The sequence below is a fragment of the Centroberyx affinis genome, unplaced genomic scaffold (assembly GCF_046629955.1).
Source record: "Centroberyx affinis isolate AG114_WGS23_722 - 3 ecotype Tasmania unplaced genomic scaffold, CSIRO-AGI_Caff_v1 ptg000077l_1, whole genome shotgun sequence".
In the NCBI taxonomy this organism is placed as follows: Eukaryota; Metazoa; Chordata; class Actinopteri; order Beryciformes; family Berycidae; genus Centroberyx; species Centroberyx affinis.
This window is the reverse complement of record NW_027278786.1, coordinates 38,316-182,494: the sequence shown is the minus strand read 5'-3', so window position 1 is coordinate 182,494 and position 144,179 is coordinate 38,316. Positions and strand designations below refer to the sequence as shown.

Sequence of the window (144,179 nt, the reverse complement as noted above, 5' to 3'; positions counted from 1 at the left end):
CATGAAAGATTTTACGGTGTCTGGTAGCTCTTTCCTGGGAAAAAATCCTCTCTGGAGCACAAAAAATGATGCGTTTTACGTTTCCGGTTTGTTTGGGATAAACAGAAGAAGAAGAAGTGGGTAGTTAGCATGAGCAGTGATAGCCACCATGGCTGAACTGATAAAGAAAAGAGCGCCACCTACAGAAACCTAACAGAACATCAGTAGAAAATCCAAGCTCCGCCCACACTTTGATTGACAAGTGATCTCTGGGAAATGCAGTGCAGAAAAACCACAGCAATGAGACTGAGCAGCAACGATGGAGACAAAATAAAATAAAATCATTAAAAAAAAAAGCACAGATCTCATAGTTTACAAGTTTAAGAGTTTGAGGATATGAAAGTCTTGCTTGTGCAGAAACTGACTGGAAGGTTAATTACTAGATTTACCTTTCACCGCAGCTCACACATGAAAAATATCTAAAGATCTGAAGAAAGCAAGCTCATTAGAAGGAATTCATAAGAGTTTAAAAAGCTCCTCAGGTGCTCACTTCTCTGATTTCACTCAGAGTAAGGAAGTGACAAATTGGCACGTGTGTAAATGAGCCCGGCCCGGCCTCATCCATCTGGATGTAGATGTCAGTTGCTAAGTGTTCTCTTTCCCAATCCGACCCGCTAAACACGCTCGCTCGTCTTTCATCTCCTGCCTGGAGCCACATTATGAATTTCGGGACACTCGCTGACTTTGCCGGGCATCCAGAGCGCTTGGCATGTTTTGGCAAGTTCTCAGCGAGATATTGTGTTTAGTGAGGTGTTGGCTTACGCTCCGCTTTCCCTTCCCGTCAATTTGTGGGCGACAAAGAGGCGTAAATCTGGTGAACTACCTGTTTGATAGGCAGCCAGAGGCATCCACCCACTGCCGCCAAGCCAAAGGGAACCGTGGGCTCGCCATAGAGGGGATCGGACCTCAGTCTGGCCCATAATGAGGTTCAAACACTCCCCCTGCCCTGGAAGTGGAGGGGAGGGGGGGGGGGGTGCATAGTTATTGATAAGCCCCAAATCCTTTTCAATTTTCAATGGCTTCAAAATGCAACCTGTTATGTGATATGATTCATAGAGTGTGTTGAGAAAGATCAGCGAGTGTGAAATTTCCCCCGCTTGGCGTTCCCCCGCCTTCATATCCGACAAGATGAATGAGCTTGATGAGTTCTTCAGTTTCCATCTCAGCCTCCCTGCGCTTGGCCTTCACGCTTTCCCTCTCGCAGCGCCGCCGCTTTACGGGAGTCATGAGAAACGCCGGGCCATCAAAAAATGACTTTGTTAGGATCTTATGAGCTGATGTGAAGTAAGAGGGGAAGGGGAAGGGGGGGGGGGGGGGTGCGCAGGGGAGAGAAAGAAAAGAAAGAAAGAAAACATTGGTAATGGATCATAAATTACGCTTTTTACGGAACAATGCGATTTGATCTGGGTGTCAGCTCTTCAAAAGTGATTGGTGAGAGCAGAGCCAATACATTCTCTAAGGCCGTTTTGCTCCAGATGAGGTTAAGAGTTTCCTCAGCGAGAGGAAGGAGGACACTTAGGCAGAAACAATTAGTCTCCACGGACCACTAGGCCGCGCCGTGCCAAAGCCCTGTAGAAATGGGAAAGTCAGATGTTCTCTCGGACCGAACGTCAAATCGGATTGACTCATTTGTGGATCCGGTTCAAATGTGAGCGCGTCTCTATCTGGGCAGAGCTCAATAAAAGACGTCCCTGGTGTCTGCCCCAAAACCAATTGGGATCTAATGGGGAATTGATTAAAGTGATTCAAAATTGACTTTAAGAGAAAGGAGAGGTCGAGCCAACCCGTTGAGAAACAGTTAGATACAGTCTGGAGTCAGTACCAACATATCCTGCTCTAGTGGAAGTACTGAGATTTAACTTGAGTAACATTACTGGTGAAAAAAATCTAGATTACGTAACAGTAAAAATCACACATTTAAAATGCACTCAGACTTAAAGTTATGGGGTTAATTAAAAAAAAACAGACGTTGCATTATAATCTTTCACATGCAATACAAACATGGATCCAATCTGGTCACAGTTTGTCACAAATGATGTTCCTGTTTCTCTAAAAAATAAATCACCAAAACTATTTTAAATGCCCCCTACACAATTTCAAACCCCTACAACTAAACTGACCAGCAGAGAATAGATTTGTAAAAAGAGCCTGATGTCTTAAGATGCAAATATGTGCACGAAAAGTGAGAGAAATATGTTTTTCCCACCATGAAAGGGTTATGTGGGCGGAGTGGTGGATGAGCAGATATGTTCACCTTCAACTCCGACCACACAGGTTCAGTTCCCAACTCATGCCAAGAAGATTGATGTCAATGAAGTTTTAATTTATAGCCAAAGTGTTTCTTATTTAGCCGTGACCAAAACCTTATCCAACCAAAGTGTTAGTTGCCTAACTTTAATCCTAACCAAAGTTGTTGACTTGCCTAAACTTAACCGTAAACTAACCTTTTCACGTGATGAACAGGTGAAAATGTTGTGTCCAATTCATGTTATTGTCACATAAATCAAACTGTTGTAGAGGAAGGCAATGTTCACCAAATTTGTGTCCGCAAAATATCTATTCTGTGTTGTGCTCATTTAATTTCATTTTCTGAGACTGTGATGTAGCAAAAACCTTAGTGAGGAGGGCAGTGTATCCCCACCACTAACACCACCTACTGTACACATAGTTGCAGTGTTAACTTTGTTCATCAGAAGACCCTTGACACCCCCCCCCCCAACACCCTAACACCCCCCCCATCAACCCTCTGCCCCTGAAGCAAGGAACAAAACATCAGACGGCTCAAGAAGACTCTCAGCAAGTGCAGCCGCCACATACCACACTTTAACAAGTATCTTACCACACTCACGCTGTAACCAAGTCAAACCATATGGGCCGAAGAGAGCGGGGGGGCAGAGGGGGGGTGGGGAGGGGGGCACGGCCCAACAGAGGCGTCCCATCCCAGGATCGAGCCATAAGTCACGTTGAAATACCTTGGAGAAACAACATGTGGACAACTATCATCCTGGAGGTGGAAAACAAAAACCAGACAGTCAGCTAACAGAGAGATAACAGCGTTTTGCTTCATTGGAATAACTGGAAACAGTCTTTGGAAACCGGGGCAAATTTTTATTATTGACAAATTGTAATCTTCTTCAGCCAAGATGCACATTAACACACTGACAATTTACAGCATCATTAAGTAAACACCAGTGTTTAACTGTTAAATTGGTTGCATTTCATCAGTGATGACAAGGCTATAATTACCAAGCTAAATACCTTCTGTTTCACTTCCAAATGCACTGGCTGTAAACTATAAAGCAGCCACTAAACACTAACAGTTTAAATAGGTTTTTAGCATCATTAGTGCCAACAAGAGTTAGATAGATGTTTCAGCAGTCACAAAGGCTTTTCCCCCCAAACTTCTCAGCTCTGCTGCATGCATTAAAAATGGCAGAAAACACATCTACAAGAAAAAATACAGTCTTTATGCTAAGGCATTATTCATTCGATAAATGCTTTTCCATCGCTATTTATCACATGATGTATTTTATTGATGAAAAACTTAGGCACAAAAAACAGCAAGTGGAAGAGAGAACATCATATGAAAATGCATGCCAGCATCTGGACATTTAACTATTCTGTGTTCACATACAAACATATAAAATATAAAATATAACTGGAGACTTTCCACATTGTTTGGGTCCGCTCCTCATTTCAGCTTTAATCCACCAGGCAACACAGATCAGGACAAAATTAAACTCAGACAGATTATTTAATTATTCCTTTGTTGTTACTTTTTTCCAACTGTGCTCGGTACCAAATTTTGAATTGATTCATATTCACTTCTGTTAGCTTGTTAAGCAACCTGAAATATCAAAAAAGAAAAGGCATCAAGTACACACTATTTTGCATTACTTGCACCCTGCATGAGGAGCCAGACACGGTCAATAGCCTTGGCAATATGGACCAAATCAAATCTAGATGATGGCAGTCAACTTCAAATTGCTCAGAAGCTAAGTCAACTTAAGTGCTACTTTACTTTAAACCATTATGGAAAGGAGGCTCATATTTCCTTAAGGATGTAGTCTTCTGGTGTGATAGCGAGCAAGGCCGGTGAAAAATGCGGCGCTGTTGACAGGCCCAGTTAAAAGTATCTGTGGCGGAGGATAAAAAATGACCCGCTTTAAAATTGCCCAAACATTCCTCTTCCACAGACATGCAAAACTTTTTAGTTCTACACAGCATGCGCACATAATGGTCAGCCACCTGGCCCCGGCCGCTTTTTTATGTGGGAATTTCAGACTAATTCAGCCTGGAATGTCAGATGTGTTCTCAAGATGATGCACCTGATACTAAAAAGCAGTTCACAAGAGCTCCAGTACAAGACAGATCGCTCCCTGGAGGATGTTCCTCTTCTTTCCATCCTATAAGCTACAATCTCACCCCCCCCCGTCCCCCCCCCCCCCCCCACTTTCTTTCTTTTTCCCCCCGCAGCGTTGCCTGCTGGCTCGCACTTGACAACCTCCCATCATGTCCTTTTAATTTCAAAGATATCTGCGGTAAAAGGAGACGTGGTCAGAAGAACTCTCACATCTCACACACACACACACACACACATGCATACACACCTTCTTTGGGCCGTGAAGATGATAGGCTGAGACATCACCGGGCCTGGACTCAGTGGGGGGTGGAGGGAGGGGGGTGGGGGTGTGGGGGGCTAGGGGGGATTTTTTGGCAGAGACTTCAGAGAGGATGGGACACCTCGGGATCAGGGCGATTAGGGCTTGCGTGCCCGTGTCCAGGTTTACGGTGGCTTTTCATAGGAACATAACCTCTTTGTTGGACGGAGGAGTGAGGCAGGTGCTCTCTCTCTCTCTCTCTCTCTCTCTCTTCTCTCTCCCTCTCCCTCTCTCTATCTCTCTCTCTCCTTGTAACTTGATGAGGCTCCTGGACAGATAGATAGACGCACAGACACTCGATCAAGGGTGGAAGTAACTAATTACATTTACTCATGTTACTGTCATTGAGCAGCTTTTTTTTTTTGAGTATTTTTTTAAGTCAGTAATTTTAAGTACATTTTTGCTGAAGTATTGTGCTTAGCTACATTTTAAATCACATTCATTACAGAGAACAGATTTTGTGGCTCTCCATTAGCATCAGAAACTGGACCAATTTACATTTTGCAGTGAACGGTCAGTTGGAAAAGAAGAGAAGAGTAATGTGGCTTTACTTTTGGCTTTTATGCTTGTGCACTTTATTTTGTAATTTCCAAATTTTCCCAGTAGAACAAAGGACTCCCGCACACTGTCTACTTCACTTGCAATTAGAAAAGATTTATTGGAACAACGTTTCGGTACACAGACCTTCATTAGGTTATTTATTATTTATTTCCAAATTTTCCAAAATTTTCCTCTCCTTTTAGAATCACATGGGAAAGATCACAGCTAACAAAGTTTTCTAAAAAAGTAACTCAGTAACCTTTAAACTGAGACACTTTTTACTTTTACTTAAGAAGATTTTCACACCGGTACTTTTACTTCTACTTAAGTAAAATATCAGCAGAGTAACAGTACTCCTACTTCAGTAATACTCTTTCCACTGGGTCCACAGGGGGTTCGCTCGTCTCCAATGGAAAGACTTCATAGATTCAGGTGCGAGAACCTCGCTCCTCTGCAGTTCAACCTTTCACACCAATGAAACGGAGCGGCTTAGAGACGGATCTTAACGCCCAACATTACCACTCTGTGATAGGAAGTCCTTGAACAATTATAAGGTTTATAGGAACTATATACACACTTTGTCTGGAGATCAGTAGGACTCCAGCTGATGCCTTTGTCAGCGCCCCTCTCATAAAAATACAGAGGCTGTAGTGTCATCATTTTTTCCTGCAACTTGGAAATATGAAGTTTACTGAGACTGAGAAGCTATTCCTAGTCGTAGAGTACAAGATGCTGTATTGTTTTTTTTATTTCTCCTATTATTCTCCTAGAAAGGAACTGTTGATTTCTTAGAAAGTTTCCTGGAAAGCACCATGACGTTATATGCTAATTATAGAGAGAATAGAGGAAGAGTTCAGTGGTAAGAGTTGGTAAGTACCTGGTGATTTCTTTTACAGCTTCCAAGGAAGAAGCATGAAATGATGTGGTCTTTAAATAGAAAATAGAGGCCAGTCTGGTGGAGCTGATAAGAAACTCCTTGAATGAACTGCAAAACTATAAACTGTTTATTGGAAAAAATAAGAGGCAGAGGTCGATCATGTCATTATTAATATAATTATATATAGGAAATTAGCGGAAGAAGTTATTTTTGGCATTTGTTATGACGCTAATGAACACTGACATCAAGACTTGCTCAGTATTTATGAATGTGCCATGTAGCTGTTATGAGGCTCATGTTCCAGTTGAATTGCATAATATTTTGAATTGCAATTTTCCTAGAAACTAACTGTCAATTTCTTAGAAAGTTTCCGGGAAAGAACCATGACTTTATGTACTAATTATAGGGAAAATAGAGGAAGAGGTTTTTTTTTGTGGTTTGTTTTTCACACATTGCATGCTCTTTTTTATATGCTTATTAACCTTTTGCATCACCCACATTTCCATGTTTCTCATCTTCTCTGAATTTTTACTTGCAGGTGCTAGCTTGCTATCCATATAGCCTACTGGTTGTTTAGCTGTTAGTTAGCTAGAGCCTGCTACGGTCACTGAAAAAGACATTTGGCTAACGCTAGCTTACATTCATGTATACTACCACAAAAAGTTCATTTCAAGAGTAAAGAAACACAAACCTGACAACAATCTAGCTCACCAGTTACAGCTCTTTTTGTATTAGGTTTGTAGTAGAAAACATAATGCATGAGCGAGCATTGTTAGCCAAGCTGAAGCTAAGCTATAAGTGAGCTAATGCTAATACAATTAAACAGTAAATTAAACAGTAATAACCTAACCAAGTAGTTGCTAATAATTTTTAAACTTTAACTCTAAGCACAAGTTAAGAAGATGAAGTACATAGAGAGGGGAATAAAATAACTGGATGGTGTGTACAAATCATACAGTATGTGGAAAATAACTTCATAAAACTCATTTTCACAGCTGTAACATCAACAAAAACATCATCAGTTGTTGTGTCCCATAGGATGGATTTGACAAGATACTTTTTAATGGCTAGAAAGTGAAAGGTAAAAAGTGCACAACATCTTAACAGTAATGTTGACATTTTCCAATACAAGTATGCCTCAGATATCAACATATTTCTAAGCAACGCTCCGCAGGATAATCTTTAAACCAATAGTGACAAACAGGAGTCATGATCGTTCCTCTTCTATCATTCCCAGTGACAGGAGGGGAAAAACTGACGCAAACACTTATGCAAAACAGCAGCAGTAGAAGTTAACAGCAGTGTTTATCTGCTGCTGAAGTGAGGCTTTATGCAAAAATAAAGTGTAGTAACGATTTGCTTCTAAGTGACCTTTACATTTGCTTGGCCTTTGCCCTTCTTCAGTTATCCTTCTAATGACCAGATGCACTCTTGGGACACACACACGCACAGACACACACACACACACACATTCACTACACATGCCACTGCTTGCAATACCTGGATCATTAAGTACAAATAAGCCTTGATTTAAAAAGCAAAACATTGCTCACTTGAATAGCTGCTGAGTATGCTGTTCTGTGTGTATGAAATAAATCAAGATCAACATTATGCTTGTTACAAAAACTCGATCATGCCTCCTGTTTTGTCAGTTTTGTTTTTGTTTTGTTACGGCCTGTCGCCCTCGACCGCTCCGTGCAGAATGAGTTTGGCATTTGACGACAACAAAAAAAAAGAAAAAAAAAAGAAATCTTCTAAAAGCGTTTCTTTTCCATTTGGGTGGCCATATGGTGAGCGAGGCACTAGCAAACTTACACATGGCACAGTATCCCACTGGCACAGGAGAGCAAAACAGGCCCAGCACATCAATAAAGTGTACATCTTTCACATGTAGAAATACCAATCTATCAGTCACACAGCGGGCAGCGGGCAGCGGGGCCGGGCGTACCGACTCATCTACACTCCATCTCACATCGTTTCTGAACATGTGTTTTCAAAATGTGTGCCACCTTTTCTCTCATTCAGGCCTCTGATTGGAAAAGCTGCTTGAGGAAACTGCCTACAAAGCATATTTAACTGACTCCTTTGTATTTCAACCCTCAAAACAAAATTATGTTTTTCTTTGACATTTGGCAGACTGACCCAAGCCTGTGGACCCAATCCCATCTGATTCAAATTCAATTAATTGTATTCCATTCTCACAGAAGCTTTATAAACATGATGTGAGAAATGTTTGCCAAAAGTCCCTGTGGCAACCAATAATGTAATAACTGCCTGATAATGTAATAATGTCAGAATGTAATAAAATGTCCCTCTAAGTGAGTCAAAAATCGAATAAAAAATGTTAATGTAATAAATTGCAGGATAATGTAATAAAATCCCCTGACTGATATTGCAATAATTTATTACATTAACGGTTTTAATTACATTTTGACTCACTTGGAGAGACATTTTATTACATTTTGACAAGATTTTACATTACCTGGCAGTTATGACATCATTGGTTGCTACACTCCCTTTAAAATAATCGATGCTGATGTATGTCTGTCCTTTGGAACAACTTTGCAGGCCCGTTTATTTCTCTGCGAATCGTTTAAAGATGACATCTTTATTTTGGGTTTCACGCTAGAAGTGTTGCCTCCACAGATAATCTCACCACTTCTCCACGAACCTGATGAACTGACTAAAGGAGTCAGAACTTAAGTCGTCTCTGTATACTGTATTCTCCACTACGGGCATGCAGGTATTTGGCTTACGTATGATGGACGATCGTCATAAACCACCAACAAGGCAGATATGATTGAGATGACAAGAAGAATGGCCGACTGTGAGCGGACCGATGTACAAAAGACCCGGCTCTGATAGAAGAGATAGTGACCATTTTGGGAGATGCGATGCTTTATTTTACACGCTTACGCGACTAGAACTATGTTAACATTTTGATGGACGACCGCGATCTTTATCTGACTTACAAACTATCCAAATGCCATCATCCTATCAATTTCAGCATGAACGATAAACCGGCTCGTTGATTTGCAGATGGGAAAATTCCCCCGGTCAGGGTCTTTGTTTTGATCGAGACCTCAGCACGATCTCAGATGTACAGCAGCAACACCTGCGTCCATGTTGTTTGGCTACGCTCCATTGCTGACTTAAACACAAGTGCTGATAGACTGCCAAGGTCTGCCTTCAAAATAAATGACCAACAAACCGCTGGGAAGGAAGACAGAGGGGAGACACAGGCCGCGTTCAACGTGTAAATACAACTTTAGTTTGAGAATAATGAGGAAACCTGGAAGAAATATGTCTGATTAACTGAGTGTATCAAGGCCGTTATCTTACCAAAGTCTTTCAAACCTTAAACTGAACAGTGATTTTACAGATCTGTATTAAAAACCAAAGATCTGAGGCACTCAGACATGATAGAAAACATTACAAGCCTTCATTTTACATTTGCAGTCTGAAAAGTTCAACCTGTCTGAGGTGTTTCAGCTCCAGTGAGCGTTCACCTCCTCTGTGTCATCTCCAACATCTTTCAAATAAATTACAAAATGACTAAATAAATGATTTTAGACACGGAATTGAAGTTATCATGAACTTAAACAAAAACTGTGGGTATTGATAAAAAATAAGATAAGATAAGATGAAATTGATTGATCCCCAAGGGGTAATTGGGTCATTGCAGCAACAAAGAAAAGGATGTATATATATATCTGTATATAGCAAGACAACAAATTAAAAATATATAGAAGATTAGAGTCACAAGAAAACTGCATTTCTATGGTGTCTGATTTTGGTAATTTCATCTATTTCTGGTTGAAACAGGATGTTGTGGTGGGACATGATGCAGGGAGTGACTGTTCAAAAGTGTTCAAAATTCAATAAAGATTTGCATATAATGTTGAGCTGTCATAAATGTCAGTTTTTTTTAATAAATTCCAGCCGCAGGGACACAGCCATAGGGAACCATTAGGAAAAGGAAACAGGTTTTTCACTTCGTGTCACTTTGAAACGTGTAGGTTTTTCCAAAGTGAAAGTGTTAGCAATGGGATTCTGATATAAAAATACAAATGTTTGCAAATGTTTTGTCATTTATCATTAAAAGCAGTTGCATGTCATGATATGGAGGATCAACTAACAAGTTGAAAGAGCCATTTTTCATCTCATCGTGTCTTTAAAAAGGAGACATAATGAAGAAGTGTTCCTCAGAAAGCATCAGAGGAGCGTTTGTCAAGCGAGCGCTGCAGCTGCTGGAACACTTTAATACTTGGCAGTTTATGATCTCCCCCATTCACCAAAGTGGTTCGTCCCCCAGGGGGCCATTACCGGGCTCCTGACTTCATATTGGTACTTAACATTACCAATAAAGGGGGATCCAGTGTCATTAAACAGTACTGCCGACTCTTAACTGTTGCTGAGCATAGGAGGCTGCTGACGGATCCAAATCAGAGAGGGTTAATCCCCGATATGAACACACACTTTCGCAGCTGAGTTCTTGACCGATACACAACCTTCATTTCCACTGCTGTACGAGCCAATATTTAAATTTCAGACGTGAGTTTGTGTCAGAAACCCTAGATAATTAACACTTACAAAAACATAAAGATACATAGACATATGAAGAGATCCTTCCAGAGGTTCAGCTCTTCAACATGTATCTCTTTGGCTTCATTTGCATCGCTTTTAAAATAACACCTGATAATATTTGCCTTCTGGGTTCGTGAGCGTGACTTATTGAGATTGTCACTGGATGTTTGTACATGTCATGTCAGACAGTTGGGTTTTGCAACTGCCAAGATATAATCTCCCTCCCTCTCTGCTTGAGTGATGTCTAGCAGACATAAAGCATGAGGTTAAAGAAAAAACTCAGGGGAAGTATTCTGTTTGCTAAACTAAACATAACTTTATTGGTTTCCAGTGAAAAATGTATCATACTCTCATGTATCATAGTTGTATCAAATCCCCAACTTTTGTATTTAAAGTATTTGGTTTGGTAATTCCTCTCCTGGGTGATTGTTGCCTCAATATTACCTGTGCTATTATTTTTTCTTTTTTTGTTGAAATAATATAAAAGCTTGTTTACTCATAAAATAAAATCCCCGGAGCGCAGGTTTCACTCGTATTTATACAACAGCTTTTCATAAAGGGTACCGTTTCTTTAATCAGAAATCCCTATTTGACATCAAACAAGTGGCAGTGGTGGCTGTTGTGGTCAAACGCTGCTGGTCTATTATGTAAATATGTATTCAAGCTTTTCAGGAATAATGACTGATGCAGTCACACACGGCTGCACGGAGCTTTACTGCAGGATTAGAGCTCGGTGATCAGAGGGAAAACACTTGGTGCTGCTATTTGAGAAATTATAAGGGTAACACTTTACAATAAGGGTACATTAATTAAGGGTTAGTTAATGCTTAATAAGCATTAAGTAACCCTTAATTAACAGTTAACTAATGTGTCTGGTAATCATTTACTAATGGTGTTCATGTTAACTAACTATTAATTTATAGATTATTTAATAGTCATCTTTATAAACTATTAAATAATGTATAAATTAATACCTTAGTTAACATGAACACCATTAGTAAATTACAACCAGACACATTAGTTAACCCTTAATTAAGGGTTAGTTAATGCTTATTAAGCATTAACTAACCCTTAATTAATGTACCCTTACTGTAAAGTGTTACCATTATAAGAAATTAATAAAAACAAGTTATAGTAGTGCTGAATATTTGCCTTGGTAATATATTACTTTTAGAAAAACTACAGGGAATCTTGCTGTATAACATTTTATTCTGAGAGTGAAGGGATTCATGTCATGTTGGAACACTTACTATGTTATCTTAGTATGTTATGTTATTGTTAATTAACCATATGTATGCACATACATACAGTATAGCAAATATGTTTAAACCTAGGCTACCTATTTATATATACTTGTTGCTTAAATTTATTATATATACTGCACAAATTTAATGCGTATTTGCTGCACTGTTTTTCCTCTGGACATATTTCTGCACATTTTCCCACTACCTAAGTGTTTTGCATTTACATAATACAGAATATAATTTTTACAGTATATACAGAATATAATTGTTTATATTCTACCTCATTGCTTTTTACTTTACTATTCTTATTGTTTCTGCTGTTATTTCACTGCCTACTTTAGATTCTATAGCATGCATATATTATATTTTTCCCCCCTGCTAATTTCCCCAGGGATGAATAAAGTTTCATTTTATCTTAGTTCTGAGGGCATTTAATCCCTTTTGAATAAGAGTTTAAAGTCAGGAATGATAAACGTAGCTGTAAAGTCTATGTTACATGACACTGCATTCATCCTCTTCTTTCACTGTGCAGGTGAAATCACACAAACATCAACTTCAGTCTCTCAAAGTAAAGCTGAATTTCTCCCGAGTACAAAAAGTCCCAGACGGCCTGTGAAGTATGTGAGAGATTACTGTACGGAGCGATCTGTGCCACTTCATCAGTACAAAAGTTGCCATTGTCAAATGAAAACATTTCACCTATCCAAAATATTGTTGATGCCCCACAGATCCACAGAGTCCACATGCGGCGTGTGATTGACATGTTGTTTGTACAGTAGAACACACAAAGCCCTCGCACTGATGGATTTATGCTCAATCCCCCTGTAGCAAAATTCAGAGTATGCTGGCGCACGCTCAAAAATAAGATACAATATAGCAGTTTATTAAAGAGGGAGATAAAAAAAGACTCCTCAAAGGCACCTCGCCCTGTAAAACAACAAGAAATAAAACAGCTCAAGTGTTCCCATTCAGCATCGTTGTTGACATGACAGCTTATTCTGTTGGCAAGCGAGTGAAAAGGGCCTGTTACATGCTTCTCTGACACTTTTCATTATCACCTGCACAAAAGCAATAGTGAAAGACGAGGAGGAGGGGTGGGGGGGGTGAAGGAGGAGGAGGAGGAGGAGGAGGAGGAGGGGGGGGGGGGGGGGTGAACCTGACAGTATCCCCACGCTCATTCATCATAGGCGAAGGTATCTGCATCATGCATTAGAGTCAATAAAGCCTGGTGAAACTGGAGCTGATTTCTTGCTAAATTCCACCATTAGTCACAGGAACATATTTCAGGATTAGCCAATCCTAAAAGGGGTAATTGTTGCAGGAGTGGGGGGGGTTGAGGTGGGGGTGGGGGGGTGGGGCTCTTAAGGCTGTCTGGGCTAGTGCGCTCTTTACTTTTTAAGAGCGTTTGTTTAGGCATAATTTAGAAAGTGGTGTCATGTCTTTTGGGATCGGCCCGCTGTCAAATTCCTGGGTTTGTGTCCCTTTGAGGTTTCCATGGAAGCGCATGAGTGATCTTGCAGCCGAGCACAAAAGGAGGGGAATTAGGGAAAAAGCGCCGCATGAAAAAGGTTGCAGCGTGTTTTAAAATGTCTAATGGTTACCTCCTGAAAGTGTTCAACTGTCGCACGTATACGCTCTGCCTTTTTTTTTTTTTTTTTGTCTTTCAGCTGTGCTTTTTAGCGCCGGCGCGATCACGTTTCTGCGGCGAGGTGAGGCGCTCAGAAGACAATGTGACGCCGCCGGGCCACTTAAGATCCCGGGCTGATATTCGATAGAAGCCTTAATCGCTATTTTGGGGCAAAGCGGGACAACGGCGCCTGCGAGAATATCGTCAAGATTGAGTTGCGTTTTTTTTTTTTGCGTATAAACGTGAATATGTCTTCACGCGTGTTAAATCGTTTTCGATTCAGGGGGGAAATTTTCAGCACCGGACGTTAACCGCAAGAGAAACCGCTGAGAAATAAGCCGTCGTTTGCAACTCTACACCGTTTGATTTCTCTCTGCAGTGAAAGGAAATAGTTCCCATTGAGCGCTGTGAAACAAGTAAACCATAACATTTGGTCAGTCTCTCTGGTGTGGTTTCGGGGAAAAGCAAAATATCCCGTCCAGAACAGGCTTCCACAGGCTCACGCTGCACGCTGAACTCCCGCTGAACTGGTTGTTAATGATTATAACCCTGATATATGCGGGTATATATGGTAAATGAGGGCACACTTAGGAAACCCCAGGGGCCTTGTTATGCTTTTGCTATTTTCTTACAACTTAAGGAGGTCCACCTGTTCCCCGTTAAGTCACACCATGTTACCGTTCACTTGGAAAACTGGAAAAGTAACATGAAGAAACACGAAATCAGCGCTGTCAACAAATCTGTTCTGATCGCCTTTTGGTCAAAGGGTTCGTTAAAATCAGATGAAAACATTAAGTATTAAGTATTTGACTTCTCCTTTATACATTATACAGTCTGTGTAAAAGTAGGCCTAGAATACAATGGAACTGAATTGAAGATATGTTCATTGTGGCTTTCTGATTTCTGTGTGTGAAGATCCTGTGATCAGTGACAGCAAATACACGGAAAAGCGGTGAAGAGGTACAGGATGAAAACATTTTCCCTAAGCTTGAACTGTTTTTCAGGGATGAAGGGGCGTTAAGTGTGTGTGTGTGTGTGTGTATGTGTGTATGGCTGATGGGGGGGGGGCACATCACATGCATTGTTGCAGTAAGTGAAAACCTTTCAACGCGTCTGAAAGGGAGAAAATATGAAAACTAAAAACATTGCATTCGGGGTCGCTGGAGCTGTGCGTGTGACGGAGGAGAAGTCTGGTGAGCGCTGCCTGAGCTGCGGCCTGTGACGGCTTGTCAGTGAGCGTTCACACCAGAAATGCTCTGACCGGATTATTTGAACTCTGGAGCGTTTAGTCTTTTAGTTCGGTTCATTTGTCCTCCAGGTGAGAACAATGACATTTGAACTCTTGGTGGCACCAAATAACATCGAGAGTCTCAGTTCTCCTAAAAAGAGAACTGCAATGCGATTCGTTAGGAGTGAGAACATAATCCGAACCAGCTACAGGAAACGACCCCAAACCGCAAGGGATTATGGGTATAAGGAGACGGATGTTGACATCTATCTATCTATAACACAGTGCAGTGCAAATGAGGTTAGTCTGCAAACAGTGACTGAACCAGAAGAACCAGTAAGAATGACAAGACGTGTCACAGTTGTGATTTACTACAAACAGTTTTTAGCCTCACTGCTTCCAGGCCGACCAGGTCAGCCTGCTGTGATGGATGAGTGTGTGAGGAGACCGTCCCGACCACTCAGCCTGATGTACATGAGGCGCCTTACTGTCACCAAAAATAGAATAGAATAGACTTCTTCTACACTGTGTTTCCACCTCACACTGTACAACAGTGGTGGTTAACTGGTGTTGGTTTGGGCTAAACATGCTTGGAAGTGAACACTACCAGTCAAAAGTTTGGACACACCACATTTTTCTTTACTTTTACTATTTTTCACATTTTAGAATAATAGTTAAGACATTGAAACTATGAAATAACACAAATGGAATCATGCAGTGACCAAAAAAGTGTTAAACAAATCAAAACTATCTTATATTTTAGATTCTTTAAAGTAGCCGCCCCTTTGCCTTGATGGAAAGGCAAAGGCTTTGGAAAGAAATTCATACATAGGATCAACTTCAGTATTTATATTTCACATTTCAAGCATTTAAGCATAAACCTTTCGATCAAAATGGCTTTAAGAGAATGAAATACATCAGGTACATTCAATCAGGTGGGTCCAGACTTTTGACTTGTAGTGTATATGTGTGCGTGTGCATGTGTGAGCTACAAGTGTGTGTGTGGTGTGTGTGTGTGTGTGTGTGTGTGGGGGGGGGGGGTATTGCATGCATGAATGTCTGAGTTTGTGTGTCTGAAGGTAGTAATACACAGTTAACTCTGATTCCTCATCACTGATACATTAACCACATAGAAACTTCTTGTTACCAGGAAACATCAGAATAGATTTTTGTTCTTGTGGTTCACGTTGCTCCGTTCACTCTGAACCTGAAAGTGTCTCAATTCTGATTTTTCCCTCACATGTAAAACTGATCTGATGTTTTCTAATCAGCATGAACAGCAGAAAGCAGCACAGAATCATATTTTTTTCAATTCTAACCTATAGGCTACATGGATATGTGGTAAAATCCTGAGGCGTGCGACCTACATGCAGCTTGTATATGAACATTCAGTTCAAAGTTGTTAGTGTTGCCATGACAGTAAAGAAACTTTATGTCATTGACCCAAGATAAATGTCATAATTTTGGCAGCTTGGCAGAGCTATAGCATGAAGAAGAACGAGACAGAATGTAAATAAAGCCAAATATCGACTTGACTGACTTGACACCTCAGTTCAGTCAAGACTCAGACAATCTGTAGCATAACTGTTGGAAACAAGCAGAAGTGCAGGTACAAAATTAGGTGTGACGTCTTTTGTTATCGTTGCTTTGTCTTTTCAACATGGCTGTCAGCTCATATTGGTATCAGATAAGTGTTACATCCTATAATAGATATGAACAGTCATCCTTCGGTGTGAATGTAGTCTTTGTTGCCTGTTGCCGGGAACGTTGCCCATCTACATTGCAGAACAAATTGCCTAGTGTGTCACCACCCTAAGGGCAAATTATGCAAGAACCCATCAACATGACACATCTTCTCCATTAATTAAATAACATTGTGGATTTGAAGTGTTTCTCTAAAGCGTTCAGGTGCAGGTTTCCTTCTGTCACCGACAGGTTTCTGCTGGTCAGATCATTATTCGCTCCGCGCTACTTCCACCGCTGAGCGAATTCCTCCTGCCGGCCGGCTCTGCTCTGGCTCTCTGCCAGCTCTGTCTATATTTCACTGATGGACTTGCACAGCAATTTGCCTGAACAAACCCATCCCAGCTGTATTGCTACACCTCTGGAAAATGCATCACTGTGACAATTTCAGGCATGTTTGGCTTTTGAAATGGATTTTCAGAGATGTTCCTTCCTCGGAGATGTGTTATTTGAGCGCAAATAAAAATAGAATCAAATTGACTTATGTCAACAGACCGCTCAAAGACGCCATTCAGTTTGTCTATGAGCTTTTTGTTTTCAGATGAGTAACAGCCTGAAATCAGTGGAGAAGTGTTAGCAGATTAATACATGAGCATTAAATGTATCCCAAATAACACCAAGTTATCCTCCTAAGACAGAACAGAAAGAAGCTTTTGAAATGTTGCTAGTTTTTACAACATAAAGAGAACTGAAAATGCATTTGGGAAGTGAAACTTCTTTTGAAGCTGCGGCCCTAGTAATTCCGGATATAGTTTCAGTACAAACAGCTTTAATTTGAAGATATTTCCTTCCATGTCTGATGAACAATAAAAGAAAATCTACAGCACTCTTTGCACATACTCCAGACATTGCAGGGCATCCACAAATAAAGGTTACATTATGAATATTATCATTTTATGCTATGGGGCAGTAAAAATCTTAGTTACTTCCACTTTAAGAAAATAGTTATTAATACTGAGCAGGTATGTAAAGCAGGTAGGGGTTGGGAAATGTGAGCAAACGTAGTCCAACAACTTCAAAGTCACAATGAAACGTCATTTTTAGAGCATCTTTCTTCCTCAATGTGATGTATTTCCTGTTGAAACAGGATGTTGGGGCGGGACATAACGCAGGGGGGGGGGGGGGGGTCATTCAAAAGTCTAAACCAATGGGAGATCATTTAAGGAGAGAAAGGCAGTTTGATTTGATAGGAGGGGCAGAGGGGCGGGATTGCTAAAAAAATCTGAGATGGTTTTATTGGATTTACACCTACTGGTACACGATGATGTCACTATTACTCAAAAGAGCCACTGTTTTTCAGGAGGTAAAAGTGATGGAATTTTGATGTAAAAATAGAAGAAAACAAAAACTTTATCATTTATTTCATATTTACTGTTATAATAATAGTATGTTATATTAGCAAACGAGGTGAAAGGGTCATTTTTTCTTTTAATTTCGTTGTGACTTTAAATGTCAGACACAGTCAGCTTAAACCAAGACCTGACCTGGTGCTGTGGTGTTACAGGGCGAGTGCAGCAGAGTCTGTTGCGGCTGTTTCTACTTTCTACTTCCTGGAGCACGGGAAGACGTGGTGGATGAGGCACATGAAAGGAAGACGCTTAGTTGCACTGAACCAGAAGCAGAGACCGGGAGTCCAGAAGAAGACCATCACTTTACCCAGGGAGCTGAGGATTTGTGGTCCGGCTCCAGTCAGGTCGTAAAGGCAGCTGCGGCGGAGCAGCCACGGGATCTGACTGGAGGGAAAGTTCACCAGCTGCGGCCTGATGTACAGAAATCTATCTCATAAATAAAACAGGAACCTTAATTTATCATGATGACATAGCTTTGATAGTAGAATTGAGGAGTTATAGCGTACAAGGTCCAGACCAGATTTTAATGTTTTACATGCTGATACAGTGATACAGTGTCTCTTGACCCTGTGGATGCTGGCTCAGGTTAAAGCGGTGATCTGCCAGGTTCTTTAGCTTTTTTTTATTTTGTCTCCATCTTTGTTGCTAAGCGCTCACTGCTGCTGCTGCTGCACTTCCCAGAGATCACCTGTCAATCAAGCAGTGTGGGCGGGACTGCGACGTCTTTTTCCTTCTGATTTTCTGTTGATGCAGTTTGAGTTTCTGGAGGTGGCGCTCTTTTCGTTGCCTGTTCAATCCATGGTGGCTATCGCTGCTCATGCTAACTACCCAGTTCTTCTTCTTTTGTTTGTGTGCCAGAGGATTTTTTCCCAGGAAAGAGCTACCAGACACCGGCTGTTTGGAACAGACAATGGAAAAGCTTTCATGAACTGGATATGGGTTGGATCAATATTGTGTTCTATCAATCAGTGATAGAAAGCAGTGTAGCACCCAATAATGTAATAATTTCCTGAAAATGTAATAACGCCTGAAAATGTAATAAAATTTGCACTTAACTTGATCGAAAATGTAATAAAACCCAATAATGTAATAACTTGACCAATAATATAATAAAATGTCCTGACTGATATTATAATAACATTTTTACCGATAATGTAATACCTTTCAATATAATAAAACCCAATAATGTAATAACTTGACCAATAATATAATAAAATGTCCTGACTGATATTGTAATAACATTTTTACCGATAATGTAATACCTTTCAGGTGGGTCATTTTTTTTTTCAAAACTGATGATGTTCATTTTCAGTACAGAGTTCTACATTTTGTGTTTTAAGAATTTAAGAATTGGTAAAATGTTATTACAATATCAGTCAGGACATTTTATTACATTGTTAAGTTATTGCATTTGGGGTTTTATTACATTTTCGATCAAGTTAAGTGCAAAGTTTATTAAATCACAAGTAGCAAAATGGACATTTCTTTATTTGAAAATATAGATTATTACTGCTGAAAATGGTATTTTCAACTAGAAAGGACAGGCATCACATTGCTCTCTCATTGCTGCAGTTTCTGAACTACCGACAGACTGTTTCAAGCCGTCAAGCCATATAATCATCTGTTGAGACTGATGTTGAATGTGTAAATTACTGGGTAAGCCGTTGTGGTCTAAGTGTAAACCTAAGTAAGTGTTGGTGCTTTGCCAGTGTGGTTTATGTGTGGTGCTGGTAAGAGAGAGTCTGATGGGTGCTGAGTGCAGATATGTGGAGTGTTTCTGTTAAGACTCCTGGAGGTTTTATGAAGCATCTGTGGTTGGATGTGCCCATTTGATAACTCCAAAAACTCACCCGCTCTCACTCACACCCTTCTTCCCTTCAACATCCAAGCCAGATTTCTGCTTAGGTACTTATACTAGTTAAATACCACTGAGAATAGTGTTAGCAGCTTCTGTATATAGGTAATTTGTTGTCCTGATGGTTTACCTGTGACATCATGAGTTTGAATCTGGCCTGGGACCTTTGTTGCGTGTCATTCTCCTTTCTCTTTCTCACCTTTTCTGTTTCTAAGTATTGAGAACTGTCAGAATAAAGCAAAAATGGCAAAGAAGTGAAGTATTACGCAATTTCAATCAGGAAGACTACCTATCATTCATTCATTCATGCTTTCTCTTTACCCAATCAGAGTTGGTGAACACTTTCCCTCTTTTTCCAGAGAACCAATCAGAGTTAGCTGTCACTTCCCTCTCTTTTTCAAAGAGCCAATTGTCTAAGTAACAGGAGTATATACACGTCACCTACTATGCTATTGCCCTTCTCTCAGATCTATGCCGTATGCTGCTGTCATTCCAGTCGCTGTGCTTACCTTCATCCCTCCTCCTCCTCATCACCACCAGGGTCCAGGCTCCAGAGGAACTCCCCAGGGGGAACATCCTAATTCCTACGTCCGTCCCGGATGTACTCCTAACTTCAGGAGTGGGACGAGTTCCTCCATGGAGCTTACGCCAAAGTTTCCATCTTGTTTTATGTCATGAATAAAGTTTTTCATTCGAGCATTCATCCTAGTCTCTCCTGATTGAAATAAGGATGACAAACAAAAATGATTCTACCATCTGGATGTGAAGGCCCCCAAAAAGCACCCGGAAATGTTGCTTTTATCCAAACTATGTATAAATGTCTCCTATTGTATGTATCCTCACGTGTGTCATCACTTATTCTAGTTTCAAAACCAACAATCCTACAGGAAATATTTCTCCCACACTGCTATAAATGTAATAGATGGACATGTAATAGATGGACATTTAATAATCGTACAAATACTTAAAGACAGTGTCTTTCAACAGCGATACAACGATACGTGCGTTTCACATCAGCTCATAGTTGGAAAGGTTACAAGACAAAAAAAAAAATGGTTTGGATAGGAACCAACCGCTGAGCATCGATTCCTCTCAGCTTGTTCTGCGAATGTTCTAGCTGGTTAATGCCATAACAAAACACCAGTCTGACAAATATGACAGGCCGGCCTGTGTGTGTGTGAGCGACAACAAGTCATCACAGGATTCCAGTCCAGGGTGAAAAAGTTACACACACATCTGCTCAGAGAGGGGGGAAAATGCCTGCTGGATGTGTGAATGCGGCCTGGAGAATGGCTGGGGATTTGTCCTGTGAAAGGGCTGAGAGCGGAGAGGTGGGGCACTTTGACATGCTCTTTGTGCACAGAGGAGTCGGATATTAATTGCAGCGCAGGGCGGCTGCCGTCGCTGTCAATGGGCTTTCTTCTGCGATGCCAGGTGAAATACCGTCGACCTGAATTCAAGGGCTAAATACTTATCTGGTGCATTGTTCTCCCAAAGTAAGTGCTGAGTCTCGAGTCAAAAGATGAGAGCCGGTTGTGCCCCGTCCCGTCTGTCAGAGACGCGTCTGTCAGTACCTGAGTAAACGGTTAAGCCCCGAAACCTGTCGAATCGCTCCGGGTTGACAAAACACACATCGTCTTCTTCTTCTTACACACTGCTGACACCGATATCAATGATTCTCGCTGCAGCCAATGATAACCTGTATGATTACTTAATATATAGTACACAGCAACATCGTCAGTGTTAATTTAACTTCAGTTCACTTTAAATTCCATGAGGGAAATTCAGCTTGCAGCAAGGCACAATAAAAACACAATGACAACACAGATACAACACAAATACAGCTAAAAATGCAATTAAAAAGGATAAATGGAGGCAGATATGGATGTGCAAGAAGACAGCAAAGAGATATTTGTGCAAAATATGCAAAAGTGCAAAGTGCAGATTTCTACTTGAAGTGCAAGTTAAGGTTTTTCTATAAGTACACACCCATGAGAGTTAATTTAACACTTCTAAATAGTTCTGAGCAGCTGCCCCAAAGCCATATCAGCTCTATGAGTGGACAGACAACTCTCCAATCAATACTCAACTCCAAATAATTGTCAGTAAAAAAAAATCAACACTTATTAACACTGGACAATTTGCTGTGTAGCCTGGATTCGGTGAAAATCAGTCATGAAGAGTCATGTAATTCAGCCTAAATGTTCTGTACACAGAAACTTTCCCAGTGTTCATCATCTAAGCCTCAAGGTAAAACGCCTTATATGTTAAATGAGGATGTTCAGCAGATAGATACTAAATGAGCTTGACTCACACAGTTAGGACAATGAGAGAAAAGGTGTGGATCTCAGTCTGGCAGCTCCAGGCTTTCCAACACTTTTGGTTTCAAGTTGCATACCAGACTAAATATTACACCAGATACACAAAAAATAAATGAAGAAGTACATATTTCAGAAAGTAATGTTTTTTACTGATGACTGTCTTTGGCTTAAATTTATTTCTATGGATTGGTGCCACTGGTGATTGGTGACACTACATGTAAAGTCAATTTTCTTAATTAAAGACCAGAGCTACAGTCAAGACCAACTTAGTCGAGTCCAAGACCAGGGTCAAGATCGGGTACAAAGGGGGTCGAGACCAAGACCAGAGCAAATCGAGTCCTGTTCAAGACCATAATAGGCAATAAACAGTATACATGCATGCCTTTCCAAATGTAAAAATAATACTTAAGGAGTTTCTTAAGGATCAACAGAGATGTGGATCTATCTGCAGGAGCTCTGGATTGAACCTTTCAACATCCAGCTAATTAATGCATAAAGGTGTGAGGAGCATTATATACTGTACAGATGTGGAATCCCTTAAGTTAATTGTAATGATGGGGAGAAAATAAAGATGGAAAAGGTAAAGACAAATGAATCTTTGAAATAGTTTTTGGTCTGAGATGAAACAGACACAAGACTGAGAAAAGTCCAAGATGTTCTGGAGGCAGAGAGTGGACTCGGGCTCTGCAGCTCTGCTACAGGTCCACTGGACATGTTGAACTAATGGCTTTCGACATCACACCGCAAAACCACATGTACCACAGGTCAGAGACCAGCGGAAGATTCTGACCTCGCAAGTATCCGTTTTTAAAAAAAAAAAAACAGTGACAGCTGCACCGTAACTTTATCTATTTGGTTTGCAATACTATCCACTTGAAAACATCCCATTTTGATAATGAAGTCCCTGCATGAAGCCACTCTGGGTGATTTAGGGATACAAGCAGACTAAATAATAGACTAAAGATGTCAGTGGAACCAAGCTATTAGCCATAACATACCATACATACCATCACTTCTTAAAACCCCTTTTTATAGACTTGCTTATATGTGATATGTCTTTTTTATCATCTTTTAATCTTTTTATCTTATTTTGTATCTAATTTAATCTAATTTGTATCTTTTTTTTACTTCATTTATTGTTTATTTTGGTGTTTATCTTACAGTTATTCATAGTATTTACTTGAATGTTGCTCTTTTTCCACCTCTGTCCTCCTCTCTTAATTTAATTCCTGTTTCACTCTGTTCCATTGCTTTTTAAATGCTGCTTTTATTTTGCCTGTCAAAGCACTTTGTAAACTCTGTTTTTAAAGGCGCTATATAAATAAAGTTATTATTATAATTTTGTTTTATCAACATTTCACTGTTGATCATTATTATTTATTTTATTCTATTTTATTTTATTAACATTTTACTGTTTTACTATAATACATTTATTTTGTGCAGTATTTCATTATTGTATTTTTATTGTTATTTTTATTGCTTGTATTATCTTTTATTGTTTATCTTTTATTCTCTTAACTACCCATCTTTTATTGTCTTTTTTTGGGGTTTTTTGGTTGTTTTGGTGTGCATTAGTCTGTAAATCCATTTTTAACATCCTACGTTTTGTCAATCACTTGTAAAGCACTTTGAATTGCATTTGATTTGTTTGAAAGGTGCTATATATATATAAAGTTTGATTGATTGATTGATTGATTGATTGATTGATTATATTATCATTATACATGCCATAGTATACCATATCAAAGTACCGGGTAATTTCCTTCAGGACCAATTCAAAGGAAAAAAAAAACAACCCACACTATATTCACCTTTTCACCTTGAACTCTGGACAGACAAATTGGTATTCTACCTTTCCTCACGCTCCCCGGCACATTAACACCACACAGAGCCACAGAGCCACAGAGCCACTCCCTGTGCAGTCTGTGGATGTGGTTTTAAGATGAAGTGGCCTTAACCGCTCACAGATGCTCACCATGCGCTGATGGTGGGCAGGTATTCAGCGCTGACTTCATCCCCCCTGAGCCGCAGCGATTCACTGTGACAAGTTCAAAACACATGGTGGCTTAGCACTTCCAGCTTCGCCTCTGCTACAAGTTGAAAGGCTTGGAAACATATTTGGGCAGAAGGAGCCAAGCTGCCCGTTCTCCTCCGTTTCATCTGTTTCATCCACTTCCAGAGAGCGGCGATAAGGAGGAACACATCTCAATTACTGACACGATTAACGCCCATGTAGTAAAAGCAGTTTATATTTTAGTTTTGTGCTTTGTGAACATCAGTAAAAAAAATTGGTGATTGCTGCTGCTGCTGATGATGTTTAGTGGTCAAAGTGCAAGTCCATGACTTCCTCATCTTTTTGGTTTTGTTGACGTCTTTGTTGCTAAGCGCTCATTGCTGTGGTGTTTCTGCACTGCCCTTCCCAGAGATCACCTGTCAATCAAGCAGTGTGGGCGGAGCTTGGATTTTCTCTTGATGCAGTTTGAGTTTCTCTTTTCTTTGTCTGTTCAGCCATGGTGGCTATCGCAGCTTATGCTAACTACCCAGTTCTTCTTCTTCTGTTTATTCCAAACAAACCAAAATGTAAAAGTTTTCATGAACTGTATATAGGTTGAATCACTGTTGCATTATATCAGTTGGCATTAGAGAGTAGCAAAATGGATTATTACCTCCGCCAAGGAGGTTATGTTTTCGGTGCCGTTTGTTTGTTTGTCTGTTAGCAGGATTACGGAAAAAATACTTGCCCGATTTTCATGAAACTTTGTGGAAGGATGTAGCATGGGCCAAGGAAAAACCCATTAAATTTTGGAGCAGATCTGGATCCGACTCACGAACAAGCAATAATAGCACGAACCTTGGCGGAGGTTCTAGTTGCTCTAGTGCTTGGCATGGCAGAATATTAAACAGTAGGTTCTACATATACAAGTCTGTCGATAATCTACATCTGTGCGTATGTATCTCCTGTCAGAAGACACGGAGAGATTCCCCCTGATCATCATTCCGCTGCTTTGGTCTGGCTCGGGCCACCAGATGTCAGGCAGGTTGTAATATTGAACAGTGCGCTTTAACAATGACTGGCAGAACACCTGCAACAAAGGCAACTACAAAGAGGTTTTCTCTGACAGCATTTCCTCCCGGCTCAGCCTCCCGCTTGACCCCGGCACCATCTTGGAAAAAGATTTCAGCGGCGTTGCTCTGCAGCAGACGCCGCTCCCCCGAGAGCGCTCAAAGGCGGCTCTTGCAAACGGAGCAGCGGCAGAGGCAAGGAGCGGAGGGCGGAGTGATGGAGGGCACGCTGCACCTGCCCATAAATCTTGCCAGAGTTTTTCCTTTCATGAGAAGCACTTGAAGAGAGAAATAACAAACAGTGGTCAGAGGGCCGGGGAGTGGGGGGGTGGGGGGTGGGGTGGGGTGGGGGGTGGGGTGGGGTGGGGGGTGGGGGGGGGGGCAGAGAGCAGCCAGTTGGCCGACAGGGAAGTTAAGGAAATCCTTTACTGCGACGACAAGGCAGCCAAACTGGACACCTTGGATCCAAATGTCAGCTACACACACACACACACACACACACACACACACACACACACACACACACACACACACACACACACACACACACACACACACACACACACACACACACACACACACTAAACACACACACTAAACGGCTGGTTTCCCAACACACTGTGTGAACATTGGATTGTTCTTGCAATATAATACCCAATAACTTTTGAGGATGACTAACAGCTTCAGTTAGAACATCAATAACATGATAATGAACAATAACAACAATTATACTATTACTACGGCTACTACTAGTTCTGTTAATAATAATAATAATAATAATAATAATAATGATCATGATAATAAAAAGATTGATAGCAAGAAGAAGAGGCAGAAGAAAGAAGAGGAAGAAGCTGAAGAAGCAGAGAAAGAAGAGGCAGAAGCAGAAAAAGAAGAGACAGAAGAAGAAAAGGAAGAGGAAGAAGTTGAAGCAGAAAAAGAAGAGGCAGAAGAAGAAAAAGAAGAACAGGAAGAGGAAGAAGTTGAAGAAGCAGAAAAAGAAGAGACAGAAGAAAAAAAGAAGAACAGGAAGAGGAAGAAGTTGAAGAAGCAGAAAAAGAAGAGAGAAGAAAAAAGAAGAACAGGAACAGGAAGAAGTTGAAGAAGCAGAAAAAGAAAGAGGCAGAAGATGAAAAAGAAGAAAAGGAAGAGGAAGAAGTTGAAGAAGCAGAAAAAGAAAGAGGCAGAAGAAGAAAAAGAAGAAAAGGAAGAGGAAGAAGTTGAAGAAGCAGAAGAAGAGAAGAGGCAGGAAGATGATGAAGAAGAAGAGGGAGAAAGAGAAGAAGCAGCAGAAGAATAAGAGGAGGAGGAGGAAGATGATAATGAAGAGGAAGAGGGAGAAGGAGAAGAAGAAGAAGAAGAAGAAGAAGAAGAGAAAGAAGAGGCAGGAAGATGATGAAGAGGGAGAAGGAGAAAAAGAGGCAGAAGAAGAAGAGTCAGGGGAAGAGTTTCATGAACTAATAGTTTGTTTGCAACGGTCAATAAAAACGCTGAAAAAAACAGATACACAAAAATGCTGTAAAACACAACACACTTTAAATTATTCCATTGGGTTTGGTATTATATCTTTTCATATTAAATCAGCCTGTATTTAGTTTCAGTGCCGTCTGCCTTCTCTGCTCAGAGAAACACTCCATCATCTGACTCACAAAAACATAAATGCACCACAATGTAAGCATTGGTTATTCAAATGGGACTCTCAGATAACACACACCGAGGAAAAGCAAACAGCTCGCTGCCAAATGTGACCCATGGAAAACTAATTATAACACACCTTTTGTTTGCATACACCTGTGGACAACGACAGTGCGTGTGTGTGTGTGTGTGTGTGTGTGTGTGTGTGTGTGCATGTGTGTGTGTAGGGCCTATGTGTGTGTGTCTGCACTCCCACCCCACTGAATTAATTCCATAAACTGAATGACGGAAAATAAAATTAATATATATTAATCTTTCATAAGACTCCCAAATATAATTCCTAGACATGAAGATAAGAAATAACATACAGTTTTGTTTCACAATGAGATTTCTACCTTTCAAAAAAGAGACACCTACAGTTCTTAAAAAAAAGATATAATTCAAAATTAAAACAAATTATTCTACCTTTTAAAGGACAGTGGATGCCTAAATTCTAGCATGTTTACAGACTGTTTTGTTTATATTTTAGAGATATTGAATGATGGACTTAATGGATATAAAGCACTTTGGGAATGTACTTGTTTGTTTGGATCAGAGCTAACTATTAATTAATCAATTTGCTGTTTCAAAGTACAAACTGGCTTGCTGTTGTCCTGAAATATATATTTGAAACAATATGAAACTATATTTTGGAATGAATAATGATAGTTTCAGGATCCAAAGCAATCTCAATGCATTATGCCCTATAGTCCTTAAATTTCATATTTTGTGTGTTTGACTTTTTTTTTTTTCCAACTTCTTCCCTTCACATTCAACAGGATATTCATGAAAAAACACTTATGCTAACCTGCTATTCCACTGATTGTTTTACTTATTTGGGAGTGCCTCAGTTTTGCAAGGTGGTCGTCACTTTTTTAGAGGGACAGTGATGCCATCCTCAAGTATTACAGTAATAAGGAAAATCATGAAGTGACTCAAATCAACTGCCATGAAATTGATATATAAAAAAGTATGTAACAACAAAATGCTGAGAAAGACTCACGAGAGAGAGAGAGAGATTCATTTCATCACTGTATTATTCTTTCTTAAGTCATGCACTCAGCAGTAAATACCAAGGTTAACATGTTTACAAAGCTTTGATTCAGGCCAGAATCCCTTTCATGTCATATTGCCTGCCAAGATACAAACAAAGAAGAATGGAATTTACAAAAAAAAAAAAATAAATGTGAAAGAGAGATGAATTCAAGGGTTTTCATGGCTTTCTTTGCATCTGTAAATGAGTGTACCTTTGTTCGGCCCATTCATTTAAAAATCCATGAACTTTGAATAAAATGTCATGCCGGTGATTCTTCCACCGGAGCCTTTTTACGGCGGGTTTCAAGGTGAATGGAAGCCACAACCACTAATCTTTTCACTGCCAAATGACTGCGGGTGAGCCCTTTCCTGGCCTGCTGGATCCGAGGGGGGCGGCGGCCTCCACCGCAGAGTTAATTGGGTTTGTTTATTTGGGTACATTTACATTCAGGAAACCTTTGCGCACATCCTTTTTGGAGACGTATAAGAAAGGGCAGAATTGTTGAGGAGGGGAAGTCCAGATCAAAGTTGAAATGCGTGCGCTTTGTTTATCGATCTGTGAGGTATTCAAATGAAGAAGTGCTTTGAATGTCTTCAGGGTCAGCAAAGTGTCATTCCTCATGGGGAATAAATAGATAGATAGATAGATAGATAGATCGATAGATAGATAGATAGATAGATAGATAGATAGATAGAGTCATGCAGTCAGTGAAATCGATGGAAAGTGTTTCAAAATTATATCAATTCAGTTTTGAAAAATATTGATACTTGACATTTATTGGTCAAGATTTAAAAAATACAGCTGGCTGGATCCTAAAATATGTTAGTATTTTAGAAGAAATTCTCTTAAAATAGTCAGTAACTTCAACAGTTTACTGACTATTGACTAACAGCTATTACTGACAGTTTTTACATTCATGCCTGCAAATGTAAGAATAGATATCCTGTTTTACCTCATTTTGAATTTAGCGATGAACTGCACATACACATTATCTCTCCAACACATGGATATTTATTGTAAAACTCGATTTAAGCAGAAGGATCCTGCTGAATGTCATCACTCCTTTAACACTAGAAAGGCCAGTGGGACTTGGGAGTCTAATAGAAGGCCAACAAGCTGCCAATTGAAGTCTATTATATTGAATATTGCTGTTAATTCCTTGTGTAATTTTGAAACTGCACTGGTTTGATCAGAAAATGAGTCTATAGGAAAAGTCATGGAGGGACATTTTGAATGCCGAGATATTCCAATGCTAAAATTCAAATTCATGCTTGGCCTTTCTAGTGATAAGAATGCCTTTATTTGGATATAATACACTTTATGTAAATGCAGACAAGTTATGAACTGTGCAGTGTATACAAAAAAAAGAGAACATAGTAAAAAAAATAATAGTCTAATTGAGTTTGAGCAAACAAATGAACAGTGAAAACAGCTTTATCTTTTTACGATGAAAACAAAACAGAGTTTCTGATATCAGCAGGATGCAAATGGAGCTCGACTGAACCTGTACGCTATTTGCATGCCTTGCCTTTGAAACTCCACATCGCTATCATCAGACTTATGAAGTTAGTGCGATGTAAATGGAGCTTTGCACTCCATCACTTTGGACATGGCATGTTTGTTTTGAGCTCAAGTGTCTCTGGTGATTCTCTGCTGCCAGGTGCTTCTGTGCTCCAGCAGCAGAGTCCAGTCTGCCAACAGCTGGACGCTGCTGCCACCCTGTGTTCACACTGTGGAGAGGGATCATCCAACCGGCTGGGGTGGAAAGACTACAAGTATGTCCTACTCCAGTAGAAGTACTGTTACTTTGCTGATATTTTACTTAAGTATAGAAGTAAAAGTACTGCTGTAAAAATCTACTGAAGTAAAAAGTAAAAAGTGTCTCATTGAAAATGTACTCAGAGTAAAGGTTACTGAGTTACGTTTAGAAAAAGAAATGTGACTTAGAGAGAGCACAGCGTTCAAACTAGATTGTTTTAATTGGGAAATTTGGAAATTACAAAATAAACTTCACAAATTAAGTACAAACCAGATTACTCTTCTCACTGTGAATGGCTCCACAATTTGTCAATTTACATTGGTCCAGTTTCTGATGCTTATGGAGAGACACAAAATTTGTAACGAAGTACAATTCTTCAGTAAAAATATACTTAAGTAAAAGAAAAAATTCAGACTTTAAAAAAATACACAAAAAAGCTACTCAGTTACAGTAACTTAAGTAAATGTAATTAGTTACTTCCACCCTTGGTATCGTGTCTCTATATAGTAGCCTATACCCATAATCAAAAGCCTACACCTTAGACTCATCAATAACCTAATCGATGATGATAAACAAACACTTGACACTGCTTCTGTCAAGTGAGAGACTTACATTCCAAGAAATTAAGTCTGTTTCTTATTTTAATTCACAGGTTAAGAACACTGCTAATAACACTCGTTTTATTGTGCTGTCTTTAGCTCAATCTATCTATCTATCTATCTATCTATCTATCTATCTATCTATCTATTAATAGTCAATAGTGAAAGCATTGAAATAAAGTTTATACTCAGATTAAAAACAAGGAAAAACGTTATCTTTCTTGCAGTGGTGCTCTGTGTTTTCACTTTCACTTTCTTTATTTTCATTTCTATTTACGGCTGGGGCCAGCAGTAATGTCTCCATAAGGTTTATGTTAGGCTGAGGTTTGTAGTAAAGTCTTAACTGACTGTAGGTTCTTGCTTGCAGCTATGGCACTGGGCCAGAAAGTTACAGCCGCGCAGAGGCACGCCCAAGAAAGGAACAGGAAAGATTGACGTGTAATTCAGCCAATCACTTTACAGGTAGGTGGGATTTCCTGTGACATTGACAAATCAGTAATGGCATCACAAAAAATAACTTTAACATGTCAGCAAAACAACACCGAGGGGGGAGTGAACTTGTAGATAGCAGTCATATTTCGGAAAAACATTACAATATGTCCAACTAATTACATGCGATTTCAATTCTACCTAAAGGTAAATTGATTTACAGTACTTGGCTTTTGATAAACACTAATACGAAACTTACTGTTAGCTGTCCAAACTTTTTGACGTGGACGGTTCGCTAGCTGGAGAGCCTGGAACTAGAGCCAGCGCCGACCAGACTAGCTAGCTAGTTGCTATGCTAGCTGACGTTAGCTAGCTGTTAGCTAAGTTCGCTAACCAGCAAGCGAAGCTACACAGCCATAGTGTACTGAGTATTTGCTTTGTGGAAGTGTATGTGTCAAATGTCATTGTTAAAGTTTCTCTTTGTTTCGAAAAGCTGTCGCCATGGCCATGTCAGGACCGTGGCTTTCATCTAAACTTTCATTTTGATTTTTGATATCCGCCTGTTAATGATGGCCACTAGTTTTGGGGAAGCCATGATCCAATCAGAGATGGCTCTCAGAAATGACAGTTAACTAACGTTTGTAAAATTATAGCAGAACTATCACAAAACAACAGCTATATACATAGATTTATAGTATAGACATATACTGTATCTAGGTAGCAGTGTTCTTTTTTGATCCAGATATCTGTTTCAGAGCTGTAAAACCTGCATGTTATCCCTAATTTTGCCGGAATTGAGATCAATTGACCGCATCATGATAATCGTTATTCATGATGTTAGTGCTAACAGCATTACTGTAGTATAACTGATTTACACCGCCGCTTGACTTTGATAACTCTCTGGGAGTGTGTCAAGTTAAATATCGAGGTTTACGTCAACGGGTGAAACAATGTGTTTTGCTTGAGAGCTAATATATAGGCCTATGAAATCAAGGTGAGACAAAGTAGGATCAGCTGCTATTATAACATTTGGGCACCAGCAATGAGCCAGCTCTAAGGTTTGACAACTGAATGAGGCTGGAGACATGACAAGTTTCAGTTTTCACAGGAAAGTTTTGCATTTTTGTTTTGTCAAAGTGCAGACTGGTAGTAAAGAGGAGAGGTGTGCAGTGACAGCACGGTATGAGCAACCTCCAGTGAACGCTGTGTACCTTGATAAGCACAGAAGATGCATTTGTTTACATTGAATATTGTAGTGTGTATACTCAAAACAGGTCTTGCGGTTTGAATCTATTTCGTTATTCCTGGTGTGTTGTTGGTAACTTCCTCCCCACCACTGATGTAACAGTAAATAGTAAGATGAGATATGTTTTTGTCTTTAAATTTGTGAGAGAGCCAAAGCACCTAACACAGACTTATGAGTATAATGCCTAAAAACCAGATGAAATATATTCATCGAGGCTCAAGAGTATGTCGGTTTTCTTTCCAATCACTCACCACAACGGCAGATTTCACTGATTAGTTCCCTCCTCTCTGGCTGAAAGTGTGCATATCAGTGAAATCAGATGGCAGAAGTGATTGGTTGGGATGAAAAACTGCAGACTCTTGGGCCTCGATGGCACACGGTTGAGAAGTGCAGTATAGTGCAGTTCAATTGTATTGCATGAGGTATGCATTCAGTTACCTCCTTGTTGCAGTTTTCCTTGGTGAATCTGTGACTATCAATGTCAAGAGCCATTAGGTGTTGACGATGAGCCAGGATCTGAACCTATGTAGCTGCATGCACTTGGGATGAAGATAGAAACCCCAGTGCATCCCGGGGTCCATAAATCATCACTATCTCAGGGATTCTCAGTCACTTTTTACAGCTGTAGAGATAAAAGCATAACCATTCATCAGATCAAGCCCTACATATTGTGCTGTGAAGAAAATACCATGCTGGACTTTTTATTATATGCAAACCAGGGCTTAACGATTTTGAAAAAATATCTAATTGCGTTTATTTTGGCTGATATTGCAATTGCGATATGATTTGTAATATTAGAGGAAATTATAATTTTTACATCATTATTCTCATTTTCATTGAAGAACGTATTAAAATGATTATGGTGTGATTTTTGCAGGGATCTGTACCAAACAAAGATGTTTTCTTAAGTCTGTAGAATATGATGTGTAGGCCAGGACATCTCTGCAGCACCATAATATTTAATTTAAAATGGTATTTTGACACACATTTCGCCTTTAACAAATATTGCACTTCCTGCGATTTGAAAATTGCAGTAGGCCATATTGCGATTTCGATAAAATTTCGATTAATTGTTCAGCCCTAATGCAAACCCTTCTCTCTCTGTCTTTCTTTCTTTCTGCAGCTGTACAGCTTCCTCCCAATAGTCCAGTAGATGTCCACCCCTGCAGACCCATCAGGTGGTATGTCCCATCCTGGCCCCTCCCCCGGGGCAGGTCTGTCTCCAGGGCCCATCTTGGGCCCCAGCCCCGGCCCGGACCCCTCACCAGGCTCCGTTCACAGCATGATGGGTCCCAGCCCGGGGCCCGGCACCCCCAATGCGCCTCATGGCATGCAGGGACAGGGCGATTACTCTCAGGACGGCATGTATCCTATGCACAAGGTACAGCATGCCTGATGATGATAAACAGAACACATGATAAACAATATAAATAAAACAGCACAAAGTTCAGGTGATGCAATACAGTACCAGCTAAAAGGTACTTCAGTGCAGATTAGAGCAGCACCAGTAAGAGCAACAAATACAGAGGCAGACCAAACTATAATGGTAAAAGCAATACAGGGAGCAATACAATTAGGATGACCTTAAAATACATTAGTTGTAACTGTGGAGTTTGATTACATCAGGGTCACGATGGGATACTTGCCATTGTTAATTTAGAGGAGGCAGATGATGCACAGGATTTTAACACACAATTTTAAAGCTATTTTATAAATAATTGACAGTGTCTTGAAGAGCAGTATAATTTAATTTACAGCCTTTTATTCAGGAGTCTGTTGACAGCACAAACAGATAAATATGTTATAGATGGTTTAGCTAACATCAAAACAGATGAAACGTTTGCTTGCCAACAATCAAAAACACATGGGTTGGATGGGAATCTACAAGTGGCGGTATTTACGTGCTGGTGTGTTTATCCTTCTGGTTCCCAAACTATTAGCTACATTACTGAAGCATCTTGACAATTTCGGCATAGAGTATGTAAATACTTTAAACACATTTAAACACTTTTTTGTCATGTAAGTATTTATTAATTTTCTTTTCAAACCTTGTAATTATCTTACTTTGCAAATATTATACAATCAGACATTCAAAAACAACACGACAATAACAGAAAGACAGTCATTTAGAACACTTAAATACAGCACCCATATTAATACACTGTACATTTCCAACTGTAATGATATCTAGCCTCTAATTTAAACACTTTTGACAGATATGACCTGTGATTACATGGAGAAATTTGCTTTGGCTTTGTGCAAGAGGCGAGATTAGGCCTAGCTGATTGCCTCGAATATCCTGTTTTGATATGAATACTTAAACTCTTTCAACACTGCCTAATGGCAAAAAGCATGTTATCAAAAGGATGTGGACTGAGCTGCCTAATAGAGCCCACTTCATTACTTCTATTGTTAAAGTGCTTACTTTATGGAATCAGCACATTACAATATCAGATATTGCTAGTAAAGTTTTGTAAAGTAAAGTCTATTTTGATGGACTGTCTTGATTGTGATTATTAATTCTGTAGGTGTTTGTTTCAGGGTTGCAGGCTAGATTTTCTTTTTTTTTTGTTCATCGTTTCCTGTAGCACTGAGGTGTCACCACAGATGATGAATGAAGGGGAAACGGTGTCAGATATAAAGTTCCAAATGAATCTCGATCTTATTGATTTTTCTGTGTCTGTTTTCAGCCCATGGAGGGGATGAATGACAAGACCATGGCAGACGCGATGCACTTTGGTCACATGAAGGGAGTGGGGATGAGATCTCTCCACAGTGGCATGGGGCCTCCACAGAGTCCTATGGACCAGCACAGCCAAGGTACACTTTGGCCATCTTAACCCTGTAATTGTACAACCAAAACACTGGGCTCAGTGAGATGCAAAATGAACTGTAATTCCTTTACTTGTTTCACAGTTTGTAGATTCAGAACCTGTTGAATTATTTTTGATGGTAAAAACCTTGGGTATGTATAAATAATAAAACTCCCTCCCATCCACTGTAGGATACATGTCCCCCCATCCATCCCCCATGGGCGTCCATGAGCACGCCTCCAGCCCCATGTCCGGAGGTGGGGGTGGAGGGGGACCCACGCCGCCCCAGATGCCTCCCTCCCAGTCAGGCCCCATGATGCCCATGGACCCCCAAGGAGCCATGCCCAACATGTCCAGTATGGGGCAGCAGGGTCGGGGGCCCTCCACCTTCAGCCCGGTGCAGCTGCAGCAGCTCCGAGCCCAGATCCTGGCCTATAAGATCCTGGGCCGCGGGCAGCCGCTGCCTGAAAACCTCCAGCTGGCTGTTCAGGGCAAGAGGAGCCTTCCCACCATGCAGCAGCAGCAGCAACAACAACAACAACAACAACAACAACAACAGCAGCAGCAGCAGCAGCAGCAGCAGCAGCAGGCAGCTAGTGCTAGCCCTTACAACAGGCCTCCAGGTAGGAAGATGCAGTCTGAAAATGGCACAAGGTTAACTTGATGAAGCAGATTGCACAGGATTGTCTTCTTACACGCCTTCGAAAGCTTTGCACTCTTAGGCCCAGAGGTTAAAGGTAGACTTGGTGAATTCACACCCCCGGAATCCAAGTAACTTTCAAGTGCCAGAGGTGTTATTCAAATCCAAAATATATAGGACTCCTATATAGGACTTTCGATATGATGGAAATTATACAGTTTGTATGATTACATAATTGATCGATATTACACTGTTTGCCTGTGGGAAGACCGTAACCTAACCTGAATTGATTGTAATCCCACATACTCCATGATCAACTTCCCCCAAGTAGTATTCATAGTGCTATTATTATTATTATGCTGGGTTCAATGGAGACTTTTAGTGTCTCATGATCTAAATGCTGTTTCAGAAGCTTTTCCACCCTGACAAGAATACAAGAATACAATTCTGGGGGAAACACTTAATATGTATAATTTTTCTTTTCACGTAAATGATAAAATTTAAAGATGGGACCACTTCAAAATTATCCACCCAGAATTCATTCTCTTTTTTACCCTGCAACAAGACGAAAACAAAAAAAAAATTCACATGTTTTTTTTTAGTTTAGTTTTTCAAGAAGACAAGATAGTTTTTGCTCAGATTAATTTTTTTTTCACAAAGTCTAGTTTTTATGTTTGTTTTTTTTACGACACTGTGTTTATGACACTGTTTTTTAACACCTAGTTGTTGTCTTAGATTTAGTTTACAATAATAATCTAAGAAAATAATCTTTGCACAACCGTATGCATGTGCCAGGTGCGTTGGTGGAGAAAGATATTCTTGTCAGTATGAGCCTTATTAGCGCCTTATCATTATTATTATTATCTTATTATATTGTTATTGATCAAGCTTTAGTTTCTAGCTTGTCATGAGCTAATGCCATTTCGTCAGTTTAAATTGGAAATACGACTGTACTGGAGCTGTTGTGTGTAGAGAGAACGATTAAGAAGAAGGATTAATAAAAAAAACTTGTATTTTGTTGACAGGCATGCCAATGGCACCTATGGGTGGCCCCCAGTCAAGCCCCTGTCCCACCCCAACCATGCAAGCACAGAGTCAGAGCTCAGGACCCAAGGCTTGGTCTGATGGTCAGTATGTGATGAGTTGAGCTATAGAATGTATGTTGGGGTTGAATCCATAGTGAGCAAGCTGTCTGTCTTTCCAAACCTCTTTTTATGCTACACATCGTTTTCATATATTCAGGATGGAGTAGAAGGGGCACAGAAATGTTTCCTTGGTAAAAGGAATGCAAGACCAAAAAGGTTTGAGAACCACTGGTCTACTCCAAGTGTTTGATGTGCGCTCTTGCATCAGATTCACTTCCAAGATATTAAAATGAATTCTTTGAGGCTGCAATGAAAAGAGTAGATAGTGTGAGGTTGAGTTAGAATATAAAGAAACTGGCTTTGAAGGTCATGTGAAATAGTCTGCTGTAAAGGGGGAAATCCACCCTGGAGCAGAATTTGCACAATGTTGCTCCTGTGATCCTAGACAGCTTCATCTTGACTTGTAGACAACAATTCTCTCTCAAAGCTACAAACAAGTGAGATCCAAGACTGTTGGTGATATCATCAAGAGACAAATCCTGGAACTGGTTTTCAGCTCTGAAAAACATTCAAAGCTTCCCAGGAAGAGACATCCCAGCGAACATGAGATGTGTGTGTGTGAAAGTAGCCAAAAAAAAATAAGATGAGCACACTCATCAACATCATTCTCACTGTTACATGAACATTGCTGCACAAAATGTACAGCCTAAAGTCAGCATTAATTGCTGAGAGGATGGCTAGTTAGCTAAAATCACTCTAAATGTAATTTCAATGCAGAAATCGTTGGTGTTAATTTGTGAGGTAGAGGAGAGACGGGCTGAAATTGAGCGAAGAGCAGAGAGAGAAACAGAAGTGTCCAGTGTCCCTGTCACAGCTGTGCCATCTGTCTGAAATGAGCAAGGGATTTGTGGACTGACTGAATTGTAAATTTGGGGCATATTGTCACATTGTTACACAGTCTGTTATAGATGCAAAGGGCCTTTAATGCAGAAAATAAAGTAGCTTACTGAACAAATGTGGAGCCCCCAAAGTAAAGTTCTGAGGGAAACCCTGCAGGGTGATTTTATGGGGATTTGGGCACAATATTCTGCTGCATTAACATTAGTGCTGCAGTGAAGTAAAGCTCAGTTGGACGTAACGTCTCAATCTGTGAGTCTGAAAAGTCTCCAGTCATTTGTCAGTGAAGCAGCTCCAGGTTTTCTCTCTTGATGACATCACATAATAGAGTTTTGGTTCTTCTATTTTAAGCTTTGGAGGAGAGTTCTTCTTCTTTTTTTTTTTATAAATATTGATCGGACCTTACTCCCGGGGTCACCAGCCTTTTTGAGATAAAGTTAACTTTTGTCATCAAAATTGAAGGAAAGATCTATCTCTAAAGGATTTTATTTTTTATTAAAAACCCATGGTAGCAGACTGTAGCTCTATATTTATATTATTACAAAGTTCAGTGATAAGATGAAAACATGCACATTTGTCCCTTTGTCTTATTGAAAACAATATTGATCAGTCCTCACCTGAATACATTTTTCATAGCAATAAATCTACAGATTTTTAGATGAGCGTTCCTAACTTTCATTATCTACTATGACATCAAAAGTTGTGTAGGCCACATTGAAGAGAACTAACTTGCCCAATTATCTGAAAGCAATATTATTATTGTTGCAGTATTTGCATTGTGATATGTTACCTCTTCACTAGACATATCTGTTGGACATCTGCTCTAATTAGCTGGCTTGCTTGCCTCTATTGTGAAAATGTGACTTGCTGAATTGTGGCTGTCTCTACTAGAGACCAGGAGGAGGCAACTTTTGCTGATGTTGTTGCAATTCCTACTGGTTGCCAATAGAGGCCGATAGAGGTCTTAGATTAATGAATGCCCCTAAAATAATGGTTTTAAATTCGATTTGGCCAAAGTACTGATTACTGCAGCTGTTAGTTTTAAGAATATTCATTCATTCATTCATTCATTCATATCTCTGACCAAATCGAGTTATCGTGATTCACAATTCTGTTAGATGAATCATATAAAGCAAATACTTGCAAAATGGGAAAAAATAGGGAATCTTATTTGAAATTACAGAATTTGTTCATGTTTAATGTTACTATGCTGTTCAGTGCAATAATGATTGTTTAACATGTGATGTGATTTGTATATGCTAGCATATATATAGTCATATGTTGATATCAAAATAATTTCTTATGGTTATCATGATATTAATTTTGTCCCTGTTGCCTAACCATAGTGAGAATTGACCAAACTAACAGTCAGAGGCTGTGCTGTCCCAGGACAGGGTGGTGAAACTCCAGTCAGCTCTCAGAAGCACCTCCCCCCGGCTGCCAGCGGCCGCCCCTCCCCCGCGCCTCCTCAGGCCCCCGCGGTGCCGTCCGGACCCGTGCCGGGTGGCACGGTGACGCCGCAGCCCCCCGGCCAGCAGGGGTCTCCCATGCTCCAGATGCAGAAGCAGAACCGGGTCACTCCGGTCCAGAAGCCCCAGGGACTGGACCCAGTCGGGATCCTGCAGGAGAGAGAGTACAGGTGACCACCCCCCGCTCACTCCACCAGGCTGCCTGTTCGAGGGCTGGGCGATACTGACAGAATTAAATATCACAATATTTTAAACCAAATACCTCGATTTCGATAATGTGACGATAGGGGATGACTATTCGTGCTTTCATAAGATATTTACAATGATAATGATCATTAGTAATCAGTAATAAGTAATGTAGATGTAGATGTAGATGAGCAGGTAAAGCCAATCATTGTTAATTTTACCCAGCCAGAACAGGCTGATAAGTTCAGAAAATGTCATCACTTTACTGTAACGCAGCCTGTAAGACCAGGAAGAAGTAGCATCTCAGTTATTTCATAATATGACGATAACCAAAATCCCAGACGATATCTAGTCTCATATCACGATAGCGATATTATACAATATATCGCCCAGCCCTATCCTGTACTGCATGGAAATGCTTCCAAACAACTCATGGTCACTTCTTGTCTCTAAGTCTGTTTGACAACTGCCCCAGCCCCCTCTTTAAATTGCATTTTCAAATTAGTTAGATGCCAATAAGGTGATTTTGTCATTTTCAATTCAAATGAAATTACCAGGTGACGTGTACACACTTACTGTGACTTGACTGTGATAAAGGAGGCACTTTGATGTTGGATTACTTCTCTGTCGTAGCTAAGTCCTCCACAGTAGGTGAATTACCACTTGCCAGTGTATTGGACAGACAGAGGGCAGCCATGATACTTTCGGTTTTGTGAATGTCCAAAGTCAGCAGTTAATCATGCTTTAACCAGCCAAAAATAATGTGCTTCTTGGCTCATACTTCAACGCAACATGGGCTGTTAGTCTGTCAGAAAATCTGCAGCCAAAAGTTGTTTACCCAGCTCACTGACTTCCTTGTAGTCTGCTGTGAAAATGACAAAACAGTGGCTGGTGTCAGCTGGCCTTACTGACCTTTTAGAAAGTTGCTTCAACTCTCTAAAATGAAACCATACTTAACACAATACATTTTACTCCATGCATTTTCAGTATGTTCACACGAAATGCCTATCAGATGTGTTGAGTTTAATCTTGTTAAGGAATATATATAAAATACTCTATTCACAGCCTTTCTCTGCCAGTCTCCAGAAAGGTCAGCATCCCGCTTTTTGGAGCTCATTAGCAAGTGACAGTTTAAACCCGGTTTTCTATTTTCATCTCACTCTATGTTCAGAATAAGACTGCAGCAATCTCTGGGAGCAACATATACCGCAAACACCACTCTCTGACCTCTCTCTGAATTTTTACACATCAAGCTGGATACAGTCTGTGAAGTGCTACTGTAATTTATGTTTGATGCGAGGGCCTCTTCAGTGTCTGTCTTCATTTAGCTGCTGAGACAGCAAGAGAGAAAAGGTGATCGAGAAACAAATATTCTCTTCCATTGCCGTTGACACAATCCATATGTTTGGACAGCAGAAGCTTCTTACATCAGCACAGCAGTGTCACACTGGTATATAAAAGTAATGTCCCTTTGCTTGTGTTTTCATAAACAGCACAGCGCTGTGTACTGCTCACTGATTTGATTGCTGCTCTCTCACATTTCTCTGGCAGTAAATGAGCCGCCTGCCGCATCGTGTCGCAAAAATGTTCTTTTTGATTTTGTATCCGTATACCGTTCCAAAAAAGCATTCATATCCATCATTAATGAGATGGCAGATGTGGTATACGTTGTCAAAAGGACATTCAGGTTATAATTGCCTTGAGCTGAACATTTTTACTTTTTTGCACTCATTCTGCTATACGAATTAATGAGCAGTTCAATCACCAAAATCAGCTGTCCTCAGGGGCGTTAGTCATCGCTGATATTCAGATGATTTTTTTTCTGATTCTCCATTTACCTTTGTGTGTTTTTGAAAACCTGTTCTAAAATTTGTCCTTGTAATGCATCAGTTAAATGTTGCTTCAAAGATTTACACCATATAGCAAAAATATAGACTAAACAAAATTAACATGTCAAAAGCCTTGAAGTAGGTTGGGATCTACATCAATAAGGGCTGCACAATAAGAAAACATTGAAATTGCTATATTGTGCAAATTGCATTAAGATGCAGTTTCTTTTCTTAGAGGGAAAGGTGTTTAAGAACATCCTTGATTTTATTTAAACAGACCAACCCCCCCCCCAAATTTTGTGTCTTCCTTTTTTAATGTCTGAGCACCTGTGGTCTTTGGGAAACAAAGCTGTTTATACAATTAATCCCCCATGATATTAGCTCATCGGGCCCATCATTCACTGAAAATAGAAAGAGATGGTGGAGGTGCCAGGGAGACACACGGGCCTTCATCTTGTTCTGGTTCAAGGGCTTGTTGATCCTCACAAGACTCCAAGGCCGTTGTTTTGATGATCTCTTCCTCCCGGGCTCAGATCAAACCTGACAAGCTGTATTGGTGAGGAAATGCTGCGGGCGAGGGAGAGCTGCCCTCTCCAACCCTGTCTGTCCAATTAGTCCATTTCAATAAACCTCACAGAGACTACTGGAAAAAACAATATTGTTTAAGTGCTACATTGCACTGACTTATTGGTGACCATCTGTGGCAGCTTGACTGGCCTAATATCAAAAGAATAAAACAGTGGCTGCAAATTATTATGCAGTATTCCCCCGGGTGAGCACTAGACAAACTAAGCTACTTGAGAAAGATTTAGAAAACTGTCATCATCTCCTGTCATTTTCATGTGATAGATTTTGGCTAATTTGACTCAAAAGCAAGGCTACTGTATATATTTTAGTAAAATATCTAGGTCATACTGCATGATTGCTATAATACCGGCCAACCAGAGCACTAAATATGGAAATATATTGGACAATTTTGCAGCAAGATTAGCAAATTAAGTACAGCGCAAAAAATCTATACACCAATTACAGTTTCATCCATTCTGATTCAGAGTCAATCCTGTGAATCCTGATAATAATACTTGTCAATTGTAACCCCTGATATGTTACTGAGCCCACACACACAGCCCGGCTCTCACTGAGGTGCTAATAAACAGCTTCAGGGTGATCAACACTCTGACTGGTGATCAACACACTGAATTCCTCCAGGCTCTCGGAGAGCTGCTGTTTAGCTGAGAAATTAAGGGGCAAGTGGAAAGAAATTGAATGAGAAACTTCCCTAGGGGGATGAATAAAGTATCACGTTATTTATTATGAAATCATTAATATTGTAATACTATTGACTAATGCAGTGTACTCCACAGGTGCTGGCTGCTGGCCTGAAAGCCAATAATGATCATTTCTGTTTTTAATGCGGGCAATTCCCCTTAATCTGATAGTTATATTGATTTTAGGAGCCTGGTAGTCGCACATCACACAGACTTATCTCCACACTTCAGTTCACTTTGTTTTGGCGCCGTTTCAGGAGGAGGACAGCTTTGCATCTCAACCAGTCCAACAGAGCCTCCCATTGTGAACACAAAAATGAAACTTTTAGATTTTATGGTACACGCTGCTCGCATTTGTTTGTAACTTGATGATACCCACCATTTCAATTCAGCTCTACACACTGTGCTGAAATAAATATAACATTACAAATAGCACCTGAGAGGTAGGAAACATGTACAGAATTGGATATGTGCATTACTGGTTGTCCACCTTATCAAAAACTCCTGCTGGAGGCACCATATCCAAAAAAAGTGACAATTTGCTATGATGGTAGTGGATTTCTGACACAGCAAGAAACAACTACCACCTGCTGTCATCCAGGTTCAGGTTAAGATGGTGCTTTCCAACTACTACACTTTTATTCAAAATGGGTATTTCATTATGTGGTCCTTCCATGGCAATTGTTTTCATTTGCAAAAAGACACGCTTTGGTAGGAATGCTGGCCTGATAGAAGCGGTATAAAGGCACACAGCTTGGTTGTAACAAAGTTGACATCGTGACTTGAAACATCCACTACAGTTTGACTGATCGCTTGTCCTCGCTTGTCCTCAGACTGCAGGCTCGGATTGCCCATCGAATCCAGGAACTAGAAAGCCTGCCGGGCTCGCTGCCTCCTGACCTGAGGACCAAGGCCACAGTGGAGCTCAAGGCACTGCGTCTACTCAACTTTCAGAGACAGGTACACAGAAACCACTAAAATGTGACTGCTTCCTCTTTGCTTTTATCTGAAGCTCTTATCCAGGCCGACTTGTAGTTAAGTGAGCAGGGGCTGAGTGCTTTGCTCAAGGACACATGTTCATCTTCATGTTCTCATGCTCCTTATATCCACACAGCAGTTGCTAGTCTTCTACCCATGGATATCCTCTTTAATATTTTAGCACAGTATTTTAGCACAAAGGGCTCAAGCGACAAAAGGGTTGTGACAGGACAGTGATCGACATTGGTTCTTTTTTACAGTCAGTTGATTTAAACAGTTGAGTTAGCTAGTCAGTCTCTCCAGTTTCATCTGTGTTCGATAAGTATTATAAACTAACATATACAGTAGTTATCTAATGTCAGTCTGGTCCCATACTCCTTATATCCAGTGACTATGACGCTTGTGGCCTATCAGCATCTCCAGAGTCTTCATGTCTTCCTTTGACATTCTCCAGCAAGCCCTAAATGCTGACTCTTTCACCTTGATGCATCTCTTTGTTGTGTAATGTATGTGCAATACACATAAATTGACTCACTCCAGGTCCTGAGGTAGTGTATAAAATTCCTCCCGCTGCCTTTCATCATAGGGTGGGAGATGGGGAGGGAGGGGCTGAATCTTCACAGCGGCCGCAATTGCAGCATGTTCTTGTTGGAAGACTGGTGTGCAGCTGACAATAACCAATTTATGACCAAGGCACTGATATGTAGATCATTTTGATGCACTTAGGGCTGCGTGATATTGACAAAATCAAATATCACAACACTTTAGACAGAATACCTTGATATCGATAATGTGACATGAATTGGGGATGAGTGTTTGTGCTTTTATAAGATATTTACACACAAGAAAATTTTGAAAATTAGGAAGGATCATTCGTAATCAGTAATGTGTAATCAGTAATAAGTAATGTGGATATGATGAGCAGGTAAAGGCAATCATTGTTCATTTTACTCAGCCAGGACATGCTGATAAGTTCAAGTAAAGTATCACGTTACTGTAACGCAGCCTTTAAGACCAGGAAGAGGTAACATTTCAATTATTTCACAATATTACGATAGCCAAAATCCCAGACATCGATATTATATCTCTTCTGGGCTCAAAGGCTAGACTCATATTTTTATCATAGTCCAGAGTGCTTCCTGAACCGAGCCATGTAAACATTTAATGATGTTCAAACTGATGTCTCGCTTGCTTAACACTTGTTTTCATTATTTGTTGATTATTAAATATTTATTGTTCCAGGCCTATTATTTCGATGTTATTGTTCCAGCGTGGCATGCTCCCCCACCCTAAATCCCTATGTATGCATATTTAATACCTACAAATTGAAGTCGATGTTGAATCTGGGCGTACCTCCAGCTGCGGCAGGACGTGGTGGCGTGCATGAGGCGAGACACCACCCTGGAGACCACGCTCAACCCCAAGGCCTACAAACGCAGCAAGCGGCAGACGCTGAGAGAGGCGCGCATGACGGAGAAGCTGGAGAAGCAGCAGAAGATTGAGCAGGAGAAGAAACGCAGACAGAAACACCAGGTGATTCCCCCCTACAGGGTGTAATAATACGCTGAGGTGGGGATTCTCAGGGGCGGTTTTGGGCTTCCTAAAGCTAGGAGCCCTGGAACACAAATGATCCACTGTAGTTTTAGCATGGAAATGGTCCAAAGAGGGTTTGTCAGCACTTTGTATTTAATAGCAACACTGTGTTTTCCAACATACTGTGCTGTAAAGTCACTTGAAAGCACTGAAAACTAGTGTTGTCAAGATAACTGAAATTTTGATTCCGCGATACAGCTGCATATGATTCATTTCAATACTGAATGTCATAAACGTTCAATACTTTTACCAGATATGTTTTACAAGCTGAGATTGGAATAGCTAAAAGAGGCAGAAGAAGAAGAAGAATTGGAATAGACAACAGCAGTCTGGCTCTTGACAGTGGGCTGCCGAGAGTGAAAAATCAGAGCAAAATTTGACATAGTCAAACAGCTGAAAACATGGCAGCAGTGTCAGACAGTCCACCACATGTTGAAGTGAATCCCAGTCGGCCCTCAACTGGCTGACTGACTGGTGCGAGGAGCAAAATATTTTGCTTACTAAGCCGACGAAGATGGACACCCAACTGACATGTAAACCCCTGTGCAAAAGTTTCTACAAAGCTGTCAGTGAAGTGTGGTAATGCATTGCTTGATGATTTTTCTTGTTTGAATTTTTAGATATTAAACTTAGTATTGGTATCAACGTCAAAATTCGGGTATTGTAACAACACTACTGTCAACATTATGAATGCGCAGACTTGTACTGTGATAGAAGAAGAGGCAAACAACTGTAGATGATGTGGATCGTTCTCCAACTGTGTGTATCACTTGTTTTTCAGGATTACCTGAACAGTATCCTTCAGCACGCTAAGGACTTCAAAGAATACCACAGGTCCATTTCAGGCAAAATGCAGAAACTCACCAAAGCCATTGCCACCTGGCACACCAACACCGAGCGGGAGCAGAAGAAGGAGACGGAGAGGATTGAGAAGGAGAGGATGAGGAGACTTATGGTAAGAGCCTGAAATCAAGATATGTTGTATCAACACTTTGGGAAATAAGTTCCTCAGAAGGGTACACCTGAAGTGTTCTGTGATCTTTGTTTCCTAAAGCTGAAAACCATTATCAGCAGAAATTCATTTGAAACTTTTGACTTTTCATTTTTATTGAGTTAATTTATAACTCCTGGATTTCACAACTGACATCAAACTTTGTCACTGGCTTTATTGACCATGTAAAGATACACACCTAGCAGTTCCTGTCACATTTACGATGCCTACATCAAACCTTGATGTGACTTACGCCATGGGAATATCACTGTGTTACAAACATACAAGCACTGGTACAAGCTGCTTAATAAATGGGGACAAGTTGCTTTCCCAGTGGTGCACTGTTTTAAAGCTGAAAGTATAAACTAACTGGCTTTAAACTGACTGGAAAGAATAATATTTCTTAAGCCCAGGGTAATATTTTTCACGTAACAAACCTCTTAGCCATGTAATTGGTTTTCACTCGAGTATCATCAGTATTTATCAAGAAACGTTTGTCTCCTTGCACCATTAACCTCCTGCCACCATCGCTCACCCAGGCTGAAGATGAGGAAGGCTACCGCAAGCTGATTGACCAGAAGAAAGACAAGCGCCTGGCCTACCTGCTGCAGCAGACGGATGAGTATGTGGCCAACCTCACCAACCTGGTGTACGAACACAAAGCCGCCCAGGCTGCCAAGGAGAAGAAGAGGAAGAAGAAGAAGAAGAAGGTAGGGAGAGAAAAGTTCAGATTATTCACAGGATATTGTTTTGTGCTTAGCTCCAGTTTCCATTTGGGTGGATTTTGGATTAACTTTTTGTTCTGATGGTATCTGGAAAGCATTTGCTCAAAGGTTTGACGGTATATTGGGGTTACTGCACAATGGAAGTTACTGCTATTCTTAAATTGAGTCCACCGAACTGTAAAAATCTGAAAATAAAGGTGATGCTCTAGTCAAGTTTTGGTTTTAGAATAATATGACTAATTCAAAGTAAAACATATCAAAATACAGGTAACCACAATATAATGTCCCACCACAGGGAAAGATGCTAGTGGTCCTGCAATGGTGCTGGGTGCATGTCCTGACACAGAATTAAAGGAACAGGCTCCATATATTGGTCCTACAACCCTTTCTAAGAGTGCAGGCTAAAGTTAAATCACGACTTAACCTAATCCTCCTTGGTAATCACCTTTATTTCATGATGATTCATTATTTTGTTTATTTCAAGTGTCTTCCAGAATGACATTGCTGTTGTCAACAAGGCACACATGGCCACCTAATGGTTTAAAGTGATGCTGAACTTTGGTAGTACCTTGGGTTGTGTAGCTTGCTGGTCATGATATAACCCCAAAATCGGCGAGTCACTGTTATCTGTTGCTCTGGTAGAGGAGATTGGAGAATTGTCTTTTTTTTCTGAAAATCACACTTCTAGCACATAAACAAATGCGAACAAAGGAGATTCTGACAATATATTGTGTCACACCAAAATACAGTCAGAGGAAACGTATGCAGATGGAACAAAGAAAATAATACGTTTACCAATAATTGTAAATAGGTGGAAAAAAAGTGAGTCTTGGTTTGAAACTCCAGGCTTAAAGAGTATGACACTGATGTTAGCTGTTTGCTCAGGCCCTTTTAATAACTAGATAGCATCTCAATTGAGCATTTATGGATAATACACTTTATTCATTAACATAGCTCTTTAAAACAACTGTTACAAAGTGTTCTCCAAAATAGTTCAGATAAATAAATACAACGAGTACATTGAACAGAAGACAAGAGTAGATTAAAAATGAAACCAGGCAATAAGATAAGATGAGATAAAGTTTAATAACATTTAATAAAATTTAATAAAACTTAGTAATAAGAATATGAGGTGACAGACAGGGTTACAAACCAGGATAAAAAGTAAGAGATAAAAGACAAATAAAACCAGACAAAAATAAAGATCAAATAAAATAAAATATAAGGAAACAAAGAATTACGAACAGGGATAAAAAATGGGACATAAAAGAACATTATAAGAATGCTTTTCCTGTACAAGTGTGCCCTGAGAAGTGATTTAAAAGATGCCACTGACCTGGCGAGCCCGATTCTGAAACGGCCTCTTAGGAAATCATTTCAAAGCCAGTCTCAAACACAGATCATTCATAATCCCGTTATTTGCAATAGCCAGTGGCCTTGCCCTTTAGCAGATGAGAGGAGCAAAGCAAAACCACGGGATTAAAATCAACCTGCACCATCACAGAGCCTCTAACACTGACAGATGACTTCATGCTGGTGTTGCCCTTATGCTGGCCATACCATGCACAATATACAATAGTAATAACATTACCTGTGAAATGATATACGATGTCTGATAAATTGGTTTGTATGTTTGTCTAGAAGATGGATGGGGATGGTGAAGGAACCAGCGCCATTGGACCTGATGGAGAAGTAAGTCATTGGCTGTGCAGCTGTTGTGCAACAGGACACACACTCTACACACTCTCTGGTGTTATAGTTTCCTTTTTGTTGTTGGCCTTTATTCCATTTTGGTAATTTAACAATGTTTACCTCTGTTGTGTTATTGTCTGAGAGGGCTGTTTAAAGGGTAATTCCATTTTCACTTTCCACCTCGTGACATTCAGATGGATCTTTGGCCCCAGACGACTGGGGGAAACACGAATACATGGTTTGGTTTTCGAATAATAACCATACAAACATCAGCGATATTATCCAGCCTCCATAAAGGCCAACATTTTTACATTTGTAGTTTTAAATTTTGGCTAAAATAATGTGTTGTGTTGTGTTTGTTGATAAAAGTAAAATATAAAAATGTGTTTGTAATTTGAAGGATACTTAACTAACCTGTGAAACATGTTGTAGCGACCTTTACAACACCTATTCAGTTGGCATTAGCGCTGCCCACATTTTTCTGATGTTTGTGGTGCGGCTGCCAGAGAACCAAACCTGCATTTCTGCGTGTCACATCAGCCTTCAACTGCACTCAGGCAGAAATAACAAAAAATCATCTGAACATCAGATCAAACAAACAGTAATTACTCTTTCAGAGCTGGACCTTGTCCTAGGTGACCAAGTCAAAACTCTCGTAAATAATGCAGCAAAAACAAGTGGAAAGCTGCAGTGTTTGTTTGTTCACCTTCACAGTTTCCCAGTTCCTTTTAACTGCGTTCTCCACCTCTGCCTGCTGTCAGAAATTGATAAGCTAAGGCCTTGATCGCCCATTTTGTCTGGCGCACTTGTTCATGTCCCAGTGGCTCTTTATCTGTAAAGGTGGCCCTGAAAGTCCCGACTGTTGTATAAGTGAGGTGATAAATAGTTTTAGAATTGGGTTTGTTTCTCCCTCTGGTATTTACTAGTATCTTATGAATGGTTGAATGAGATAACTTGAGAGAAGTGCATACATTCATCTGAATTATAATACAGCCAGGAATATTATTCTGTCTTTCAGATAATTTTACAGTTTAGTTTTGCTTTCAAGCTGGTGCCAGTTTCTGGTAAGGACATGAATGCATATTGACTTTCCCTTGCGGGCTGTGTGTACACATTTATGCCTTTTCATAGTACGTATTGTGAATTCTTGTGCTATCGGAAAAACTAATTTCCTGCTTGGAAATTTCACATGAACGCCCTCCAAAGTCGGGTGATTAAGTTGGAAAGTCAACAGTAAGAAAACAAATTTGTTATTACAAGTTTGTTGTTGAATGAAGTTCGTCAAATTAGCTTGTTTAGAAGACCCATGTTTGTTTATTGTATGTCTTCCAGGCTTGGTTCTCTGACAAATTAGCACATGAACGCAACTGTTTAGCAGCCGACTTGGAAGTCCTGGATGTCGGACGTTCCCACCAGCACATGAACGCATGAGTAGTCATGATCATGCCAAAAAATCAGTAGCCAATGAATGCTAATGAAATCATCCCAAGTTCACAGTTGAGATCATACCATCAGAATTGCAAGATGAACCTATTACATGAGGTTTACTGCACTTAAAATGCATGTATCTGACTCTTGATGTTACAAAAAAGAGTCAATATGCAATCTAGGCACTTTAGTCGTACACTGATGGACACATGCTTTTCCTTATGGTTTCTTTGTCCTGCAGCCCATGGATGAGAGCAGCCAAATGAGTGAGCTGCCAGTCAAGGTCATTCAGACGGAGACTGGGAAAGTCTTGCAGGGAACGGAGGCTCCCAAATCCAGCCAGCTGGAGGCCTGGCTAGAGATGAATCCTGGGTAAGAAAGTCCATTAATGCGTTGTACTGTCGTCAGCCTCTCACATTCTAGATGTCTTTGAAAAACAGGTGTGTTATTTTGTGCTGTTCATTGCTAAGTATCACATTTATTTATACACTTAAAGCTGTGAGTTCCTTGTGTTTTTGATTTTGATGACATCTTTGTTGCTAAGCGCTCATTGCTGTGGTGTTTCTGCACTGCACTTCCCAGAGATCACCTGTCAATCAAACAGTGTGGGTGGGACTGTGGCGTCTTTTTCCTTGGATTTTCTGTTGATGAAGTTTGAGTTTTCTTTGTCTGTTCAGCCATGGTGGCTATCACTGCCCATGCTAACTACTAGGGCTGGGCGATATGGACCAAAAATCATATCTTGGTATTTTTAGGCTGAATGGCGATACACGATATATATCTCGGTATTTTCTACGAAGTAGGCTAAATGTTCAGTTGTAAGTCAAAGCCACATGTGAGATGTCACAAGCACTTTTATTAAAACAAGACTGTGATCAAAATAAAATGCAAAGACAGGGTTTCCTTCCCTGTTTTAGAACAGTCTGCTAAGTTCAGAAAAGTACATCACTTTACTGTAATGCAGCCTCTAAAACCAGGAAAAGACAATACTTATGCCATATCACGATATTACGATATCCAAAATCTAAGACGATATCTAGTCTCATATCACGATATCGATATAATATCGATATATTGCTCAGCCCTACTAACTACCCAGTTCTTCTATTTATTCCTAACAAACCGGACATGTAAAACACATCACTTAACTGTGCGCTAGAGGATTTTTCCCAGGAAAGAGCTACCAGACACCGGGAGTTTAGATCAGCAAATGTAAAAGCTTTCATGAACTCTGTGTAGATTGAATCACTATTGCTTTATAAAATTGGTGGTGGAAAGCGAAACATACATTCTTTCGATGAAAATGTTGTGGATTATTACTTTAAAAGTCTATGTTGGCAACATAGTCTATGTCTTCCTCTATTACCTTGTTAATACCAGCCGAAATGAGCTGAAATACTACTGAAATACTACTTCATCCTCACATAGAGATATGGATGTCTTCTGCACAGCAACTTTCCAGTGTTGTTTTCTTCAGTGACGGTTATTTTGAGTTGACAGCTGTTGATTGAGTTGTTTGTTCACTCATAGAGCTGATGTGGCTTTGGGGTCAAATATTCCAAACTAACAACATGATAATGAAAGAGTAAAATTAACTCTGATGGCGGGGGCGTATATAAAACTGCCCAAGTGCCAAAGTGTTGAGTTAAATGAAGGCGGATGATTTTTGCTGTGTGACAAGCTGAAAAAGAAATGTTATAATTATACATTGTCGTTTTCTTGTTTTCCTCTTACTGACGGCTCTTCCTTTGAAACGCAGGTATGAAGTCGCCCCGAGGTCGGACAGCGAGGAGAGCAGCTCGGAGTTTGAGGAAGAGGTCGGTGTCTTTCTCATTAACGAACTCCCACACACTGGGGGATTTTAGATCAGCCCACTCCTGCTATTTTTCAAATGAAGCAAATGTCAAATTCAGGATTTAGTGTGCTGTATATCAGAGACTGAGTCAGGTCCAAGCCAACACACACAAGCTTCAAGTTTATTTATTTATGTAGCCCTTTATCACATGCATGTCTCAAAGGACACACACACACACACACACACACGCTCAGACACACACATGCCAAAATCCACCAGGGGGCTGTAGCTGCATGCGCTCTCTCAGGATGCCGTTTCCATTATTTATTATTATGTCTATCAGAGCCACTTCTGTGATCTTCCTGTCATGTTCCTCTAAGTATGCGCTCGGTCATCATGTGTCATCAACTCCTGCCTTTTAAGGAGGAAGAGGAAGCCGTCTCCAAGGCCGAAACAGAGGAGAAGAAGATAGTCGATCCCAGTGGAGACGAAGGGAATGTGACGGAAGACAAGCACATCATCGAGTACTGTGTTGCTTCCCAGTATACCAGAGTCTCAGTTTACTTGGCAGGGCACATGTTTTGTTTTTTTGTGCAGGACTGGCATCAGGGTTGAGGCTTTTAATAGGCAGTGTACAAATCTTTGAACATTTGCAGGTAGTATTGTTTATCAGTCACTGTAGATACATTATGAGACAACTATACTCAACTATAGATATTACTGACTCTTGCACTTAACAATATAGAAGTGTGTAGAGTGTCTACCCGGCTGTGAGTCTTTGATAAGGTGGTGGAGAACCAGTCAAATCCACAGTGAAAAAGATCTGCCACACACTTAGATCCATGCAGTTTATGTTTATTAGGCCAAGCTTTTGGTCTTCATCTCCCTTGTATCCCCTGATGAAGGTCTTGTAGACTGGAAGCTTGGCCTAATAAATGCAAATTGCATAGATCTAATTGTGCAGAAGACCCTTTTCATTATATGTAGTGCATTCATGTAGAAACAGAGGCAGTAAGTGGTTTGCACTACATATACAGGAGAGCAGAAATGAGAACAGAATAAAAACATGAAGGGCATGAAAACAAAAAAGCAAAAAAGTGAAAGATGAAACAGATTAAATAAATCACGATAGGAGCAGTCAAGGAAAAGCAAGTTTTTTGAAGTGTTTCTTTTTAAAGTGAATTAAAAGGACTGTCAATGATTTTGCTAGCTGGAACCTCAAGCAGCTCAGCCTGCGCTCCAGCTGTGCAACCGGCGCCAGACCCAGCTAAGCCTCCAAACTGATCATTAAAATCAATTCTAAAGAGAGCAGCCGAGTCGGAGCAGGGAGACTGAACTGCTTTTCTCTCTTGCTTCTCACACACACACACACACACACACACACACACACACACACACACACACACAAACACACGCAGGTCGGCCAAGCAGGATGTGGATGATGAGTACAGCGTTCCTACTGGAGAGACCAGCTCCCAGTCTTATTACGGCGTGGCCCATGCTGTCATCGAGAGGGTGGAGAAGCAGTCCTCGCTGCTGGTCAACGGCATGCTCAAACATTACCAGGTACACACACACAAGCACTGGCACTCCCTCTTCTCATTTCTTAAAGGCTCTATGTGTATTATTTCTGCTTTATTGAAGCATAATAAAAAAACCAGCCACGGAGCACGCTGCGGATGTTTCTGCATTCAAAAACGCAGGAGTGGGCCAAGGCTGATGTTTTTGTTGTTGTTTGAAGGCCCTCCCGCCACGCCAAGGTCCGTTCACAAATCTGGCAATTTGTATTTGCCATACTTATCGGCAGAAAACACACCTCGGAGAATATAATTTGAGACTTTATTAGTAATCGGTTGGGTGTTCTGGTAAATTCAGCCTGTATATAATCCTCCAAACAGCTTGAATTTTAACGGACCGGCCTGTTTATGCGTTGGGGAAGTGGAGTCACTGGAGTCAATCATGACAAGGGTCCATCGAACAAAAAAAACAAACTAGCTAACTCGGTAAAACATGATAGAATGATGTTCATTGTTGATTCTGAAACAGTCCAACCTGCCCACCATGCTGAGAGTACAGAAGGTAGAGTGTTGTTGTCATGACAACGCTGAACAATAGAGGCCAGCATTGCACGAGAAATTACCCTTAGAAAAGACCATTTAACACACTTTTATAGACTTTCTTTTAGGTAATTCCTTTGTTTTTTGAGGTAGGAACTGAAGAATCCGCACGTCGCTGAATATTAGGAAAGAGTCCTTCTCACAGAAGCGTAGAAAACAATGTGTTCTCTTTCATTTTTTGTTACAGGTCCTTTTGTTACAGAGTAGTATATCATGCAGAAGTGCTATACAAACTTGTGTCAAACATTTCATCACATCTTCCTCAGTCACGCAACATTACCGGTAAGGTAAGGTTAGGGATGGGACGATAAATCAAAATTCAATATATCGCAATACAAAAATGTGACAATACGTATCGTGGAGCAGAAGAATGAATCGCGATATTGGCTCCATTTTATTCTGCTGTAGAAATAATTGTAGTAACAAATGAGACAGCTTGACCATCACAATTTCCCAAGCTGAAATTATTTTATTTACAATTTGTAATGATATTTTTTAAATTGTTGCTTACCTTCTAGCAAGCCAATGCCATTTCTAGAAAGATTTGTGTCTCAGAAATAAACAGAATTCTCCACAGTCAGACTTTGGTGTCATGAACTTTTATTTATTACATCGTATTGTGCTTGTATTGAATCTTAAACCCCATATTGTGTATCGAATCGTATCATGAGATAATCATATTATCTTATCCCTAATACACACTGATTTAAGAGCAACCAAACAAAGCTGTTGATAGGCAGCAGAGCCTCTCAGTCAGGCTTTAAAAGCTGTCAGTTAGAATACAGCTGTCCAAATTTTGACAGCTCTTGCAACCTTACAACCTCATCGTTTTCTTATGTGACGCTTTAATGCTGTCTGTGCACTGTAGTGAGTGGAGATGGCAGTGAGAGATTGTATATTCCAAGAGACAAGGAACTGGCAATTGAATACTGCTAACAAATTGGTTTTTCTCCAAACAGGTTGCACTCCTAGCACTCCTCTGATTTATGGTGCACCATGCTCTAAATGAGATATGGTGGCAGCTCCCCGGGGAAATAGAGAAAGATTTCAGCTGCACAGTAATTGGATCAAGTGTCTGCGATGCCACCAGCAATATGTGCAACAAACCTTAATTGTCAACAATAATTTCCAGAAGCTGCGTGTTAACATGGGACAATTTTCAGCTCATTATTTCGTAATAATTTGCCCAACACCAGCCTTTTTCTCTGGCATTAGCACTCGTTGCAGACATTTAGTTAACTAACAAGTTACCCTCAATTGCAGTCGGTAATTGGCCGCATGTCCCCTTCTCTGCCTCCAGTGTCCTGCGTTCCTCCTGCCCTTTCCTATCTCTCCATGCTGTCTTTTACTGATTGTTATCCCCAAGGCCCAGGGCAGAGGGCAAGATACACAGTCAGCCGGTTGGTGACACACGTTTGATATTTTGGCATCGCGCTCTTTTCACTTAGGATGTGAAATGTCACAATGACAATGAGATCAAAGTGCAGATTTTTTGGAAGCTCTGAAAAGCGTGAACTCAGTTCTTCACACCATCTGAAGGCATCGCTGTCCTATGCTGTTCAAAGGCTTTTTACCTCATATGTGAATCAGACATGGAACAAGAAAACAATTGTATTGCCACAGACTGAAGGTTCAAATTATTACAGCTAGTGTTGCATAGAAGTACAATTTGCATTTGAATCTCCACCCTTTTTGTTTCCCCTCAAAGATTTGTTTTTTGGCATTTTTTGCCTGCATTTGCCAGTCTCTCAAATTAGAGAGAAACAGGAATGATGGGGGGGGGGGGGGTGTTGACATGCAACCAATGTCCTGGGCCTGATTCAAACCCAGGATGTTGCAGTTTCACAGTATGCACGTTAGCCAACTGAGCCACCAGGAGGCCCTGGATCTCCGCCTTTTTGATGGAGAGACTGTCATGCCTCTCCCCTGAAATTAAGTAAGCTTTTGCCACCTACAACGTTTTGTCCCTTCCACATTCACAGCGGAAATGTCATTTTTTCCTCGAAGTGCGTCATCACTGCCCAAAGCAAATTCTCTGCCTTGATCTATTCGTGTTTGTCTTTATCTTTTATGCAAGGGCTGAAATGACTTACAGAAGTGTTGTTATGCCAAGAGCAGAAATGAGTGGAGAGAACGGGATTTTTTTTGCAAGCATTTACTTAGGTCTTCCTCTGTTTCTCCATGTTGTCTAGATCCAGGGCCTGGAGTGGATGGTGTCCTTGTACAACAACAACTTAAATGGCATCCTGGCTGATGAGATGGGCCTCGGCAAAACCATCCAAACCATCGCCCTCATCACCTACCTGATGGACCACAAGAGGCTCAACGGTCCCTATCTCATCATCGTTCCTCTCTCGTCAGTAGTCCTCAGCAGGCATCCATCATAGCTCTTATCGAATCATTTCATGACACACCCGAAAAAAATGTAGCAAGTGATTGATGCGCACATTACTTACAGCTGCTCTAGACAAGATTTTTATGTAAAAACACCCATCTTATCAGTTTAAATCAGAAAGTAGGGCTGCAGTAGAGAAGAGTGCCCCATCCCCTCTGATGGAGACAGTGTAGATTCACCCAATTTGCCCAAATGAAGTCCAGGTGTCAGTGTGTGGACAGTTCTCTGCCTACAGGGAGTGATGAATCAAAACTTTGGAGTGAAATCCAAACTGTCTCTTAAACAGCAGTGAGCAGCACTGCAGTCCAGAGAAAGCTGGACTCACCAACGTTAGATCTTTTCCTCTCTCGTCTCTTTGGTTTCCTTTGGTATAAAGCATCACAGACCGGCCGGGTTGGTAAACATGAGTGAGCTGTATGACGTTTACTCACGTCACCTTAAAGGATTTCTGGGTATTGAAATTCAAGCAGTTATCAAACCATTACCTCGCTGCCCTTTGAAGCAGACAATATGCGAAGTTGCATCTTTAACTAGAAGGGTACTCAGAGAGCGCAGACCTCCACCAAGGCCAATAGTCCAGTCTTCTATGATATGCAAATGTGCAAGCGCAACCAATATATGGATCCACTCCAAAATTGAATGGGTTCTTCCTTGGCCCATGCTACACCCTTCCACGAAGTTTCACGAAAATCGGGCCAGTAGTTTTTCCGTAATCATGCTGACAAACAGACAAACAAACAAACAAACGGCACTGAATACATAACCTCCTTGGCAGAGGTAATAATTCCCTCTAGGCTGAAAGACAATGCATAAACTGAAGCACACATTGAAATGTTCAAAACCATACATTTATTTCCAAGTGTTTAATTCCAAAACCTACATCTTCAAATTAAATGCAATAACAACCATCTGCTCTACCATCTACAGTGGTCGGCGTTTTAGAAGCGCCCCTCTGTGCATTTATCCTTTTTTTTTTTAAGACATAAAAAGAAAGTATACGGGAATCTCATCAAAAATCAATTTCATGAAACGTGCGATTCCCTGGTTGTTTTCGCACCTTAAATCCCATTAGTGCATTCTTCAAACAACTTCAAACAGACTGCTCCAGGGTTCAGTTGGCAGCAGCCTGAGACTGCCTCTCTCAGGTGAACCAGGGAGCGGCTGAATTCGTACGCACCTGAGTTTCAGCCTAACCCCAAAAGAACCGATGGAGGATTAACGCTCCAGGGTTCAGTTCAGTTCCTCCAAACAAGGCAGGTGAAAGCACCTTTAGCACTCATATATTGAGCGTTCGTAGATCTCAAATTCAATGAAAACGCATACCATGTTCTGAGTCCTAATTTTACATTTTCACCTAAGTAGTATTTCTTCTTAGTGATAATTTACATCTGCACGGCTTAAAGGATTAGAGATAATAATAGGCGTTTTTTTTTTGTTTTTTTTGCAACACCCATTTTTGCCTCATCACTGAAGGCTGCACTACTTTTTATAGACAAATGAGAGAACAGCAGGGGCTTATGTTTTAGCTCAGAGCCTCTGTGTTAGAAAGCTTTTTGATATGCACAATGAACCAGTGTGGAGGAAAGCCCTACATTTGTCCCCTTTTGCTCATAGTTGTGTGTTGGGTAATGAGGGTTAATGGGCGAAGAGATTGATCTGCCCGGGGAGCCTAGTTCCAAGCAAAGCCTCCTCTGAAAAGTCTCTCATTATTGGCTGCAGTCGAGATGCCGCTTTACAAGCTTTTGTGCTTCTGTGCTGCAAGGTTTTTTTTTGCCCACCAAATTATATCTGAATTTTGGTGATAAAGAAATTAGGGTGCAGCCTCAGCCTCTTCATTCATGATTCCTCGAGTAGAAATTTGAGGTTTCTCTGCTTGAAGTCTTGAAGTTTAGAGTGTATTTACTATAGTTTCGGTGAATTCTAGACGTGTCATCTCATACATGTAATCTCCTACGTATAAATGCATTGATTTCTTTTTTCCAGGACCTTGTCCAACTGGGTCTATGAGCTTGACAAGTGGTCGCCCTCTGTGGTCAAAATTGCCTACAAGGTAAGAAAGATCCTTTTCTTTTGCCTTTTTCATCTAAGACTTCATTGTGATGCCTCGTGGCTCCTTTACTTTGGACAGTTTTTAACTTTTCTTGTCTCTCCGTGTCTTATGAAAGGGCACCCCTGCCTTGCGGCGCGGCCTGGTGCCTCAGCTCCGCAGTGGGAAGTTCAATGTTTTGCTGACCACCTATGAATACATCATCAAGGACAAGCAGATACTGGCCAAGGTGAAAGAGATCAAAGCACTGTCCTCTCTCTCTCTCTCTCTCTCTCTCTCTCTCTCTCTCTCTCTCTCTCTCTCTCTTTCTCTCACTTTCTCACCTGCACTCTCTTGACATCGCTCTCTTTACACACACACATATTTTGAAATTTGAAATTCACAGAATAAGCTAACAAGTTTTGAAACAATGTGCACATTCTATTAAAGTGGGGGCGTGTGTTAATTATTTAGCACAAATCATGAAATTGTGGATAGGAAAATAAATAACTGTGAGGGAATAAGGTCCTTCCCATTTGCATGCAGTAGTATCCTGTTCCCTCAGCGGAGTACATCGTGGCCTCAACTTTTTTGTCGGTGGCAGCCGCACTGATGCGTCAGAAAACAGACAGAATTATTGACAGATTGATTTAGATTGACAGAAAACGTATGAACGACTCTGATTGGCTGAAGAGACTGGGTTGAACTTTCTGTCCCTCAAAACGGATGGAAATCTGACAGACGGATCAGTCCTGTCCGGACAACAGACAGTTCTCATTGAACATGAATTGAAAAGAACGGAGACGGACAAACACAACGGATCAGTGTGGCCACAGCCTTCTTCTTCCGCGACCAATCCCACGCTCCGTAGTTGTGCGGTCAAACCATTTCAACTGCAAATTTGACTCTACAGTTTTGACACAGTATCTGAGCATTGTTCACCCTCCCAAACGTGGAAATATCAATCAATGGGGGCCCATTAAATCCTTCTTTCCACATACAGATTCGTTGGAAGTACATGATTGTGGACGAGGGCCACCGCATGAAGAACCACCACTGTAAGCTGACCCAGGTGCTGAACACCCACTATGTGGCGCCCCGCCGCCTGCTCCTCACCGGCACGCCGCTGCAGAACAAGCTGCCTGAGCTGTGGGCGCTGCTCAACTTCCTGCTGCCCACCATCTTCAAGAGCTGCAGCACCTTCGAGCAGTGGTTCAACGCCCCGTTCGCCATGACGGGGGAGAGGGTACGTACCGCAAAGAATAGCTTGGATCCTTAAATCAGTGTTTCATTTTAGTTGAACATTCACATTTTTAGGCATATATCAGACATGGGACATCAGACAAATACTTTTTCCAAATGTTCTTTATGGTTGGTTTTAGTTTTGTTTTCAATACAATGAGTGCCAGAACCGCATAAGAAGAAAGCATTTGGTACAGGGTCTGAAATTAACACCCGCCACTCGTCAGATGTGGGTAAAATGTTGGCTGTGGCGGGTAAAACAGTCAAGTCAATAGGTAGTAAATAGCTTTTTGGATTATTTTAACAAATCATTCTATTTCTGTGGGCGCAACACTTCGTTAATCATTGTTAATTTGAAAGAGACGGAGCTAAATGTTGTGAGACGTTCTCAAATTTTCTATCCAGCCTGCAGTTGCTCCTATCAGTTCTGCAGAACTGATCAGATGTTGCGGCTCCTTAACAGTAGCCTTCGGTTGTCCCTACCAAATTCTGGCAGTGTGTACAAAGCCAATATGTGGCGATATTTTCCAGAAATAATTAAATCACCAGAAAAAAGGAGCCAAGAAGCTGTGGGACACAGGGAACATTAAAAAAAGAAAACTTCAGTGAAAAGTGGAGGTTTTCAGAAAAGGGGGAACGGCACGACTGGTTTGGTTTTGCTGAGGGTTCCAGAAGTTGCAGGTAAAACGTTTGAGTCGCAGGTATAAATTTTCATCTACCTGCCACAGTGGCAGGTGGGGAAAAGAAGTTCACTTCAGACCCTGATTTGGTCTTCAATTTAGCATACTGTTCTGTGGTTGGCGTCTTGTGGTCCTGATGCGGTGAACTCCACCCGCCTGGTATCCCAAAGAGGATCTGGTGTTGTTCACATAACCACTACAGGAGCTCATGAATGGTCAGCAAGCATAATTGGCTGCTCTGGTAGTATAGTATGCACCACTTCAGTCTAAAAATCCTACTTCAAACACCACCAAATCAGAGAATCTATGTGGAAGCTACGGCTCTTTGAATGTTTCTGAGGCGAAAAAAAGTATTTTTCACCAGAGATGGAGGCACTTACTGGTGATATACTGGGACCCTCTAGTGCTCTGATAGACATGGAGAGACTTCTTCTGAAAGCTCATAATAGGTTTTCCTCAAACGGCTCCTTCTTCAAACCCGTCTCTTCCATTCCCTTCTTCCCAGAAATCACACCTGCCATTGCTCTTGAGAAGGTGAAGGAAGAAGTGATTTCAAACTTGAGATCTTACAAGGCTTAGTGGAAGGCATCAGAAAAGTTTATTTGATACATACTAGGGCTGTACCGAATAGTCTATTCATTCTGTTTAAACCAATGATGTATACTGTATTTCTGCACAGTTGCAGATAAAGATTAGGCTACACTAATATTATAGTATTGTTACCTAGGTTACAGCCCCCGGACTGCTCAGACTTTAATTTGAAATGTTCTGATTTTGTGTCAAAGTCAAGGATCTTTGGCTATTCCTATATATTAATATCTTCTGGCTGAAATTCCACTTTTCCTGATGTTTCCACATATTCTCTTTTTTTTTGTTGGGTGCGTATGCCGTAAATCTACATATGGGTACCTGACTATTAAGACAGACTTGAAAAATTGTGAATATATCTTTTGTTTTAAAATATTTAGTTTAAGTCAGCTTGCAAAAGTCATTTTCATTGTTTATTGCCATTTCTGTCGTAGCATAATGTTGCTATAAGCCTAAGGGCACGATTATTATTTCATCATTATTTTATGCCCTTATTGGATTAGCCTACATGTAGTAGGGTACGAGTACGAGTGTACGACTTATATTCATTAAAGAAAGTTAATTTAATAAAAAAAAGACAAACTCATATTTAATCTGATGAATCACTTTATTCAAATTGAGGATTTTGTTTGAGGTTTTTGTTTTTATGATGACGTCATAAAATATGACGGCAGATATTCAAAGCTTCATTCGAAAACCTCAATAGAAGCTTCGAATTAAAAAAAAAATGACATTCGGTACAGCCCTAATACATACACTACCAGTCAAATGTTTGGACACACCTGATTGAATGTACCATGTTTGTCATTCTCTTAAAGCCATTTTGATCTCAAGGCTTCTGCTTAAATGCTTGAAATTTGTGTTTTAAACAAATATAAATAGTGAAGTTGATCCTATGTATGAATTTCTCTCCAAAGCCTTTGCCTTTCTATCAAGGCAAAGGGCGACTACTTTAAAGAATCTAAAATATAAGATAGTTTTGATTTGTTTAACACTCTTTTGGTCGCTGCATAATTGCATTTGTGTTATTTCATAGTTTTGATGTATTTACTATTATTCTAATAGTAAATAATAGTAAATAATCAGCAGCAGCATCTGTAAAGGCTCCGCAGGCGTTGAAGAAGCAGAAGGCAAACAGCCAATCTGCAGTAAACAGAAAGACATGCCTATGTTCACGTTTTTTTAAATTTTGTTTGTTTTTTGAATGGGCCTTGTCTGATGCACGTTTAGCTCTGCTCTCCTTTCATTTCTTGCTGTTTTCATCCATTGTTGTTGTTGCTGTGACTTCCCTGCGCTGTGGCTGCTAGCCTCACCTTGATAGCCACAACCAGCTCACCGCTGGCCACGCCCACAACAAACGGTATTCGCCCCGAAATGTCCCAGTCATTCAAAAGCCCATTTTAAAGCGAACACACAGGGTCACAGATAGAGTTGTTCCGATACCGATACCAGTATCGGAAATGCCTCCGATACAGCCTAAAATGCTGGATCGGGTATCGGCATGTACGCGAGTCTATGCACCGATCCGATATCACGTAATTTATTAGCCGTGAAAAAAATCAACTTTAAAGTAGTGTCACCCGGATAAAACAGCCGTTTTCCCGGAAATCTATACTTATATACTAAATTTATACTGTTACTGTACTATTTAAAATTTTAAATGTCTTTTATTTTACTAAATTGTGGCTGCACTTTAACAGTGTTTTAAAGGAATTGTTATTTATTCCTATATTTATTTATTTATGTTCTTTTTCAGTTATGACTGACTGTCAAATTAGATAATAAAGTTCTATGGCATTCATTCTCTGTATGTATTTGTTCATGTTTTACAAAGGGTTTAACCTGAGCCAGGCCATACAACAATGATAGGAATCATATCACATTCATACAGGGTTAGTAGTATACAGCTGTTAAAAAATAATTATAATCATATTTATATATATTTTTTTAACGCACTGGTATCGGATCGGATCGGTACTCGGTATCGGCCGATACGCAAGTTCAGGTATTGGAATCGGTATCGGGAAGGAAAAAATGGTATCGGAACATCTCTAGTCACAGACTGACACACACTGATAATGCATAATATATCCTATTTATTTATTGATCCTTTTTGACTCGTTTCAGGTGGACCTAAATGAGGAGGAGACCATTCTGATCATTCGCCGTTTGCATAAGGTGCTCCGCCCCTTCCTGCTGCGCAGACTGAAGAAAGAGGTGGAGTCTCAGCTGCCAGAGAAGGTGGGACTGAGCTCTAGTACTGTGAAGTATGATGCAGCATGGTTGTTTTTGCCGGAAAATTTGTCTTTACTGTTTTGGTTGATTAGATTTGTTTTCCCCAAGTCAGTATTAGGGAATATAAAAAATGAATTTATTTTTAGGCGCATGTTTTTCATATTAAACAAGGAAGTACAAATGTAAACTCATTATGAATTGAATTTCCGACTTTATGGTGATAAATTGAAATAACAGTATTTGTGGCAAAGTGTTTCTTAGTAAGTAAACAAGATTTAATGGGACGGGCTCCCAGCCTGGTGGGATGGATGATGAACGCAGCACACGGCACTTAGCCCGTCTGCAGCCATCAGCGCTCCTTAAAACCTGTTGACAGTCTGAACAGTTTGAGCTCAAGGATGTGGACCAGTCTGAAAAGATGCTTCACTTTACGCTATCTGAATCGCACCTCTAGAGATTGTTTTTTTGTATATATATACTGTATATATCTTCTTTCCTTTCCTTTCCTTTCCTCTTTCCTTTCTTTTCCTTTCCTTTCCTTTCCTTTCCTTTCCTTTCCTTTCCTTTCCTTTCCTTTCCTCTCGTCTTCTTTCCTTTCCTTTCCTTTTCTTTCCTCTTCTTTCCTTTCCTTTCCTCTCCTTTTCTTTCCTTCCCTATCATTTCCTCTCCTTTACTGTTTTGTCCTCTCCTCTCCTCTCCTCTCCTCTCCTCTCCTCTCCTCTCCTCTCCTCTCCTCTCCTCTCCTCACTTTCTTTTTTTATTTCACCTGTTGTTTTTTTTCTTAACACTTGTGGTGTCAAAACAGCTCAGTCAGCCTCACCAGTGAAATGGCTCTGCTGTCTCACTGACATGTTCTTTTTGCCATTATCGTTGGTTCAGGTGGAGTATGTCATCAAATGTGACATGTCTGCCATCCAGAAGGTTCTGTACCGCCACATGCAGAAGGGCATCCTGCTCACTGACGGCTCAGAAAAAGACAAGAAGGTAAACACACCAAGGCAGAGCTTAACTCCCCCATCATTTGCTTTCAGTATCATGGCTTTATCTCTGTGGGGCTTTCTTTTATCTCTGTGTCATACTGACAAACCTGAACCAGCAGCTCAGATCTGTGTGGCTTTAATATTTACAGTCTGCTGTTGTTTGTTTGGCATCAGAGTCTGCCTGAAGGTTGTTGTACACTAGGAGCGAGGCCCTGTGTCTTTTGTATTTAAAAAGTACTGTGAAAGGAAAAAGAAGTCAATGTGTTTTCTAACATGATAAGTTTTATTCAGCTTCAGAGCCTAGATTTTGGCCTAAAGCCTCAATTCATTTTTCAGTGCAGCAGAAAGTCAATAATCCAAACCACTTGGGGATGTAGACTGTGCAGGTTTATGAAAAGTTGGATTTTTTAATATATGTGTTTTTGTAGACACATTACATTTAGGAAATTGCTAAGATATAACTTATGTAAACTATCAAATATTAAAGAATTCCAAAGGGTAGTTTTATAGTGGTTAAAATATGTTTAAATCCCTGTTTCAACAAGGAACTTCAAACAGTCACATTATTGTATTCCTGTATTACCTGGCAAGACTCTGTAATAAACCTAAGCTTCTCATAGATTTCTAATCCCATCACAGCTCCAAATAAATGTGCTGTACATTTCACTGCAGTATTTACAATCAATAAAACATGTAGACTTAACCATTTACAGCTGTGAAATAAACTTAGAAGCCCAAATCCATATAAGAATGGGGGGAAAAAAAGTCCCTGTGGCGTGATTACCATTTTATGTGTGTTTGGATTACAGGTTGGCGTCCTCATTTTGTTTCTTAATGGTTTTCTGTAGGGTAAGGGAGGAGCCAAGACCCTGATGAACACCATCATGCAGCTGAAGAAGATCTGCAACCATCCATACATGTTCCAGCACATTGAGGTGTGAATACTGACACTGCGTACAACACATGAGATTTGATACTGGTTTCTACTTTTTTTTTGGATACATTTCTGTGTTGAATGAAAACACATTTCATTATGCAAAGTAAATTATTTTCTGTCTAAATCATTTACTTGCTAATTCATTTTTTTTCTATGTAGAATCAGACATGGAGTTCATTATCTCGGAAATAGCCATCATTTTGAAAATTTTAAACACCTTAAAATGCCTTAAAATCTTTATTCACAGTATTCCCATGATGTCACATGCATTTCCTACCAATATGGCGCTTTACAATACACACAGCATATTGGCTGATTGTCATTTGATTGTAATCACCTGTTAATTTATTACAATCACCTGTTATTTTCCTACCAAGATGGCCGTGTGGTGATGGAACAGAATACTATGAATAAGCAGTGTGTTATCAGAAGTTGTAATTTTTCAATTCCCAGCCTTAAATTCATCCAAACCTTCTCAACCAGCTGTTAGCTCTCAAAACTAGAATTGCCCTATGGGTGAATGCAAACATGTTGCTGTCTTGCATTCGTTTTAATTTAGTAAGCAACTAGAATTTCAGCTACAAAGATATTTTTTTTTTTAAGCCGTCTGCTGCTTCGTTGAAAGTACTTAATTCTTCAGTGCTTCAGTATATTATAAACAAAGAGAACATCATCTTCCCGCAGTGTGATATTGACACTAAGATTATAATTGCTCTCTATTGTAGGAGTCTTTTGCGGAGCACCTGGGCTATCCAAACAGCATCATCACTGGGTAAGTTTGACAAGGAGTGTCTTCTTCCACAGTTTCCCATCTCATTTTATTGCGTTTTTGTCATCCAGTCTCTCCAGAATGCTTTCTAAGTGGCAGGGCTGGATGCACAAAAATCAGATTTTTTTGTTGTATTGGATACGCAAAAGCAGGCACAGATTATAATAAATACAGCCTTTAGAGATGTGTTGTGTGCATTTCCATGCCAACTGTCACACTGTGATTTGATGTCATCTCAAAAATTGCGCTGAAATGACGAGGGCAACCATGGCCTTTGTTGTACTCTACAATTTCAGCATAAAGAGGAACCTAACAGCTCGAGGTCGGGCTCTCATTTATTTTTGCCTTGTCCTAAATTATGTTGAATTTCCTGTCAAGAGGAGCTTGATTATGTAAAAAAAAAAGTTTGACTCTCTCATCTATTCACGATGGGAGTTTCTTTGAACAAAACATGCAAAAGTCGACAACAGTGTTTTTCAAGAAATTTGATGCATACCCCATGAAGTTACATTTACAGCGGTATGGGCAGCACCTCCAAGGTTTAGGATTAAACACTACTACTATTAATACTACTATCGGTAAGCAGTATGGAAATTATTTCTCTGACTTGTTGTAGTTCATTGCAGCTCATTAAAACATACAGTGGTGTAAAACATATAAGAATAAAAAGGTTTACATGTGAGGTGCCTTTGTGCCAGATTATTACCAAATCTCTGCTGTCTTTCTTTCTGTCTGGTGAACTGTGAGATTTTTGCTCTCAAATCGATGCTGCATCAGCAAAGAAACACTGTTCCCACAATTGCTCCCATACATTGTCAATATTACTTGTAGAAGTTTGTAATATTTTTCTTTTTTCCCGTGTTGCCCGGTTGCTCCCACAGCCCGCAGACAAGCTGTGGCGTCAGACCTTAAAATTTATATTGTTTGTCCTGACATTTTTATCTGGATTTATGTCCCATGATGCTCTGTAAAGAACTTTGTAACAAGCCTTTTTGTCTGAGGCATTTTATAAAATAAGTTTGACTTCAATACTTTCATGAAAGGTATTGAAGAGTGGATGCTTTTGGAAATGCAGGAGGTTTCCAGTAAATTCAATTCTGTAAAAAATCTGTCTGTCTGTCTATCTAGTATTATAAGAAAGTCAGAGAGGCTATAATAATCATTATCGGTAATGATCTACTTATGGTACATTATGCTTCATCTCATCCACTCAGGCACGATCTGTATCGGGCCTCGGGGAAATTTGAGCTGCTGGACCGCATCCTGCCCAAGCTGCAGGCGACCAACCACAGAGTGCTGCTCTTCTGCCAGATGACGTCTCTCATGACCATCATGGAGGATTACTTTGCCTACCGCAACTTCCTCTACCTGCGTCTGGACGGTGAGCTCACCTATCCACTACATTTCAGATTAGTAAATCAGATGATGATTGAATTAATACAAACTGCTCTGTATTCTGTTTCGGTTTCTACCGCAAGAGCGGGAAAGGCCAAAGTAAGTCGAATTGCTGCATCTCACTTCTCTAGTCTAGTTTCTTATCTCAGCACAGATTTCACTGGAAGTAATTAATCCTTTTAATGACAGGATTTACTTTCAAATCCGGGGTCGGTCAGTGACTCAGCATATCTTGAGCCTCTCTGAGGTGTAGAGGATTAAAAGTGGCTTACGATCAGCAGCTTTTAGGCTCAAATAGCGAAGGGTACGATCACACCTACAGTTTGTTTTCCTTGGTCCAAACCATAGTGTAAAAGTTTCATTTGTTGAATTTTTGTATTTGGATCGTTAAGGTTCACACTGCCGAATTTCAAGCGAACCAAGGCTTGTTAACAAAAATGGCATGGACTCACAGGTAGCTTGTTTACTGGACAGTTTTGGTAACCAAAGTCATCCCATCAGGTGGCGGGGGGGGGGGTTAGTCAAATCCAATTCCAGTCCCTGTAACTTTAACTACGTGTGACAGACTTGCCTGCAGTGTTTGTTGTAATTTACCTTCTCTGGTGTTCAGACCAGTTGAAAACACATGAAGTAATAGCTGAATATGAGCGTCTCTTTATACCCAGTAAACCTTGCTTTTTGGGGTCGTTTCCTGTAGTTGGTTCTGATTAAATTCTCACTCCTAATGAACCGCACCACACCGTACCACACTTTACTTGGAAGAAGTATTTTCAGGCTTTCTCACTGCAGATTTTGAATGGCCTTGTTCTCATCTGCCCAAACAAATCGAAACTGAAGGAGTAAACACTCAAGAGGTCGAATAAACGGCTCCAAACATGCTTGGTGTGAATGTGTAGTGGCCTCAGGCAGAGATTAAGAGGTTTAATCCTCTGTTTCTTAGCAGCTTGTGAAAAGGGCAAGGCATCAAAAATAGGTTATGTTCCATCGCACCCATGCTTTTCCACAATAGAGGTTCAACTCTAACTACGATCTCTCCAAGGTGAGCAGTCAAAACCTTGAGGAAGAAACTTTACTGGGATGTTAGTTGAAAGGATTGAGGAAACACATCATTGGGCCTATCAAATATGTGCCTCTCCTCACAGTTATTTTAGTAAAATAAACTGAGTGTAACCCCAGAACCACACAGCATGCGTTCCGTTTGCGTATCCGACCTTGTTGCGGCCCAGTTGCCCAGCAATTGAAGTTAACGGACAGAACAGAAACGCAACAGGTGTAGCTAAGCCTTAACAGTAGAATAACCTTAAATTCTTAGATTATCAACATTATATTTAAAAAAAAATATAAACGCAACAGTTTTGTTTTTGCTCCCATTTTTCATGAGTTGAAATAAAAGATCTAAGACTTTTTCTATGCACACAAAAGGCTTATTTCTCTCAAATTTTGTTCACAAATTTGTTTAAATCCGTGTTAGTGAGCACTTCTCCTTTGCCAAGATAAGCCATCCACCTGACAGGTGTGGCATATCAAGATGCTGATTAAACAGCATGATTATTGCACAGGTGTGCCTTGGGCTGGTCACAATAAAAGGCCACTCAGAGAAATAAGCCTTTTGTGTGCATAGAAAAAAAAGTCTTAGATCTTTTATTTCAACTCATGAAAAATGGGAGCAAAAACAAAAGTGTTGCGTTTATATTTTTGTTCAGTATGTGTAGTCAAGGAATAAGGTCGTTTTTTTTTCCTGCACCATGAAAACCGAGTGCTTTTTCAGCCTTGACTATTATCACCTACATTCAAATAATCATCTCAGCATCTCAACCTCTAAGATAGCTGACACTTTTGTCTTGGAAAAGCCATTTCAGCCCCTCAGAAAGCAAATTCTAACACCAGTTAAGCACTAAAATGATGGCTCACCCAGCCCAGTTAATGGCCCGTCCCGTAGGGGCTGAGGGTGAGATAAACAAAGTGACTCTATATCTTCTGAGGTGAATACGGTTTTTACTATCAGTTCACTTTATGGATTTGGTGTCATTGAAAAGATAGTCTTCTCATCTTTAATTTAAGTGTACTTGCATGCTGAGGTCTCTGATAAGGGACAGGCAGTCGTATTATCTACAACTGAGACCCAGTTCCATTGATTTTCTTTTGGCTCTTTTTTTTTAAATAGAACAAAATGTTCAATGTGGTATCGAAATTGTCTTGCTCTCCATTTTTCCCTGTCTGCTGTGTGTAAGTGACTGTGAGGCTTAATCGGACTGGAGGAGGAGGGGGCAGAGGGGGAGGGGAGGTAGTTTCCCCTTCAGCTGAAGCACATAGCAGCATAGTGAGCATGACAAACACTAGAAAGAAGAGCTTCGACGATGTGTGGTTCAGGATTCGATACAACCACGATACGATGTGATAAAGGTTTAGTGACAACAAAGTCTGACTGTGCAGAATTCTGTTTATTTCTGAACCACAAATCTTTCTAGCGATGACATTGGAATGTAACCAACAATTTAAAAATGTCATTACAAAGTGCAAATAATATAATTTGGATGGAGAGCTTATGAAATTGTGATGGTCAAGCGTCTCATTTATGATTACTACAGCAGAATAAAATGGAGCCAATATCTTGATTTATTTTTCTTCTCCACTATACGTATTGTCACGTTTTTGTATTGTGATATATTGAATTTCGATATGTCGTCCCATCCCTACTGTATACATACAGTATAAGATAATAAGGGAATCATTAAGGAACTGACATGAATAAAATCTTTTAATTTCCCAACCCTACTAGCCACACAACATTATCAGAAACTGACTGGAGAATTGTCTTCTAGAGACTGTAACAGCTATGCGATTATATTTGAACCTCACCTGATGTCCTTTCTATATAATCAGAGCCACTAGATGCTTTTTTCAGTCACCTCTGAAGCTGTCTCTTCAGTCAGAGACGAGGCACAGGATATGATGACATGATTTTTACTGTCCTCAAAACAATAAGCTTAGGATCTGTAGATCAACAGCAAGTCCAAGCAGACTTTTCAGGGTTAATTTGGGAAGTCTCTACAATTCAAGATTATCTCGTTTGATGTTTTAGGAACCACCAAGTCTGAGGACCGTGCAACACTGCTTAAGAAATTCAACGAGAAGGGATCTCAGTACTTCATCTTCCTGCTCAGTACCAGAGCCGGTGGCCTGGGCCTCAACCTGCAGGCTGCTGACACTGTTGTCATCTTTGACAGTGACTGGAACCCCCACCAGGTCGGTCAGTCCGTAGATTGTGTAACCATAACCTTAAAGGAGAATACCGGTGTCATTTTCTATTCATTTTCAGTTTTTAAAATACAAATTTTACAAAGTTTGGTAACACTTTATAATAACCATCATTAATAAATGGTAAATTGATAGTTAATTAAACTTTAGTTAATAGTTATTTTACTGTTAACAAACAATGAAATGATCATTAATAATGTTTACTAATTATTAGTAATGCTATAATTTATGTTATTTTATCATTCGTTTGTGTAATATAAAATCATTTGTTTATAAATTATATATTGTATCATAGCTTTTTACCCTTTTTACCGTCTCTTATCAGCTATGATACAATATATAATTTATAAACAAATTATTTTATATTACACAAACAAATGATAAAATAACATAAATTATAGCATTACTAATAATTAGTAAACATTATTAATGATCATTTCATTGTTTGTTAACAGTAAAATAACTATTAACTAAAGTTTAATTAACTATCAATTTACCATTTATTAATGATGGTTATTATAAAGTGTTACCCAAAGTTTTTGTCAAAACTAGCTTGAAATTCATTTCTGTCCCAGCTAACAAAGATACAGCAAATATAAAGACATAGATGTGACAATAAACTTTGTAAGGTGACTTATATCTGGCGGAAACTTCCATTTCTTCCTGTGGGTGTCAGGTGATTGACAGTAAACACAGTGTAACGTAATGCAGCGCTGATATAAAAACACTCAACTCGGGCACAATGAAATAGTAATAAAACCGAGATACTTGGACGAAAATAAATTAAAGGCTTCATATTTACTGTGATGGATTATCTTGCTTGCCATTTTCTAGCAATTTTCAAGGATGTGGACGTTGTATTTCATACTGTGCAAAAATGAATGGCAGCAAATTGCTTCTTCTGAAGAGAGGAAAATGAGCGCTGATATCTCCAACTGCCGACTGTGCAGACACCATCAGGAACAATGTGAAGGAGGGGGGCAACCTAGACTATTGGCACAGACATAAACAAAACCACTATGCTTTAAGGGAACAGTTTGATTTCTGTGGAGTGGAACCCCGACTAAATCCATCAGTAGAATATGTCAGACATACTGCAGTTTGTGGTGTCGGTAACGCCAAGAGAGTCAAGGGTTTAAACTCATGAAACCTCCACCAGGTCACTCAGTAGAACCTGAAAGTAGAAGCCTCACAAGCAGGACAGCTTGTAGAGCCTGTAAACCCTACCAGGTCGATGAAAGGAAACCCTAACAAGTTAGTCACAACTTGAACCTATAGTAGGACAGTGTGGCAGCCATAACAGGCCCATGAATAGGGAGTAAGACCAGAATGTTAAACATGGCAGGAGTGTGTAGACCAAGAATAGAGTAGAGAGTTGGCCATCTAACAACAGTGGATCCTCTGCTAGGTTCGTTTTTAAAAGGAAAATCATGTAATTTGCTGGTCTCGTAGTGCCTGTCATCACATTACATTATTCGAATGAGGTAAAGCATCTAGCTGACAAGTGTTAATTAGATGGCATGAAGCGAAAATAAACAGAAAAAAAAACCAAAACTATAAAATTACCTTCAAGCTTGTCATCAACTCCAACGATGGATGCAACCGTTCTCTCCGGTCTTTTATTCCTGCAGTCTTTCAAGTAAAGGTTGTAGAGAACTGGGAAGCTTTGAATGGCTGGAATCAACTTGTCCATTTTTCTCTTGCCAGGCATAACTATTGAAACAAAATCACTTCGGTAGGGAAACAAGGAAGCATGAGAGTCTGATTGGCTGTTGATGGTTGATGACCGCAAAACAGTTCAGCCTTGGATAACTTTTCTCAGCCAACAAGCTTATCCCTCGCAGTGTGAACACAATTAGAGTATATGTGTGTTGTTAAGAGTATATGTATGTTGTTACCAGTGTCTGCAGTTAACTTGTTGGCTCACCTGCCGAGAGTAGTTTTACCCTCAAAATGATTAATGTACATCTTATAGTCACACTACCTGTTTTCAATGCTGTTCAGTGGACAGAATCAGGCACTGTGTGAAACAATTGAAAATGTAAAACTTGCTCACTCACTTCTACAATGTGTCCAGTTTGAAATTCATCATGAAGTCACTTGCCACATGGGAATAGCATTAAGTTTCAACTAACGTTAGGCTAGTTAATCATCCAGACAGAAGTTTAGATGCCAGTGATTTGTATAGAGCCAGCGTAACGGGCAACCAATCAGGAGCGTATTTGACACAGAGCCATTGTTTTGTTTTGATTTGATTGGCTGACAGTCAGAGATTGTATGATGGCCAGCAGGGACAAAGTTTGGCAACAGCTAAATACCAGAGACTGTACATAACGGAGGCATTCAAATGCTGTCGTCTCTGCCAAAGACAAATTTTACTGGCATTTGGCGCTTGGTGGGTGTTCATTTCAGACTCTGGTTGTTGGTGATGTTACATAATATAACTTTGTAGATTGAGGCAGTAGAAAACAGTCTTCTCATATTTCTCCTTCATTGATTCCAGGACCTTCAGGCTCAGGACCGCGCCCACCGCATCGGTCAGCAGAACGAGGTGCGCGTGCTTCGCCTCTGCACCGTCAACAGCGTGGAGGAGAAGATCCTGGCAGCCGCCAAGTACAAACTCAACGTGGATCAGAAGGTGATCCAGGCCGGCATGTTCGACCAGAAGTCCTCCAGCCACGAGCGCCGCGTCTTCCTCCAGGCCATTCTGGAGCATGAGGAGCAGAATGAGGTGAGGCCAGTTTGTAAGTCGGGTTTTTAGAAAATATTTGATGTTGACAGTAAAAGTAACTCAGGATAAGATAAGTCATCTGGTGCCTGATGAAGTATTTTTATTATATGAGTATAGGAAGTAGTGGGTAGATGTTTTTTCCGTTGTGGATGCTGACTTTGATTGAATTACTGTAAACAGGAACAGCTCTCTAGATATGATCAGTGAGTTGGCTCTCCTCCAGTCACACTATTAAATGTTTTATGTAATGTAATCCACGCTATTTAATCGATATTTGATAAAATCTCTGTGCCATACTTGGCTGAACTGTACTGAACTGAGTTGGTAAGACTACTAATTTGCTGCAGCAGTTTAAACTGAGACATGAAAGATAATGATCAGCACAGTACGGCAGTCAGCATAATGATGTGAATATTAATAAGGTTAAGAAGACTTTGATATTTTTACAATGTGTGACTCTAGGAGGAAGACGAGGTGCCTGATGATGAAACCCTTAACCAGATGATAGCCCGCAACGAAGATGAATTTGAGCTCTTCATGGTAAGAAAAGCATAAATTGTCTATGTTTTTTTAAAATGAGAATTCCTTGACATTTAAATGGCAGATTAAAACACTAAAATGACTAGTTTGAAAATAGAAATATGCCAAAGCAGGCGTGGCTCACAGCTGTTTTTCACACATTTTCTCCCAGCACAATTATAGGCTACTGGTCATTCCATCGTGCCTGGGCTATTATTCTGGTTCAATAAATATCATTAGCTGTTCAAAGTCCTGTCATCATGTCACTCCAAGTTCTACCTGTAGTTGAATTATTTGTTCAGATTGAGCAAAATCACTACAGCATGTTGTATTAAAAGGTCAACTATAACAGCCGTTTGCCTTCTCTAGCTATTCCCTGTAAGAATTTTCCACCAAAGACACACCAACCTTTCTGAGTTTTGCGTAGCGCTGGTAGAATGGTTGAATATTAGTTTGGTGTTGCAGAGTCAGCAAAAAAGATGATTTCCATCTTTTTGGAAATCGAGATATCATCAAAATGAGCCACTGTTTCTCCGTTGAGAGGCAACATTCTTCTTAGTAGCTTACAACTAGGAGCACTGATGGCACGTATTTCTTTACTGGCGCAAATCAAAATTGTGATCTTCTTTTTATTGTACATATTTTACTACTTTTGTGTTCTCTACTGTATTGTATGTTTTATTTTGTAACCGCTGCTGCCATTTCTTGGCCAGGTCTCCCATGAAAAAGTGATTTTGAATCTCAGTGGGTCTTCTTGTTAAAATAAAGGCTAAATAAATACATTTTAAAAAATCCAGAACGACTGAAATCTGAATTTTACTCCACTAGACGGTCACCTGTCAAGGTGGCACTGATGTATAGTGATGTCTCAGGTGTTTTCCTACCTGTGCAGCTGTTTGCGTCTTAATCTTTTACAAAATGTACATGCAGCTGTTGTCTATGATTGATGTCAGTCTCTATCAGCAGGTTTCTATAGAACCTTCCCTGCCAGGTTGGTTGTAGTAGACCTACATTTTGCATGGATAATGACTTCATTATACCCTTTTTAAATTTGATTAATATTGAATATGTGAATTGAAAGTTTTTATTTATTTTAAAATCAGTTTAAATCATTGCAGTGACCACCCACAAAACCCTGGAAACAACTCTCAAATCACTTCATACCTCATCTCCCAAATAGAAATACTGCATATCCTGTTGTGGATGTTTTCTCCATCTGGTAAAAAAGTTCTTATCCTGGATAATTCAGTGGTTCAAGATGTGCCTGTTTGACATGGTTCATTTTTGATTGAATTATAGATTGAGCAGCTCCCAATAGAGTGAGTGAATATACTCGAATGGAAGCAACTGAAAGCACAATCACGTCTTCATAAAATTAAATTAATTTTTGATATTGCTGTTTCTTTCAAATACGAATTTGGAAAATAAAACATACCAATACCAGTGACATTTCCACTAATTACAGATTCACTAGAACAGTGTCCACCGCACTCACCACTTACAAACATGAAAACCATTACAAGCTGAACTTAATAAACCCAGAACTCTGAATGTGCTTTATGCCCGAGTTTGCCCTAATGTGGTTTTCCTGCCTGTGCTCCTCTGCAGCGCATGGACATGGACCGACGGCGCGAGGACGCCAGGAACCCAAAGCGTAAGCCGCGTCTGATGGAGGAGGACGAGCTGCCATCTTGGATCATCAAAGACGACGCTGAGGTGGAGCGGCTCACATATGAAGAGGAGGAGGAGAAGATGTTCGGCCGCGGCTCGCGCTGCCGCCGGGACGTGGACTACAGCGACGCGCTGACCGAGAAGCAGTGGCTGCGGGTAAAGTCAGGGTGAACTTTATAAATCTCCTTCCCACAGTATATAAGGCAAGGCCGAGACCGCCAGTCACCTAAAGTGCTTTTTCACATTTATTCTGCTTCTGGGAAATGAAAGAGCTACAAATACAGTCATAAAGAAGTAAATTGCTGTAAAAAGTATCAAATTGCCTCTCAACCTAATATCAAGTCTTTCAACCGAAATCTGTGCTATTTTTTTTATGGCCCCCGGTAGTGTTGGAAGAGCCGGCGTGTCACACACAGATCGACAGGGAAACTGCTCACTGACCAACACATTACCTTTGGCCTCATCCGTAATGACAGGCCAATTAGTAACGCTTCCATTTATATCTTCATCAAACAATCCTCAGATCAAATCTTTTTTTCTTTCAAAGCCCGAGCTCCACAAATCACAGAGCTGCTCGAAAAGTGTTGCAGTCTCAACTCAAAACCTACCTTTTTTTTTTTTTTTGTCACTTATCCACTCTAAATCACAGCTGCAGCCATTTACATGAAATTACTTTAATGGATCGACTTATTTGATTTGCATGAACATGATTTATGGCTAATTCAAGAGAGGAAAAGTTTGCTGCACTCCTAGACTCAGGAGTTTTAGAACTCCATACCTGTGTAGTGATTCAGAGTCAGTATGCATCAGAGTCTGCTGTGGATCCCACAGGGAGGCCATCACAAGTATAGTTTGTTTTCTTTGGTCTGAGCCATTGTGGAAAACTGACTTTGTTGCATTTTTGTATTTGGTTCGTTTATGTTCACACTGCCAAAGTACAAGTGAACCAGGACTTGTAAACAAAAGTCGCATGGACTCATAAGTAGTTCGTTTGTTGGACAGAGTTTTGGTGACCTGTCATCCTGCCAGGTCAGGTTAGAGATTTTTGCAGCAAGGGAGAGTCAAAACAAATCAGACTCCATTCCCTGTAACTTTAGCTAAGCATGATGGACTACGCTCTTTACTGTAATTTCCCTTCTCTGGTGTTCATACCGGTTAAGAACACCTGAAGAAACAGCTGAATATGAGCATCAGTCCAGACTGCAGTTTGCCCTCTGTTCATTTTGTTATGCTAGGCTTTCCAAGCATGAGTAACTCCTGGCTGCTATCTCTTTATACCCATAAAACCTTGTGTTTTGGAGTTGTTTCCCGTAGTTTCCCATAGATTCAGAACATGTTCTCATTCCTAACAAACCACACCTCAGTTTGCTTGGAAAAGCACAGAGACCCACATTTTCAAGCGTCTGTCTGCTGTTATTTAGTGCCACCCAAGCTCAAATGGCCTTGTTCTCACCTGCTCAAACCAACCAAACTAAAGGAGTAAATGTTCCAGAAATTCAAATAAACCACTCCAAAAACACCCCTGGTGTAATGCACCCTAAGTATCAATCCATGGTTGATGTAGTGAAGATAATTGCTCTAGATGCTGGTATCACAGTAGTGTGGCTTGTGGGCTGTGGCTCTGCTTGTGAATCAACTGCTCAGTCAACAGCAGACCTGTCAAGGAAATTACCAGTTGCATCCATTTGAAACGTTGATTCTGTTTGACCTGTGCGGCTGGAGTTATAGTTGGAGGCAGCTGAAGAAATCCTGGTGTCAAGCACCTCTACATGCCCCAGGTTAAAGCTTTTGTAATGACAACAGCCTAACAACCACAGAAGAAATCTTTATTAGCAACAGTTTTAAGCAGTCAGAAAAATGTGACTATTTAAGGTGTGCTACAGTTAACACATTTTCATACAACAGGTAAATTGACATCCATGAAGTAGAATTATCTTCAAGTTAAGTCTCACTCAAATTAGATTTAAATCTAAGCTTTAGCTCGGCTTGATGCAAATGACATCAGGTCACCCAGTCCAAATTCACTGTGACACACCGCCTGGGGAGACATCTCACGCCTGGCACATCAATGCTATAGACTGTGACAAAGTGTTTCAGGAAGGACAAGAATAGAACAGAGATACTGGTGTGTTGGAAGATACACAGCAGGTCTAATTAAGAGATAGCCTGGGTCTTGAAAATTGTATAGGGACCTGTAGGGCCGGCCATTTCTGATAAGAAAATCCCATGACATGACTACATGTGTACAAAGGTAATTTCTTGCTGTTCTGGCTGTAAATGGTGTGAAAAAACACCATCAGCCAGAGTATTGCTGTTTTTCAAAAGTTTTTCTGTTTAGGAACGACAAGTTTCTCGTCTCTGCTGGTTTAGAAACATCACAGAGCAGAAATGAATTCAAATTTGAGGTGAGTCGGACCTGGAGCCTCTCAAATCTTTACAAATAAAAGCTCAAAGTTTCTCATTAGGGTGTTTTTTTTGTAACAGTGATCGGTTCTATTGTTAGGATGACAAGCTATCACAGTCGGCCCGGTGCAAATTGCCACGTGTCATATTACAAAAGAAACTTGTTTGCCCCAATCTCTTACAAAAGCAAGGCAAAAACAAATTGCCAGGTTTCTGAGCGGACCTTGGCATGGTAGGTGGGCCTTCAGCCTCGGCCCGCTTTCTCCTGTGTTTCAAAAACACAGGAGAAATCTACTGCAACGCATGTGTCATGGCTGTTCACTTACTCCCATTCAGCAACCTCTGATGATATTTACTAGTCATACTAGGTGGCAGGTTTGCATCCCTGATAATACATGTTTCACAACCATGTTCCAGTGTTGGTCTGGAACCCCAATATAATGCAGCACTAAAAACATTCAACTCAACCAAACAACCGCGATATCAGCAAAAAAACACAAATCTGAAAATATAATTTGAGACTTTATGACTAATCAGTAGGGTGTTCTGGTAATTTGCCATGTACTGTACAGTATATAATCCTCCAAACAGCTTGAATGTTAACAGACCGGCCCATTTGTGCGTCGGGGAAGTGGTGTTACTCCTTATCTTCAGTATGTTCCAAAAATCCACAGAGGAATGCACAGATCCACAGATGAATAGATGGTGAATCAGAACCATGATCTTTACCAGCTGGACGTCAGCTGATAGACTGGTTTCCCTCTGCCAGGCAGCAGACAGGCTGGAAGTGTTTGGTTTTTTCTCTCTCTCTTTCTCTCTCTCTCTCTCTCTGCCCTCTTCCCTCCTCTCTCCTTTTCTTCCGTGCTCCCTATTTCCACTTCCTCCGTCTCTCCACACTTCATTACTCTCTCTGTCATTCCAGTCATTCATTCTGTAGTGACTGTTGGAGCTACAGTGGATGCAATGACTACCTGACTGGAATCGGAGAGGCCGGGCCAGCTGTGCAAATTATCACTGTCCTGATTCAAACATGCGATAGCAGGTGAAAATGCCATCGGACGCTTTATGGCCAGGCAAACCAATTTTCGAGTGTCAAAATCATGGATATTTAGTTCTCTACTAGTTTCTCTTTCTTCTGGATCTTTCTTTCTCTCTACATTTCACATTCTGCTGTGGCTTTCCCCCTTTCTTTGTGAATGTGGCTGTAGTTTATACTGTGTTCATGTGATGTGGGAATATTCATTGGAGCGACTCAACAAACTTGAAAGTATTCATAAAAATTGATGCACTTAATACATATTTTTCTAGCCTCTTTTAAACTGTTCATACTTTCAACCAAAGTTTCCCCGTGGAATAATTTTGTAGTCACATTAACTTGACCTTAAAGACTCATTAAAAACCTACTAGAAACTAATTAAAAAAAAAATTCTAGCTATAATTGGTCTTTGGGTTTTTGTCATCTTTTTGACCGCTGATGTGTGTGCACCCCTGATTATACATCTGGTAGTTTCATCCAAGCAATCTGATTGGTCGAATATGCATTCCTGCTGTCAGTGGTCTAAGGTGCGTGCCATGTAACCGCAACATCCTGGGTTTGAATCCGGCCCAGGACCTTTCTCTTCACCCAATCCTTCCTGTCTATCTCCAGTATCACCTTTCAAATAAAGGCAAAAATGGCCAAAAAATAATCTTAAAAAAAAAAATCAAAAGAATTCCAACCATGCTTATAATTGCCATGAAACACGGATTGCCTTGACTCATTGTTTATTATGTCAAGTCCTGTGGTAAACAGAGGGTTAGTGAGAGATTTTCTTTCTTTCTTCCACCTAATGTCTGTTCTTACGTGTGTATTCTGCTTTGAAGAAAACTTTTCAGTCAATACAAAGGCGTTGGTAAATATTGTATAAAACACATAATGCCCTTGAGGATGTTTATCACTGTGATTATGGGCACATTGATGCTGCCAACAGAAGGAATGAGTCTATCCTTTCTTATCCGAGGTTTAGAATGAAATTGCCAGCTACTCAGTCAGTCTGAATCGTCCTTGATCTGCAGTTCAAGCACTGAGCTGCTTTTCTCTCCTCCTCAAGCCATCATGAAATTACAATTATAGTAGGGCTTCGCTCTATCAGATATTACTTGTTGGGGTTTTGACAGGATAGGAGAAGTTTGAATGACAGTCGGGAAATATTTTTCATGCCATAACTATCATTTAACCTCTGGGGCAGACCACAAAATATTGGGAATTTCCAACTAGAATTACGTAACTAGAATACAAACTTTATAAGTCTGAAGATATACAACCACATACACATACTTGGGATTTTTGGAAATGGGATCCTTTGTACTCTGTGCAGTGTGCTCAGTTAATGGTTAGGTGTAATATAGTCAAAAATACATCAGACAAACAGAGCGAATAAACCATTTTTGTGCAGATTTTCAAAATAATGTTTGACAACATATGAGGAAACATAATCATACTATAAAGCAAGGAATCTCTGTCTGTATGTGTGTCTTTCGCATATCTCGAGAACCGTTTGTCCGATCTACTTCACACTTGGCGGGTGTATATTGCTGGGGACCCAAGGACGTGCAGTGTCGGATTGGACACGCGACACGTTCAATATTAATAAACTTTGAATAAACAAGCGAACAGCGCTCTGTGCAGCAACGGGGCTCAAAGAAAGCGACTGGAAGTGCAGAGTCGAGTGTGAAGTTGTTTGGATGAGCGGTTCTCCAGAAAGCTGCAAGCAGCAAGAGGCCAAGCTATCGGCCCGTTCCGAACAGGCGTGTTTTGAACGAGCACTGCACTAGTATTTTTAATTAACTTCACTTCAGCGAGATCAGGTTCATGTACAAAATTTTGTACGTTTCCAGTTTTACTCATCATCTTAACTGGAGTATTACTGAGCATGCATTAATAATGAAGTTGTAGAGGGTCACATGCAAATATGGAGTACCACACACATTTCATCGAGTGCAGCACACAATCACTGGTAATTTATTTCAACATCTAACACTTGCATAATGTGTGACACTGCACTACTTTGCAATTAGTTTCAGAATTAAATTATACAAATTAGGCACCTCATATTGGAATTAATTCAAGCCACCAGCCAGTTGTTAGTGTTTTGGTTGTGACTGATAGGTTTGTATATTCTACTTACCTCACTCCTTACCTCATTTAGGCATGATGTTGAGGTCTAATTCTCTTTTAACAATGTAGTTGGCTGCTAAATATTGGGGCTAATGAATTTTGAGATTTACCGACCTCTGTGGCCGGCAGACAAAAAAAATGGAAAAGCTATTTTCCAGTCCATGTGAAATTTGCAGTCAAATTAAGTTAGATATGCAAATTACTGAAATTGGGTACACACTTCTGGGTAGACACTTTTAAACTAACAAATAAAATGTAAAAACCACCAAACCATAAATAATAAAACCATAACATCCTTTTTTAAGCAGCTTTTGTATTTTCTATATAATCACTTTTGCAAAGCAGCACAGCTACATTTAAAATGCCATAATCAATGAAAATCCTGTCAATGATTTATTCTTACATGAAAGACACACTCTAGCTCCATATGCATAATATTTATTACTGACAATGTTTCAGGATATCCTGAGACTAAGAAGGAGGCTTTATGCTGAAACGTAAGTAAAAAATATTATGCATATGGAGTTATAATGTTCGATGCTTTTCTCTTCTTTCATGTGAGATTTTTGGGCCAGTGATCAGCACCTCATGAGCTTCCTTTCGGTGTGTAACTTCCACACATGATAATTTATCCTTGACACTGGCAGGTTAACTCCAGCTACATTTGAAGGTACCAAGCATACTCAGTTGCTGCTTATGATCTTAGCTGTTGCATTGTAGTCTGGGGGACTATATGACTCTAATCATGATGACACGGTTTATGAAAATTGTGCATTGATTTGGCAGTGAACCTACAATTCCAGATAGTGTGTGAACAAGTCTAAGTGATTGTAGGGTTAACCCTTTCTTTGCTGTGGCCCTGTTCTGCTCCAGGCCATTGAGGATGGCAACCTGGAAGAGATGGAGGAGGAGATCCGTCTGAAAAAGCGCAAACGCAAGCGGCGTCAGGACAAGGACTCGTCGAGCAGAGAGGAAGGAAGCTCCAAGGCCAAGAAGAAACGCGGACGCCCGCCTGCCGAGAAGCTCTCCCCCAACCCCCCCAAACTCACCAAGCAGATGAACACCATTGTGGACACAGTCGTCAATTACAGAGACGGGTAAGGAGAGTTATTTTCCTGCAGGTTCGGGGTTTGTTAAAATGTGCTGTCGCTGTGGGTCACACTGACTCATGTTGTGTTAATGAAGCGTCCCGTGATTCTTAACTGGAAGGATTTTACTTTCTGCAGGATGAGCATTATGCTACACAGTGTGGCTGTAGTTTACCTGGAGGGATAAATGCAGGGCTTAAATACTTCCAGCCAGGTGCCTGATTTCTGGCATATGGACGTTTTACATTCACAAACTATTTTCGACAAAAAAACTCCATGTGGGTTTTTGTTTTTGATGCATTTTATCCAATCATATTCAGCGAAGCAAAGCAATATTTTACATTTACCAGTGGAATGCAAGCAAGTTTTTTTTTTATCCAGTGAACAGCAAGCTACTTTCTATCACAGTGTAGCACCGATTCCATAGTGTAGCACAGCTGAAATATGGAAACAAAGTTTATGAAAGCTGGTGAAGATACACGTGTCACTGAGACATGAGTAAAAAAACAAACGGCGATAGGTATGGATTGAATAAACGGGTGGAGACGGGAAACCGTTTGACACTTGGCGCGACAAATTAAGGGAACCGGGTGTTTGTTCTGCACTGTGTGCCTAACCAGCAGAAAGAAAGTCTCTTTCCACATGAGGTAAAACCCAGACACAATGCCGCAATGCTTGCACTCCGATATCTGACCACAACGGGAGCGACAGTTACAGCTGCCGCTACAATTGCCGCGGCAATGACAGACCTGAACGTGAACTGTCTTTCATAATTTACAATCGTCATTCAGCATAAAAATGTGGCATTGCTTTGGCTGTTCTCTACAGAGCTCCCCAGGGGTCACCTGGTAAGAAAAAAATAATAGATGTGGAAATTCATTGATTGGTAAACCGTGCACGCCTCCATGTGTACGGAATAGTAAACCTTGCGCATGGATTAGTAAACCGTGCCCTCGAATCAGGAATCAGTGCGCACGGAGTCCTAAACCAGGAAATAATATGAAGGAACTGTGGGCCACTATGAAATCCATTACAAATATGACTCCCACCAGGAAACCACTGCACACAACAGATGACAATACCATGGCAAATGATTTGAACAACTTCTACATTAGGTTTGGTTCACATGATTTCTCTTTAGAACGTGACAGTGTCATTAGCACCATAACAATTGATGATTGTGTTCCAAGGATAGACATTAGTCCCAGGGGAGTCACAAGACTTTTTAGAAGAACAAACACCAATAAGGCAACAGGCCCTGATGGTTTCTCAGCATTCCTTTTAAAGACATGTGCAGAGGAACTTACACCAGCCTGGGTCTCTGTCTTTCAAAGGTCTGTTGATTCACATACAGTTCCATCTCTCTGGAAAACGGCAATCATTACTCCTCTTCCAAAAAAACCTGTTCCTCAAGAAAATAATGACTATAGACCAGTAGCCCTGACTTCTATTTTAATGAAGTGTCTGGAAAAGTTGATGGTGTGGAAGCTGAAGTCAAACATAAATGGACAGTTAGGTTCTTATCAGTTTGCCTATAAAGACAGTCGACAAACACCTTGAAAACCCCAAGGCCTAGACTTCAGCTCTGCTTTTAATACCCTGCAACCACACATCCTTCTCAGTAAACTCAGACAGATGTCCCAGCAGGTCCGAGTGAACCAGACATGATCTGAGTCTAAAGTCATCAACACAGGTGTTCCTCAAGGATGTGTGAGTTCTCCCATTCTGTTTACATTATATACAAATAATTGTACAAGCAGTCATCCCAGCACTTTTATTGTCAAGTTTTCTGATGATCTTGGGACTCACGGATACAGACACATTTCTGGCTATAGTTTGGAGGTTAAAAAGTTTGTACAATGGTGTGATGACCATCATCTCATTGTAAACACTAAGAAAACAGAAGAAATTATTTTTGATCCAGGACATCTGGGGGATCATTCTCCACTACTGGTCTATAATAACACTTGTATTACCCAGGTTCATTCTTACAAATTCTTGGGTGGACATATTGACTGTGATCTGTCTTGGAATGTCCATGTGAATTCTGTATGCACAGCGACTCTACTTCTTGCGAACACTCAGGGTGTTTGGGGTTGGACAGAGGGTATTGATGTTATTTTATCATGCTGTGATAGAGAGTATACTATGTTACGGAATCTTAGCTTGGTTTGGTAACATATCAGTTAAGTTAAAATCACAAATAAATCACAAATAAATAGACTGGTCCACACAGCAGTGAAAGTGATGGGGGTGAGGGAGCATCCCTCCCTCCAAATACTCTTTGAGAAGACTATAGTTAAACAGGCTAGGAAACTTATCGCTGACCCCTCCCATGTCCTGTATTCAGAATACGAACTGCTCCCATCAGGTAGACGCTATAGGGTTCCAATTAAATATAGGAAAAGATACCTGAATAGGTATAACAATTCTTTCATCCCTCTATCAGTGAATCTCCTAAACTCAGGACATAAGGAGGGTGTGAAATGAGGGTTTGTGTTGCATGTACTTGAATGCACTTATGTCTGCACTTGTTTGTGCTGTGCACTTTGTGTCTGTTACTGCACTATAATTGTATGTATTTTTATGTGGCAGCCATTATGTCCAAGACAAATTTCCCTAGGGACAAATAAAGTAATCTTGAATCTTGAAACCATGCCCGGATTAGTAGACCGTGCACACAAATTTGTAATATAAGTATGGATAACGTCAAACAGGGACACCAGAGCGGCCCACAGAGTTGCATATAAAATTTAATCAACATGCTTTTTCTACAAGCATGATTTATAGGGAGTAAATGTGTTTCATATTGTCACCAAAACACACATTGGATCATAAATTAGACCTACTGATGTGATTTTACCTATCCTTATTGCACTAGGTTTATAGATTAATAATGCTGTGTGTTGAATATTCATTCAATCAGCACAGAAATGTGTCAGTTGTTTTTGTTGTTCTTGTTATTGGACTAGTTTTATATAGAAATAGAGAAATAAATGGTGCGATGGTGCAGTGTGCTGACTACCCCCCCCCCCCCCCCCCCCCTTTATTTAATCTGAGTACTTTGTTTTCCTGGGCTGACTACAATCTTTCTTGAGATTGGGAAAAAGTGACATCAGTGCTAGTTTCACAGCTGTAAAATGACATATGAATACCAATGAGGATTTGCAGAAGTGATTATATGGAAAATACAAAAGCAATTGGTGCATTGTTAGTTCTGATGCAGTAGCTAATTACTAACACTAATAGCTGTTTGTCATTTCATGCTCTCTGAATCAGCATCCCATGTCGGTATAAAAACCCTAATTGACCCAATGGTCAAAAGCAACAAAAGTTAGGAAAGTCAGTTGAACGACACTAACTTCATCTGGTGCTCTATCAAGGTGTTCTTTCCAGGGCAATGCTTTGTGCTCCTGCAGGGCAACAGGGTGGCCAAGTGGTTTGTCCTTCAACCAGATGATTTGGGTTCAAACTGTCAGCCCTGCTGAAGTGTCCTTGAACGAGTCACTAAATCTCTACCAGCTGGGTGCTGTTTTGTAGCCGACTCTGCACTCTGACCTCCCTGGAGGGGGGCAAGCAAAGAGAAAGGCTTACTGATCACATGTACACATTGGTATCAATGTCAAAAATCTAGAATTTGTACATTTTTATGAAATTAATGTGTGAGAACTTTTTTTTTTTTTGTGCACATATAATAAACAAAATGAGAAAATTAGTGTATTCCATTCCCACAAATTAACCAAATCAAGGGAAGAAACTTTGTTGTGCGTACATGCAATAGCATTTCATGCACCAAAGCAAATCTTGGCCAGAATGTACACAATATTTTCTCTGGCCACAGCCAAGCATCACAAGTCAAAAAGGGTTGAAAATGATTATAGTGAAACTTGTCATGTAATGAGTATGACACCGAGTGGCAGCCTATTGCCACAGACATTTTTCACCAAATTGTCCTCATCTGTTGTCACGCTTTCCCCTCTGCCAAATGGGAGGATTGAGGCTCTGTGCTTTGATTAGCCAGTGGAAAGTACAATTCTTTCATTTCTTCCTGGTCAGCTGACTTGAAATGCAGGGTAAATATGATGAGTTAATGGAAGTGAAGTCACATCTTAGGAACCTTTGATAAACAACCATTTGTGCTTTCAGCCCGAAAATCCTATAAAATATGTGTATTTGTGTCTGTGTGTACCTGTTTGTTTTGGTGTCTAGGTGTTTCTTTGGGGGGTTTTCTGCCAATGTGCAAGAGCATAAGTGTGTGTGTCTGTAACAGATACGTGTGCATGGAAGAGCATGTGCATTTGTGTTCCTATTGCTCAAATATGCGCTGGCTGCCTGTTATGACGGAGCTTTTCCAGGAAATCTACTACCTGCCTTTCCAGAAGTCAAATTCTTTCCTCTCGCAGTTGATGGTTGTTCTTCCCAGAGCATCTCAATCATAGTGCTGGCGCTCCTTTCACTAACCAGGCTGGGACAGATTTTTTATTTTCCACTCCAGGACTCTTGAAATCCTGGGACGCAGTAGCTCTTCCCCATAACAGGGGCTACAGCTTCGATTGCATAGAGTCAAATATGAATGCGAGGAAAATTCCTATTCAGAGTTAGAGCTACCTACAGTTTGATGAACCCTAATCTCCTCCGTGGAGCCAGGCAGCAGTCTGGGCCCATTGGCTTCCTAAGCACAATTAAGGGACAATAGTCTACAGATCTCTAATAATCAAACATGGCTGTTGAGATTGCTGCGTTTTCAAATGAGTCACGCACAGAGCTGATTGTTTTGAAATCTCCAATTGTTTACTGTTTTGCCAACGCAAGCCATTAGAAGAAACGCCTCTCCTTCTAAGCCTTCATGATCACATTTCCATTCATTCCAGTGTCTTTCACGGAAGCTACCAATTGGATCTGTTCCCAAAGGTCCCCGTTGCTATAACAACGGGCTGAGAGGCATCACACTCCCTACATCAAAGATGTAAAAACCCATTTCTTTGTATAAACCACCTCTGTGGTTTCAGCACAGTTTGCCAAGCGGATCCAAGCGTACGGCACGTTCAGAACCTGGAGAGACGCTGCACTGGGTGATTGTTCAATATCTAAGTAATTTAATATCAATAGCCTTGGAAAAAAGCTGAACAGCTCTCCTGCTGTAATTCAAACCTTAGGTGGTACTGTCTGATGGTAAAACAATCCCTATAGCCCACTGCAAACTCTATTTCTCTATTTCTGACATTTTGTGTGTTAGTAGCTGTAGTAGTAGGTAGATAGCACATAACAGCTAAAGGAACAGAGAAAGTTATTTAAACTATCCAACACCATTAGCCTTTTAAGTGTTTGTGGAGTTGTTACGGGTTTTCAGGTCATGGTTTGGTTAATGAGGAATTATGGTAAAATGACTTAATTATTATACTTTGTTGCATATTACACCTTCACTCCTTGGGTTCATGGGAAATATGAGTGGAGGCTGGTTTTGGCTGATGCTGCAGTTGATATATTCACTCTTCTACCTGTTAAAAGGTAGAGAAGTGAATAAAGAAGATCAATTCTCATGTTTATCAAGGCAAAGTGACACGCATGCTCTTTTTCCGCAGCGCTCTGCTTCACATTCATACAGTCACACACATTCACAACTGGGAGCATAGCCTTTCTTTTTGGCCAATGGATAACTCCACTGGGGCAAGCGAGGGTTAAGGGCACCTCCACATAATTCTTGATATAATTCTCATTCATTTTCCCTGCACAGTTTTTCCCAGCTGGTCAAGGATTTGAACCGGTGTCCTTCCTGTCCAAAGCCTGGTTCTCTAACGTCCAAGTTACGTGTTGAGCTGAAAGTCTTTCACTGTCTAAGGCAACAGTGTGCTTTAATTATCTCCATCTGGCCTAACAGATGAATTTGAATGTGCTAAAGGAAGACTAATAGTGTCTCAAAACACAACACTAAGAAGTCCATCTTGGCAAAAATTGATCCCAAATGAAGCAATCAAGCATAAATATTTTGAGGCAAGTGCAACAGGATCGTAGAGACTTTGGTCTTGGCACAAGAAAGCCTTGTGGGAGGAAGCAACACAGATGAGCAGCAGTTGGTAGTGGAGCAGATACACTCACACAACAGGCAGTGGTGAGACTCTTCAACCAGACAGTCAGACTCCGGAGTTTACTAGATTACCGTGATGAACCTGAATGCTCGTTTCCCCTCATTAACCTTTCTATTTCCTTTTTTCCTAAACTCTATGGGGAGCCTGATGATTCAAAGATAGTTTGTTCGCTCAGATCTTTGTTAACTTGGATTCATTGTCCAACTATGTACTGCATACTGTCTCTCAGGAATTACGATTAAGAGCTAAAAAGAAACAGTTTAATCCAAATAAATATGTTAAAATATGTTAGGCACCCTAAAATGAGGAGACCATTTACAAAACGGTCTTTAGTTCTTGAACTGTTTGTCTGATATCACTTGAAATACCCTCAAATTAAAGCTGGCAATCTGGTATTTAGAGTATGGAGCCCATACAACTGACTGAGATTGTACCATTTTAGGACTTTACCTATCACAGCTCTGTGGCTTTGCTTTCTCATTCTACCCACGAGAGCTTGTTTGCTGTTGCTGAATTATCTAACAGTGTTGTTCCCATATTGCAATTCCTTCCATGTACTCATTTGCTTTTTGTTTACCTGTCTAACTTTGGAACAGCTCACCTAGCCATGAGCATAAACACTTAATTATTAATAGCGCTGTATTTGCCATCATGACAAAAACAAACATTAAAACCGAACACATGCCAAGACGCCAAACTGCAGTAAATACACCAAGGAAAGCAATCTCTGTCACCTGAAACTGACTGACTGTCCATTTCATGTTTTTTAGCAAGTGTAAGTGTTTATGTAACTGCTCTGCTGTTCGGTCCTGCCGTGACAGATGAAGAGACATATTGCAAGTTTGGAACGTGACACACACACACACACACTTGTTGTGAAAATCTGTGTACGACATTGAGGATTATGCTCTATGTGTGTGAAGTCCAGCTTGTTAATTAACACGACAGAAGTCTCATTGATGACTCCTGTGTGAATCAAAGTATGAACCACCAATGCACAGAAATGTGATGTGAGAAATACATTACTATACATGATGGGCATCAGTTCAGAAACACTCAGCAATATTGAATATTTTTGATAAGGTGTGTAGTTCTTTACAATACACATCTACAGATCTGGACATTTTCTGGAGATATATATGGCTGAATATGAATATGAGCACATGGTTGCACATCCTGTACACATTATATGCTGTAATTTCATTGTTTTTCTTCATATTCTCATTTTCCTGTAATTTGTTATATATGGCATGTACATGTTAGATACTGCATGTATTTATTTAATTTTTGGCTGTATTCTCATATCATACTGATATCTCACTCATTTTCTCTTAAGTTCGACTGCAACTACTGCTGGTATTTTGCACACCCTCTTTATACTGTATCTATAGTATTTTGTATACTGTCATTCATACATTTGTACTTCTGTGAAATTGTTGGTAGTGTAGTTTATATATCCCCCCATTTGCTCTATTCTTATTTTTATTGAGGGTTTTTTTCCCTCTGCTGTATCCTATATCTATTTGCCCCTTCAATGGCCCAATTTCTCCATGGGAATCATTAAAGTTTCATCTTATCTTATATGGAATGTACTGGGAATAGCTTTTCTTGTGCTGTACGGAGGCTGCTCTTCTGAAGGTTACTGACATACTTTCTGTTACTACCCATATTCTCTGCTCAGGGAGGAAAAACCAAGGCTTCTTTACTTTTATTCTTTGCCATCTGTTCTCAAACTAGTTCAGTCCCAGAAGCAATGATCTGACTGATCAAAACACTTTGGATGATTTAACAGAAATACTATTCAAATATTCTTGAGAGCTGGAATGAAAGAGGTTTTACATTTGATTAAAATGTAGCTTGCCACTAGAAGTTACATTCATGAGGGAGCAATTCAAACAATTTTATGTTTAATATTTAAGAGTTAGAAACCAAAAGGTTTTTGTCCAATTGAACGCATCTTAATAAGCTTTCTGGAGAGGTAAGAGACTTGTGTTGTGTTGATGAACAGGTCAGGAAGACAACTGAGCGAGGTCTTTGTGCAGCTGCCGTCCAGGAAGGAGCTCCCAGAGTATTATGAGCTGATCAGGAAACCTGTGGACTTCAAGAAGATCAAGGTACGTTGACGGCGATGACCCAGACTGATGTGAATGAGGAGGAGGATGATGATGATGATGATGATGATGATGATGATGATGATGATGATGATAATGATGATGATAGTGGAGAAGAAGTATGATTAATCTGCAGCGGTGCATAAATTTACTACTTTGATATTGTTAGTAAACAAACTGATGTGATATATGCAGATAGTTTCTGATGTCTGTAAGTTCCTGCAAAAATTGTCTTTTTTGGCAGTTAGATGCTGAGAACTTCCTGTAAATGGTTCAAAATAAATAAGCTCATTAATTTGAACCTACATAGACAAAGCATACATCCTCTGTGTCGCCCAGGTGTCTAGTTTCTGGACATAAAGACTGACGAGGCTGTGATTATTATAGTGGTTTCAGTGGAAAGTAAAACTGGTTTTGCCATACTCAAAGGACAGCTAAGACAACTCACATCATTGCACATGAGTGCAAATTGAACCACAAGAGTCTCAAGTTGTCAATCATGTCCTATTTCTGATGTTGTAATCACATATCACGCCCAAAGCAAGTACAATTAATTTCACAATGCATCTAGTATTAGTGAAATTCAAAAGTAAAGAATTTTACCCAGTGGCAGCATGTTCACTTTGAGGGATTATAATGAGGAAATCTTCAATTTTCAGGAAATCAAAATGTTCAGCCAGCTTAGAGCCATTTTACCCAATTTCCTGGTAAGATAGAATGGACATGGAGTCAGTAGAACAGGTTCAAACAGATGAAACATAATCCAAAAACCTGTTCTCAATTAACACATACATAAATAAACATTTTGCAGCTTATTAAATATACAATATGTTTTCGAAAGGATTGGAATTGTATTCTGAGAGAGTAAAGGGAAAAAAAAGTTTGCAGCCTTGAATTTCACAGTAGTTGCAGGCTGTTGGGTTGAGGGGAACGTGAGGAGAATGAGAGTGATCAGCCTGCTGCTGCACGCTGCTCCTCTGTGTCCACAGGACCGTGTGAGGAACCATAAGTACAGGAACGTGGGCGACCTGGAGAAGGACGTGATGCTGCTCTGTCACAACGCCCAGACCTTTAACCTGGAGGGATCCCAGGTCAGAAACCCCAGTGGGACTTTCTTTTCTCTCCTTCATCCTTCATTTTTCTTTATTTCTGTCCCTGGGGTGCCAAACCATGAGCCATGGAGCGCCAGTCAGACAGTCTGCAGCTTTTCATTCCAGCTAGGGCTGAAAGATATTGACAAAAAGTCTAGTTGCGATTATTTGACAGAATATTGCAATTGCGATTTAAACTGCAAAGTGTTCCTTGTCATAATTTTTGTAGAACGTTCAAATTGTTTAAAGAAACGTGATTTTGTTAAAAAAAAATCTAGATGTCAGTGTGCAGGATTTACTGAGTTTGACTATGATGAAAGGTTTTCACCAATATTGCACTTGATTCATGGACCGAAAAAATTACCTGGAGGTTTAAAACACCTTGTTCACAAATCCATTTTGGACACTCCTCTCTCTAAGGCAATTAATTGCAGAAGTTCATATTGCGATTTCGACTACAGCAGCTGATTTAACTGATTGGTTTCTCCTCTCTGGTTGAAGGTCTGCTAATCAGTGGAATCATCTGCTGATTGTTAAGAAAAAAAAAAAAGTTTCGATTTGTCACTTGCAGACAAGATTTCCTGCCAACGTCTGCACATCGAAACCAAAATTATAGCAACCCCACTTTATGATTTAGGCTGATGGGACGGTGTATTTTTACATAAAAACCTTTAGGTTCTCATAGTCTTCTGTACTTCTCATTCTTTTTACCCCTACCCGCATCTGCCTTGCATCCCTCCTATCTACCAAACCCATTTGTCCTTTATTCCCACCCTATTGCATCTCAGACCAAGCTGTTTTGGGAGCTTTTTGTGAGATCCTGCCTGTCTGTTTCTTCTCCAGATATATGAAGACTCCATTGTGCTTCAGTCTGTGTTCAAGAGCGCCAGGCAGAAGATTGCCAAGGAAGAGGAGAGCGACGAGGACAGTGAGGATGATGACGATGAGGAAGAGTCAGAGGCTGAGGGTAAGAGAAACCCCACCTCTGGGACACGCATACACACACACACACACACACACACACACACACACACACACACACACACACGTACACGTGTCACCTCATTTAAATTCTACACTGTAAAACCAGTGAGTGCCTCTCAAGTTTGAGATTCACTGTACCATCATCCCATTGGGACCAGTGTGGAGTACAGCTGCTGTCAATCAAAGTGTAGAGCAAAGAGGGAAATGTGATGGCAACACACATGAATGAATGGTGAATACAATTTTAACTGCTCTTCAGCAAAAACAATATTTCTGGCTTCAAACTGGAACTAGTAAGAAACTTCATCAGAAATATTAAAATTACTATTTGTGAATCAATATTTTATATTGAATCAATAGCAGAAAAATACTTGTTAAGTAAAAATAAGTTGTCAAAAGTTGCAAAAGACTCTAATGACCACCATAAATGCTAATCTTGTCTGGTTTGTCGGATTTTTGTTAAAAAATTAAATGCATTGTTTTTTAATAATTTGGGTGTTTTATAATAATAGGCATAACAGCCGAAACATGAAATTATAGTAATATACAGTATATTTCAGTTAAACATAAAATCACTTTTAAATCCCATGAGCATTGTCTCCGTAAAAAAACATTATGGCAAGTGCTGTGTTGATTTATAGTGATCACAGATGTAGTCACCCAGTCTCCCAAGCCTGCGTCTGGGTGGAAATTTACGCAAGAGTAATCATATGTTTTCTGACTAAACAAACAATGAAATAACCAGATATGTAAAACTTCATCTGACTCATCATGAAATATGGCTTTAAATCCCTCTTGTCTTCCCCCCCCCCCCCCCCCCCCCCCCCCTCTGTGCTTCATGCAGCCAAGTCAGTGCGGGTTAAGATCAAGCTGAGCAAAGAGGAGCGCAGCCACGACAAAGGCAAGAAGAGGCAGAGCCGTGGGAAGGCCAAGCCGGTGGTCAGCGACGACGACAGCGACGATGAGCAGGACGACAATGTAGGTCACTCCGCACCGAGGCGCTTTAGCATGTGGTTAGGACATCTTTCAGGAAAAATAACTGTCACACTGACCCCCACCGTCCAGGATAAAGCGAATTCTTCACCTCTGGGCAAAATCCACCGCTTTGAATTTGCAGCAGGTCACCTTTATTTGAATTGAATTCTGAGTGAACACACAGGGGAAATGAATACATATGGAAATGACACTGGCATGAATTGTAAATGTCTTCTGTCATTCCAATAATGTAAGCTAACCGCAGCTCGGGGAAAGCCTCACAGTTGCGGCAACCTGTCGCTAATGTTCTTTTCACAGAGATAAACCTGCAGCCGCAACATGTAGAAATACCGTGTCAAGTTCAGTTTGACAGCCTTTATCGACACACAGTGGCCCTCCGTCCTGGTTGTCAGGACACACAGCTCTGCTTGTTGTCGTTCTAGCTCTCATCCGGGAGCATTTTACACCTGGGATGCAAGAAGAATGCAGGTAATTGCAGTTAAAGAGGAACTATACCCCAAACCCAGATCTGTGTAAAGAAATCTGTGAATCTAATGGTGAAAAGTAAAGTGCTGAACTGGCCGTCTGCTATTGGCTGATCTTTGGTGCCAGGTGATGTCACCACCTGTTGTACCCTACAGAAGGTGACATCACCTGGCACCAAAGATCAGCCAATAGCAGATGATGATTTCAGTAGCATGCTTTATACCAATAGATTTCAGGCTTTACACAGATTTGGGTTTGGGATTTAGTTACTCTTGAACTAGCTGTTAGGAGAGAAAACCACCAGTACTTTGGGTCCTGAGCACCAGGATTGAAAACCAGTGATGTAGCACATCATGTCAAAACGTGAAGGTTCACAGCTACGACACTAAAATCAGACAAACGAGAGAAATGGCAAGTAATGACCTCTGTTACAGCTGTTAGTGTAATAACTTTCCATTAGCAAAGTAAACCACTAATATAATAACAAATTGCAGTTAATAGAGTAATAATCTGTTAATGTAATAAATCTGTTAACGTAATAAATGTCCCATACAAGTAATACACCATACCTACCATTAATGTAACCTTTTTCATGTTGATGTAATACTTATTAATTAATTCATACTTATTAAATTATTAGGTTTTAACAAGCTGTTTGAAACGTTTTAAAAATAAGCAGTTTATAATGATCACTTTCATACATATTTATCCACTTTCAGATGCAGCACCATATTTAATAACCAAATTTGTGAATGGGTGACAGTTGCGTATTCAGTTTCTACTATTAGATTATCAATTCAGCTGTTACATTTTTGAAAACTGAAGATGTCAGCCTTCTCTGTAGTGGAACAATTACTACATTCCCAGGAAACAAGTAATTATGTTAATTATTAATGGGATATTGAATATGTGAATAGATTTAATACACTAATAACTGCATATTGTTATTGCAGTAGTAGCGTCTTTGTTACATGAGCAGTTGCGAGATGCTCTCATTGTGAGGGGGGGAGGGGGGGGGTGCAAAGTCTTAGTGTAAAAAACAAAGGAATGAGTGGCAGTAAGTAGGTAGTGTTTATACCTTTCACAGAGCGAAGTGTGCTTCACTAGCCTGGTATCCAGCCCTTATGAATCACAGTTTGCAGCGCTCTTTGCACATTTGCATGGCAATTCATAAGGTTATTTATAAGGTACCTTATGAATCGCCATGCAAATTCGAAGAGTGCTGAAAACTGCGATTCATAGGGGCTGGACACCAGGCTAGTGCTTCACAAGAGTAAAATTTCAAATTGAAATTTCAAATAAGACCAGAAAACAGTACAAAACAGTAAGACATAGAAACACACAGAGTTACAGACACAGAGGCCAGTCTGAACAGATGAGTCTTTAGCTGCTTTCTGAAAGAGTCAACAGAGTCTGCAAATCTTAAGTCCAATGGAAGAGCGTTCCACAGTTCAGGAGCCACAGTTTCAAAGGCTTTAAACCTTTAGCTTTTAGTCTAGAACGAGGGACAACCAGTAAGCCCTGGTCAGAAGACCTAAGTGACCTGCTTGTAATGTAGGGATGGAGCCTGACCATGCAGGACTCTTTATGTGATTACACTTTAAACTTTAAATTGAATCCTAAATGTGATGGGAAGCCAGTGTAACGAAGCTAGAATGGGTGTGATGTAAATTGTCCTGCTGGATCTGGTCAAAAGCTTACGGTAACTTGGCTGGATGGATTTTCACTTCTCTAGGTCACTGTAGGCTTGGCACTGACTGGGCAGTTTGGAAATTATGCTGTAATAGAGGAACAACCTGTTGCTCATTTAGTCTAATACAGACTGTAATGAGATATACATGTACATACTGTATGTATTTGTACACTGACTAATCCCAATTTTACCCAAATTCACCCCGCCTGCTTTAACTAACTGAGAAACTGGAAACATCAGGTGCATGTTGTCTCATTACTGCACGGCCATTTTGGCCAGATTTTTTAAGCAGCTCCTTGAGCGTTCATTTTGTTATTTTCAGTGAGTTTTGAAAGAAGACTAGTGGGCCAGACTACATTAGCGCAGAGGGGAGGGAGAGATCCATGGGCGTTCTCCCACAGATCCTTTTTTTTTTTTAATCTCTTCTCATGATAATTTCCAGTGTGTTTGGACAAAAGAGGGAAGAGCTTTACTATGCTTACGGGTGCAATTACATGAGTACAGTCGCTCTTAGGGCCACTCATGCCCAGACTACACTCAGTTGTGTGATATAACTCAGCTTGGGTACCATTTGAGCATCATCCTCTTTATTCCTGAACAATAGCTTCACAGCCGTTACATAGCACATTCATGAATACTGATTGGCTCCTTACAGTATGTCAGCTTTCATAAGGTGTTCCTGTAATACTACGTGTTGAACAGTGTGTCAGTTTATTGAGCAAAATGTAAAGGATAATACCAGTGGGTTTTTTTTTAAGTTTGTTCCAGCGGTCCAGGTTCCTCTCTGGTTTCTGCACACAATCTGCATAGTTGGAGATATCAGCACTTGTTTTCCTCCCTTCAGAAGAAGCCATTTGCTGCCATTCATTCTTATACAGTATGGAAAACAACACATCACAGTAAACATGAAGCCTCAAACTTTCTGTTTTTCCTTATTTCATTGTGCTGAGTCGAGTGTTTTCATCTCAGCGCTGCGTTACGTTCCGCTCTGCTTCGTGTCAATCAGCTGACACCCACAGGAAGAAATGAAAGTCTCCTCCAGGAAATAATCCCTCAGAAACATGTCGCCTTACAGACTTTACTGTCACATCCAGGTCTTTTTATTTAGGGCGTCTTTGTCAGGGACAGGCAGTTAATTTCAAGTGTGTATTTTAAAAGTAAGGAAAAACAAGCACACGACAAGACACAGACAGAAGTAAATGGGCTTTAACTTGACACCAGTATTCTGTTTTAATAAAAAAAAAAAAAAAAAATACAAGCACTCCTTGCAGCTACCACTGAATACTGTAAAATATGCCTTGGGGTTAGCCATGAAATCTTGTGGTGTGAAGCAGCCATTTTATGCTATTTGTTATATGCACCAACCCTCCAGGGATTAATATTAGGTTTTACCCACCTTCCAGTGTGTCTTTCCTCCTCTCCGGTCGAACAAGATCAGCTAATTGGCTGCCGGCACACTATGGAATATGGAATAGGACATTTAGCCTGTATCGACCAGCCCTAATGTACCTATTATTGATGTGATTATCACTTATTAGATGTTTCCTCCCCTTCCCCCCCCCCCCCTCTTCTCTCTCCTGTCCTGCTTTCCGTACTGTACATATAAGTTAAACCTTGACCTTATTGATTCATATATTGATCGCCATTTCAGGTCAGAGAGGTTCAAAGCATTTTCATCTGACAGAAGCATAGTGCACCGAATCGACATTTTCCTGTTCTCCCTCTCTCTCTTGCTCTCTCTCTCTCTCTCTCGCTCTCGATTCGATTTCAGGTCAGTTCAGTGGGTGCTTTGTTACCTGGGGAGTGAATACATTGCTGTAGGAGAGTGAAATTAATGACGTTATTCTTCACCAATCAACACATTTTGCAGCTAAAACTTCACACTTACTCTTCGCACCACATAAATACTCCAGTGAACTGGGGAGGTTGTTGAACTTGGGGTGATATTTATTTTTATGTCCTGGTTAGTGTTGCCTCAATACCTGAATGTTGACTTTGATACCAATACTAAGTTTAATAACAAAAAATCTGATACTATTACATGATGTCACATCATCACAAAACAACTGTGGTTTATTTTAAACAAAAGCACCATGGAGAGCACCATAAATTCAACATGAATATCAATAGCTTTAAAAAAGAAATAGTTCAATATTGGTGCCAGTTTGTCAACCAGTTTAGGTGGACTGGGATCCACTTCAAGACTTGGTCAACTGTTTGTCACTGTTGCTAGTTTTCACTCTCTTTCACGCTCTTCTTCTTCTTTAAACTATTCCAATCCACCTGTCCTCCACCCATATAAGCCCTCTGGTGGCTTACAGAACACATTTGGTCGAAGTATCGAACGTTTTTAAGATTAAATATCGAATGCAACCTCTCACCATGATATCAAAGTAGTATTGAAACTTTGGTTATTGACCTTGGTAGGTTCTAGCTGACCTTTTTGTCAAAACTGAGTTAGTCGCATGAACCTATTCTATGAGTGCCTATTGATATATGTGTGGTGTTATTTTTTGAAAATAATGGTTTTTGAGTCTGTACTTCCTAAAACAAAAGGACCCATCTCCATCTAACTCAATGGATGCTGAAAACTTTGAAGCTCAATATCTCAGAACTATCCTGAAGGCAGATAGAACCTTATAATTCTAAGCTCACTTTGCACTGACTCTTCACATTGTCACTGGATACGTTTACATGTATGGAAGTTACTGTTCTTACCATTTTACTCAAGTTACCCAGTTTGGGGTCAACACATATAACGTCATAACTAGGTGGTTTTTTTTGCTGATGTACTATTCTTTCTGTAGACAGGAATATTCTGTTAACTGGTTTACTCAGGGCAACAGGGAGACTCAGTTGCAGGGTGTTAAAGGTTAATGTGAACATCTTAACCCCGATAAGAGCTTAACCAGAGCATGGCCAACAGCCGGGTTATAAACGCAGTGATTTTCTCCGTCGTCTATCAGTCACGGTAGGGCTGGGCGATATATCAATATTATATCGATATCGTGATATGAGACTAAATATCGTCTTAGATTTTGGATATCGTAATATCGTGATATGGCATAAGTGTTGTCTTTTCCTGGTTTTAAAGGCTGCATTACAATAAAGTGATGTAATTTTCTGAACTTACCAGACTGTTCTAAAACAGGGAAGGAAACCCTGTCTTTGCATTTTATTTTGATCACAGTCTTGTTTTAATGAAAGTGCTTGTGACATCTCACATGTGGCTTTGACTTACAACTGAACATTTAGCCTACTTCCTAGAAAATACCGAGATATATATCGTGTATCGCCATTCAGCCTAAAAATACAGAGATATGATTTTTGGTCCATATCGCCCAGCCCTAAGTCACGGCGGTAAAATACTCTGCGCTCTCCGTTTAGTCAAGTAGGAGTCTAGTCTCGCTCGCCCTCTCGCTCACTCCTTCCCACTTCACTGCAGAGGAAGACCTAGGTTCCCCTCCCTGCATATTAAGTTCTTCAAACGCTCCTCAAATGCCCGCTCGCCCCGTCAGTCAGCCTCCGCAGAAATATTTCTCAGGAGCCCAGAAACAGTCTAGACAGGAGGTGAGGATGAAAGGAAAGGGCATCGGCTTCACCTTCGGACCTCCTTCCCTCCGCACTCCTCTCTTGCTCATTTCAAGGTGCTGTATGTGTTCCGCTTGTGACGACCTACGCCTGATCCTGTTGATGCTCTCTCTACGGAAGATAAACCTTCATTACACTGTTGTTGTGTGTTCTCTCTCTCCCTCTCTGTCTCTGTCTCTCTCTCTCTCTCTCTCTCTCTCTCTCTCTGTCTGCAGGATCAGTCAGAGAGGAGCAAGAGCGATGATGAATGAGGAAGGGGATGAGAGGATATGAGATGTTTTATAGCACTTATCAAAAAAGGACTGTATCTTCTATTACTCTGTTGTTCAGGTTCATATTCTTTTTATTTTTATTTTATTTTTTTCCTTTGGCTGTCCGTAGTGCATATTGTATGTTCTTCCCCTACCAGCTTGGAAATGTATTAGCAATGAGAGGAGAAGCTCCAGCAATACCGATCTGTGTATATCCCAGATTGGAAGAATCTATTTTATAGTATATTTTTTAACTCTATGCTAAAAAAAAAAAAAATGAAAAAAAAAAAAAAGATTTCAAACTGTATGGGAAAGATTTGGTTATGGTATACCAGCGGTTGCTTTATTTGTAATTGCTTGCTTGCACTTTTACAAAATGAAAAATGAAAATCCAAATTGAAATAATTTGGAATAGAAACAAAAAAATATAACCTAGGGCCTTCCAGATTAATTTGAAGTGCCACTGGCAAAAAGGGCAATTTAGCTGTAAATTGTTTGCAGCTTTTACAAAGCACGTCCAACTCAACTTTACCAGACAGTGCCATATGTTGGAACGTGGAGAAATAACAATAAGACAGTACAATTTCAAGAGAATAAACAGAAATATATATAGTATGTATGTATACATATCTCTTACAGCCAATAAGACAATCTCAGTCAGTGCCTGATGACCTACAAATTAATTTGACATGGCCCTAATCGCTTAATGCTTTTATTTTTATCACTTTTTTAAGAATGTTGTAACCTTGCATTACAGAGGCGGCACATCATTTAAGTCAGCCCATGTACTTCATGTATTTTATCTTGTCATGCTTTTCAAGTTGTGTATCAGAGCGGACCTTTATTTGAACTTTGTTGTGATAATCTCTCGATGCAGAAAGGAGCGATTGGTTTGATTGATTTAGAAAACGTTTGGCCTTCTGAGGCTCGTTTGTGAGCACAGTATGATTTTAACCAACAGATTCGAGGAAAAGCAAACTCTTTATTGAATACCACCAGCATCTAATCGAGCAGTAAATGTAGCTTTCCCAAGAGTCTGAAAACATGTTGCCAATTGCCAATATATTGCACCATGCACCTATTGTAGCAAACAGATTGTAAAGAACCAAGTCTCAGATGAATTCTTGCAGCTCATTATAGCCATCCAGATTAATGACAGCACACTATGGAAACTAGAAATATTGAAAAAAAAAGCACAGTATTATGATTTTAAAAATCTAACAAATTTGAATGACATTGAATTTGACAGTATGTGTTATGCAGTATATTGATTTATGCGTATGGATTGAAGTGTTTTTATGTGTTCTTTAGTATTTTTGAGCTCCCATATTATTGGTTTTTATGTTGTTTGTAGCATGAACTTGTTTGGCAATATACTATATGTTCACTTGCAGATATATCCTTTTTGTATGTGTGATCTGTGCTAGCCAACTCTCCATAAGTGTTACTTAATCTTTGCTTTCTTTGCACAGTGTCTTTGTGGTTGTATCTGATACCCCAGGGCAAATAAAATCTCACAGATTTTCAGCACATGATACATTATCTATGTGTTGTTTTTTTTTTGCAGTTTGTTGATGCCTCTCCTCAGCATTCATAACCTTACAGGATCATTATTTTTCATGCAATATTCAGATGATTCTTTGGTCTGTGAGCGTTGAAATTGAAATCCATGTATTGGTTAAGTAATAGTCTAAACTAAAGGGAGTCACCACAAGAGCCAGATTTGGTGACTGATTGCGTGAAGATGCGACAGTGGCACTGGACCGCAGCCTACATCATGAATACTATAGAAAAACAAAGAAAAACAAAATCCAAGGCACCCTTCATAGAAAAAGGTTTTTCTATGAAGGGTGCCTTGGATTTTGTTTTTGTTGTTTTGCTTTTACTCCATTACATTGGCTTGTTCAAAGAGCAGGTTTAAAACATACAGTGCTCCAACATGTTTCAACATTGGACTTCCTCAGACACAAAACCTCTAACAATTCCATGTTCATTGGGCTGCTGCCTATCCATAGGTTGTAGGCCTATATAAAGGTGTGGTCAAATAGCCATTGGTCAAGCTTTGCCCCCATAGGGTTAGTCAAAAAGCTAACTACATACAAAACATTTAAAACCCCCCAAAACTTGACATCCACATCCACAAGCAATAATTCAGAACAACAATCACATAACCTAACTGGACGGCCCAAGAAAATGTGTATATCATTAGTCGGCCAAGTACAAGTCAGCAAGTCATATTATCACCGTGGCAACAGCGATGCTCTTGTACCCAAATGTCTTTTCATGATCGCAGTGGTAGTGATAATGACATTCATTTTTGTGTGGTGTACAGTATTATAGATTCTAAAAGTTCCCATGGTCCTTGAAAATCTTTGAAAGTTGGTGGATTTGAGCAAAAGCAAATATACCATTAAGGTTTTTGAAAATGAATGGATGGCCTTGCTTGATTTGTTATTAAAATACAGCACCCAAACTCATCAATATGCCTCAGCTGGCCCTGTCTCTGTCCTCGGATCAACCCTTCCTTCATCCTGAGAAAAACCCTGGGACGGAGATTTGCACTGAAATAGCAGCAGCATTCAGTTTTAAAAGGATTTCACCAGGATTTGACAAGACTTGACAAGATCATGGATAAAAAAAAATGAGACATCATAGAGGTCTCATTTTTTGTCAATGTCTTACCCCAACACAAACAATTTTGAGTCCTTCAATTTGTTGTCCAATTACGTGTGGTTGGTGCACCAGGGACAAGGCCATGGACCAGCCATGGGTTCGTGCCTGTGGTGTGCTCACTCCTCTGGGTCATCATTCATTTCTGATGAGGTGATCAGTCAGACAACTGGCCTTAGATAGCTATGTCCATCTTCCATCAGAACCTCAGCCTTTCTGATCTTCCCATCCAATCGATCACCGTTCTTATCCGGCCTATTGGCCACAAGGCTCCAGTTTGGTTTGCATCCAAGACAAGGGCTCGTTCTCAATATGTGTTCTTGTGCGTTCTTGTGTCCTCCATGATGTATTTTTATGTAATATCTACCCAACGAAGCACAATTCCAAGACAAAAGAACAAGAGGACGGAGAACGGGTAAAGATCCCATATGTTTCCTTGCCAGCTGAGGATGCATCGGATGGTGACTTGACCAACAAGAACGAATGGAAAGCCCCAAGATTCACTGCGAGATCGACATCACATCCAAGCAGCACTGTAGTCTACAGTATAGAGGGTCTTTCTCAATATGCGTTCTTGTGTCCTCCATGGTGTGTTTTTACGTAATGTCCAACCGCCGAAGCACGATTCCAAAACAAAAGAATGAAAGGACGGAGGACGGGTAAAGATCCCATACGTTTCCTTGCCAGCTGAGGATGCATCAGATGGTGACTTGACTGAGGAGAACGAATGGAAAGCCCCAAGATTCATTGCGAGAATGACGCATCATGTCCGAGCAGCGCTGTGATGTAAAATACAGAGCCAGCTGAAACAGGTGGGAAAATTAACAGCTGTGCGTCTTAATTGATCACGTGCGCAACGTGAAGCACACAGTCCATCTAAAACTCTCTGTGCATCTCTGTGCTTACTTTCATGAGAAGTTCTCTCCACAAGGTCACAAGTATATCAACTTGGCATTCTTGGATTTGGTAATCAGCCGTGGGTTCATGCCTGTGGTGTGCTCACTCCTCTGGGTCATCCTTCATTTCTGGCGAGGCGAACAGTCGGACAGCCGGTCTTAGACAGCTCCCTCCATCTTTCATCTGAATCTCAGACGTTCTCACCTTCTCTTATCTAGACTGGATGATTGCAGCATGTTGAGAAATGATGGTTGCCAACATTCTTTTACGTGTGTTTATGTGTATATTTTACTATTATCCCCATGTACTTTTACCTATTTATATAAACAAGTATGTAACATAGCCACTTATCATTCTGTATTTTGTTTTCTGCATTGTATATGTTTGCTTTGGCAGCATGTACTCCGGTCTTTCATGCCAGTAAAGATAATTTGGAATTTGATTGCCAAGTGACACATACGCATGAGTGGTGAATTTGGTTGGTGCATTAATATTTAACTGTTATGCAGTCAAAGGTGTGCATTTATTGGATATTTTAGAATGGCTTTGAACGTGACGAAGCCAGTCAGAACTGAGGACTGAAATGATCCATTTTTCCAGTCAATATTTGGAAACTCGATAAATCAACTGTCTCCCAAAGCTCAAAACCACAGAAACTTTGTGATATCACCAAGACACACAACCTGGAGCAGCTCCATTAACTATGCTCCATTGCAGCTCCATTGACTATGAATAGGAAAATGACTCAGTGGAGTCATTTTCTTTTGGAGCTTTTCCACTCCGCTGAGATTTATTTCATAGCAATGACAACCAATCTGATCCCCTGCTGGGATTTTCCCTGTTATAGCCGTGTTTGTAAGAACATGCCTTATCATGTTCAACTTTTAGCTCACAAATACTCCTGCTGTTCACCATCTGAGTCTATTTGTTTGACAGTGTTTAACTATCACACTGTGTTTCTCTCACTGCTCCCAGCGATTAGAAAACGGTTGAGAAGTGTGTCACACCACCAAGAGTGTTCAGTTTGTGGGGGGATCTGTAATTACGTTCTAAATTTGAGCAGCTAATTGCTTGCAACATGGGAGCTTATTGTTTTGTTGTTGTTGTTTTTTTGTTTTTTTTAACAGAAGAGGAGTTACCAGCAGTGACAGCAGATTTGGGATATGCTTCTACTCCTATTCATCATCTAGGAGATTAAATTTCAATTTGTTACTTCCTGTGAGTGGTGAAGTGACCAAACCCGACACAAGAATTTAATTTGGGGCGAACAGGGAGAATCAGTGGGGCCTCAATTAGGGGGAATGGGATGCTCTTTTCTTGCCTAGTGCAGCTTTAAAGGGACATTCAGCAATTCATGATTCTAAACCTCAACCTCTATCAACGCACACATTTTCACAATAGAATGAGTAAGCTAGCTAATTAGAGCAGAGATCCAACAGAAACGTCTCAATGAAGAGGTAATATATCACAATGCACAATAATACTGCGTTGTCATTTGCCTTTTAGCTTGATGACGAAATGTATTGCAACGCCAGTCGCTCGCTCGTTGCACCGTCCTCCATCTTTGAGCAGCTGAAAATGTGAGTAAGACAGAGTTCGGGTCAGAAAGTGAGTTTTGAAAGCCAGAAATCTCAGCACCTGGTTAAGTAATCGTTGAGTCATTGGTATTGATCAACAACCCTATCAATACCTTGCAGATATACAGTGTTATCGTTGTGTGCTATGGGACAATAAAAAGTGTAGTTATTTCACCTTTAAGCTGGTGGAAATGAGGTCAGGAGGTAGTAAAATATTGAGAAAGTGCAGGAAGAAGAAGTAAATATAGTCTTTGGCTCATTTTTACACATACACACCAGTTGGTCCAGCTTACCTCACATACACACACACACACACACACACACACACACACACACACACTGGCCTCACATTCTCACCTTGTGTGACCTGTTGCCTCAAGCAGGTCAAGAAAACAGATTGTCCCAAATGAAATGCTTTTTTTTTTTTTCACACTTTCTTCCCTCACTTTGTCAGCTTTTGTTTACCAGGCCCTTCTCACAGGAATAGCCTGGTGTAAGGTAAGTAAGACTGTGGGAATAAACACCGAATAGTCTTGGGTCACAGAAAAATAATAGAGTTTCATCCCAAAAAATGAGATGTTCATCATTTGAAAATCTTCACACCTATTCTCCCTAAACTGTTGATTTAAAAATAACAGTATTTAACATGCAGTGGAATACTGCTTCAGTTACATTCGTAATTCACATGCTTGCAAAATGGTAACACTCAAGAGGATATACTGTATGTATTTCTAAAATACTGTCTGCTGAATAACAATAACATTTATCTCCAAAATGGACATAGAGCATTTTGCAATAAAACCCTTCATATTTTGTAATGACATTCAGTGATATTCCCCTTAAAGCATTTATTTAAATATAATATCGAGGAAATCCTAGAGGAAGCAGGTACAGCGTACATTAACTGGCCTTAAACTGGAGTTCCTCCATAGAGAGGTAATTTTTAGCCCCTGAAATAAAACCATTTAAATGCAGAAGAATGGATGGCAGTAATTTAAATCTGATGAGTCAATCTCTGTGCCACAACAGCAAACTTTACTCACCAAATCAGCCGTCAAGAATCATGACATAAGTATTGGACCTTGGAATGATGGGGTGTGTTCAACATAGCGCCTTGCTTACCGAGTCTGTCATTATGCATTGAATCATAAAACGCTGCTCTGAAAATGCTTTGAAAAAATAAAAACATCAAGGCACCCAGGATGATTTCACCCTCTTCATTTCACTGTGACAAATGGTGTCAGCGTTTTTTTGTTTTTTTTTGGCACAGTGCTAACATGAAGTGTGATCCAAGGGCCTACCTTCAGGGCTGGACTGCTAACACATCAGGGACATCTAGCACATCGGTTGTGATGGTGTTGAACTTTAATTGGTTCCATTGTGCCAAGATTTTTTTTAATCAGTTGTAGAGTTATAAGAGATGCATTTGAATACAAAATGGTATCTTCGCCGAAGTCTAGAGCTCAATATGTTTATAACTGTAATTAGTCTCTAGGGTGTGACTTTCAAGTTGCTAATTTGCTGAAACTTCGTCACAGAGAGTGAAGTCAAATTCCCATTTAGCCCAAAAGGATATTTGTAGATTTAGAAACTGGTCTGGTATCTCTGGAGCTAACCTGGAAGGTCATCTGTCAAACAGAAAATTTTATATCTGTCTGAAGTTTCTTCTACTTCATTAATTATAAGTGGAATGGCTTAAAGCATAACTCTGGCCTTTTTCACTGTAGAGCTACTTACGTCTAGCTTGCTCTCCAATATAGTTCTATAGCGTTAATGGACACTCAAAAAATCAATTACATCAATTAATTAATTACACCAAATGCATTCATTTTCACTTTATCCATAACCTGACAAGTTGCATGCCCCTTGCACACATAGACAGGCAGCTGCATCCAGCCGGCCAAAGGTGAATGCTAAAGGAACGGCCAAGGTAGCATCAACACTGTATGAGCAAGGCATGACTTTAGATAACTTTAATTTACATCAGAGCAAGCAATCTATATGTTGAAAAAGACATACTTTGGATGGTTTTGGGGTTTATTTTTGGTGTCCAATGGCCCTATAGGACTGTATTGGAGAGCTGCAGCAAGATTTAGGTAGCTCTATAGTGAAACACTTCTTAATACTTAATACTTTTTGGCCATATAATTAAGCAGCATCTCCTTTCATTGCTATGCTAATGATATTCAGCTGTATCTCTCTGTTAATCCCAGTATGTTGGCTGTATTACATGACTGTTTAACTGACGTGAAAGACTAGATGTCCAAACATTAGCCTTCAGCAAATTCAAACAAAACCAAGACTTGACCCTGAACATATCTCTAGTCAAATTTAGTCCTTTAACTAACTAATTATATATAGGTCCAAAATCACCAAACTTACCCTTTAAGAACATTGCAAAGATTAGATTATTGTCTTTTAATGAGAGACTGAGAGATGACATTTTATACAATATCTCACTGTGACTGCTGTCATGGCTTGTAATTAGTTTTTGTACATCACTTCTAGAGACACTTCTACAGACAGTGTATTTTTATGGCCTATTATTCCTGCTTTATTTGTCTTAGTATGCATAGGGTGCAAATGTTTCATGTTTAGTACTATGTATTCTATATATGTACATACATAATATGCATACTATATGTAATCTGTATTCTAAGGTTCTTGCCCTATAATCTGGCCCAATAAAATATCCAATGACCCGCTGCTAAAACATGATCAGAGAAATTAAACACAGCTGTCTAAGATGGCTCGGACACGTGCTCCGAATGCTCCAAGCGGATCACCAAAGTGGCTTATGGACGCCACTTGGGAAAAGTGGCGTCCATAAGCCACTTTGGTGATCCGCTTGGAGCATTCGGAGCACGTGTCCGAGCCATCTTAGACAGCTGTGAAGATCACCTGGTGAAGAACAGTGGAGGCTGAGCTGATGGGGCAAGGCGTAACTAGCTGCTAAAGACCGTGATAGGTGGAGAAAATAATTGATGCCTTATGCCTCGAATGGGGCAAAGAGCATAAGTACGTAAAAAGTATTCTAACGTTGTCGAGAACCACCTTAAAATTGACAACTGACTGTTATTCTTACTTACATTTCAGGAATCTTACAGTCATATAGGCATTAAATAGTGCTCCTAACCAAATGACTGGACTAGACGGTACTATCGTAAGGTCCACGCTTCATGGCACCTTGCCTGGTTTGTGCGACTCACACAGTGGAGGGCAGAAGAGGGGCCCTCATACAGTACAGCTGGCTGGACCCTCACGCTCCCCAACACATCAAAACAGCTTTCCTTTTTGTATTCCTGCCATTTTAAACAGAGCTTCACTAAGCCGATTCCCATTGAGGAACGGCCATCCATCGCCCCCTGTTTATCTAGCTCTTTGAAGTGCCGAGCTGTTAGGATAGACTTGAGCCCAAGAAGAGAGGGGCAAATTGGATGTTAATCCTTGTCTGAGCGCCAGAGATGTCAGCTGGAAAAAGTCAGGTGCCAGTGCAATTCCTGCTATTCCTCTGTAGCCTTTGTCAAGGGCTCCACCATCATCACATTCTCCAAGCAGCAAATGCAGGTTCGTCCAATCCCAAACTGATTCAGGGAATTTTGCCGCAAAGCCTTTCTAATGAGTCATGAATGATGATGTGAAAGGGCCAGGTGCTCGCTATTATTAGAGAGCCCAGTTTATCTGGTGTTGTAACCCGTCCACTTTTGAGGCGGGAAACGGCCCTTTCGATTCTAACTCTTGCACAACTTAAAAGGAAGAGCGGGAAAAGGCTTTGTCTCCCTTCGGATTCCGGGGTTCAATACCAGTTTAACGCATGATCGAGAAAAAGGATCACTTTTCTATGCTGCGCTGAGTCCTGGTAAGCTGCAGAGGCTGCATCACAGACAGGAGGACTCATGCATTAACATGTACATGGCCATACATGGAGACACATGGCCACCAAACGGTAAATGTACCTGTTTACCTGTTTACAGTGTCAACTGTAGGCCTACAGAATGCGGGGAAAAAAATCAAATGTATCTTATAAAACACTTGGTGTCAACAAATGTATTTAATTAAAATATATGTCAATTGCATTGCAGATGTTTTCAACATGTTCACAATTAGAGCCTATGGTTAGTATGGTAAATGATTAACGTAGGTAAAGCATAGCCTATCTATGAAGAACAAATCAGTACAGGTGATGACTCCACAAAGCTAACCAAGTCGTGAAATATCCCAAAAGTCCAAATAAGTTACGTTACTGTTACATAATGTAATAGCTGGGTTTAGCTAACTAACTATTGGCTCCTTTTCCTTGTGTAATGTGTTTGATTTAGAAGTGGCATAATGTTTTGCTGAGGTTAGGTGAAGTTATTCATTTGATATAGCTAGAAAAAATAGACATGTTGCTCTCATGCTAGCAGAACCTGTGAGCTAGCTAGCTAGCTAAATGATGCCTCTATTTAACACTTTGAGGGACGGGGGCCATGTTTTTCAAGAGTACTGAGAACACAAACACACACAGTACAGCCATCAGTCAAAACATGCTCACCAAACATTAATTAAAACATTCACAGTTAATCAGGTTCTTTCTCACATTCTTAAATTGTCCCATTGCACCCAAGGCATAAAGCTTCAGGGTATCATGCTGCATTTAGTTCCAGGCATATGGAGCATCAAATCTAAATCCTTCCCAGGTCAGTGGTAACCTGGAGAAACTGGAGCAGCAGCCTTATCAGGGCCGGTCTGACAGACTCCAACTGTCCAGCCAAGCAATGGAAGATATTAAGGTCATTTTTGAAGAAGACCGTTATAAATAAACAGAAACCAATGCTGATCTCCTCTCACATAAGCAGAGGACTAGCCCACTTCTTTGGGTTAGCCAAAGAAGCCTCTTGCTGCCACTTCCTCATTGGCTTCAAACTTCACCTGTGTTTGGCTGCTTGGTTGATGCCCACTGCACATCCACATACCACGAACTAGCTCAGTGATTTTCTAACTGCAGTGGCTAAGTCAGTGCATCAATTTAAATATTAATTCAGCAATTCTCTTACCCTGTGTCCAAAATGACTCCCTACTCTCTAAATAAACATTAATTCAAACAACACACATTGTTATCTTTTGTCATCAATCAGTGTCTGACGTTAGAATGTCTGTTGCATAAACAAAACCATTTAACACACCATCCAGCTGGTCTTTAACAAAATGATTTGTGTAGAGATTGTGCTTTTGATATTACGTAATGCTCAAAGACGAGCTACAGCTCACACAAATTTCAAAAACATTTAATTAATTGAAATTTTTAGGCTAAAAACTGTAAAAAATGTGAGAATTTTCCATAATTAATAAGTCCACAAGTCCTAATATTTATGACAGTTCTGAAATCACTCATGTCACGGTGCCTTATGGTGCATGCTTGCAATAATTGCTCGGCAATGTTGGAAGTCAATGACGGACTTTGAAAAATGCATCTGGAGAGCTTGGCAATATTCTGGGCCTTGATGGTTATAAAAATCACAGGACAGAATTGACCTTTATCTCTGCCACCAGCACTATTTATCATTTGATGAAGTTTCTTTTATTCATAACTCCAATGAATGTATAAATAAAGTATAATATCAATACATAATATATCAGTATCAATATATAAATTTGCTTCTTCCAGAATGACCAAGTACACAGTCAGCAGTGCTTTGGTTATTAAAATCTGCTGCTGTGTTTTTTTTGTCTGTTTTTTTTTTTTTTCCCTTAGCAAAACTAGGCGAGTGGAATGATGAATTAAATGCTAAACGAGTCAGCAGGGGGCATTTTAACAAATATTCATGACTATTGTGGGAGTTGATGTGTTATCAACACAGATGGGTGGTGAGGGTAAGGAAAAGATTTATTCTAAGGGAGGATCTGGATGAGGGGCTGATGGCAGGGAACGGGAATCCGGTGGCTGCATGGGGGAGTGATGGTGAGGAGGAGCGGGGCTCGGCGTGAGCGTGGGATGAGGGGAAGCGTGGCAGGCAGGGGGAGCTGGGAGGCTAGGAGGTGGCTGGCAGTGAGACAAGCAGGAAGACAGGCAGGCGGGTGATGATTCTGGGACACAAGAGAGGCTGGTTAGTCACAGGAAACACGAAGAAACAAAGTCACTGGAAGTTGAACTAGATTTGGCCTTGAGCATTTACTGTGGTTGAAAAAACAATCTGGCGACGAATGGTTGAAGAGCCGGGGCAGATATACTGCAGGCTGATGAGCTGATGAGAGGCAGGTGAGCAGACTGGGAGAGGTGAGGAGCCGATTGCAGACAGGTGTGCAGGATGAGCAAAGCCGGGAGCCAGGAGAACAAGGAAGAGAGCCCACGCCCACGCCAATACACACACAAACAAAACATGGGCCGTTTCTCAAACCCAAGAATGCAAAGAACAGACTTGTGCTCTTGGGGAGAACGTTCTTGCTAGTCGTTCTTGGAAGAATGAACTCGCAAGGTCACGAGACAGTTGGAGACGATGTGTTCTTGCTGGTATTGCGCAATACCCCCGCAGCTACCCCCGCAGGCGCTAGCCTGCTGGCGAGCCAGTTTGTGGAGACAGACAGGGGAGCACTGGGAACACAGGGAAGGGGAAACACAAGGAAACACTAGGGAATTTTCTGGGGGTACGGCCACGGCCATAACATGATGGGGTGTGCAGTGTGCACAAATAACCATTATTTATGTTTTATAATAAGAAATATGCATGCAGGTGGTACACACTCTCTTATAAGTCTGGGAATAAATGTGTTTATTTTCTACTTTTTGCAGTAGCAGGTTTTTCGAGGTGAGTGTTTAACAAGGTTTTTAACATGAGGCCCCCAGGAGTTTAAGGCATGGAAATGAGAAGAAACCTCTGAAGACTGAAGTGTCTGCAGACAGAGATGCTCACAAATCACTTAATGCAAGTCCAAGTCGAGTCTGAGGCAGTCTGCTTAAACCATAACATAGTTATTTATGAGAAATACACTGCCAGCTGGTTATATTATGTCTTATTTAGCTATTCAAATATCAGAAACTGGTAAGTAGGGTTAGTAGTAGTAAAATGATAATGTAAGCTAAATGAAGCTATAGATAGGAACCACACGTGTATATCATCACTTAATACATTATACAACCCTACAATAGAAGAAAAAGAAACAATGAACATTTTATGAATATGTCAAAGGCCAGAGAGAGAGAGAGAGAGAAGAGTCAATAGATTTGGTTTTTGGTTTTTGGTCTTTCCTTTTGACCCTCCTGTCTTCCTCTTCTCTCTCTTATCCGGCTCTCAGTCACTGATGAAACACGGACTACAATAAAGCAGGTATTGTTCTAAAACTGACCTGTCCAGGTGTGTTGTCAGGTGTCTGGTAAAGTTTGTTGATCCAGCATCCTTAATTGTGATACTGCAGGCTTTGCTAATAAACACATGAATCTTTTTCAAGGGTGGAAGTAACTAATTATATTCAATCACATTACTATAATTGAGAAGCTTTTTTGCATACTTGTACTTTTTGACTATTTGTCAGCAATTTCAAATGAAGCTAAGTACAACACGTACATTTTTACTTAAGTATTGTACTTAGCTACATTTGAAATCACATCTATTACAGAGGACAGATTTTGTGGCTCTTCATGAGCATCAGAAACTGGACCAACTTAGTGATTCACATTGAACGATCAGTCAGCAAAGAAGAGAAGAGTAATCTGGCTTCACCATGTTTGTGCACTTTATTTTCTATTTCTAATTTTTCAATTAAAGAATCTAGTTTGAACTCTGTCCTCTCTCCTTTAAGAATCACATGGAAAAGATCACAGCTAATAACGTTCTCTTTTCTAAAAAGTAACTCAGTAACTTTTACTCTGAGGACATTCTCAATGAGGCACTTTTTACTTTCACTTCAGTGGATTTTTACACCAGTACATTTTCTTCAAGTAAAATATAAGCAAAGTAACAGTACTTCTACTTGAGTAGGACATCTAGTTCTCTTTCCACCACTGATCTATACAATGAATTCATGCTGTTCTTTTACAGATGCTCATTGTTCACAAGTCTCTAATCTAGAGTCTGAGTCCAGTCTTAAGTCATCTGTGTCCCCAATTCTGTCTGTAGAAGCGGAGGCTGCTGTCTGCCTTGAGATGTGTTTGAACTGAAGGAAGCAGACACAGAGCTGCATGTCTGAGCAGTCAGGGCTGAAGCGTTTCGCTCCAGGACACCGGCACCTCGCCGCTAACTGAGGTGACAAAAGCCTCTCAAAAGACCACATTTCCCTTTAGATTTAAAAGTTGTTTTGGATAACAAGAGGAAGTACATGCACAAATACAATCAAGCTCTGCAGTTACCTGACAATACGTCAAAACATGATTTTTCTCCTGCAAACAATCCATTACTCCAATGCAGCTTTGTGATTACTGCAATCAGGTTACGTGAAGATAATTGCAGTCTGCACATTGATGTCGTCACGTCTTTTCATGTCGGTGAGGTGATGTGTGTTTCTGTTCAGTGACAGTTATTGTTCTGCTCAGGCGACTGTCTCTGCCATTGATCTAGTCTATAGTCTAGTTTATTTATATCGCCCTTTATCACAAGCATGTCTCAAAGGGCTTTACATCCTATACTACGTCATATACATGCTTCATATACGTCATTAATTACATCATATACATACTGTCCATCATATACTACGTCATATACATAATTTACCATCATATACCATACTACACACAGACACACTCTATGTGTCTGTGTGCAATTTAGGGTCTTCAATCCACCAGTGAAACATGTAGGTGGCACATCAACATGGATTTGCAAGTCAGTTTTAAAGCTACTTTGTCACAAGATATATTGAGAAACATAATTTTGCGGAAAAGACTGCAATTTCATATTAAAGCAATAACCCCCTCGAGGCCGTGGTTTACGGTGATTTCAGAACAGCTAAGGAGCGTTGTTAGGCCCGATGAGGAGCAGAGTCACTGTAAACCACGGCCTCACGGGGCTTAATGCTTTTATAAAACGGTTACTACATATACCTGGCAAGGTTTCATAAAATAAACACACAGCAACAAAAAATGCAATAATTTATTGATAACAAATAATCATTCTTCTGCCAAGCAATGTAGTTCTTCAGCAACATTTAGCAGAATGGTTGCCAAGCAACACACAGACACAGTGGAAAGCATGCTTAACTGCTGAAACCATAGGGTTCACCTTTCCCGTTTTTCACAGTGGAATAAAACTGACGGAGAGCCTGGTTTAGCTCCATTTTGGTGATTGATTTAAAATCAATAGCCAGATCTTTCTCGGCACACCAGGTCTGAAAACAGCAAATGGACCACATAGTCTGTTTAACGGTCCCAGCTTCGTTTCTTGACTTTTCCAGCTCTTCAGTGTCTCTCTCATTAATTTCAGCGTGTCTCCTTTCTTTTTTTTATCTTCCTCCTCCATCTTGTCCATCTCTTTCAACCACTCATCCAGGCTTAGCCCACCCAGTAAATCAAAATTAACAACAAAATCTGACATTTTGAAACAATTTGTTTGGGGCAGTAATACTGATGTAATGCGGTCACAGGTGTGTGTTTATAGAGTATTTTAAAACGGCTTCGAACGCGGCTCAGCCAATCATAATCAAGGATCTCAGAGATTGTTAAATGTGAATCCACCTTCACCCTTCACTGTACTGTTATTTCACCTTGGGTTTTACCACACAACAGTCTTTGTACAGGGTCGTGCCTGTAAATGAAGCACAGCTCAGGCAGACAGCTCATCATCTGTCAGTTATTACATTATCAGTTGGTACAGAGCTCCTGATCAGTTTGCCTTTTTTGTTCCACCTAAATTCTAGCTAGTTTTTGCCTTTGTTCACTGTAACTGGACTTTTTGTCGTCTCCAAACTAAGACAGGTGATTGTGCTACGAACAATGTCGCCACTTCCCACTCTCTCTCAAGGCCTTTCTGCAATGCTGTTAAAAAGTTCTGCTTAATTGTTGTCTGGAGCAGAAAATACCAAATTATAAGTCTGGAGCTTTCACAACATCCAGTCAATATGTACAAAAAAAGTGCGAATTGGATGCAGCCAAGATTGTAAAAACTGCTTTTACGAGCCTGAACTGACTCCAAAATACTGTATATCCTATCAGCATCCATCAGCAGTGTTTCTAGACTGAAGGAATGCTTTCCACAAAATGAGCACAGTACCATGTTTTCCCCAATTCTCTTGATTGAGTACGCTAAATATTAAAACAAAATCAAATCATTTTGTTGAAGCAAAAAGAAGCCTTGCTGCTGAGCTGAAGATCTCTTTTGACAAGTCAGTAGCAGGTTACTGGCTGCCAGTACAGAGGTTTAAAACAGTGACATTCAAACCTCCAGAGTGAATTGATTTACCACCAACTGGACATGGCACTAAACTAATAGATTGAAAACTTAAAACCAACATTTTGGACAAACTCCAGTATTTCTACTGCTGTGTTCTGACATTTTATGGCTTTGGCTTTCTTGCAACTACATTGATTTAAAGTCTCTTTGCATGCCTAGATGTGAACGTCAATTAGAATAAGCGTAAATTAGAATAACAGTGCGGTAAAAGCGATCCACTGAAATCCGTTTGACTGAAAGGCCGCGTTGCTCTCACACTGCTGATGTGGAGGATTTACCAGCGGAAGTGTTTATGTGCATAAAAATGGCAAAAACAATGTCGCTACCCCGGGCGCCGGGTGTTTTGTCGTCTGATGAGCTTTTCATTTGAGCTCGATTCAGTCACACTGGCAGCTGTTATGTAATATGAAGGCTAATTTGCATCAAGCCTTTACAGGGGATGAACCGATTTCAAAACATCTTTAAACTGTCACCTCATAAGAGCCTATGAATAAATCTTTCCATCGCAAAGCATTTCCATCTGGTCACAGTCTACAGTTCCACCTCTGAAATTATGAGTGAAAACAAAACCTTTATTTTAACAATATTTGGGACGGATAGAAACACACACTTACCCATGATAATACGGTTGCACAATACATGGTTTATTTCTTTGTTATTTTGGTGAAGTTCACAACCAGCCGCAAACACGCAGAAAACAACCAGTTAGGTTTTATTTTGCATTTTATTGCACAGACAGGCAGAGTGTTGTGTAACTTCTGCTGACGTCTTTTTGATCTCAAGTGTATAATGTAGGTGGCAGTAGTGTGGAGTGGTGGTGTACTGATATATACAGTATATACAGTATTCTGCCTGCTTGGACTTTAGAGATGCATCTCATGGAAGTGGACGTGAAACACCGCATTATGTAATAACTCGACAAAATGTAAGACATTTTCACTTCATTATGTAATAACACCCGCATTTTGTAATACACAGCTTGAACGCAATATGTAATAAATTTCCCCGCATTTAAATTTTAGTAATAAATTATTACATATTGCGGTAGTTATTACAAAATGCGTGAGTTGCACTTTTTTTATGATGAAAATGTAATAATACAGTGCATCATGTAATAACCAACCAAAATGGATGTCTTCATCTGTATACACGTTATATTTTTAACAATTAAGCTAAATTAAACTTCCCAAATATTAAATTAGACCGGCGTTATAGTTGACTCTGATCTTAGTCTAAATAACCACATAAAAGCAGTAACAAGATCAGCTTTTTATCATCTTACAAATACAGACAAACTCAGGGACTTCATGTCAAAAGCCGACCTGGAAAAGCTCATTCACGCTTTTATTTCTAGCAGACTACTGCAATGGTCTGCTGACAGAGCTCCCCAAAAAGACCATCAAATTTATTACATATTGCGTTCAGGCTGTGTATTACAAAATGCGGCAGATTATTACAAAATGCGGGTGTTATTACATAATGAAATGAAAATCTATTACATTTTGTCGAGTTATTACATAATGCGTTGTTACAGGGCGTACTGCTGGTCTCCACCACAGTCATTTTACATTAACGTGATGTGAATTTGTGCGGAAAAAAAATCAAACCATTTGAATGCAAAAATAATGGCAGATCTTGGTGCTCGTGCCGTCACTGCATCTGCTTATCTTTTTCTGTTTCATGCTTGAAGATTAAAAGCTTTTTTTAAAACCTTTATTTTCCCAGCGAATGTTGACGGAGCGCGCTTCCTCCTTTTCGGCAACGCCATGCTTTCCTCCTCCTCCTCACACAGTTACATAAATTCACAGCTTCCTGTTTGTTGGCAGGTGAACATGGAAGGTGGAGGTTATGCACCTTGCTCTGGGGCACCTCAAAAGTGTCTGCTGAGGGAGGAGAGAGCATTAGACTTTCACCTCCTCCACTCAGATATTGCACTGTTTTCATCCAGTGGCTTTCTGATCGTAAACATGTTCTCCCCCCCCCCCACGGCACAAGATGCGGGTGTCTGGAAACTCAGGTCAGTCAGACACTTAACCTCTACTGTATTTTGTAACTTAAAGTGATAGTAGCTTGGGTTGTGTGGCAATGCTATCACCTCAAAATCGGTGATTCTCTGTTATCTGTTGCGTTTTTTTTTCTCTCTCCTTTCACTGCCATTGTACGGAGGAACTGTCTGAAAATCACACTTCCATCACATAAACTAATGCGAAAAAGCAGATTCTAACAATATATAAAATAAACTAGTCATTCTGCTGAATTGGTTTTGAGTGAATCGCTTTCTTTATGTTACTGAACCTTTCAGTTTGGACAAGTGTAACACTGAAATCTGGTCGAAGGAAACGTGGAATGAAGAAAATAATATGTTTATTAGTAATTGTAAAGAAGGCAAAAAAAGGTGGGAGACTTTGACAAAGCAGATTCCTATATAAAAAACGAATCTCTCACTTTTTTTTGCCTACTTACAATTACTGGTAAACGTATTATTTTCTTCGTTCCAGTGTGATTTTCAGACCTGTTCCTCCCTAAAATAACAGTGACTGGAGAGAGGAAAAAAAAAACACAATTCTCCAATCATTTCTACCGCAGCAGCAGATAACAGAGAATCCCCAATTTTGGGGTTATATCATGGCCAGGAAGCTACGCAACCCAAGGTGCTACCAGAGTTCAACAGCACTTTAATGTTTCTGGCAAGAGCAGCAATGGAAGGGAATTACAGGAAATTGGAGTTTAATGTAACTGTGAGAGCTCCAAAACCTGCTTTCAGAGTTCAGTATTCAGTGCAAATTCCTCCCGACTCGTCTTATCGGTTAATCTTAACAAGTTGACACCTCAGGCCGCAGAGCAATTACTTTGTTTGGTTTTGTACTCTTCCTTCATTAAGTGCTAAGTTCTAATCAACTCCATCCGATTGTCAGTCTAACCCCGAGTGCAAATCCTCTTTCCTATCTTGAAACAAGATCTGTCCTGAAATAAGCCTCTAATCAAATGAACAGGTAGTGATCAATTCACCCGACCGCAGCTGTCTGTCTCAGAATTGATGAGCTCTGGCAGTTTGAAGTGAAAGGTGTTAACGAGCTCGCTGTCTTCTCTCAGCTGCGGGACGTTAAAGCCGCCCCGACAGTGCCACTACTCAATATTAGACCTTAGCATTAATAAACCTGAACATCAGGGAGTTTATTGATTTCTCACGTTCAACCAATAAATCTGGATCAAACAATAGATCAATGAAACAACCCACATATTCTCAAATAACAAACTTTCCTTTAATAGATTACAGTTTCTCAATCACTTAGATGCATTTTCCAAAACGATAACCTCATATCTAAAGACTCTAAGCGCAATTCCCAAAACAGTAAAAGCGTTTCTCCCAGCAATATACCACCTGTGCTAAAGAACCTAAAACACTCAAAACATGAACCACATACGTCAAAACACAGTCAGTCAATCACTGTCACCAAATGGAGTGCAGCCTTTGATCATTGCGTAAACACTGACACAATAAATGCCAAGTATCTGCATCAAAACTGGGCAGACTGTTGCACACAGATATGAAAAAAACATGTTTATTACAGTATTCAATTATCCCAAAATTCCATACAATGACTAAATGAAACAAAGGCAAGTCTGGTTACAGTACTGAAAACAAAATGATACATCGCTATGCTATGTTGCCAAAATTACATTCCAGTGACTGTAAGAAGCACTGGTTCACAGGCAGGTGTGCTCTTTTGATTTTCAGTTGGCAGAAACTTACTTGGGAAGTGACTCACTGGAATCTCACTGGAATCTCACACACACTCTGGCCTTTGCTTTTGTACAAACACAATTTTCGTTGTACATGGTTTTCTGCACGCAATGATTTACGCAACGAACAACTGCGTCAGTGTGAGTGTGAAAGGGTCATAGCCGACTGACAGAAGTACAATCTGTTTTGACCTGCAAGTCGTAGTCAAATGGTTTTTTTTTTTAGTTGAAATAGTGCCGAGGCCGACCGCGTCGATGCTGTGGGGATTTGAGGCACTGTTTTGAGAATGAAGTTTGCGTTTCAGGAAATGCATCTAAGCAACTGAGAAGAACTGCAACTCGGTCTGTTTGGATTTTGAACTCAGTGTGTATTTTTCAAACTGATGCTGATTAAATATTTGGAGAAGCAGCCTGCACATCGCTGAGCGAGGCCTTAAAAACAGATACAGATAAGCAGCACAATTTGGTTCTGCCCAGCAGTCTTACTTATAATTATAATTGTATTGCCTCTCGCTCACATTCCCATTGTGCCAAAAGCAGATAAGCTGCTTGCTGCATGGGTGAGTCAATTTTCTATTATCACTTACAATTTTGAATGCATTGATATATCCTGTTGATATTTTGTACACAAGAATGTACAGTAATCCAGGCATGTAATGATACATAGAACCCATCCTGCAGGATCCCACACTGTTTGGGCTGGGTGTCACCCCTACACACACACACACACACACACGCACACACAGTCTTACTTATGTCACTTTTGGGGTATTTACATAGACTTACATTCATTTCCTGGAGACTTACCCTAACCCTAACCATAACCACTACTTGCCTAAACCTAACCCTTACCCTAACCTTAACCACTCACCCAAAAATCAGCTTTTTATCAATTGGGGACACGGCTTTTGTCCCCAATTGCACAAGCCGTCCCCAATCAACTGGTCTTAAGTCTGGTGTGTGTCCCTGAAAGTGACTTAAGTCATACACACACACACACACACACACACACACACACACACACACACACATCTACGAGAAGAAAAACAGGTGTGATAATTTTGTAGCAAGCCTGGGAACATCCATCAAAACTGCAGGAAAGACTGCTAAAGGTCCTGGATCCCCATCAGAGACAGACTGGAGTTTTAGTTCTACAAACATTTCAGGCAGAAAAAATCTGATTGGTTGAGTCAAACCTCAGTGGGTGGAGCCAAAGAGCAACAGTTTTTCTGGCCAAGTATCGTTAGACTGAAGCCCAGTGAAAAAGACAAGAGGTAAGAGAGGAGGGAGCGCTCTAGGTACTAAGTGAAAAATGCAGTCTATCCATACTAAGTTATCTAGGTTAGCTAGTTAGCTAGCTGACCTTCCAAGTTCAAACTAGCCATACTAGCCTATAGCTATCTAGGTAAGCTAGCTAGCTGCTGAGCTTCATCATCTTCGTCATTGTCATTCATATTTTTTTATTTAGATTTTGACCAGAGTTCATTCTTTGCCATTCAAGTTTGCCAGTTAGCTAATTTGCAAATTTGCCACCTGTAAGTTAGCAAGCAATCAGAAATCATAGAAGTGCAAAGTCAGATTTTGTGATCTCCAAGATGATTTCACTTTTCTGTCTAACTGCCATGAGAACACAAAAAGCACCTGGACACCTGGAAAGATTTTTCCAATCATAAACGACAATGAGAAGATTGAGCAGCACACAGTTAACAACTGAAATTAGCAGATTTCCAGTGTCAACGGCTGTTTTTGAGGAGCACAAATCAAAAGACCATAGACCGTCTACAAAGGACTGAGAATAAGCGGCCGTGGTCCACCTGCACTTGTGACAACGTATTTATGCAAAACAAACAAGCAGCCAATACGGCTTGCAGTAATTATCGTTCGTGCTGCAATTTGCATGGAAAAAAGACCGAGAACACATTCAGGTTTCTTTTTTTTCCGCAGCTCAGCCATTGCGCACGTTGGATCTTGTGTTTACACTTACGTATGTTTTCCTCCGCCTGTCGCAATCTCCGTTTCATCGTCGCAATCTTCATTTTCTGTTTTACAAATGATAAAGGGAAAATCAAGTCCTTTATAAATGTTGCAGTATCTGCCGTTTCTGACCAGCAAAACACGGACCACGAGGCTCTGACTTTTAAATAGGAATGTTTTGATTTCGGGTTTCGGGTCGGGTTTGGGCTTCACATGTTGCATTACAGTCTTAGTTTCGGGTCGGGCCTGAACGTCGCGGGCTTGGGCTTAATTTCCAGGCCCGTGCAGACATAGGAGAGAGATTTGAGTCTTTTCACTTCCATACACACAACAATTACAGGTTCGACTAAACAGCGTGACGACCCTGGACTACCGCCGACTCCTGCCCGATCTCAAATCGTTGCCAAATCGGGCTTCGAAAACGTGTCATGTGTCCCAAGCACTCCCTACCTCCCTCCCTCCCTCCTGATAACACAGTAATGCACCACTAATGTACATACTGGACCTCCACTTTCACAGCGGCCTCACTCAGCCAGCCTTCAGTGAGGGTCTGAGTGCCTGAAAGCTTCCCACCTTCATTCCATCAGCAGGATGGGATGAGGACACGTGCGTAGGAGTTTCCCATGTTGGTTAGATAACTATGTATGAAGGGCATGTGAGGCCAACTGGACATTTGGACGTGAGGAGGGAACAGTGTGAGGAACCTGCACCAGGAGAAGTTAGCAGTGTTGTCACCTGTGTATTAAGTGTTTAATCTGTTATCTGTAAAATATGAAAAGTTTGTCATCACAGGGAAAGTCTCAAATGCATCAAAACTGTTGGGTTTGAGTGTCAATATCAGAATCCCTTTTTAAATATACAGGGATTTGTCTTGGTGGCACTGGTGACATTAACAGTTGAAACAGTGACGCAGTTAATAATTACACACAATGGCTCCCAAGATCTATCATTTACTGCAGGAACAATTAAGTATCGGACACCATAACAACTATATAAATGGAACCTAATACCTGTAGATTCTTGTTGGAGATGTGGAGGAAATGGTGCCTCTATACTACATATACTTTGGACATGTCCAACACTTAAGGACTGGTGGAATAATATCCAAGAGATTATGTTTGAAGTCCTAAACAAAAAGTTCCAAATCTCTGCAAAACTGTCTATCTTGGGCTCAACCACTGAGCTCCAGGACTCTGACTTCTCCTCCTTCGAAAAGATGATGATGGATTATTTTGGCCAAACGGATACTACTGAGACACTGGAGGCTCACTGGGACTCCACGACCAAGACTTGGGAACCTTACTGGACCCATCTTGCACATGCCAGTAAAGCCTGCGCCGTCCTCCTCCGCCGCGGCTGCAAAAAGTCATGTAGTGGACGCTGCAAATGCTGTAAAGCTGGAGTCCGTTGCACCTCGATATGAGGATGCGAGGGTGCCTGTACCAACAATGAGGGTCGAGACGACAATATTTGAGTAATCTGGTTGTGTGATTAGGATATAAACAAAAAACACTCGTCACCAAAAGCAGTCACCTTGGTAAATCAAAAGGACTGAGCACATCTGACTTACTTATTTTGTTCTGTTGTTCTTTTGTTTCTATTATTTATTATTTTGTTCAAATTCTAAACACCTTTGGTAAGTATTGATAGCATTTCAATTTTATGCTGAGTATTGATGCACGTACTGGCTGTTAGCTGTATCAGTAGGAATGGGTTCTACTCTTCTATTTGTATAATTGTTTCAATAAAAATGACATCTGTATGATACATAGGTTGTTTGTTTTCACCAGTTTGATCTTAACTCGTTCCTACAACTCTACACAATCTGGGTGAAAATGTATGTTAAATAAAATTTTTGGGATAGCGGCCATATTGGTAATATGCAAATTAGAGTGCTCTAGATAGATTCAATCATAAATCTGAGTATTCCAATGTGTTTCTAATGCTCAAAAGCATAAAATAGACACCAAGTTTGCCAAAAGAGTCAAAGGTTATGGTAAAACTCATTTTCGGGAAGCCGCCATCTTGGAAATATGCAAATTAGAGGTCCAGACACACTCAATCATAAAGATAAGCATTCCAACGTTTCTAATGGTCAAAAAACAAAAAATAGACACCAAGTTTGCATTTGTAGCTCATCTAGTTCAAAAGTTATAGCCGAAACCCGGGGGTCGCCGGCTCGGGCGCTCTCACTAAATCATTAGAGCATGCCCTGGGCTACATCTGGGCCAAATTTGGTGCTTTTAGACTGATTTGCACGAAAATATCCCTAAGGCCCTCGACTACCACAACAATGTCACAGTCAGCTGCTTACGAGAGAGTGACATACTCTCTACTGAATAAGCTTGATCAATACATGTTTACGTGGGGCCCTTTCTCCAACTGGCTATCTGTAACTTAGTGGTCAGCTTGGTTATTCAATGTCATCAATGGACTGTTGTGTTTATCCTGGAGAAGGTGTCAGTGTGGTGGTCTGTGTTTTGTTTTGTTTGTTCTTTTGTTTTTGTTTTTTTATTTTCCTATTTTATGAGTGAGTGGGTATTTAGTTTTGATGGTTCTCCGATTACGTGAATCGATCCCTGGCTGTCTTATTTCTGTGTTTAAGTTTTCAATAAAATGTTCATTACAAAAAAAAAATAACACACAGTGGTCATAACACACACACACACACACACACAACGCAGATAATTAACATACCACAGGCAGCAGCTTTCCTCTCTCTAGAGCAGGACCCAAACATTGAAACAATTAGTGCACACACATTATCGACTAATGCATTCATTATTCTTACTGTTTCTGCAGTCAATCTTTTCACAAACAGAACATTAAGCTCTCCTCTACCACTGTGCGTGAAATTAATAAACCTGTCACCAAACATGCCAGTGCACAGGCTACTGCACCGCACCTGTCAAATCTCCACTGCTATTTATTTACAGGCATATTTCAGAACAATCATGGAGAAATTCATAAGCAGGTCACAGCATGGATGCCATTCCAAAAATAATCCAATCAAAATAACGATGCGCTCCTCATGTCTTGTTTGTGTCTCGCTGTCGGTGCATGCTCAAGATGCCAATCTTTCTTTGTGGCAAACTCATTCTTTATGTCTTTGCAGTCTAATTTGATGCCGTCACATAGCACTGATTTTCACCTCTTAACTCTGATTTTGGTGATTCTCATGTTTTAAGTTCAATTGAAGGATCACATGCTCCTCTGTAGGATGAGAAAATTACACGAATTAACGAAAAATGCATGGTGGTCAAGCTAAAAACAAGGCTGTGTTTCTTAGTTGACATTTAAGATTTAAGATTTTCACCATGTTGATGTTATGTTACTCCTACAAACTGAAATCTGAGCTCTTTCACTCTGGCAGAGTTTGTCCCAAACGGCATCTTGTACACTTGTTTCATGCCTATGGATTTTCTTAATACTGATATGCTGAATGTTGTGGAAGAGTTGATTGTCTTGTAGGATTTGTTGTTGTATTTGTTTTTTTTCAGGCTAATTATGTTATTTTACACAACCATATTTTAATCCTAACCCTCCATATCTAACCCTAACCCTAACCTGAGAGAAGCTGATTTTATTTCAATTCTAAATAATGTATTGGGAAATAGATACAAAATGTTTGTTTCTACAAGCCTATCACAGCGGAGTTAGAGGAACTGCAGTAATTTCTAATAAGGTACAGTTACAAATATGTACTGTAAAGCAGTGATTCTCAACCTTTTCCATATCAAGGACCCCTAACTTAGTACACAGTACGACCCCCATTTGATAAGATTTTGTCTCTTGGATGCAAATCTGAGAAAGTTTTTATTGTTAGATATGATTTTGTCCAGAATCCCATGACTATCTGTATTGTAGGCAGAGTGATAACAGTGAAACTGTGACCAAAACAGTCATTCTTCTACAGTCTCTAATTGTATTAACCTCTTGTAAATGAAATAATGAAGTTTAACAATTCAGGGACCGCTGGTGGTCCCCGGACCCCACATTGAGAACCACTGCTGTAAAGTATAATATAGACGCAATCCACGCTGTATGTCACACAGCAAATACGTTACTCCAAGCACAATCCACAGCGATCTCTATAGCTGTGACCATACCAGATAATGTTAGTAACTACTAGCTAACAGCTAACTTGTTTACATAGCAAACTGCAACACCTGAGTACTTGTCTCTTTCTATTTAACAGCAAAGTTAATAAATTATGAATGAAATACCTACAAATAAAAAACATTTGTGTTAGCTAACTGACCTCTGTCTTGACAATGCCAGCTCTGCCCGTCACGGTCCCGCTTGACATTTCAAATTGGCCCGCCTCCTCTCTTTTTTGATTGGTCGCCCCGATTGAACCAATCATAACAGTTTCTGCCCTGAAGACGTTTCACTAAGCAAAACTCCTGTCTGCATCCACATCACTGTAATAGTGTGGTGATTCACTGACTGATGCTGTATTTCTACTGAGCAGCTTTGTCTCCGGAGCCGCTGAGGATCTGCTGCTCTCTCTTGGCTTAAGGAAAGGCCACGATTGATTATGTGATCAATCAAAGTCGATCTTCTATCATTTGAGCCTTTTCATGTTCGGAAAGTATTCCTTGTACTCGCCTCCTACCTCTTTTTCTTCTTACCTCTCCTCCTCCTCCTCTCGCCTCTCTCCTGCTCCATCTCCCCTTTCTCCTCCTCCTCCACCTCTTCTCCTACATCTTGTCCTCCTCCATCTCCTCTTTTCCACTCATCTCTTTCTCCCCTTTCCTCTCCTCCTCCTCCTCACTCATCTTTCTCCCATTTTCCCTCTCCTCCTCCTCTTTCTCCTACATCTCATCTTCTTCTTCTCCACTCATCTCTTTCTCCCCTTTCCTCTCCTCCTCCTCACTCATCTTTCTCCCATTTTCCCTCTCCTCCTCCTCTTTCTCCTACATCTCATCTTCTTCTTCTCCACTCATCTCTCCTCCTCCTCCTCTCGCCTCTCTCCTGCTCCATCTCCCCTTTCTCCTCCTCCTCCACCTCTTCTCCTACATCTCGTCCTCCTCCATCTCCTCTTTTCCACTCATCTCTTTCTCCCCTTTCCTCTCTCCTCCTCCTCACTCATCTTTCTCCCCTTTCTCCTCCCCTCCTCCTCCTCTTTCTCCTACATCTCATCTTCTTCTTCTCCACTCATATCTCCTCCTCCTCCTCTCTTCTTCTCCCCTTTCCTCTCTCCTCCTCCTCTTCTCATCCACTTATCTCTCCACTCATATCTCCTCCTCCTCCTCCTCTCTTCTTCTTCTCCACTCATGTCTTTCTCCCCTTTCCTCTCTCCTCCTCCTCTTCTCATCCACTTATCTTTCTCCCCTTTCCTCTCTCCTCCTCCTCTTCTTCTCCACTTATCTTTCTCTCCTTTTCCTCTCTCCTCCTCTTCTCATCCACTTTTCTTTCTCCCCTTTCCTCTCTCCTCTTCCTCTTCTCATCCACTTAATCTTTCTCCCCTTTCCTCTCTCCTCCTCCTCTTCTTCTCCACTTATCTTTCTCCCCTTTCCTCTCTCCTCCTTTTTCCTACATCTCACCTTCTTCTTCTCCACTCATCTCTTTCTCCCCAAACTCTTCCATCTCTTGTCTCCTGTCCAGCTCCTCACTTCATCTTCCTCTGCTACTCCCTCTCCATCCATCACCTACACCACCTCCTGTCATTCTTGATCATTGTCTTATCACTCTCCTCCTGCACCGCTCCATAGCATTATCCACCTCAGCTGACCCCTTTCTCCTCCCCTCCTCCTCCTCTTTCTCCTACATCTCATCTTCTTCTTCTCCACTCATATCTCCTCCTCCTCCTCTCTTCTTCTCCCCTTTCCTCTCTCCTCCTCCTCTTCTCATCCACTTATCTCTCCACTCATATCTCCTCCTCCTCTCTTCTTCTTCTCCACTCATGTCTTTCTCCCATTTCCTCTCTCCTCCTCCTCTTCTCATCCACTTTTCTTTCTCCCCTTTCCTCTCTCCTCTTCCTCTTCTCATCCACTTAATCTTTCTCCCCTTTCCTCTCTCCTCCTCCTCTTCTTCTCCACTTATCTTTCTCCCCTTTCCTCTCTCCTCCTTTTTCCTACATCTCGCCTTCTTCTTCTCCACTCATCTCTTTCTCCCCAAACTCTTCCATCTCTTGTCTCCCGTCCAGCTCCTCTTCCTCTCTCACTTCATCTTCCTCTGCTACTCCCTCTCCATCCATCACCTACACCACCTCCTGTCATTCTTGATCATTGTCTTATCACTCTCCTCCTGCACCGCTCCATAGCATTATCCACCTCAGCTGACTCACTATACATTCCTCTGATTGCTGTGTGAACAATTAAGCAATCAGCACGGCTTGTGCTGTGTGCTTTACCCTCCCAGGTGGCATCAATATGATGGTGATTGAAAACATTTCATGTGAGTGTGAAATAAAGGTGTATTTTTAAATTTTGTAATATGGGTGACAACTATGAAAATATGCAAATTCATGAAGAGTTTGTTGTTGTGTGTTAAGTGTTTGGAGAGCAGTGACTGTAGTTTGGGTGATTGGGTGTTAATTGAAAAAACTTTAATAAACAGCATGGACTTAAAGTGAGTCAATATTTGTTTTATTTCGTCTCTATCTTTGCTGCTCAGCGCTCATCACTGTGGTGTTTCTGCACTGCACTTCCCAGAGATCACCTGTCAATCAAACAGTGTGGGCGGAGCTTGGATTTTCCTGTTGATGCAGTTTGAGTTTCTCTTTTCTTTGTCTGTTCAGCCATGGTGGCTATCGCTGCTCATGCTAACTACCCAGTTCTTCTTCCTCTGTTTATTACAAACAAACCGGTAACCTGCGCCAGAGGATTTTTTTTTAGGAAAGAGCTACCAGACACCGGCTGTTTAGAACAGCAAATGTCAGGCATGCAAACGAAATTCGCCGTTTTGAATCCAAAATAGGCCACTTACGTGATTCGTGCATACTGGCACTTTTGGCTTTCCATACTTGACACCCGCCGCAAAACCCAATTGAGGTGGAAATATTTTATTTCATCCATATTGTGTGATTTAGTATGTTTCAAGGGGAATAGTGACTACTTAAAGAAAATATTGATTCTTCTAAAGGGAAGTAATTTGAGAAGATATTTTGTTTTTTTCAAGAAGTATACATTTTGTTTCTGTTTTGTCAAACTGGTTTTCTACTGAACCTGAAAAGAAATACAAATTCTCCAAAGGAAAGAAAGCAAATCAATACAAAATTAATGTGAAATAAATGTTAAGTCTTATTAAGATAATCTAATTTCTCATGTTCTTTTATGTGTATGTGACTTACCTTAGAGTAGGGGCGTCTCACCTATCCTGCAAGGTCTGGGGAGGGAGGGTTCCTGCTTGGACCAGTAAGTAGGTTGAGCTTATACTATACAATTCAGGTAGCTACTGTGATCCTGAAGCCCACCTCACCACATCTCAGGTAGATTATTATGGTAATTTCATTCAGCAAGATAGGCACAAACATACCTATAGTCGTGCGTACAGAGACTAATCATATTGAGGGGTGGGGACATATGCCGCTTTTCCACTGCATAGTACCGGCTCAACTCGCCTCGACTCGACTCGACTCTACTCGCTTTTGGTAGTACCACTTTGGTTTTCCACTGCAAATAGTACCCCCTCAATGTGCCCCACCCCCCAAACTGGTCGTCATAGCGATGCTGCGACGCTGCATGAAACGCGACACACAGCTACTATGGAGGATATCGAAGCGATGGTGTTCTTGATTCTCGGTATGTGGCTGTTAAGTCACAGCAAAGAGACAGATTTTTATTTCAGAAGAGGCTGAAGGCAGTGAGACAGCAGACTGCTCTCTGGCTGCTCAAGGCGACGCAAGAGGGTAAGCTAACCTGGTAGCTAACGTTAGCATATACGTCCCGTGTCGCGATGACGATCTGACCAATCAGTGGTCTGCAGTGTTTTTACGTCACCTTTTGGTATGGCCTCAGCTCGCCTCAGCTCGCTTGGAACCTCGACGGAGGTGCTACGAAAAAAAGTACCAGGTACTACGTAATATGGTACCTGGTACCTGGTACTTGGCCAGTGGAAAACCAAAAAAGGCGAGTAGAGTCGAGTCGAGTCGAGCCGGTACCATGCAGTGGAAAAGCGCCAATAGATCCTTCACTATCCACTCGTCTAGGGTAAGGCTATATTTACCCCTACAAGGCGGTGGCATTACCCCTCTGCTACATGTGGATGTTTGTTTGGATGTGCGTGCATCGACTGTCAACAAAAGGCAGCAAGCGCCTATAGAAATGGAGCCAATCAATTCGCTAGTCACAGACCTTGTAATTAGTTGTGTACCTGGTGGGGCTGCCCTTTGTTAATTTTCTTTGTAAATGTGAGCATATCATATGTAAAGGTGCATTTGCACTTAATAAATTAATACTTTGTACTTTATTTCGCTCAATCTTGTAATGCTGTTAGCTTGGTTAGAAGAGTAATCCTAAAAGTCATCAGAAACCATACCCCCGAACCGGTCTGTGTTTTTCTCTGCTCACGCATCCCTCTCACCTTTTTCACCCCTAACCAGTTTGCATGCCTGAAATGTAAAATCTTTCATGAACTGGATATACTGTAGGTTGAATCACTATTGTGTTATATCAGTCAGCTGTGTAGAAAGTAGCAAAACAGACATGAATTTATATGAAAATGTTTGGAGTGTTACTTTAACAGTACCAGTAGCAGGATGACAGTCAGTTGTATGGAGGGAGGTGGTGAGGAGTTCTGACTGTGTGGGTGTGCAGGTGGAGTTGGGTGACAGCTGTTGGGCGAAGCTGGTGAAGAGGTGGCTGTGCCTGGGACAGGATGGAGTGGAAGGATTTGGGGGTGGGAGCAGACTGTTATGAAGGATGTTATGATGCTTTTGATTTCTAACCAGGAGAACTGGATCAGGATTGGTTCTGAAACATTGACCTTCTTCAGTTGCTGCAGGAAAAATCCTATGGGATGTCCGGTGGTTATAAAAGTAATAGTAATAAAGTAAAGCAACTTTTCAAAGTGCTTCATATGAAGATAAAGGGCATTAAAAAACGGATTACATAAAAAATAGTTGATAAAGTTTGTAAAAATGGGTTTTAAAAAGTGATTTACTGTAAAAGAACTGAAACAAGCTATGGTTTTTGTTGCCATGATTGATTATCAGGGATTATGATTGTGTTTGCCATAGGGATACGTTAAGTAACACTTATCACTGTTATTTGTCTGTTTTTATTGATTGTACTATCTTCACAGCTAAAACAACCGTGTTAATTTGTTTTTATTGACTTGTTGCTGCTGATGTACAGTTCACAGCTCTATCTGACTATTCCCTCCTGTTAATGGTCAAACCACTACACAGTTTGACCCAGATAATTTCTTTCATGCAGTTTTCAATGGGGTTATTACGTGAGTTTACCTTGGTGATGTGAAGGATGACTGAACTGAATTGTCATCACCCCCTCTGCATGCATTACTGCCGACACACAGCACTGATGTAATTGTAAGGCCTGCAGAGGCTTTACAATCAATTTCAAAGAAAAAAATGAGGTAACAAGATGCTCAGATAGAAGATTTCTTAAAAAAAAAAAAAAAAAGATATTAACATCACAATCATTTTTGGCATTGATTCAACATCATCAAAAAATTGCCAATCTCTGTGTATGAACAAATGGCAACACTGTTGTGATTCAGACACTGATTATCAGTCAGGAGAAGGAGGAGAAGTCACACACACACACACACACACACACACACACACACACACACACACACACACACACAGGTAAAACACCATTTGTCTCTGGTCCTTAAAATGGGGCAGGAGGTAAAAGAGAGCCTGTAGCTGGTCATTTCACACCTGGGAATGGTGACCATGCAGCACTTTAACTTTCATTTTTGTCGGCACAAACCTATTTACAAAAAGTATATGAATGACAAATGACTACTGCTGCACATTGTTAGAATTGAAAAATACTATTTGTCACATGTTGCAAGATTTCAGACTCTCAGCACAAATTAAGGATTCTCTAAGATCTGTGTGAGTTTCTGCTGAGATAATGAGAAGCTGCCTGACTCAAAGTCATGCCGGTCACATTTTAATTGGATTGTCTATAATGTTGATACTCAACTTCCTCTCAAGTGACTATAATGTATCAGTATTTTGAGTTTCAAGTGATACTCAAAATTGTGTGAAAAGTAGTCTATAGATATTCAGTGTCTGGGGTTAATGTTAGAAACAGGGTCATTTTTAGGGTTAGGTTAGTGTTAGGGTTACATAGTCTGTAGAGATGTGCTAAATAGACAAGTGACACTTTGTTGAACATCTACTTTTTGTCACCTGTCTATTCAAATAAAGTGTAATCATCATATCTTCACACCTGGGCTAGACCTCAAAACTTTTTTAACTTGTCGAGACTCAAGGTGTCAAAGGTCAAAGTTAAGATTTTTTTTTGTTGTTCAGCCAATGGAAAAATAGCACAGAAAATACCAGTACCGTTTCTAACTCCTGATTGGGTGGGCAGCCCACAGCCTGTCAAGACTGATGTAGCGATGCATGAGAAGTGAGAAGCTGAGACATCAATCATCGACTCTACTGACATGTCATCTCAGTGTGATGGATGTGAATAGTTAACAGTGGACTTCAGGTCAGATTATGGATGTTCCCAGGGCTTAAAGCAAAAAAACATTCTGAGCCTGAAATGTTCCTGACTGACGGGGGGGTGGTAGAGAGCACACTGCACCATCACACCATTTATTTCTCTATTTCTCTATAAAACTAGTCCAGTAACAAGAACAATGAAAACAATTGACCCATTTCTGTGCTGAATGAATGAATACTCAATACACAGCATTATTCATCTATAAACCTAGTGCAATAAGGATAACTGTGGGCACAGTTTTCTTACAATTTACTCCTAAACCGTGCCCACAGGTTAGTAATCCATGCGCACAGATTTGTGATATCTACATTGATAACATCAATGAGGGACTTTTAGGCCTATATACAGTGAGCCAGAGCCATTACACACAGCTTGGCATACATATAGTGAGCTGTAATAGCCATTAGGCACCTAGACCATATGTGAACCATAACCATTGATTAATCACATCAGTAGGTCTAATTTATGATCCGATGTGTTTTATGCGCGTTACAGCAGTAAGCGTAATTTCTTATTTTACATTAATGTATAGAAGTGCTCCCATTACGATGTCCTGGAAGCTTCTTGTTGGCAGCACACAGCCTATATAGTTCCATATTTATGACATTTTAAATGAAACATTAAATGCGTTGAAATTACGTCTTCGTGTAGACCACATTTCACCTACCAGTGCAATATGACTTTGGAGAAATACCTTCACACTAATCAGTCGTCTCTCTTTCAAGCTACAACCGAACAAATTATCAAATGATTAAACAAATTTGTGTTTTGTGACACGTTGATGTTGTAACCGCATTGTAGCTGGTTGAAAAGAGGCCGAAAAGAGGTTAGACTTTCAGACCGAGTATCACCCAGTTTTCAACTAGAAATCAATGTTGAAATCCCGGTTGGTGCTCACTGGGAAGTGTCACACGGTTTCCCGTCTCCACCTGTTTATTCAGTCCATGCCTATCGCCGTTTGTTTTTTTACTCCTGTCTCAGTGATGCGTGTATCTTCACCAGCTTTCATAAACTTCATTTCCATATTTCAGCTGTGCTACACTACAGAATCGGTGCTACATTGTGATAGAAAGTAGCTTGCTGTTCATTGGATAAAAAAAAAAAAACTTGCTCGTATTCCATTGGTAAATGTAAAATATTGCTTTGCTTCACTGAATATGATTGGATAAAACGCATCAAAAACAAAAACCCACGTGGAGTGAGGGTTTTTTTGGGTTTTTTTTTGTCGAAAATAGTTTGTGAATCTAAAACGCAGTTTGTGATTTCCTAAAATTCCCAGAATGAGCAACTTCCGATACAAATGTGCAACGGAACGATCGTTCAAGTCGGACTTCCCAGCCGACATAAACACACCTGACATCACAGCTGTGTGGCGCCGCACATAAGCTGAATTCCCTTTGCATCAATTTGTACTTAATAAAACTTGATTTTACATGATATGTAGTTTTTGTGTCATGAAAACATGTTGTAACAACACTAGATGCACAGCAACACTAGTCAAATTCAGAGACTTGCCATACAAACATGAGTTTTCTGCGGGCGTCCATGTTTTCCTGAGCAGACGCACTGGAACTCATTTAGATCTGAAGTCGGGAATACCAACTCGGAAGTTCAAGTTCAAGTTCAAGTTTATTTATATAGCACATTTCATACGACAGGCGTAGTAGACTCAATGTGCTTCAAAATAAAAAGCAAAAAATAGGCAAAGATCATACATGACAAAAACATGTAAGATATGGACATATAACATAAGAAGGTATTACATAAATAAAAACATATAAAAAGACAAAAATATATAAGGTATTACAATAAAAGTGAAGTGTCGACTTGCGACTTCCAATGGGTTGCAGCATATGTGCTGTATACTTTTAGGTGCAGAGAGTGATAGTGAGTGTAGTTTTGAAGTTGAGAAAAAGTGAGAGGAGAGTGAACAGTGCCTTGGTGTGTCGTGTCCAGTTGTTCAGATTAGAAAAAAAGTCATAATAGAGGCCGTTGTTTTTCACACACTAGTGATCCGCAAAGATACAAGCTGTGGCTGCATTGCATTCTGGTCTTTTGAGGCGGCTGAAATTGGTCTCTCTCCTCTTCTATGTTGGATTTCTCCCTGTGTGATTGTTGAACGTCTCTCGGTGCAAAATGGCGGCTCTAGAAAGAAGCCCTCGCTCTTTGATTCTGAGGGGACTGACAGTTTGTCCAGTTGTCTGAAAAACATAAAAACACACCATCAAACAACAAAAAAGAAATGTAAGGTGCTTCTCCAATAGCTGTTAAAGTGTCTCTGGGTGTATTTTTCCTTTAAGAGAGCAGTGGGTTCACAGAGGAGGAGGACGAGCAGCAGGAGGATTCATGGCGTGTGGACGGTCGCTTCATTCCAGCGCTCGGCCCTGATGTGCTCAGGAGGAATTCAAGGTCTGAAAGCGGAGCGGGATTAAAGATGCCCGGCTAGGCAGGTGGCTGAGATGATCTCAGCCTGTAGCCTGTTGGCTCAGCCGCTCGCCCTTCTCATAACATTTTCCCCACAGCTGCCTCCTCTGGACTTTGATGTATGAAGATGATCTTTTCATTCCAGTTTTTTTTTCACAACTGCTTGCACACATTTCTTGACATGATAGCCCGTATTCCCAAAACTATACAAAAAAAAAGCCAACCAGACCTCAAACAGCTAAGACGAAATACTCAAGACATATTTAGCACACATCAAATCCATTAACACTACTGAATGCCTATTAAACACAGGTGAGATAAATCAAAAACACTCTTGTAAGAGCTGTTAATGAATCAGCAACCATATGTTCCTTCAGAACAACCAGCCTCTATTCATAGTATTCCCATGATGTCACATGCATTTCCTACCAATGGTGCTTTACCATGTACACAGCTCATTGGCTGTGGCTGGCATTTGATTATAATCACCTGTTAATTGATTACAATCACCTGTTATTTTCCTACCAAGATGGCCATGTGGTGATGTAACAGAGTACTACGAATACAGCTGCAACAACATGCCACTGTATTTTACATTAATTATCTAGGTGTGCAAACAAACACTATAAAAATTCAATATATTATCTTCTGAATTTCAGCTGATTTTTCCAGCAGACAAGAAAAGTTGTGCTCACTTGAAGTTCAAATTCAAGTCAAATCAAAGTAATTCCAAAGCACTTGACTGCTGTTTTTCTCAGTTGATTTGACACATTTCTCCAACCTCAGGTTCATGCTCTCTGAGCAGTAAACAGCCTTCGAAACACTGTTTTTTTTTGTTGTTGACATTTTGCAAAACAGCCCAACTCCACTCAGAATGAAGTGCTGCTTTCCTTTCAGATCACATCTTTATAAAAACCAAATGCTGACATCCTAACAACACGTCTACTGATAAGATACTGTATATTCCCATAAGCATACTGGTGGTAAAACATTCTTATCAGAAAGTTCCACATTTTCCATAATCTGATTTTATAGAATTTCCATAAGTTGTTGATTAAATGTTTTCCATATAGCAAGCAAAATATCTGTTCCTCACACTTTTGGAATAGGTAATATTTCACAGTTTTACATGTAGGGGATTTGTCAGTTTTGGTTTTACATGTTAGTCTGTGTGTGAGACCGTCAGGGGGGAGAAGTGTTGATGAATCACAATTTGCTTCAAAACAAACAACAAACAAGTTTACTGTCGTAACCAGCGACTTTATTCCTCATCAACACTTTTATTCCTAACAGGCCAGAGGATTTATGGTACATAAATGGTGTGTGTGTGTGTGTATGTGAGACAGTGTGTGAGACAGTGTGTGTTAGAGGTGGGGGGGCCAGAACAGTACAAAATACCAGTAGCTCGCTTGGAGATGAGGATTAACTTCTAAAGGAAGCTGGTTGCAGATCAGTGACTCCATTTTGGCTCAGTCGGATCCAGCATCCCCCTCACATGGCATGAGAACATCTCTTGCTTAAAGGGGCATCAAGTCGTTTTAGGACTTTCATCGACTTCTATCAGCAACCAGGGAATTGCAGCAACATCGACAGGTTCCTGGCACAGCGTATGGCAGCCTGTAATGGACAGAAAAGTCACATTTTCCACAACAGAACGAGGGAGCTAGCTAACATGAAATCATGGGGAGCGTATCTATGTTCCCAGGGTCCTATATTTAACCCCTACTCCAAAGTCAGAAGGAGCAGAAGTGCAATCAAATTACGGTGGATGGCTTGTGCCTAACCTGGATAGCTCTGACAAATCTTTGAAATAATCTTTGAAACAGTTGTGGTCAGGGCTCTGGGTAAAATCTACAAGCAACCAACCTAACCCCTAACCCTAACCCTAACTAACCATATTAAGCGAATACAGAGCTGGGGAACATCTTTTTCAGGTTCCCATTATGTGCTATATAGAGCTGGGGAACATAGAACCCTGGTAACATAGGACCTTGGTAACATAGGACCCTGGGAACATAGGACCCTGCAAACATAGGACCTTGGGAACATAGGACCCTGGGAACATAGGACCCTGCGAACATAGGACCCTGGGAACATTGGACCCTGGTAACATTGGACCCTGGGAACATAGGACCCTGGGAACATAGGACCCTGCGAACATAGGACCTTGGGAACATTGGACCCTGGTAACATTGGACCCTGGGAACATAGGACCTTGGGAACATAGGACCCTGCGAACATAGGACCTTGGGAACATAGGACCCTGGGAACATAGGACCTTGGGAACATAGGACCTTGGGAACATAGGACCCTGGTAATATAGGACCTTGGGAACATAGGACCCTGGGAACATAGGACCCTGCGAACATAGGACCTTGGGAACATAGGACCCTGGGAACATAGGACCCTTTGTCATGTTCCCATTAGGTGCCATATAAATCTGGGGAACATAGGACCTTGGGAACATAGGAATGACTCCAAATCGGGAGCAGTGTGGAACTGATGATGAACATATTTTGACGAACAAGTTTGTCCTGATCTTTTATCTTATCCTCTCCCTTTGTCCCTATCTCCATCTCTCTCTCTCTCTCTCTCTCTCTCTCTCTCTCTCTCTCTCTCTCTCTCTCTCTCTCTCTCCTTCGTAAACCAGGGGCTAACTAGGCTTGTCACTGCTGTGGCAGGTAGGCGATACGCTCATCTTCTCTCCTAACGTTAATCTAGTCTAATGAAGAGCAGGTTCTGGCGGTAGACGGTTTGGTCTTTTGTCTTTTCAGGACTTCTTGTGCCGCACTGCCCGCCTTTTGTTTGTGGTGTCCGGCTGCCTGCCACAGCAACAAAGCTATGGCAAGCGCTGTGGTGCTTTTCCTGTCTGATTCTGAAGCTTCTCTATTTTTCCATGATTGGTTCAGTTTTTTGCCAAAAATTCCATTATGACAGAATCATGGATTCCTGCGGGGCCTGATATCGGCTAGTATGACTAGTTTGAACTGGGAAGGTCAGCTAGGCTAACTAGCTAACCTAGATAACTTAAGCCCTATTTGCACAGGACTAGTATTACCTGGAGACCTCTAGTAATTTGTAATAATTGCAGAGGTCGTCTGTGATCTTAATCCCATGCGAATCTGCCATGTCAGTAATTTGTAAAGTAAAAATTCCACCGCAAATTACCGACCATATTTCACCAAACACAGAGGTCATGTGATAATATTAGTCCCGTGCGAATCGGCATCTCTGTGATTTGGGGTCGTATTTTTATTTATTTTTTTCGGTTCAAGTTTCTCCGCGCCTTTTTTCTACCTCTTTTCCGGTCGAGAATTATGGAGGCTGCGTGGGCAATTCTAAATGAAAGTTTTGACAGCATTTTGGGTGCAAATTCAGGAGGCTCATCTCGCTACACAGCATGGAGACACATTCGCAGAAAAAGCAAGCTCAAATCCAGTGAAATCTCGAAAGATGATGAGATGGATGACATTCATGGCAGCAGTAAGGAACATTTTGACATCATATCAGGGGGATAATGTCAGTATAATGCGCCACAGGAAACACTGACGTGGGGGGGGGGTAATTTCTAAATCACATGAGGTCCCCAGGTAATACTAGTCCCATGCGAATAGGGCTTTAGATTATATTATTAGATTGTGGGGGGGGGGGGGGGGGTTTCAGTTAGTAGCAGAGCGCTAGGCTTCATAATATTAGCTTCTTCCTCTCTTACCTCTTGTCTTTTTCACTGAGGTTCCGTCTGATGTTACTTAGCTAGAAAAACGGTGGTTCTTTGGCTCCGCCCACTGAGGTTTAACTCAACCAATCACATTATTTCTGCCTCCAGAGCAGAAATGTTTGTAGAACTAAAACTCCAATCTGCCTAACTGCCTTTGAGCTTTGAGCTTGAGTTTGAGCAAACTGCAGCTTCTTTTTTCTTTTTTGTTGCAGATGCTCAGACCACAGACCAATAATCCAAGTGACACCAAAATTTGAACAAGAACAGGTTGTTTTACATAAGAAGAACCTTTTCTGGTTATTCCTATTCCCTCTCCCATCTTCACAATAGAACATTATTCCAGTGCACAATTCAATTTCCTGCACATTTATTATACTTGACAAATGACACAATCCTAATTGTGGTTCAAAAAAATCCATTGTAATGTGACAAAATGCCTATTTTCTTTTTTTTTTCAGCCTGGCTCTTTCAAGTTTCTGCTCAGCCAAGTGGTTGTCAGCCAGCCAGACTGTCTGTGTGGCAAAAATATCCAGTCTGTCTGCTAAACTGTATCATGAAGTGCAGCACAAAAACCTCCCTACATTTTTTGCTTCCATTAATGTTGATTCCAAAGCCAAAGGGAGAAGAGGCAATTTTGTGCCGCATAGCCGAGGCTGAGGCAGAGTTTAGTGTGAGGGAAGCAGGCACAAAAGCTAAAATCTTCAAGAAGTGAAAGAAGCAATGAGAGTTTATGTGTGCAGACAGTGGCAAGGTCTGTGCCGCGCTCCTGATTTGTGCCATTACAAAACACGGTGTTGTCAGCAAGAATTCGTAACTCTTTAAGGTCGGACTGTGCTGAATTTGTGCCATTACCGCTTCATAAAACCTCTGCATACGTGGGCTATTCAACGGCAAACTTCAAAAGGCTGAGTGTTTTCGGGTAATCCTGCTTATACTTGAACGGCCTGTGCTGCTATTGAAGTATTTCACCTCATATTTTACCTTCATCAAAGAATTTCACTCGCATTTTAACAGACACATATTTTATCACGGTGGCACAGGAGGACGCAGAGGTGAAAAATTAAATGTCAACTATAGAGAAATTGCTGAATTCACTTTCTTAAACAGCGCGCAAGAGATGAAGTGACTCCAAACAGAAGACAGAAGTTCATTTCTGCCGGCTGCCCACACGCACACACACACCCACACACACACACCCTCCTGACCAAATAGAAACGCTGCACATTCGCCAGGCATGTAGGCAAACCATTTATCAACATTCCTCCAATTCTCAGGGGTCCGAAGGGAGAGAAGAGTCTCATGTAGTTCACATGAGGACTGCAGAAGAAGAAGAAGAAGAAGAAGAAGAAGAAGACTTCCTGAGGACAAATCTGCTGCTTCACAAATGAAAAGAAAAAGAATTGAATCTGACAGTTGTTACAGCTAATCATCAAATGGGTTTCTCCTGAGAGAAAGAGACAGCAGCTATAGGAAAATGGATTGAGCTCTCTGTCCAAAACGTTCTGTGTGCCACTTGTAAGTTGTTTTCTAAAGGCAAATTTTTGTTATGTTCTTAGCAAAAGGGCTCAAACTCAGGATGACAGTTGGACTCCTGGATGTGCAGAGCGCTTCACTAAATTGCTTTACTCAAATGTCATATTATGGTAGTTTTTCTCTCAGCTGTCTAGGAACAAAAGCTTGTTTCCCGAGGAATCCTGTCATTTCAAAACAGCAGTGAAACACCGGCTATCGACCACAGAAATAATTTCATCGAGCACATAATGATTTATAATAACCTTCAATAAGCACCTTTCATACACAACATGCAGCTCAAAGTGCTTTACATCAATAAAAGGCAGATAAAAAGATACAATTAATATAAAAGAACAAGCAAAAAGCAAAAGAATCAAATTGAAAGATGAATAGAAAGATAAAACAACACAACAAATACTCCCACTTTTGGATGCACATTGTGAGTGAACCCATATGTTTTTCTTTAATTTTCTTTTCCCCTGTCCTTCCTGATTCTACTCTTGATCTGATATTTACGTCACACAGATTCTCCTCTTGGTCAAAAACCTCACCGTCCACAGATGGATGAGAATCATACAGGCTCTGTCCCCCCCACATATAGTGTTCACTTGTGCAGGTACATTACCCGGACAAGACCGCTGAAAATTCGTACTTGCCCATGTCAGCTCTGTTGGGATCCTGAACAGAAACAGTTAAAATGAAGGCTATTTAAAAGCTAAGCTGAAAAGATACGTTTTTAGCAGTCGTTTAAAAAATGCTTACAGAGCCCGCCTCTCTAATATTCTTTGGCAGGGTGTTCCACAGTTTAGGAGCATAGTTAAAAAGGCCGCATCCCCAATCTTCTTTTGAGTGGGGTTTTGTACTTCTAACAAACCAGCAGTAGAAGACCTGAGGCTCTTGATGGAATGTAGAACAGCAGGGATTCTGTAATGTAGGCCGGTCCTAAACCATTAAGAGCTTTGTATACAAGTAACAGAACTTTAAAATCAATTCTATAGGACTCTGGGAGCCAGTGCAATGTAGCTAAAACCAGAGTGACGTGCTCGTGCTTCCTTGTTTTTGTTAAAAGTCTAGCTGCAGAGTTTTGGATAAGCTGAAACCTCTCAATAGACTTTTTAGGGAGGCCGGTAAAAAGGGCGTTGCAGTAGTCCAGTCTACTTGTAACAAACGCGTGAGTTAGCTTTTCAGCATCTTTCTGGGTCAAGAAGGGCCGCACCTTGGTAATATTTCTAAGATGAAAGAATGCTGTTCTGGTCACCTTGTTTATATGGGAATTAAAACTTAGATCTAAGAATCTAAGATAACACCCAGGCTTGTTACTTCTGATTTGATCGAGGGATTCAGGTTCCCAAGTCTTGTGGAGAGTTCTTCTCTTTTGGCTTTGGGGCCGACCAAAAGTATTTCTGTCTTATCTTCATTCAGTTTTATATTGATTTATCAATATAGAACTCGTCTATTAATGTCAAACAGAGGTGAGTGTTGTCAGTGTGCAGTCCAGTTAGAAAACATTACAAGGCTTCATGACAGGACTTTTTTTTTTTTTTGTTCCTCCCCAGTCTGAGTGAGGATCCTCCCCCCACTTCCACTGTTGTGATGTCCGTAATTTGTGGCTTCAGTGCCTGCGGTTGTGATGTTATTTGTGCTGCCTGTTACAGCTGTGACTGTAATCTGTAGAAGGCCCTGCCACGCTTCTATGGTTAACTCTCCAAAACTACTCTGCTACAAAATACCGCTAGAACCTGCTGAAAAACCCATTGGATTTCTCATTAATATAATCCAGGACTCGAGTCACATGACTTGGACTCGAGTCAGACTTGAGTCACAATTTGAATTGCTTGAGACTTGACTTGATGCACAAAGAGAAGACTTGAGACTTGACTTGACTTGGGTTCTGGTGACTTGGGACTTGACTTTGACTTGTACTTTTATGACTTGAAAAGGTTTCTAAAGTCTTGACTTGAGATCTTGTGTTTGTGTAAATGACTTAGATTGAAAGTGATGAGATTTGTTCCAGTAGACGACTGAATTTAAATTCTGTTTTCTGAATTTGTTGAAACTGATTATAGAAATCAAACTCATGATGCTCTTATCAAGTTGTTTTCCTATTAAAACCATATTGCATTGAAACGTCCTAGATATTTAGTTTTCTTTAAGATATTAAATTGATCCTGGACTCTTGATTTTTTCTGACTTAACATGCTGTTCTACATTTAGACTTGAGACTTGACTTGAATGACATGGACTTGACTTGGTAATCTACATTTAAACTTGTGCCTGAAGACTTGAGACTAACTTGGGACTCGAGCAAGGTTGCCTTTGTCACACGTCTGACATAATCTGATTAATTTCAGGTAACTTCAGGATATTTTTACCCTCCCAAATCTAAAGAACATGAAGTAAAACTTTCATCTGAAGAGTGATGTCATCCTCACCTAAAACCATGAGTAACAGTTGTTTCTTTTCCCCCATTGGGCGACAGTGTGGCCTATTGGTCAGAGAGTCCGTCCTTTAACCCCGTGGTTCTCACACTTTTTGACTCCTGACCCTTTAAAACGAAGCGATGCCAGCTGGCGACCCTCCGTCAGACTGAGCGCGGTGAACAGTTCAACCAAAAAAAAAATGATTTTCCCATTTCAGGTCGTTTCATTTGATTATCAGAAGAGGCCTAGAGGCTGAAAACTATTCAGTATATCACAAGAAAAAAAGAAAAAAAGAGAGAAAAGTCAGAAAAATTACACAAGATGATAAATTTGTACAGTAGAAATGTTTTTTTCCTATCCTATAAATCATCTCACGACCCCCATACTACTACAACTACTGCTCATCTAGCTATTTTGAAGGTAAGTAAATGGAGAGTACATTGACAGACACAAATTATTTCTTTTTTTGTGCTCTATTAAGGAAGTAATAGCCTAATGCAAAGTAAATAGCCTAAACATTAAGCCATTACTGCCTTTGCATAGCCATGTGTAGGAGGATGAATCAATAGGTTGAATAGGCCAAAAGAAGCCTATTCAAGCCTATTTTTTATGTACTTGCTTCAAAAACTGCCTCAAGGTAAAATATTTCAATGAGAGAAATTATTAATGATAAGAGAGGCTATGGATATGGACAGGAAATTCAATGTTTGCCTGTTTCAGAGGGTTTGAGTCATCCTCACATCATCAGTGGGGGTCGAGGGTCGATGTCTTATCAACTGCTTGGACAGACGGCTTGGTGTTTCTGGCCTGGACATAACTTATATTTCACAGTGATATTCTTATCTTTACTTGACGTAAATTCAAATTCGGCAGCTGTTGCAGTCTGTGCACACATGCTCATATCAGCAGAAAGGGGCAAGCCAAAGGCAAAGCGAATATTTATTGTTTTAATTCAATGCCCTGTGACATAATTCTTTTGAAATTCTGTATCTAACGCAAGTACCAGGCCAGTAACTGTAATGTGATTACTGAAAATTAGACAGGAGTGCGGTACACTACTGCGTTACCGGGAAAAGTAATGTGATTACAGTAACACTTTATCCCCAACACTGTTTATTACTCATATCATACTGGCTCCTGCAGTGCTGCACCCAGGCTGGTCCCTTCACACATTGATCAAGTATTTCCAGAGGGAGGTGCAGCATTGAGAGAGTGATCTGTCTGACCTTTAGTGTGACCGGTCATTAAAAATGCTCATAAAGGACATTACACATCTTCGATTTTGCCTCGACTCACACGGTTCTCACAGCAAAAATCTCCTCATTAACTTGCTATCAGGGTAATGGTAGGAAGTTATAAATACCTCTGTTAAACTGACTCCCTTAGCAATTGGGGAGAAGAGTCCTTGTTCTAGTTATTCACTGCTTCCCCTGAGAGTCTGTGGATGCCACTGGTCCTCTGCTGTAAAAACAAAAACAATGCAGTTATCTGAAAAGACAGAGATTTTCTCCTCCATCTTTTTGAATAAACCTGACCAGCTCTGCAGCAAGAAAGGTTTGGCAGATTTGAATTTGTGCAGCTGATCCCGTTCCTCTGTGTGTTGATGCATCCAGGCATGATGTGGCAACACAAACCTCCTGAACCAACTGCTCTCATGTGGCAGACACTTCTCTGTTTTGTTTGTATCATGAACACTGTTGGGTGGTATTGTAATGTGATTACTTTTTTCAGTAATGAGTAGGATTACAGTATCAAAGTCAGTAATTGCATTACAGTTACTGATCCCAGTAACACTCTGTTTCTGCGTTACTTAAACCTGAACCTCCTTCAACCTTTTCTGTTGCCTGGGTCCAGACCTTTGAATCCACCCACTCCACTGAGTTGACTGATTCTGGTCTGGCATCATGACATGAAACAGCGGTTTCTCGGTTGAAAAATGATCGGTCCAATGAGCCCTGGGGGGGGGGGGGGGGGGGACCTAACGATTAGCCAATCAGCGCCACGGGCGGGACTAACGCCGTTGTCAAGCTGTTGTCAAGCTGTTGTCAAGCTGTGTGCCGGAACCAAGGAGGAGTAATAACAACAATGGCGACCGCTATAGACAAGATAGACGCTGCTATCAAGGCTGTTCTACATCGATTAAAAGTACCAATTACTTTCAAAGGGGAGATGTTTTTTTTCGTATCAGTGTCGACTTAAAATGACGTTAGATTCAGGCGGATACGTCGGTCTCTAGTTATTGGTTAGGGAAAATCGAATCCCCCTCCCCCACGGAAATCGGTTAGAGTGGAGGCAATGTCAGACTGAAAATGGAAATGGAGTGGAACGAGTTGACAATCCTGTCTGATATCAGGCAAGCTTTTCTGTTCTCTCCTTTGAAATTTTTTAAGTTTTTTTTTTTTTTTTCTAAATCCCAGTTTAGTTTTTTCGTCATATGTCTCTTCAGGACATGCAGCAGGTTTACGTCAGCTGTTTGCTAAAAAAGCAAAACAAAAGATGGAGGGTGAGGGAGGGAGAGATGCAGACTTTTCAGCAGCTGGAAGTTTTGCCATTACTTTGAATTGATTTGAGTCAAGGATGCAAAGAACATTCTGGTCTGTTGTAAACTTTGTGTGGCAGCAGAACTCTTTCCACAGAGAAAAACACCCAAACATCCAGTTTATCAAAGCATCTGATACGCAAAACAACGATGAGAAAAAAGCACTGCCAACGAAACAGAAAGTAAAGGAACTAATTACTGCTGCTGTTGAGGAATTAGTAAATTAGTAATGTGATTACTTTTTAAATAAGTAATGAGTGAAGAGCAATTGATTCCATTTTCTGAGTAACTTGCCCAACACTGCTCATGAACTTATTTTCCATCAGGGAGGAAATTAATTCTTATTTTCTCATTGACACCGATGCACTTGTGAAATTATACAATGGATTTTTAACAACTTTCGAGGGCGCACAGGTCATGAAACCCTCTCAGCACATCATGAATAGTGATGACTTTCACCTCAGGTAAGAGACAGAACAAAAACAAAATTGCAGTCACGTGTTTTTATTATTTATTTTATTTTTTATTTTTTTTCCCACAGCAGCTGTTTTCTTGTTTTCTCCGGTGAGCATCACATTCAGATGGTAGAAAAATCTCCCACTCCTGTCAGAACAGCAGTCTCTCCTCATCTTCCGCCAGAAACTTCTCAAGTGTTACTTTCTCCCCTGTGAATCAAATCCCCCTCTCCTCTCCTCTCCTCTCCTCTCTCTACTTGCTCTCCAAAGTCCCTGCTCTCTCTCTCTCTCTCTCTCTCTCTCTCTCTCCTTGGCTCTCATGTTGTTTCCTCTCCTAGCGTCTCTCACAGCAAGCCTCTGATGGACGGCGATGTGCAGGAGGAGGCTGAGTTCAACGCCAACCCAAACAAAGCACAACATTTTCACAATGTGATACTATGACTCGGTAAAAAAGTCATCTTAAAACAGCTTTGGAAATAGTTTTGAACTGATATCAGAAAGATATTAATGTCCCAGT

At 40.5% G+C, this 144,179-nt stretch overlaps 1 protein-coding gene across 2 annotated transcripts; it reads left to right on the top strand.

The window, feature by feature from the left end:
* The first annotated feature begins 30,730 nt into the window (after positions 1 to 30,730).
* On the top strand, positions 30,731 to 100,250 carry LOC139645792 (probable global transcription activator SNF2L2). 2 transcript variants are annotated; one of them, XM_071521639.1, is made up of 34 exons: positions 30,731 to 30,835; positions 32,998 to 33,255; positions 34,565 to 34,694; positions 34,879 to 35,310; positions 36,353 to 36,454; positions 38,699 to 38,948; positions 42,895 to 43,021; positions 44,399 to 44,572; positions 45,414 to 45,587; positions 46,163 to 46,333; positions 47,993 to 48,040; positions 49,710 to 49,840; positions 51,228 to 51,285; positions 51,687 to 51,787; positions 52,682 to 52,829; positions 55,573 to 55,736; positions 57,759 to 57,825; positions 57,941 to 58,051; positions 58,805 to 59,047; positions 62,439 to 62,552; positions 63,426 to 63,530; positions 64,375 to 64,461; positions 65,189 to 65,235; positions 66,447 to 66,613; positions 69,710 to 69,873; positions 72,389 to 72,616; positions 73,079 to 73,156; positions 74,744 to 74,962; positions 81,240 to 81,463; positions 89,549 to 89,654; positions 90,641 to 90,742; positions 91,586 to 91,709; positions 92,571 to 92,704; positions 98,687 to 100,250. In XM_071521639.1, exons 2-34 carry the CDS (start codon positions 33,028 to 33,030, stop codon positions 98,720 to 98,722), a joined length of 4,794 nt encoding a protein of 1,597 aa, XP_071377740.1. In that variant the 5' UTR covers positions 30,731 to 30,835; positions 32,998 to 33,027; the 3' UTR covers positions 98,723 to 100,250. The 2 variants fall into 2 exon arrangements, with proteins under 2 accessions (XP_071377740.1, XP_071377732.1); XM_071521631.1 differs by having other exon boundaries at positions 47,990 to 48,040.
* Positions 100,251 to 144,179: the final 43,929 nt, after the last annotated feature.

Bases quoted from the DNA above. Each gene is read 5' to 3' on its own strand.
- LOC139645792 (XM_071521631.1), top strand. From the start codon at position 33,028: ATGTCCACCCCTGCAGACCCATCAGGTGGTATGTCCCATCCTGGCCCC. The intron at 38,949-42,894 runs GTGACCACCCCC...GCTTGTCCTCAG, and splicing joins CTGCAGGAGAGAGAGTACAG to ACTGCAGGCTCGGATTGCCC. The intron at 45,588-46,162 runs GTAAGAGCCTGA...TCGCTCACCCAG, and splicing joins AGAGGATGAGGAGACTTATG to GCTGAAGATGAGGAAGGCTA.